Source organism: Trachinotus anak, unplaced genomic scaffold (assembly GCF_046630095.1).
Source record: "Trachinotus anak isolate AG129_WGS33_773 ecotype Australia unplaced genomic scaffold, CSIRO_AGI_Tana_v1 ptg000010l, whole genome shotgun sequence".
NCBI classification, from domain to species: domain Eukaryota; kingdom Metazoa; phylum Chordata; class Actinopteri; order Carangiformes; family Carangidae; genus Trachinotus; species Trachinotus anak.
The window spans coordinates 18386530-18530708 of NW_027273861.1; the positions used below are offsets into that span (position 1 = coordinate 18386530).

At 39.5% G+C, this 144179-nt stretch overlaps 6 protein-coding genes, 1 long non-coding RNA gene and 1 other non-coding gene across 13 annotated transcripts in view; 3 read left to right on the forward strand and 5 right to left on the reverse strand.

The window, feature by feature from the left end:
- Positions 1 to 22715: 22715 nt before the first annotated feature.
- mfsd8l1 (major facilitator superfamily domain containing 8-like 1) lies at positions 22716 to 64340 on the reverse strand. 2 transcript variants are annotated; one of them, XR_011692024.1, is made up of 14 exons: positions 63902 to 64336; positions 62253 to 62438; positions 62015 to 62077; positions 61651 to 61770; positions 61195 to 61274; positions 60750 to 61107; positions 60272 to 60345; positions 59843 to 60056; positions 59319 to 59441; positions 58940 to 59070; positions 57210 to 57316; positions 52415 to 52469; positions 23087 to 23213; positions 22716 to 22861 (listed from the first exon to the last, which is right to left on the reverse strand). XR_011692024.1 is itself a non-coding variant. In XM_071485928.1 (12 exons), the coding sequence occupies exons 1-11, from the start codon at positions 63975 to 63977 to the stop codon at positions 57236 to 57238; spliced, it is 1506 nt and encodes a 501-aa protein (XP_071342029.1). In that variant the 5' UTR covers positions 63978 to 64340; the 3' UTR covers positions 55608 to 56989; positions 57210 to 57235. The 2 variants fall into 2 exon arrangements, 1 of the variants encoding a protein (XP_071342029.1); XM_071485928.1 differs by lacking the exons at positions 22716 to 22861; positions 23087 to 23213; positions 52415 to 52469 and adding an exon at positions 55608 to 56989 and having other exon boundaries at positions 63902 to 64340.
- A 3050-nt stretch (positions 64341 to 67390) lies between these two features.
- On the reverse strand, positions 67391 to 70271 carry polr2h (RNA polymerase II, I and III subunit H). Its single transcript, XM_071485931.1, has 6 exons — positions 70090 to 70271; positions 69432 to 69523; positions 69185 to 69268; positions 68613 to 68706; positions 68363 to 68446; positions 67391 to 67783 (listed from the first exon to the last, which is right to left on the reverse strand). Exons 2-6 carry the CDS (start codon positions 69502 to 69504, stop codon positions 67666 to 67668), a joined length of 453 nt encoding a protein of 150 aa, XP_071342032.1. The 5' UTR covers positions 69505 to 69523; positions 70090 to 70271; the 3' UTR covers positions 67391 to 67665.
- Positions 70272 to 70645: 374 nt separating this feature from the next.
- LOC139625873 (lisH domain-containing protein ARMC9) lies at positions 70646 to 96746 on the forward strand. Of its 2 annotated transcripts, XM_071485929.1 has the most exons (26): positions 70646 to 70835; positions 71188 to 71356; positions 71546 to 71671; positions 71986 to 72156; positions 72624 to 72779; positions 72916 to 73008; positions 74483 to 74507; positions 75118 to 75275; positions 75641 to 75739; positions 76576 to 76611; positions 78783 to 78817; positions 78907 to 79018; positions 79558 to 79650; positions 81684 to 81774; positions 82502 to 82625; positions 83085 to 83224; positions 84384 to 84460; positions 85243 to 85317; positions 85877 to 85967; positions 86547 to 86599; positions 87545 to 87643; positions 88216 to 88331; positions 89167 to 89336; positions 89986 to 90091; positions 92244 to 92437; positions 95663 to 96746. In XM_071485929.1, the coding sequence occupies exons 2-26, from the start codon at positions 71282 to 71284 to the stop codon at positions 95683 to 95685; spliced, it is 2538 nt and encodes an 845-aa protein (XP_071342030.1). In that variant the 5' UTR covers positions 70646 to 70835; positions 71188 to 71281; the 3' UTR covers positions 95686 to 96746. The 2 variants fall into 2 exon arrangements, with proteins under 2 accessions (XP_071342030.1, XP_071342031.1); XM_071485930.1 differs by lacking the exon at positions 76576 to 76611 and having other exon boundaries at positions 70699 to 70835; positions 95663 to 95826.
- A 7841-nt stretch (positions 96747 to 104587) lies between these two features.
- On the forward strand, positions 104588 to 109091 carry b3gnt7 (UDP-GlcNAc:betaGal beta-1,3-N-acetylglucosaminyltransferase 7). The gene is made up of 2 exons (XM_071485936.1): positions 104588 to 104815; positions 106593 to 109091. Coding segments are annotated over exons 1-2 (1257 nt in total). The 5' UTR covers positions 104588 to 104813; the 3' UTR covers positions 107848 to 109091.
- Positions 109092 to 114630: 5539 nt separating this feature from the next.
- ncl (nucleolin) lies at positions 114631 to 122968 on the reverse strand. 4 transcript variants are annotated; one of them, XM_071485934.1, is made up of 16 exons: positions 122813 to 122968; positions 121649 to 121750; positions 121418 to 121535; positions 120922 to 121056; positions 120245 to 120490; positions 119892 to 120038; positions 119329 to 119412; positions 119027 to 119150; positions 118613 to 118749; positions 118338 to 118464; positions 117842 to 117978; positions 117347 to 117476; positions 116730 to 116872; positions 116367 to 116493; positions 115687 to 115970; positions 114631 to 115381 (listed from the first exon to the last, which is right to left on the reverse strand). In XM_071485934.1, the coding sequence occupies exons 1-16, from the start codon at positions 122828 to 122830 to the stop codon at positions 115317 to 115319; spliced, it is 2124 nt and encodes a 707-aa protein (XP_071342035.1). In that variant the 5' UTR covers positions 122831 to 122968; the 3' UTR covers positions 114631 to 115316. The 4 variants fall into 4 exon arrangements, with proteins under 4 accessions (XP_071342035.1, XP_071342033.1, XP_071342036.1 ...); XM_071485932.1 differs by having other exon boundaries at positions 120245 to 120493; XM_071485935.1 differs by having other exon boundaries at positions 120922 to 121050; positions 121415 to 121535.
- On the reverse strand, positions 120608 to 120745 carry LOC139627285 (small nucleolar RNA SNORA57). The gene has a single exon (XR_011692553.1). It is a non-coding gene; the product is annotated as a small nucleolar RNA SNORA57 (small nucleolar RNA).
- Positions 122969 to 127083: 4115 nt separating the features above from the next.
- Positions 127084 to 130824, reverse strand: nppc (natriuretic peptide C). Its single transcript, XM_071485937.1, has 3 exons — positions 130543 to 130824; positions 129192 to 129491; positions 127084 to 127624 (listed from the first exon to the last, which is right to left on the reverse strand). The coding sequence occupies exons 1-2, from the start codon at positions 130633 to 130635 to the stop codon at positions 129213 to 129215; spliced, it is 372 nt and encodes a 123-aa protein (XP_071342038.1). The 5' UTR covers positions 130636 to 130824; the 3' UTR covers positions 127084 to 127624; positions 129192 to 129212.
- Positions 130825 to 142539: 11715 nt separating this feature from the next.
- The window catches only part of LOC139625880 (uncharacterized), a 13193-nt gene continuing 11553 nt past the window's right edge, over positions 142540 to 144179 (forward strand). Inside the window, exons 1-3 of the long non-coding RNA XR_011692026.1 lie at positions 142540 to 142692; positions 143244 to 143315; positions 143593 to 143696. This is a non-coding gene — a long non-coding RNA (uncharacterized lncRNA). The remainder of the gene's footprint in view (positions 142693 to 143243; positions 143316 to 143592; positions 143697 to 144179) is intronic.

Below are 144179 nucleotides of genomic sequence, written 5' to 3' on the forward strand. Positions count from 1 at the left end.
CACGTCATACCCTGGAGTTATGTCCATGTCTTGTTTTTTTTTCCTTCTCGTTTCGCTCTATTTTTCTCTGTCACCTTTGCAGCCAATTATCGATATAGGCTGTGTTGTTGTCCGTATCCCTGCCAGGGTCTTGACATGCTGTTTCAGGCGTACAACAACAGAAGTCGTTAATTAATGATGACTGCACACAGGATAAACTCGTGAAGACTGATGAATTTGTGCTGGTCTCTGAAGACAGGCCACTTTTTGCTGACTCATCCTTAGAAAGATTAATATTGAATTTTGCATCTATCAGGAGGGGGAAAATATGACCTCATCTGCGATTGTAAAATGTACATTTTTGCTGTGAAATCAGAGCAGTTACATATTCATGCACCCCACAGCAGTAAAACTGCCAATGTCTCAAAACAATCAGCAATATTACCAATGATCAGGGTGGTCTTCCAGGTGCTGAAGATCAAGATGATGGACTCACAACTACTTGTGACATTTCCTACTTTTTAAAGTAAATGAGATTCGGTATCGCACATAAGTGGAAGAATGGAATTTAACACCAAAAATCACAGAATTGGGAAGACAAGAGATCCAGAGGTCAGAATCTATCCTATGAAAAATAACATCAGCGAAGAGAATGAAGAGACAAATTGCAGTAGAAAGAGGAAAAATGAAAAACATCCAGGGTCAGAGTGAGGTGGTGAGGGGAAAGATGGAAAACAGAAGAGGGAAATTGCAATGCAGAAATGGAAAGTGGAAAGCACCAATGAGGGTGAAGCAAGTTGGAGAAATAGGACAGGACAAAAAGAGAAGAAGAGGCTGGCACACAGTAAGTTGATGTGAAAGTGAAAGGAAAAGTGGTACAGAGCAATAACAACAGAATGGAAAACAAAAGTAAGAGATGGCTCATAGACACCAAGAAGCAGATGAAGGAAGTGCATCTGTGACAGGTGGCGAAGACAAAGACAGAGGATGAGATCAAAGTGAATACAGACTGGTCAAAAAGAAAAAAGAAAGGAGAGAGAGATGAAAGTATCATACACAGGATAAGTAGCAAAGGATGAAAATGACAGAAGATAAGAAGGAACAAGAGCAAGACAAAGGAGGAGAAAGATGGAGGGGGTTTGTTCTGTTTGTCCTGACTCTGAGCCGCCTGCTAAGCAGATGATGATAAATGAGGCGGTGGGGAGGGCGGCTCCCCGCTCTGTTCACCGGATGGAGAGCCGCACACAAGTCTTTTCTCCCTAATTACCTCTCACTTACCATTAGCACTGCCACAGCCACTCAGCTACACCATCAGTTCCCAGCCCCGCCCTGCACGCCATCTCCCATTGGTCCCAAATGACCGAGCATCTTCAGCAGACTCCGCCGATTGGCTGTCTCTGATTGGTCCACACACGTAGAAAGATCCACATTAATTAGGCTGCATGGGTCTTCCAAAGGTCATACAGGGATATATAGGTTAGTGACTAATTAAACATTGTCGGCCTATTTGGACTGCCTCTACATCTCTCATAGAGTCTGGTAAACTCTCATCACATTACTCATATAACACTGTGTCCTTGCTTGCTGGGTAACCCTGTTTTGAATCCAATAAGCTGCAATGGCTACTCTAGCCCTAATTTGTGAATCCTGTGTCAAATGTAATTTAGCTGCTCGGTTTACAGCTGAGATAAACGGAATGGGGGTGTTGCATTAGAAATACTAGTCAAATCAATCAAAATTTCAATCTCAGCTCAAGTAAAATGAGGCATCCCAAACTGGTGGGTACAGCTCACAGTACCACGCAGTTAGCACCAGATTGCCATCCATCCACCTTTTAGTGTATAGTTTTGAATCATTTCCACCACCTCTCAGTCCCAGTTTGCTGTGTCTTACTTTGAATAATCGTCTCACTCACCCGCAGGTCCATGCAAACTCTGATCTGGTTTTGTGATGCAGTTTCACCATGAATTAAAAACGGAAATACGGCATGAATTCAGAAGTTAATGGTGAATTGTCAAGAAAGTGTACATCTAAGAAATGAAAAATCCTGTATATTTATTCAAGATTATCGCACGTGATTGCAGGGATTCTCCTTGATATATCAGAAAGCGAAAAGCTGTTAAAACAAAGCATGTGTTGTGCTTGTGTCCTACTCCTTGTGTCTTAGCAGTGTTTTCACCCAGCAATCCCCTGGTAAATCTTTTCTATCCTGTTCATCATTATTAATGGCGTATGAGGTCCAGCTCCTGTCTCAACCATTAATGCTCACAATCAATTCTCCATTTCTGGATTCTTTGTGACAAACGGAGAATATAAATACACACATAAGATGCAGTAACGTGCTGCACTTAATGTCACCAGCATTAAATTTTCCCAAGTGGATCCTTGATGGTAATGCAGGATGACAGTCACCAAAACTGTCCAGTAACTAAGTTACTTGTCCGTCCATATAACATCATGTCTAATTTACTTTGGACCCACTAACACTAATGAAAACCACTTGAGCTATAAAACAATAATAGGTCCTCATTAACAAAAATTCTAAATAGAAGCTTATCTGCATGTGAAATAAAATAAAAGAATCTCACACTATTTATTTACAGTAATTCCACACTGCCAAAGTTTATTAATGTCACAAAGTGGATCCTTCAAGCACACTGAGCTTTGAAAATGTGTGATGCGGATGATACAGTATGAAAGTGACATTGCACAAATCATCCCCGGTGACCCATTACCTACCTGCTATTTGCTTCTGCTAACTCTCCTTGTGCAATGACATGAAGAATTGTCTTTCCTCTTCCAAATCAAGTACCCCATGGACATTTTTTTCCCCAAAGCTTCTCTCTTGTGGTACGGTTTTTATTGATTGAGCCAGAGGAGTCTGGACAGTCAGTAATTAAACGGAACGACTGGTGGGTGTAAAATTAGCCTTTGTGTCATTAGACTGGAACGACAGAGTGGGTAAAAGAACAAGTGCGAGCAAGATGACTGATGACTGAGGGCCAATTAAAAGGCAGAGCGAAAAAGGGATGAGAAGAACGGCTGAAGACGTGGCAGAGAAGCATATGGATTTGTCTTGGATAATGAACTCTTCAACCGCCATCGATCTGCTGGGAAAGAGACCGTGGATCAAGGATCCACTTTGAAGGAGCTCGGGGGAATCAGAGGATAGTTTGCTTTAGATCTCCAGATTAACTTGTAAACATTAAATTGGTTTCCTTTTAACATTGGGAAATTGTTCTTTTCAGGATATTCCAAGCCACTATTAATCGCAACAGACCTTCCTTGATGTCTCAGATGCTTAAATGAATAATTTGGAGACAAGATCTGTTTACGTTATTGTGGGTTTTCATCTACACTCTTTGACAAATGTGTGACCTTCAAGTCCCTAAAACAGTGCATGTTACTTTTAAGTCACAAATCTATTTTCTTGGCAAGCTGCAGTGAGTAACAGGAGTTTTAGAGGACAAAACATTTGTTGATAGGAGTTTCAGTTTGGTGGCGTTGAACCTTTAATGCCATCATGTGCTATCAAGCACTTAAAGGCAAATTTTAGAATTTTACAAATTCAGACTTACTGCCCAAGTTTTAGGATATATATATATCACCAAACAATGTATTCACCACTCCCATTGCAGATACCATTAAGTCTCCTTTGGAAACAGCTTAAAATGAAGTCCATTGGAGCCAAGGAACCACAAGTCTTAAAGCAGTTCTAACAACAACCAATCAGCTTTATTTTGCTTTGTAAGGATTTGTAAATTCTAATTTTATTTGACCTCTAGGTTGTGCCTGCCAGGTCACACTCCACTGTAAACAAACAGCACAGTGCATCAATGTAGGGTGAACCCAGAAGTCGTTCTGCCATGTCAGAAGCAGCAGTAATGTTTTCCATGTAATGCAAACCTTAGTTTTGACCTCCAGATAACTGCTTTTCAAGACTGAATTGGACCACCCCTATATGGGATCCATCTGCCCTTCAACTCAGTTGTAAAGCTTTTTTTTTTTTCAACTATCACCCAAAGCCTTTCTCTAGGGTAGGAAAATCATACTTTTATATGGTAAGCACACTATTTGGGCTTTTTTTGTGGGGTTTTTTAATGTCTGTATTAGATAGGACAGTGAGAGAGAATGACAGGAAAGTTGGGAAGAGAGAGGGAATGACATAGCAAAGGGCCACGGTTCAGATTCAAACCCTGGGCTGCTGCAAATAAGCCTTAAAGGTACCCACACTATTTGGGTTTCACTTTGATTCCATAGTGTTTCTGAAAGTGTCCTAGACATGATACATCTATAGAACAATTGTGAAGACCTTCAATATGCCAGAGAAAAGATATGGTAAAATCAATTTAGAGAAACTATTATCAAATAATAATATATTACTCTTTTCAAAGAGTTTAAATATCATTGTATATCTGCCCCAATGCCAATGGGTCATAAATACAAAATCTAGCATATAATAGAGGGATAAATTCCTGCCCTGCATTTCTCTTCCTTTGTAAACCAGTAACACATGAGGTTTAATCCCATGGTTAAGTGTTTGTAACATTACGTTAAAGTCCTGTGTAAGCCTCTGCCCAACAAAAGGAGGTCTCTGAATGAAAAGGCCATGACATCAGCTCTGTTCACTGGCTAATCTCTGGAACCAATACTTCTCCCTGGCATGGCTGCTAACCTTGGCAAATTTGAATTAAATCAAGATTTGAGGTAAGTGGAAAGAAGAAAAAACAGCTCTGAATGAAAATGAATTGCAACTCTGTTCAATACATGCTCTCTTAGATTTCCCCAAATAATGGATCTGGTAGTCGACTTTCAGTTATTGGACTTGACACATCATCTTAAGATGTACCAGCTGTGTTCGTTCGTGTGAAATGGGAAAAAATTATCTGCTGTTTTTATGCATGTTAGATAGCAGATTTTGAATCCTGATAACAGAGTCTGACAAGTCTGGTACATCTTATGAGGACATGACCTTGGGATTAATAACACTGACCACTCAGCTAAATCACAACTGGCCAAATGCATCTGTGCCAATATAAATCTGAATGTCCATCCTTGCTGAACTGCCTGTTTGGATTTGTGCAACATCTGAAGTTCTGCTTCTTCAAAGTGAGTCAAAAAATCTTGCTCTGGAATTTTTTTTTTTTTTTTTTTTTTTTGAAGTGCAGTCTCTGCCTTCCGTCTTGGATTCAAAGAGACTGCATTATTGAATTCAAGTGTAGGGGTTACTATCAAAGGCAGCAAGTCCTATGTTCGGATGATACATAAACAGAATAAGGCAAAGTCTTAAGGAAAGTGTTGCCTGATCAAGAAGAACCACAGACTGGACGAAGTTGTTATCAGTCTTTGTGTGCTGCCAAGTGTTGTCGCTTTGATGTTGCCGTTCATACTCATTTATACCCATTTGCTAATACACTTTTAAGAAGCCTCCTATCTACTAATTAAATGTGCTTTTTCTAAACTATTCTTATTTACACGTTCTCAAGAGCTCTCTCACGATAAGTTGCACTTTAATTCAAATAAGATGGGGTCATAGGGGCTGCCTCACTTCCACACATCAGTTGCATCAACTTCAATTTAATGCACTTTTCCACACTCCAAACTCTTGGTGCTCTCAGAGCCCCTTATCTAATACGATTTATCAGCAATGCACCACATGTGGCTGGGAAATTACAAGCTGGGAAGGCAGAAAATGTTTCTGATCAGTCCTTTCAAGTCAAAAGTTGACTGACATTCTTAAGAACAACCAATGGTCTTCTGTGTTGCTCTAACTTTGCCATCACTCAGTCACAAAAGCCGCTCAGACAGAAACGCAGAGTAGCATTTGGGGGGAAGATGTGTAAATTGTGTCCCTGCATCTTGTGAAATGCCCTTTGTTCAGTCTAGAAGTACTGATGGAAAGCACTTTAAATGTTACCATGGAAACAAGAAAAGTAGAGTCCTTAGTGCCATAGGAAGTTTTCAATGGTTGTTTCCGCTTTCTTTCAAAGGAATTTCTTATCAAACATTTTTTTATCCCTCTAGTTCTAAGGTCCTAAAGGTTTCTCCAGGTCTTAAACATTTTTGTCAGGTTTGTGAATTAGGGCTGAGTGAATGAACTGGCAGTTGTTTGGTACCCTATCTTGCCCAAGGCCAGTCGGTAGAACCATAGCAGCCAGGATATCAAACCTGTCACACTTTGCTTGCATTATAAAAAATAAATGTGAACGAAAACACAACTTCATCCATACGCACACTCACAGATCCCGTCACCTCCATTGTCCTCTTAATCTGAATCCTTAAATAAACCCAGTGCCCAAGGCTCTGAGGCTTATTAATATTGCAGCTCTGTCGGTATTCATTATGAATGAGAACAAGTGTGAAGACTCAGAATGGGCTGCAAAACAGTAAAAGGCTGTGGCTGTAACAATGCAGGTCACACAGATAATCAGCATGCTCCACCAACCTCAGCTTAACTGACAGACTCACACTTGATACTGCTTAGAAAAACCTCGACAGGTTTCTCCATCCTCTATAATGTGTGAGGAAAATACCTGTTAGCATAGCAGATAGAATCAGTGAGAATGCTGTTATCATATTTTTTATGTCACCCTCCGCAATACTGTGAATTGTGAAAAATGTTAATGAAATCCTGTGGCACTTGCATGAGATATGTAGGTATGGACGTTACAAAGAATGATAGATTTTTCTGCCTCATCGTCAATGAGAAACATTAGTCACTCAATTAGGAGCGTGCTAAATGGGATTAAAATGTCAAGGTGTCTCTATCTATTCTCTCTTTAGCTCTGCCACAGTTTTGTAAGGTCGCAATGACCATTCACATTTTCAGAGCAAAGAGGGGGACCTCTCAGAGATCCTGGAATGCCTCTCTATAAATGATTAACCTTTTTCCATTAAAATGTCCTTTGACATCTGTGACGCCTGAGCTGGCGCTGGAGCTGGTGGCAGTGGAGTGCCACAAGGTGCTGAACCGGGTCCTCTTGCACTTGCCCAACGCTGATGTCAACTGTGAGTTCAACAACTATGGTTAAGTGCTTCCTGATTTAGATCTGCCCATAGAAGGTGGGGGAGGAAGAGAAAGAAGAACGTATTAGCCCTACAGCCCTTGCCAAGCATCATATCATAATTGTTTTCAGATACAAAAATTGATGTAGCTCATGACTGTAAAAGAAAGAATACCATTTTAAAGGAATAGTTAGAGGTTGTGGGAAATATACATATTTTCTTTCTTGTTGAGAATTACATGAGAGGATCAATACCACTCCAATTTTTATACACTAAGTGCAAAGCAATGTTATTTGCTTGCTTCCCCTTCATATCTGGTGCACAAACATGAGTGGTATCAATCTTCTCATCTAACTTGCTGAAGCCACTTGTATTTCAAAAAATGTCAGCACCCATAAAAGGGTTATTGTAGTCTTTCAATTTGTTGTATCCAAATGTTCAACTAACAGAGCAAAATCCCTTCAAAACTCACACATCAGCTGTGTTACAGTTTAGTAAAGACACATGATTCCACTGTTTCTCCTTTATTGTCACCCCCACCTTTACTTTTTTTTCTGTATTTTTTATTTTCTGTGCCTCAGCTTGTCTTACATTTGAATATTCAACAAAACACATTCACACACACACCTCGATTCACTGGTGGAGAAATGACTGTATCTGTGCTGCCAGGTGTGCTCTCAGTGGTGGCTGTGACCCCAGACAGAGATCTGCTCTCTCCTGCGCCACAGGGGATACAAAGACAAAACTGCTCCAAACATTTATTTTCTCATCTGCCCTCTCCACTGCAACTGCTATCACCTTTGTCAAATTTCATGGACAGGAACACTGTGCACTGTTGAAAGGCATTTTGGTGTTTTAGCACTCAGTAATATCAGAAATCAGTTAAAGCAGCTATAATAAATATGGTGTCACTTATAGAGATGAAGTTACAGAGGATTATCAACTAAATCTGCCGCTCCACTTGGCTTTATGGAGTTTTATGGCAAGTTTCAGCTCCTTGCTTGGTTACCCACCTGACAATTAACCTGCTTTTATTCACTCATTTTTGTTCACTCTGCACCTGCAGGCAGTTATTGCTGTTTTTAGCCCCCCCCCCCCCCCCCCCCCCCCAAAAAAAAAACATTGTACACTACCTGGGCAGCATCAAACAGCAGACACACATGGTTATGGGCAAGGTGGTCAACATAGTGGAGCATTTAGCAAAAAAGAACCACAAAATTTCCCTCAGGAGTTAGAGAACGAAGACACAGCTAAAAGGAGAGTGAATACTTGACTTGAATTCATCAGGTGGCCAAAAACATGATTTCAAATTAATCATAATGTTGCTCCATAACTGCTGGATGTGTAATTAAGCAACTGTGCTAACAAGTTTACAATACGACAAGTTAAAGTTAAAAAGTGATGATAGCTATGTATTCACAACTGGTTTCTGCTGCCTCATCGTGGCCAAAAATTATTATTGGTGTTATTAGTTATATAAGTTTAAGTAGTGTCATAATAATAGCAATTTCAATAATGTGTAAAGAAGGAAGGAATGCTCAGTAAATATTTGATGTTTTCATAAAACATATTCTACGTGTTGAAATTGTTGGGTATACCTTTATTTAAGGCTTGCACATTAGATATCTGTGGTTGGAAAAAGAGGCAGTGACTAAAGCTAAAGACTAAAGTCTTCAAAATCCCCAGTTGATTTTATTTCTTGAAGCAAAATGGCAAAAAACCACTGGGGAAAAATGTATTGCTTGGACTCACATTTACTGTTCTTGATTGCAACACTGATAGAAATTTGCACGTCTTGATGACAGTACCCTCATAGGTTTGAAAGGCAGTCTGTACAGTCAGCTAGTACATCATAAATATAGACAGAGAGTCATTGAAGAGAGTTAGACAGCAATATAATTTCACTCCTGAAAGTGTGAACAACAGCTGAACAAGTACAAAATTCAATCAGCTGCAGCGATGACAGCAGCATCAAACTGAATTACAGTTTTTCACCAAAACTGGGTACAGGAGCAAAAATATGGAAGTATTTATCTTACAGGAATGACAAAGATGTGAAAAATACTATAATAAGTTGTTTTAAGTCAAGGGAAGACAATAATTTAATAATTTATCTTGTTTTACTTCACACATTATTAATGGATTTTTAATATCATAACTGTGTCTGTCAAATTTATGCTGCTGGGAATCCCGAACAAATCACTTCATAATCTTCTAAAATTATATTCATAAAATATGAATACTACTGTATATACTGTAAATTTCTCCATGAGAATAAGTTTGAATTGGTTAGAGGAGATAATGCAATGCTTTCATCAAAGATAGTGATGTGTTTCACAGCATAAACTATTTTGCTGTTGTTATGTATATTTTCACTCACTCTTGAAACATAGAGTTTTATTTTCACTAAGTAGAAACAGTTAAAGGAAAATCCACATTGTAGTGTCCATTCAGAGAGCTGGTACGTCAATAAGCAGCGGTGCTGGTCTAGGAGAGCTCTCTCTATGCAACAGGTGTCTTTTACTACAGATTTGCCTTCTGAATTATTCACAGGGCTCTTCCACCTTTAAAAGACGCCCTATCTTATTCATTATTTAGGTGCCTTTTCACTGTGGTGGGAGGCACCTTCAATTATTCAACAACAATATCGAGCCTAGCAAGGGGTTAATAGGGCTTTTGCTGACAGTGAGCGGTAGGGGAGGTAAAATGGGCAATGGAGGTGGAGATGTGGAGGGGTGGGAGAGATTTATGATACAGGTCTAGTGGCGAGGTGAGAGATTGTGGCACCAGGGGAATAGAGCTGTGAGACTGAGAGAGAGATCAGGGCGGAAAATGGTTTGTGGTGATGAGGAAGCATCAGGAGAACCCCTGCTGCCGCAACCAACACTAGACGTAGGTGGGAACATGTGTGTGTTAGGTACTGAAAAAAATGTCAATCTCAGAAAGTCATTATATTTGGTTGTGTGACTTGAGGTTTAATGTTGCGAGACATATTGCAGAGGGGATCTATAAATAGGCCCAACCTGAGGTTTCTTTCATTTGTAGTTTGTCCAAATAAGATTTTCTTGTGAGTTTTTTCTTGCTTAGCCTCGATGTTTAAAGGAGTTATAGATAAGAATTTGCTATGCTACATAACCAATATTACCTTCAACAGCTGTTTACTTACCAGTCTAGCAAAAATGTTTCAAGTTCAGCATCAACTCGCCAAGAGCTGTCTCTAGCAGTGGAAAGCGGCTCCAGTGTTAACTCTTGTTCTTGTCTATATCTATTACCTCTTTCCTATGTCACTAAACGTGGTAGACACTAAAGTAACTCACTCTCGCCTTTTGAGGTGCTAAGTGGTATTATGAAATGAGGCTAGCTGGTTAGGATGTTAACTTCAGAATATACATCTGCAACACAATACACAGACATGAAGAATTTAAATTAGAATTTTAGTAAATTAAAATACCTACATATAGCTCCTTTAAGCCCAACTAGTGTCAATAAATGAAGTGTTATATTCGAGCTATACAAGGTAAGGATTTTTTTAAAACATCAGCAGATGTTTTTTTTTAAAAACACCTGCTATTTAATAGGTCACATTACTGCCCATATGGTTTGAATGAATCTGTAGGTGCACAGTTACTACTCCAAAACCACTCAGTCAACTCAACTGAATCTTTTCAGTTCTCACGAAATTCTTAAAACTGAATAGATAGCGTTGTCAAGAGTATAGCTGGTTCAAGTAGCAAACTGTATCATATAAAACTTCAAATGAGGAAATTACCTCTCAAGACATAACCGTAAAAAAGCTGAAGAATTAGTGTAATTTAACACATTTGCATGCTAATGTAAGAACCCAAAAAGGGAGAGATTCAAAGAAACTTATGTGATTAATCTGAGATGTAAAACATCCAAAACAAAGCAGAGAGGCTGTTCGACTTTTTGTTGAATAATGCTAAAATAATCTCCCCTGTCACAGCACTCAGGGTCTTCTGCAACACGTAATGCAATATTCAAAAGATAAAGTTATTCCCAAAATGACTCCTGTGAAAAAAAAAGGAAGGGAAAAAAAAGAAGAACTGATCTTACAGTTCATTTCAATTTGCATGTTCAACACATTGCAAAGTATCCCAACAAATTAGATCATTTAGTGAAAAGCTGATTTCAAAGGCAACATATTGTGAGCTTGTCTGGTTGGTCATAAAAGAAAACTAAAGACTTTCCTTACCACAAAAGCCATCCTTGTAGTTGAAGAACTTTTCTCAAGATACCCCCTTTAAGTCTAAAATAACTTGGCTTCCAATAACAAAATATTCTGGTTCAAACAAATCCCTGTCATGTGCCCTTCAGCTCTGGTGTTCTCTGTTGTCTCTGTTATCTCCTCCTTCGTGGCACTTCTCACCTCCTTCTTATACACAGCCAGGAAGAAGGAAAGGCGCTTTTGCCCAGGGCACAGGCAGTACATTTACCTGACAATATCGACAGATGTAGGTTATCCAGTTCGTGTGGGTTACACACATAATGTGATTTCCTGCACTATAATTTAATCCAGTGTCTAGTTAAACTTTTGAAATTTCAAATAAATTTTATAGTTGAAACAAAGTGCTTAATTCATTATTGTTTTCAGTTTTAAAATAAAAGGATATATTTATAAGCAGTATATAAACATTTAATAAATGGTTTATGACTCCTTATTAACTCCTTAATATAACTCCACCATAACTGATGAACAGAAAATTAGTGACAATATAGTGAAAAATAGCTGTAATAATCTAACATATATCCCCATTCAGTCAGAATTGTTGATAAATACTATACGTTAACAAACAATTAAAAACAAAAGGAATATATATGCAGAGATTAGATTTTGTAAGGAGACTGAAATGTAAATAGAAATTAATTGATAAAACTGTACTAATAAAAAACACTGAAATAGATAAAAGACGAACAAATAATAAAATTGATAAAAGGCAATAATTGAGGTTACTTTGATTTTGCTCAGCCCAAACTCAAGCTACCCCACTGAAGAAGAAAAAAAAAACTTTTGAGGAAAGACCACACAATTGGACAACTATGTTAATCCGCTGAATGAGTTAACACCCTGGCGAACGCTGAGCCTACAAACTGTTACCATTTAGACAATAATCTTATATAAGTCACTTAACAGTGAGTAAACAGGGGTTTTCCGTGTCCTGTTCAAAGGCATTTTAACACATCACATGGCTGATGACAGGCACATGTTCACTATTTGTTGTACTAAACTTGTGACCTCTCGGTAACGGGACAGTCTGTCTGTCCACACAGCTCAGTTCTGTCCCTCTCCGTTACCTTTCTGCAAGATTTGACTACTGGAAGCGGCCCTCATATCCAGCTCCTCTGACCATTAATTCATTACATTCATCTGCACAGTGCACCCTGTAATTGATCAAAAGCTATCATTTTGCAATGTTATCGTTATCATCACTAATTGATTTGATGATCCATGCATTCCATTAATAATGTAATAGATGGGAGATTAAGAATTTAACTGTCCATAGCCATTAATGTGATCAAGATGTAATAAATGAATGAGCTACATTTCATTAAATTTAATCATACTCAATTTTATGCAGTCCAGTTTCAGCCCATATATCCTGCCAGCACACAGATATTAAATGCTTGAAGTTGAATTATGTGGAAAGTTTTTAAATATCTTTTTGATAGACTTAAGTTTTGGACCACTATATGATCCCTCCGTATAAAATATTAATTAATCTGAGTGGTTTTAAAATAAATTAATACATTGTGAAACACAGAGATTGAGCAGCAGTCAGGCAAATGTACTTATTCTAATATGATGCTAAAAGTGCATTTAGAAAAAGACCCAAGGCAGCGATCACATATTGCCATTTTACTTTACAAATAATTTACAATAAAAGCTCTGTTGCAAGTACACAGAAACTTGCTGAGGGGGGTCAATCCTGTCTTATTTTCTCCATCTCTCGCTCTCCGTTACTTATGCAATTAGAAATACTGCAGCTCCCCCTATTGACGTGGATCAGGTGGGAGCTTTTCAGGGATCAAAGTTCCCAGCTTTACCAAACACAGCTATGCAATGTAATGGATACCACAGCCAGGAAATCAATCCTGACCAACATTTCACACATATGAAGTGGTAATCTTTATCCGTGATCTATGCACTGTGGTTTCTCTAAATGGTACAGTCAACAGAGCGGTGCTGGACGTGTCATTAAGGCATTCATGAGTGTAATTAAGCATGCCTAATCTCAAATGTCATCAATAACTGCCTCATTCTACAGTACATCTGAGCTCATTCACTTTTTTTTCTGTACAGGAAAATTATATCAATTTACCAAGATCAAACAGCAGCGGAAATCCTTCAGCCTCGAGTGTAATTACTGGTTTGTTGAGACAAAAGCACCCCTTTCTGCCTTAACAGTTGAATCTTAAGTGCTCCGCTCTTGAGCTCCCTTTGTCCAGTGATGCCTGTGACGCACATTCAAGATGCTCAGCGTGTTTCTTCCCCGTGAAAACTGAGAGGTTGATGCCTCTCACTTGACAGCTGGAGAGCAATAGACAGTGTGTGAGTGGCTCTCTGTCTTTGGGGCCTTCCTCCTGGTTTTGAAAAGCCCAGATGAGTACCACTCTTCATCTCACGCTGCATTCACAGAGGAGCTCCAAACTGTCCCCATTTCTCACTCACATGTGACCGAGGTCTGATGTTTCCTAATCAGCATGAACAGGATAAAAGTGCAAAGTCACATTTCTTCAATTCACCTCTTAACTGCATGGATGAGTGATATAAAATGGGATACAGAGTCTTGTGACATGCAACTGAGCTTGAAGTGTTCTTCTGTGTTGCCATAAACACAAATACAGTAAATCTCATTTCCTAAAAAATGAGATGACTATCGGAATCTTCGCAAAATGGCAGCATGGCTGAGCAGCGTGAGCATAAAGGACAATGAGGTGGAAAAAAATTTCTTTCTGGGCAGACCCCTCAGTTCAGTCAAAATTTAAAGAGACATGCCATAACCAAACCTGGCTGGAAACAAGTGTAGGTACAAAACCAGATGTGATGCTTTTTGTTATTGCTTGTTTTGTTATTGCTTGATTGTTTTGCAGCCTATAACAATCAAAAGTCAGAATTGATTCCCTCCTTTTCTCCCTCCCTTGGTTTCTCCTTGATGCTGAAAAAGCAGATTGAAGCCTTCGATACCACCGTACATACCATCTGTCTGAACGCATATCTGTCAGCGAGGAGAAAGAGGGAGAAATGGAAATATGTCTGTGTATAGTGGAGGAGCAGGGATGTGACGGTAAGTAAAGTTTGCCCCAGGTGACAGTTTGAACAAACTCCTGTGAAGCTCTCTGCCGAGAGAGTTGCATGCTGGGCCGCACAGAAACAATGGACTAATTAAGGCGAGGCTCTCGACACAGGGTTCACTGCAAGTCCTTGGATCTTGGCTGGACGGTGGAATGAGCAGGGAGGGAGGGTGTTTTTTCTCCTGATTAAATTCAGATCAAGGGAGCTGACACAATCTGGCTTTGGTTCTGGCTTAATGAATGGCTCCAATTATTTTAGCTGCAGGTTCTGCAATATACACACACGCATGTCTTTGGTACCTGTTTAACAAGGGATACAGCATGGCACTATCAATGCCTAATTTCATATACATATATATATATTTATATATGTATATAAATTATTGTCTTTTTCCACACTACATTAGCTTTGCCATACTATACTGAAAGTGCCTGCATGCACTTCTAAAATGTCACATGCAGATTGCTAAATTGAGCAAATAAAGCTCTAGATTCAGTCTGTGCCAGCCATATCAAGAGGAAAGAGGGATTTGGAGAGTAAACAGGGGCATATGGTAAGACTTTAGGGAGATTAAGCTTTTGTATGTGGTGTAGGTGTGTGGAAGAAGAGAGACAGAGTGTAGGAAAATCAATTTAACCAGGCTCTGAACTCACAAAGGGGGGAAACGTTAATATACACTTTTACCAATGAAGTCTTTCACTGTAATTTGTGAGCCTACTTTAATATTGAATTCATACTGACAGTCACAAAAATTAATGTACCGTAACTCTGCATGATATTCTACAAATTGAGTGAAACAAGAAGCAGAGCTTACGTAATTCAAACAGGCAGTTTGGCACTGGACAATAAAGTGGTCTGGTAGGAAGAAACAGGCATTCTTTCACTCCCCAACCACACACACACACATATACACACATATATTGTATACTTATTTATGTTTCTATGGCTGCATGTTTGTAAGCTACATTCATCTGCAAAACAAAATTAATAACTAAAGTGACATGTTTTTTTGTTTGTTTCTTTTACCCCAACAAGCAATAATCTGAGCTGATGGCAGTTTGATCTCACCAACACTTTTACAGAAGCACTCTTTACCAATACCGGTGTATATCAATATCACTTCTGACATATACAATATCACTATTGATATGCAAGTTTTGTACCATCAAAATCAACCGTTGAGATTTCTTGTGGGCCATTCAGCTGATTACACTGACGTAAAACAACAAAAGGAAGTTTGCTTTCAAAGGACTACACAAGGGTTTGTCTTTCCTTTTGGATTTATTTCAATATCATGGCCTTTATAGATGAGAGCAGTGTGAATCACGCTTCCACAGTTCCAAGCTAGAAACAAGTTTGGTCTGCATTTAGTGAAGTGGAAGCATGTGTAACCATCATTTGAGGTCAGCTGACTTTTAATGAAAGAAAATGTGTTCCAATGCTCAATATTTTCTCTAAGGAGAAAAGAAAAGAAATACTGACCATGGTCCGTCACTCAGTGTCTACAAAAGTCAAACTGTAAGGGTGTGAAGATTTTAATGGTCTACTGTTATATTTTATAATATCAAAGTTTATACACACACACACACACATACAAATTGTGTTTTTCCCAGCAAAGACACCACTAGTCAAATGTTAGCAGTTATCTAGGTTGTCAGACTGACACTCAGACAGGAGTGAAATGACAATATGATTTAGGCCACAGTATACAAGATATACTTACTGGTGCATATACATAGCAAAATGTAAATGTATGCAACTGAAAAAAGTTATACGTTACATGCTAATAAATAAGCTCAGGATTTTTCTGCTGGCCCTGTGCACAGTAGCACATCACTCTGCTAGTGTGCCGGTTCCTTGGCGCGTCTCCTAACTGGCAGCGCACTGATATGAATCTACTGCAGATAATACTGACTATGCATGACTATCTCACATAACCCAAACTATCACTTTAACTGTATAGTGAATCAGCAAAGGTAAAACAGCTGCAGTTTAAATAAACAGAAAGTTTATTGTTGATTGCAGCTTTAACCTTTGGTTGTTGGAAGCAACTGTCAGGTAAAGGTCTAGTTAAGACAGTGTGGCTCAATGTGAATCACTTTTTTGACTTTGCTGGAATAAAAGCTAAAACAAAAGCTTCCACAATTCAGTGAGGTTGATTGGGTCTGTCAAGATTTCTTTGTAAAACTATGCTTGTCTTTTCAGCTTAAATCACAAAGTAGGGCTCAAGAGAGACGAGCTTTCCCTGCCCTCTAATTGACACTAGTTTGATTAGCTCCCCTTTGCTCAAATGAAAATCTGGTGTTAAGTGAGATCACAGATGTGAAATCTCAACAAAATCCAAATGATCCTCTGGAAAGTAAGCTCTTCACATTACAGAGCAGCTGGACTCACCCCATCACATGTTGTGTCATTGTGGTATCCTTTCATATAGACTGGCTGGCTTGCTAAGCAAAATATCAGGTTGAAAGTTGCCTGGCTTTACATTCACCCTTGGTTAAATTGATATTCCCCACTTCCATAAATAATAAGGAGCACTACTAGTAGTCAAAATCCAGGCTCTGCATGTGAGTATGTGTCCAATTGATGTGTGAGGAAACTTCATTCTAAATTACAGAGAGTGTCATGTGGTTACTGAACAGTAATGTAACTGCTAAATGTGAAGTTATTATGATATTTGTTTGTCTTTCACTTTTTAACAATGGCTATTATTTCATGTAGTGTTCCCAACTCTAAACAGACACACATTCATTCTATCCTCTAAAACTCCATCCATCACTTTTGTTTACTGACAGTTCAATTCTGGGTTTTAAAATCATTTGTTCCAGCTTGGCAGTGACAGCTATACGGCTTGTCGAAGACTGGGAAACAAACACATGCTGTCATCTGTCTGGCTGTCTGTCTCTCTGTCTGTCTGTCTGCCTCGAGCTGCGAGGTTCCTCACAAGTGACAGGTTTCCGTTCAGCAATCTGCCTCGTCTGCTGATTTGAATCAGGCTTTTGTTTTGTGTGTGTGTGTGTCTGTGTGAGAGAGAGACCAAATGTGCAAGCACTGCCAGTTTGTATGCGCATGTACACTATGTGCGTGGCAATTTGTGTGTATGTTATGTGTAATGTGTGTGCATATGTCCAGCAGATTGAGTTTTCGTTAAGCATTTTCAGATGCAGGGCTCCAGCTGGCGACAGAAATGAGAATGTAGCCTCTATAGCCAGAAATAACATGACAAAGTTGGCTAACTAAAAAAACCTGAGTGGCAGAGAAGAAACATAATTTTATGCACAGAAAGAGAGACGTCATCCCCAATAATTTCATGTACTGTAAATCATATGTCCTCCTCAATTAAGTCCATGACAAACTCAACCCTCCCCAAATGTATGAAAGAGAAAGAGATCTGAGAGAGAGACCCTGCATTCGGCGGTTCACACGCCACATTCATTCACACTTTTGACAAACACAAAACATGACTGCACAGCAAACTATTCAGTTAATTATGGAGAACTTTTCACTCAGCTTGTCAGCCATCCCGGTTGCTGAGGTCAGCTATAAGCCATGACGCAAACCTGCTATGATTAGCTGTTAGTTACACAGCAAACATACATTTCAAAATATGAGCAAAAATATTGTGTTTGTTGTTGATGTGTAACTGATAGGTGACTCTCTTAATGAATTTTATTATAATGGGCAGGATTAATTGCAAAACCTGCCCCTTTTTTTTCAACTGTCAGCCTGTGTTTCAAGGGTGTTATCTTAAGATAAGAGGGTTATGTATTCTAAGCCTTGCACACAGTGCATTGCTCAAATAGTAGCCTCTCCCCATAAGAACACAAGCAGGTGAAGACATGGTGAGGACAACTGTGGCTTGAGGAGTTACCAGTCATTGTCCCCCACAAAGGTGAAATGGAAATCACACTGAGAGATCACATTATTCATTTTAACATAATCAATTAAATAAATACAATACCAGGCAAAATCCATTTATAATGTGCCATGATGTCTTACAATGTGTATTAATATAAACAGTTGTACAGCACCGCTTGCACTCTTGTGACAGGTATATTTGCTTCCCCCTTCAGTGAATTTACACATGCAATCTATCTGTTTGCCCTGGTTATTTCACAGTTACTTTCACAGTTATACTGGGTATGTGTGCATGATGTAGTGTAGTCATCATAAAGCAGAGAACTGTTAAGGAAAATAACAAAAAAGGGCAACAAAGCTCAAGGCTTTTTTTCAGGCAAAACTACTTAAAATAGAGCAAGTGGTCTTCTCTAGAGAAATAAGTCTTCAGTTGTAGTAGGTACTCCTAAATTGTAATTTACAGTTCTGCAAGTGGTCCAACTATCTATGAGGGCACTAGTTAAAACAACAGACCAAATTATACTGAGGGTTAATTTATATATATTTCACTCATCTATAAAGGTTTAGTAAATGATTGATTAGCTATCGATAGAGCAATTAGTTACAACTTGACTTTATTTTAACTGAACATGTCCAGTGTGTTTCTAGTGAGAAACTTCATAAGTCCGCTGTGCTGCACAGTGGAACCATGGTCATTCACATGCTGTTGATGCAACAGTTAAAAGAGCTTTAATATAGACATCTGCTAAAGTAGTCGGCTAGCCAGAAAATCCATGGTTCTGTGGTTCTGTCCACTGAGGTTTGACTCAACCCATGAGATTTTTTTTTTTTTTTTTTGCCTTCAGCGCAAAATGTATTTTGTGAGGGTGTGTATGTGTCCACGGGTGTGAGGAGTCATCTGCAGGAAGCGAAGATGCTGAATAATGATCACAGCTCAGAGACGACAGCCACTGCAGAGAAGAATCTGTGACCTTTCCGACATTTCTGTATCAAAAATTGTTTAGGAGGAGAACAGCTGTCTCCTCCGATCTGAAGCTCCAGCATGAATAACAAACATTATCGTTCCCTGGTGTCACCAGATAGCTTTGTTGGGAGTGGTGTGTAGCTGGGTGGAGGCAGCTTGGCGGTGTATGCATGTGTGTGTATTCCTGTATGCTTTCGAGTTTTCTTGTTTTCTTTCTACCCCAGACAAAACAATTGGAAGATTGTTTTCATCGCCACATATTTGCTGCATTAAGGGTAAGACGATACACTCTGCAAACCGCTCAAACCAGGAGGTGCTGCATGGGCGCTGTCATCTGAAACTAAATGAAACATTTAGCCAAGGGACATGGACTCCTATAAGGCAGCAAAAGCAGACAGCGTATGAAATGTTGCTGAGCAAATGGAGGGAAGGAGAAAAAAAGCACTCCAACATTTTATATTGTAAGTGTGCCATCTTCTATGGCTAAACACCTCAATCAACAATCTGTCGGGACATTTAGAAAATGGGATTCTCCTTCAGTGATGACTGCAGGTATTCACTTCTTTGGTGATGGAACGATATCAACCAATCCTCTGCTTTTATTTACCTTCAGTTCTCCATCTCAAATTTAATATTATACCATGTATTTCCACAGCTGGTCTTGCTAGTTTTTTATCAAAGGTCAAAATGTTTTCAGAAGTGCAGAATGATGACTTTAGAAGTCTATCATGGAAGAAACATTACATAAAAACATCCTGGCTCTGCTGTGTTGGTGTTACAGCCTTTGCTATCGAGGAGCCTATTGACTGTAAATGGGTTGCAGTGCACTGTGGGAGCTGCTGCCATACAGATAGATTACACATGTCACTGCTGATCTACGTGGAATGGCTGGCCATTACTGAAATGATCTCAGGCCGCATACAAATGCACATTATATAAGCAGAGCACAGGTGGACAATCGGCATGAGATAGATATTTGATGGAGACAAGTAGTGTGTATTGTAAGCTACATGGTGAAAGATGGATGGTAACATGGACTGCGGCAAAGTGCTTGCAAACACACATGCACACACACTCACCGACTGAGAGACATACGAGACACACCCATGTGCATCCACTCATACACACGATACACACATGGAGTCCCAAAGCAGATAAAGCCGTCAGTAGAATTAATATCTGTGTGCTGCAGTGCCTTGAGCCAAAGCCCTCACCGTAAACACATCACTCACAGCGTAGCCAATCGGCCAAGGGATCAACCCAAGGGTTGGGAAGGAGGGGAAACAATTTAACCGTACGGGTATGTTGCAGCTGAGTAGCAGTAAAACAGTAAGGCTGTAAGCTGAGAGTTACAAGGTGTGGAGGATGTTTTCTTCCTTGGTTGTGACAAATTTCTTTTAAGACTACTGCATTTATCAAACATGATTTCCATTTCATCTGCAATACAGAAATGGACAAGAACAGTTTACCCTCAAAATGTAAGTCTGATAATATTCAGATTTTTCTTTTTGTTTTTACCAAAACCAACAATGATTTGATACTACTATGCAGCCAAGGCCTGAAATAACAAAATTTGTGCCACAGACATCAAAACTATGAAAAATATATTATAAGAGCCACACCATTGCACTGTGCAACATGTTATATTGCAAGAACATGGACACAGTATTTTGTTTTGAGTCAATCCCACATACACCATCCTGCTACCTTAAATACTCACCAGCATACTAAATGTGTATTAATCTGCAGCTGAAAACTGTAACCATAAAAAATGTACAATTTATTCTTGTAAATGTCATGTCATTTTAAAACCATTTCTGAAAGATAAAGTATATCTGTAACTGTAAAATTAGCCACAAAAAGACTGGAGAAGGCACTAAAGGTCGCTAAAAGGCTGGAGAGGTGATAAAAAGCCTGCCCTAACATGCTTATTATTAAAGGCTGCAGCAGAAAGGCTTTGGGAAGTTGGGCAAGATAGCATAAAAAGTGATAAAGTCCACATAGAGAGGAGGTTGTGGTGGATGAATGGGTCAAGCTCACAATTTTCAAAATTTTCACAATTTTCATTAAACTAGTTGTTTAGGTTTAGGAAAAGATCAAGGTTTGGGTTTAAATAGACCCTTTTGCAACAATAACCACGTGTTAGAAAACCTTTCTACCAGAACCTAACCCATGTCACCATGTGACTCAGTGAAGTGGTCAAGGAGAGCCTAAACCCTGGGAGTAAATAGTCACATTCACTATCCACCCTAGGAGCAAATGTCATTGTGGGCTACAGATACCTGGTTGCAAGTAGCATCTGCCTAAAATAAATATAGAATATTACCAGCCTTATTCTTTAACAATACAATGAAAACAGTAGAATCCTTGCACTGGGCACACAGCACAGATGTTTGGCTTGAGATCCCTTTTTACTCTGCTGCACACGATCAAGCTTCTTTTAAATCTTGGTGCGAGATTACACTGCCTTTGTTCAATGGAAGATTGTTTTCTTGTGTACAACAAATCTGAAAGATCTATATCCAAAAAGAGAAGAGGTTATCATCCTGAGTTGATAAGAAAGCAGAAATGCCTGATGACACAGCTTCAAAGAAAGACAGAACCAGTACAGATTTATTTTTTTTTCCTTGTATTGCCTGACGGTCAAAAGGCCTGTCCCAGAACTGCAACTGCAACTTTAAAGACTTTTGTGCAATTACAATAAGTGGTATGTTATTATTGAGATATTATTAACTAATCTTATGAAACTCTGCAGATGGTGCACAACTTTTAATGGTTGGAAAGAGGCCATAGGCTGGGAAAGACAGCGACAGTGGATGTGGGTGGGACCAGACGGGAGGGGTTGGGGATCATTTGGGAAGTTAGAGCGGTCGTGTCAATCACATAGTCCTGGGCCATGCCTGAGTGAGAGGTGGTGATGGACCAGAGCAGGCTCCCGTTATCATGAGAAAGGGCAGAGAGGGGACAAGCTTAGACGGGCAGGCGATGAGTGAACCTCGGCTAGACTGAAATAAATAAATAAAGTGGGTGAATTTTTATGGGAGAATAAAGAAAGCGACAAAAAAGGGAGAGAGGGCTCGGCTGTTCAGCGTCCAACATCAAACGGTACCCAGACTGAGGAGACCTATTGTGTGTAACAGAGAGACAAAGACCAAGAATGAAAGAGAGGCTGTGAACGTGAGAGAGATTGTGGGTTTAGGGCACAGAGTAAGGGAGATGTAGGGTATCACAGCCATTTTAGCGGACACACTGAGACAAGTAGAGGGTGAAAGATAATTGAATAGAACAGGGACCACCTTTGTTGTCACATTCTTCACGGGTGCTTTGTAAGCCTGATTACTCAATCTTTGCACTCAAAAGGAATGAGTTTGCAAGGCCCTCTGTAGAGCTAAGTACACATAGGACTGCCATACGTCTTAAAGTAATATAGAAAGCCAGGACCAAGTCACACTATAACTGAGATAGAAGACAAATTTTACAGCTAATACATGGATCGAATCTAAGTCTCGCAGAAAAAAAGATCAATGAAGTGATTTGGGGCTGAACTGTAGCTCAATCTCATCCAACTTTTATTAGAAAGAAGGAGGAAAGAAAATCAGGAGCGACATTTCATCCTGTAGAGTATTCTGGGCTTGAAGACTTGACTTTGAGTCTGTAGTGAGGTGTCCTACCTGCCGGCTCTGCTGGCCGCCATTTTGAAACTACAGGAGGACGAAGTCTGTGGAGATGAGGGGATACCATCCCTAAAACAAAATAGATAATAATCCAACAATCACATTCGCAGAGTAGATGAAAGATGCTGTGTTTAAGTTCAGGGGCTGCATCCTTCAGACTGCGAAGGCTGAACTGAAATGAGACCATATGGCTTACGAATTTTCAGTGTATGTTTGTTAAGTGTGTTCTTTTTTAAACAACATCAAAACATGCAATTTTTAATGAATATGAGCAGCTAGCAGGTGTTTACTTACCAGTCAAGAAGAAATGTTGCAGGTTCAGCGTCAAACTCTCCAGTGGTGGAAGTTGTTTTGCCTCCGTTCCTGCCATTTCTTTTCTTCTGCTTTCCAATCCCGAGTCCCTGTAGTTTCCTGAAGTGCCCTGAAGAAGAAGCACAGATCAGAGGGCGTTTTATAACCTCTAGTACTGACTAAAACATCTTGCCAAGACTGGGAAGTAAACAGCTGTTAATGCTAACACTGGCTATATAGCAACAGCAAATCTAATAGCTCCTTAATCTGCATGTTATGTTCACAGGCTACCATAGACTTTTTATCAGAGTGTATTTTCTATTGGTGTTCTTAATCTTTTGTACTGATTATTTAAGAAGAAAGGTTCCATGCAGATCAAAGCTGTATTAGTGCTCCAACAGTGAGTCAACAGTGACTTTTGATCTGTTGATTTCATTTTTCCGCAATCAGTTTATAATTAAAAAACCAGCCAGTAAGGAGCCCTACTTATGAATTTGTAAATAATGACACATAAATAACACATTTCAACTTGCCATCTGATACCCCACCCCCTGCTGTTATTGTGAAAATGGTGTGGTTGAAACACGCAGACAGTCAGATGTTGCTCTCTCTCTTTCTCTCACACGATTGATTGTTGTTGATTGATTGGATTGTTGTTGGCTTTTCTCTTCAGAGAAGATGCCTGGCATAGCTGATAGTCAATATCGATCTCTCCTGCAAGTGGATAAAATTAATTCTTGAACTCTGTTGCTGAATGTCTGCTCCCTCAGTCCAGATTAATATTGAAAAAATATTTTCAGACTCAAAAGGGCTAGTCCTCAGGAGGCACAAGGAGAGTCTGCAGAGGTTTTAGCAATACAGAGTACTTAGAAACTGAAGAAAACACGTGTGAAAGCAGAACGTCTGACTAGTGTGATAAGCTATCGAACTAATTTGTTTTGAATATTTCCAGGCTTTCCAGTACTGCTTTGGCAGCTGAATCAGCACGAGAGGGTCAGGAAGAGATCGCAGCTAATGAAGAGAGATGTATGAGAGGAGGAGGAGGAGGACAGCAGCCAACATGCTGCTGTGGGAGAGGTAGCTAGGGCAGAAGCAACAGGTGAGACAGACAGCAAACTCAGAGATAGAGCTGGATGGTGGTGGTGCTGAGTGGGTGTGGATCAGGGGCCCAATTGGGAAAATTGTGTCCCATGTCCATAATTCCCAGTGGCTGGCCTGATAGCAGGCTATTGTCGGTGGAAGCTAGCTTGACTACCAGCTGTTGCATCTATAGTTTCTGTCATTTTCCTAGGCATGGCCACGCCCAGAGGGGGGAGCAACAGTTTTTGGGCATTTGTCCATGAGCATTGCGGATAATCCTGGGATTCATGATAGATGACTAGCTATAGCCAAAGTGTGCTTGTCAAGCTGTCCTTAACTCCACCGTTCCGAGGTCAGTCATGATATTACACATATTATGTACACATACACATATTTACACACTGGCAGATGCGTGGGAATTGCACTTGGACATTAGAAAATTACTTCAACAGTCTTTACTTTCTAAGCATTAAGAGGGAACAGTAGCAAGTAAACAAGTAAATTAACTGTGAGTATTCTTACTAATCACCAAGGTCAAGTTAACTATGCACAAGATGTGGAGTAATTTTGACATGTTTAAGACAACATATTGAGGCAGGAAATTTCCGTGTGTCTGTGTGTCATTGACAGTTAATGGTACATTTTTTTATTTTAAAGATTACCATAGAAGTGATTTTTTAAAACATATTTTCCCTATACTGGGGGTGGTGCAGTTGGTTCTTCAGTTTTACTTGCCTATCTGTAAACATCACCGCTGCTATCTACTAACCAACACGCATGGAAGGATAGATTTTCTAGTCGAACAATAAAAGAACTTCAGTGTGCTGAAGCATGACAAGTTTCTGGCGCTGGCCACTCTCTTATTCGCCTCCTGAAAAATGTGTGAACTCCACTAAATCACAGAGAAAAACTGTGTGAAGTCTAAATCACAATCCATGCATGCACAAGACCTGCTGACGCAGCCAAAATCTAGTCAAAACAGTGTTGTGCAGCACACACACTTGTCCAGGAACATTAAAAGTGACACATTTTATTGTCTTTCATATCTAATCTGGGAAATGTTCTCCAGAGACAGGCTATCACTTAAACTTTCCTGGCAGCCTGTGGGTGAAAACTGATGATAGCAGGTCTGCTTTGTGTTCCAACTGCTGCCTCCCAAGATCCATCTGTAAACACAAAGATTGCCTCACACATACACACACACCTCATACTTAAAAATCCTCCCCATACATTTGCACAGTCCAGCAACAAAAACCTCATTAAAATGCATACACATTTGAAGAACCCTGCACTCAACCCACACTCTCTCCCTGTCTCTCCCTCTGCTTGTCTCTCTCCTCCTGTCTCTCTCTCTTTCTCATGCTTCACCCAGGACGTCCGGATGAGCCTCTCTAACTACTCAATGTAGAAATGTCCCCTCTCCCTTTCCTTCTTTTCAACTCTCTGCTTGCCTGCTGTAGTGGGGTGGTAGCTGACAGCCAATAAAAGAGCAGCCCGTTTCTGGTTCCCAAAAAATAAAAAGGGGACTGATCCATTCTGTGTTTTGAGTGGTTTGTTTTTCCTCCTTTCTATGTACTTTGCTCCAGTTTTTGGCCTCTTTTAATGTGGTCTTAATAAGAGAGAGGGAACGGTTTAATAGAATTCATTACCCCAAGCCGCAGGTCACAGCTTGGTACGGCCAAAATATTTTCTGCACACACAGCAGCAGGATGTTTAAGTCTATAAATGTCTATAAAAGCCTAAACAGAGATATAGTGTTTGGAGGTTTTTAATGACTGCACTCAAGTCAACATGTTCATTCAGTTAGAAAGATTAATTTTCCCCAGCACGCAGCTGACAGCCTTGATTTGCAGCATTGATTTAAACAAATACCAACCAGAGATAGCAATGGTCAGAGATGGGAGATATACACTGCTGGAACATACAGATACTCCATTAACATTTTTATTGGGAAAAAATATCTTAAATTATCTCTTTTTAAAAAAAAAAGAGAGAGAGAGTACATTAAAGAAAAAAATACACTGAAATATGTTTTGGAACATATAAATACAAAATACAAAACACTAAAGTATTTTAATTCATATTTAAACTGTATGCATAGCAAACAGGTCAACTATGCATCAGTTCTTGGAATCACAATAGTATAATATGTGTATCTCCAGATCTGCATGTTGTTGTACTCAAGGCCCTCTCCACCAAACACCACAGTCCTAAAAGTTTTGTGAATATTTGATAGGCACAAGAGGCTTTTTCTGAACCACCAGCAAGTCATTTCATTGTTAAATCTTTCAATATAAGTATTTATTTTCACTGTATTGAGGTCATGAATTATTCAAGTAGGATAGAAGAAGGTTGGTTGTTGTTATTGTTGCTCTTTTGTTTGCCGTCATGCCACTCTTCCAGGCCCCGAGCTATACTCTCGCTTCTTACAGTGGTCCACTTCTTAACAGGCTTGTTTCGTTCAGAGGAGATCACTGTAGGCCTTTCTGTTCTCTCGTGATGAGTTTGTGCTCATTGTGTGTGTGTGTGTGTGCAGAAAATAATGGAGAAATGAGAGCAGCAGCCACTAGTGCTGTTTTTTGCAGTATTTGTTAGGGACACCAGACCTGCAGTCAATCCCTTAAAGGTGTTGTCAACTTCATCCTGTGATACATTGTTTTGGTTTTTTTTCAGAGATTTACATATGCTGATTAGCAGTTTTTCTGCTTTGAAACCATATTAATCTGTAATGATCCTTCTTAGCTGTGTCTGGTAAAATTAACATACTGCCACAGAAGGCTACTAATGTTTCACCTTAAATCAAAAGGATAAATGTGTAAAAAATAGTTGCACTGCATATCCCAAATAAGCCATTTTAAATTCATTACCCTCAGCTAATCACAGGTTTCTATTTGCATTTCAGAGAGGGCTTATGAGTTTGACCAGTCAGCCTTCCATTATACCACCAGAGCTCAAACAACTAGCCAGATAAGCAATGCAACAAACACAGAATAGCAGTAAAAAGGAAAACCTCCGTTAGATTAAGGTGTGAACATCAGATTTTCCCCTGCCTGTCGTCCTTGGCCTCTCACAGTTCAAATGCAGGTGGTGGAGAGACAGCAGGGCTGCTGGGTCAGCAAGCACTGGTAAACAAACGCAGGAGGAGGACAGCAGAAGAGACAGAGTGCTGATGGTGAGAGAAGGGAGGCAAGCAAAGGTAAATTTTGAGAATTCAAGAGTGAGTGGTAAGGGAGGGGCGGCAAGAGAGGTTGGAAACACAGTGGGAGAGTAGAGAGAAAGAAGTTGAATTCAAGGGGAGAGGAGAGGAGGAAGGAGAAAGCAAGGGAGAAAATCTGCAGGAGCAAAAAATGAGTAGAGCCACTAATGAGTCAGCATTTGAGAGCTTTACAGAATACAGTAAAGTGTGAGTGTGAAACAGTGAGGTATGTCAGCGGAGGCATGCCAGTGCAGATTTGTGCTCAGACTGAATATAAAGTAAATCTATTTATGTTTTTGAGTTCAATATGAGTTGAGTTTACACTGCTTTCAGGAAATAGCCCTATACCCTTAGTCCATCAGTGACAAAAGCTTTAACCCCTCCTGTGTACTCACCTATTATTTGTTAGCAAACTGTCAGCCATATCAGGGAAAGCAGTGTTACACACCCACTTGAGTGCTGTGTGACAAAGTTTACCTTGATCTGAGCAGTGCAGGTGGTGATTGATTGAATAAAGTTTTCCACTTACCACAGCTGTACAGACCCCTGAGTACTACAAAACCTCTATGTACCCGTACCTGTAACTAAATTCAAGCCAGCTGCTGCTGATACCAGCTCTTGCTGCCCTCAATACTTCCTGTACATGCAAAATGCAGCCAGTCATTGAAGAATGCCAAACAGACTGAATGGGGGATTCACCGCTCACCGGATTCGTCCATGTACCCGACTCAGAGAGTAGATTCCATGCCTGTTAGCCTGTGGATACTATTCGTGATTCCTGCCACATCCAGACTTCGGAGAGACTCACTTCCTGCTGCAGTTTAAGTTACTCAACTTTTGGCATTTTTTTTTTTCATTTTGATATAAATATTTCCATAGTCTTAAAGTTTGTTTTTTATTTTTGCTACTGGCATAATGCAGCATAGACAAGTTGGTTGAGTTTAATTTGTTTACTATGAAAAAGATTTTTTTTTTTTTAATTTAAAAAAAACTTGTAGCATCAAAACAATTATCACAGTAAGTCTCATCAGTTATCAACTATATGCCACAGGATATTGAAGCATATTGTTTTGATTCCCCTCTATACTGGTATATCATGTTTGTGTGTCCTGCACTCTTGTGGCCTGAAAGATGTGCAACACCCTATGCTGGAAAACCATACGCAGGATAGACCAAGGGGAAACAAAATGACTGAAATATCCTGGCACTACTGCTAACAATTTGGAAAGACATTAGTATGTGCAAGTCTTAGCTAGGTGGAGTAAATTATGTTGTAAAAAATGTGGAAAAATTGTCAGTTTGGTAGATTAGGGTGTGTGTAGGAAGAGATTAGAAGACCAGAGCAGATGTTAAACATGGGAGAACAACTCTTATTTGTAATTAACAACTGATTCAATACAATTCCTAAAAGAAGAGTGTGTTGATCTAAGGCAAAAGAGGCATACCAGCCTGACTGGCTCCTGTCACGACCAGCCTCATAGGAGGACGTCATGTCATGTGGGTGATGAGTCCAGTCCTGCAGCTATAGATAAGTCAAACCTGTTGTCACCTCAGTTCGGGAAACAGAATACACAATCCTGGTGACGAACCTGATTTGCACACATTAGGACACTAGGCCATTTTTAAAGGTTCATGCAAGTATCTTAAGGTTTCACAGTATAAATCTAACAGTACACTTTGTCAGCCTAGACAAAACATGAGTGCATTTCACTTCAACAAGATTTAATTTTTTTCCATTGAGGGTTTGATTAAATCCAGTGAAAAGTATACAAACAGGAGCTAATATTACAAAGGAAAGCAGTCTTGCTGTTACCTGGAGAACCAGTGTAAAAGTAATCAACCGTAACTTAGCTTGTTAGCTTATAGTAACTGATGCTTTAGGTTAAATATGGAAGCCTTTAGCTATTCTCTAACTGTCTGCCTTCAACTCCGACGGTAAACATATATTTCTAACCCACTTTAAATGCCTATCCCTATCACTATATTAGCCGTGGAAACATTTGCCTGTTTTCATTGGCTTACCCTCTCTTGGCCCCTCTGTACACAACATATAGACCAGAGCCTCAGGGGTAGAAAGGTGTGGTGTTCACCTGTCAGTCAGCATCAAAAGTATAGAGCTTCACATCTTAAATTTTCCCAGAGGCACCATAAATGGCAAACATATTCGGTCAGTCATTGCTCAAATGCCTGCAGTGTCAGTGAATCCATACAACTTAGTTTCATCCTTCATTGCTTACTGGTTGTATTCTTTTACTTCACCACCAACTAAAGATGAAGAATCTACCCTCAGTCCACAATGGATTCATCAAGACCAGTAGTGGCTATCTCACCTTGAAAAACTGCTTGGCAAGATCCCAGGAGAAAACCTTCAAGTCTGGTGGCTACATTTAAGCATCAGTCATGCTGTGGTGGAATTTGCCATTAATACTGAAAAAAAATTTAAGCTGACCAGTTTTGATTGTAAACATTTTGCAGTTTATCTGAAAGATGAACCTTAGCAGACTCTGTCAATTGATTTTGTACTGTCAGAGACCTACACTGGTGTGGAATCATCAATAATATAAACAAAGCTCTTGCTGTGAGGGAAGAAGAGTCGGTATTCCTCAGTGTCTGTGAGGTCTGTGAAGCCAGACCACCTAGAACTGACCCACACTGCATGCAGGCAACTTTAATCTTTTACTACTGCCGACACATAAAGATAAATAATCTATCTGCAGTCTAAAGTGAAGTGTTCAGGATGGAAGATTTAAGGTGTTTTACCCTCCCTACTGAGCCTTAGAGTCAAATGTCTGCTTCCTTGATCTCCCTCAACTGCTTTATAGGCCCTTTTTTATTGCTTTCACGAATTGTTTCCCATAGGTTATCCGGTCATGGATGTTCATGCATAAAACGGTCTTCTCTTCATCTTTATTCATTGGTTGTTTCACTATTTGGTTGCCTTGTGAAGGCAGTAAAATGCCTCTTGAAAGAAGTCATATTTTCTTTAAAGAAGATGCTGCTAGTTGATGAATTGGGAATCAGTGGCAATTTAGGGCTCAAAGAAACCATCCTTTCACTAAAAAAGATGTCAGATCATATCTCAAGGAAAATTTGGGTGAAGCATGTGACAGAAAACACTCTTCTTTGACCTGAAAAGGAACATCATCAAGCAAGATACTGCAACTTCTTTTAGCAAGACACTTAAATGCTGCAAACAGGCTGTTGTCAGACGACCTCTACAAATGTGCCATAACTGTTTTAAGTCAAGTTTCCCTGGGTAAATGAAAGTCAAAGAAAATAAGGCCATTCATAACCCTTTTACTCAGTCTTGTTGCTTTGCCTGCAAGACCCCTCCGCTCCAGTGGCAAAGACCAAAGAGAAAAAAAATGACATTTATTCATCAGACTATCCTTCAAACACAAAGATAATTTGGAGTTTAAAATATAAATATATATATATATGTGTGTGTGTGTGTGTGTGTGTGTGTGTGTGTGTGTGTGATTTAAGCACAGATTCTCCCTCCTTCTGCCTCTTTGACATTTACAGTCAGCCACACATACACACAGACACACACACACACATACACACATACTCACTTAGACTTGCACTCCATCCATCCAAGTCTTGAATCTCAGCCTGCACTGGAGGTCACCACCCAATCAAGAAACCATGTTGTGGGATTAAAGGTCAGAGGCCTGATCCACTTTGAAGTTGGCCTGTAAAAGTTGTGGTCACTTCCTGGGAGGAATACTTCGAGACCTACGCTGTTTTTTTATATCTCTCCAAAGACACACAGGAATACACTCCACATAGATCTCATTCAACCGTCAAACTGCTGTCTCCTGGCCGTATTTATGCTGGTGTAATTACTAAAGCTGGATGACAGGTCGCTGACAGATGGCAGATAGATGGGCTGTGCCCTTGAGTTTGGACTGCGCCCGCATGGCCTGTTCATCAAAAATATAATAATACTGTAGGTGAATGGCACAGAGGAGTCACATACACAGATTCCAAAGCCAAGGACACAGGAGTGCTAGAGGTCTCTTCAGAAACTAGATGACTATTATACACTCAGCACTGAAGACAAATGCAAGTTTGAATGCTCAAACTATTTTTTCCCCAGGAGAAATATACTGCCATAAGTGCCATAAATATATTGGCACATAAGTATCTTTGACAGCAAGTTCCCTCTTCTGGGAGCAGTTCAGTTAATGCTTGTTGGGTGAGAAAATGGAGGATTTTTCAGATGTTGCTTCCATCAATCCACAGCATAGTTTTCATCTGAGAGAGGAGATGGGGGGCAGCCATAACGTTATGTCATCTGTCAATAAAATACTTTTCTTGCTCCCACAGCAGCCATGCAGCACCATCCGGTTTTGAGCAGATTGAAATGTGTATCGTCTTACCCATAATGTAAAGAGTATGTGGTGATGAATATGCCCTTTCAGCTGTTTTGAGTGAAACAAAGGATAACAACCAATTTCACATGCACACAAAGCAGTTTTTGCCATTGCTTGAGAAAATTGTTAATTTTTAGACACACATTGCAATCATTTCAGTCAGGTTTGACTCACACGGCCTGCAGTAACAAGCCCCATTTCACTGCAGGAACTAGGTCATAAACCCTTCATAATTCTGTCACTGCAATATTATTACAGCTGTTACAGCCACTTGCAGCACAGCCAGGAAGACAGTTGACGTCGGCGTTCGCGAACAACAAAAGAGCGCATCAAAAATTTTGAAGCACCGTGCCAAAAAACTTCACCATCTCATCACCATCTGTTTGCCTCTGCATAGCTTTCATTCTCAAAGCTGGGGACTCTGGCTTTCACTCGTGGTTGCCTAGCTGCTGCCACTTTGTGATGCGACAAGCAAAAACAAAGTATCCTCTAAAATATGCCTGTAACTCATCTGCAGCTGCCAACACTTTGTCAACAGCCAGTGGAGGAACACTGTACAAATCATAACACACCAACTGGACGAGTTCAAGTATTCCGCTACCCAAATCACCCGACAGTACCACATGTAGGTATAATGCAATTTAAGAGGTTGGAAGAATATATAGATGTTGATTTAGCTAATGCCAATATATTATTAACTGGGGAATAGAAGGGGCCTGTCAAGCATGGAGCACACAATACTGAGCCACTAATTTGTGATTTGTTATATTACAAAGATAAAGTCTAAATCAGCCATGTGGTTATATTAGCCCTGGAGACTAGTGCAATGAAATGTTTATGAGCACACATTATTTTGTCTCTCATTATTCGCAGGCAATCACAACAAAATATTTACTGGTGGGCTTTTAATTTCCGGTCTGGTTTCAGTAACAGTCGACTAGAAGTTTAAACATTCAAGTTTGTTTGATTCTTGTTACAGTTCAAGGAACTAATCAGGCTTTGAAGCCGTTAAAATATTTCTGTTTGCCGAGACTCACTGTTCTATATTATGAGTGGAAATATAGGAATGGTTAATCATTCATTTTATGACAAAAACATGTCTTCTTGCAAATCTATCATACGATCTCAACAAAGACCTCTGAGTTTCATCAAATAGATAGTTAGCATAGGACATGCCGTCATTCACTCTGTGTGTGTGTGTTCGGCACAGGCCTCTCTACCCCGTCATCCTGTCTCCAGAAGGATTTAATCTAGTCCCTCAGGCCTTATGCTCAAAGGCAGTGACTGACAACTGGCAGGGGGTGTGAGAAATATGCTCTACTCGGTGTACTGTAAGTGTATGTGTATAAGTGTGTGTGTGTGCACAAGTGTTGCTCCTTACATATACCTACTCCACCACTGTGTGTGTGTGATTCTGCAAGGATACTACCTAATACTAATAATACTTTGTCTGTCTATTGTGCCAGTGTTTGTTTTTTTGTTTTTTGTTTTTTGTTTTTTTTTTATTTATTTGTATTTATTTGTACTGTATGAAAGAACTTTAACCCATATATGAAATGTGTGTATGATGTGTGTGTGTTTGATATCCAGTAGCTCTTGACTTATTTTCAGTGCACTCGTACAGCCACACTATTATTCTTGAGTACACATTCCATCTTGTGCACGCCAACCTTGTTTTACAGCTGTGAAGAGATGGATGGCAATTCAGCAAAAATATACAAGCACATAAAGTGAAATGCTCATTTTTTTCTTTTACAATAGTTTGAAAAAAGTAGTTATCTCAAGTTTACAATTCAATCCTCCAATGTAACAACAATTAACAGTTGTAAAATGCTGCTATTCTGTTGGATGAGGTTACCTACAGTCCTTGGGGGAATGTTTGGATTGCCACAATTTAGTGTATGTTATACATTAAATTTAAGCCATTAGAAATCTATCAAAATGTGTTGTAATTGTTATGACAACTGGTTCCATCTCCTCGGCAACTAAGCAAACTCCATCCTCTGATGAAGACCATGACTTGTGTTTGAAAGTTCTAGAAAAAGAAAGTAAGTGAACTTTGAGTTAATATTAGTTTGAGAAATTTATGTATTTTAAGTGCTCTTCATCTTATGTTGCTTTAATTTGCAGAAACAAATGTAATTGGCTGTTTGTTTTAGATTGCCTATGTGTTTATTCATAGAAATACATCTGCAAATACATAAGTGTAGAATTTATCTTTAACCCTTTAAGCACCATAATAATAGCTATATTTATTAAAACGCCTGGTCTTTTTTTGTCTATTTTTGTCAATAATTGTGTCAAAAATGCCCTATGTGTAAATAATTTACACCCTTTTTCCAGGAGAAGTAGAACTTTCAAAATCTGTCAAGTATTTATCATTCTTATGTAATTAAATACCTAAAGCTGTGTGTTATGAGAAGAAAAGGACAAAAACGGAATTTAATTTTCTTCAACTTTCTTTTTATAAATTCTTGAAAAGTGCAGATTGAACATTTCTGAGATTGCAAAAATCAAATTCAGGAGAAGTTACGGTAATTTGAAATACACATGCGGCGCAGTGTCACCGGTGATCCCCGTGGTTGTAAAAGGGTTAAGCATTCCTGCTAAATTCTGGAACCAGACTGGTTCTTTCAACCAAATTATACACAGCGTCCATTGCCCTACATTACAGTTTACATTACCTGGATATGCTTGTCACTAAATGCCTGAATAAAGATTGACATTTCATGTAAAGGCCTCGCTGTTAATTATGAAAGTGCACAGCTGCAGGTTAGTGTTGGCTAAAACAGAGTTATCAAGCTCTGCGGCTGTGAATGGTTGCACTGTATGAACAGCGGTCTCGTATGTCAATCTACAGGGGGGCTACTATTGCACCGCTAAGCCTTGTCATTGTTACAGTTGCTACTGTTGATAGGGGACACACTTACACTGCTGGGATCTGGTGCGTGTGTGTGTGTGTGTGTGCATGAGAGAATGTGCATATGCAACGTGCGTTGTCTCCTAATGTGTGACAGAATTAACTGTGTACTTGTGTGTGCCTGTGCTCACACAAGCGCATCGTTCAGTGTGCACAGTCTGCATGTGTCAGGACAAGCACATGGGCACAAGCATGTCTGTCTTTACCCTGTGCATGTGTTCGTATTGGTGTGTCCTCTGTCATCTGTGTGCTTTCTAATGTAAGAGTGTGCCAGTTTGTTTTGGCAGATGATCAGATCCTGCACCGACAACAACAGGACCCCCAGTTTTAGTGCCAAGTCATACAGTGCCCCCTAATTCCCCGTAATCCACCCTGTCTCCAGGCAGGTGATCCTTGTGTGTCTTTGTGCCAAACCCTACACTGATGACATCAGCAAACTGTGGCTACTCTCACAATGCTTTTGGAAACTTATTTTCCCATCAGCCTGTCACTCCTCACAGTAACCAGTAGGCTAAGCCTGTCATAGCCCCGGTTAAGCCTTATCATGTGCTTTGTCTCTCACTGGGGGGTACTAGGGCTATTAAATATCAAAACAAGGGCACTTTGGTGCAGCTATCAGCCAGTGTGCTAGTAGTATTGATATATAGAGGGTTTTACAGTGTAATTCTATTATGAAGTTCTTATTAACTGCCTAGTTCCAGCATTTAAACTTAGTGTTCGTTTTTTTGTTATTTCAGATATATGTGAACTGATCGGCAAACATCTGGCATTAAAAAAAAACAGCCTCCTTTTTCCCTTAAATTCATATGAAGAGAAAGGGCTTAGATTTTGCTGCAGCACCATGCAAAAACATTTGCATTCGGGTGGTGTTGGCTAGTCAAATGTGTGGATGCATTCCTGGTAGATTACTTTGTAATAGGCCCAAAAACTAAGTTTAAAGTAAGTTTAAACGCTGTGGTGTTTCAGATATATTTAACTGTATATTACTCAAGCATAAACTCTCAGTCACCTTTTACAATCACACCCGCACTAACACAGCTCTTTATGATTTTTTTAATACAATGCCAATTTTGGCCTTAATGCCTGTTTAGGTTTATAATTTGCTACTCAGACCAGCTTTCTAACAAGCCAACATCTGAACTCACATCAGATGTTAGCTTTTTATAAAGAAAAAAAATGGAATACGTTCATTTGTAATGAGGGATGTAGCCTACCCATGTTAAGAGTGGTGTTTATCTTCCTATCTAATGCTCAGCAAGGCAGCAAATAAGTCTGTTTCCCAAAATGTCATTAGCTATTCACCTTATAAAGCCACAGAAAGTCATGCTCCATTGTATGCATGATGGAAATCAAACAGTCGGTATCACTGTTATGTCAAGCGGAACTCAAGTAAGGCTGCCAGAAGATATGTTGCATTACGTTACATTAAGTTCTTCTTGCTAAAAAAAAAAAAAAAAAAAAAAAAATCCAGATGTGTATGGGAGAAGCTGAACCTTCATGAATGTACCCAGACAAATACATGGGCTCAGACATATGTTCATACCCCAGAAAGCTTACACAGACATCTGTTAAGATACACATTCTTGCACTCACACAAATGTGCAGGACATCATCACCACCACCATCGTTCCACCCACGGACGTTAACATGCCCACTGCTTTTGTCAATCACCCAGTCAGTTATACCAGATGTCAATCATCTTCTTCACTGACCAGCTATCACTGCATGCAGCCACAGTGAACACCGGGCCCCCTGCTGCACACCAGCATGAACTCCTCACCCCAACCATTATGCATTTGGCTTCCATCCAGCCTTCCTTCAGCCCCCCAGCTTTTACCTTTCCCTGTCTATTCACAACACCAGCATTTATGGACTCAAACAGATCCATCACTCAGTGTACTCTATGTACCCTCAACCCCCTTTTCTGCCCCCCTATCCTTGTTTAGGCTCTTATCCAACTATTCCTGGTATTTAGCCTGAGTGACAGTGTTTAATAATGTGTTCAAGAATAAAAGAGCATTATTAAAAGGGTGAAGGCCAGCTTTTTGGGCAACCAGGTGAGGAAGCCTGTTCATATGATGGGCACTCATTTGCAGGCCCACATGGGTAGTGCTGGTGGTAACATACTGTATGCTGGCACAGATGTGTGGATGTATAATTAAAAGGAAAGCACACAGGAAGGTGTAATAGGTTGTCCAATCATTAGACAACAATTATCTCAACAAATCCCCCCCCAGTGTGCTCTGTCTGATGACACTTATAACGCAGAGCGTAATGCGCACGCTCTCACGGTAATTTGGTGTGTAATTCTTCGTGAAGTTAGCATTAAGTGAACATCACAAAAGGCATTACCGGCATGTCTAGGAATGTGTGCTGCACCGCCGATCCTGGCCAATGATAAGGCACCATCTGTTACCCATGAATGGAACTGGTGGGCTGTCCACGTACACAGATGCATACACACACCAGTCTTGTCACTTGCTCCAAAGGCCTCCCTCCGTGGCCTAGATTATGGAAGGGTTTCGGTGTTTCAGGCTGGTTGGTTTTCTTTTTGTTATTGTAACGTCTCTGGGCGGCAAACGCTGCCCTTTCTTCCTCTCTTCGGTTTCTACCCAGGATTACAAGAAGTAAAGGGGGTGAAGTGGTGGCTATAAACTCCCGTCTCCGGTCTCTCTCTTCAATGAATTCAGAGACACAGGGCCCCATAACGGCAATTCCCTTCCTTTCCACCCAGTTTTAATTTGATTGGATGTGCCAGCAGGGGAGAGGGGAGAGACTTACAATGGGAGTGAAGGAGTGACAAGGAAAAAAGAGAGATCACATTATATCAGTTTTTCCTCGTGCTGTGTACAGTCCCTGGTTGTTGTGTTTGGAAGAAGTTCAGAGTATGAGAGGGCTGCCATGGAGCACAGAGCAAGTATAAGGTGACTCCAGCTTAGTAAAATGGTCACAGGATTGTATTTCCACAAAAAGCTTTTTAAAAAGTGGCAGAACAATCTTTCTGACCTCACTTTGGTTTAATTAAAGAGCAAGCAAGATGAATGTCAGTCAAGGCAAGTGGAAACGATACGATTTGAAAGTCATTTTTTCCCCCTGCCGCCTCATAATGTCACGCGAAAGTGCAGCAGGGAAATTGTCCCTTCCAATCAAAGTTCCCGATTTGTATTGTTCTGTTATCTGATAGAGGTTTGGAATAAAAGGCTGTCTACAAATAGCTGGCCAATACCAATGTCTGGGGTGAGTCGCTGTTGGAAGTAACCATATGCCTCATATCTGTACTCACTGGTGATATTTTAGGCTGTTGGCTTGCCAAATATGAGGATGTAAATGAAATATGAAAAGCAATTAGGTTGCTTTTCTAGTGTTTCTGTATGCGGTCTCTAATACATAGTCAGAATATGTGGTGCTGCAATGCACAGGCATTATGCTGTCTTGACTGGAAAGGCTCAGTTGAACATGAAAAGGAACTTTGCACAAAAGTTTCGACTTTTGTGCGGCATGACAAAAAATGTATTTCTAAAGGTGGAACAAAAGTCAGGCAAAAGATACAAAAAAGGTACTGTTCAAAATCACTGTACTGATAACTCTCAATAAATTAATAGAGAAACATTTTGATCGAACATATACCTTTGTCTGGCTTTGGCTTGAGATCTTTTATATGATTTATGCCTTTTGTTTGATTTTTGATCTAAAAGTTTTTGGATGTGTACGCTCCCCACTGTTGTCCACAAAGTTTTCTGCTCAGAAAATTTTAAATCCCTACTTCAGCTTACGTTAGTCCACTGCATCCCTTCAGTGCCTCCAACTCACCTAAAAAAGTTACCTCCAATTCTTCTCCTATCACATGGAATTTCCCAACACCAGCGGGGGGTGTAACAAGAAGCCTGAGATAAGTTAGAGATGGTGTGTTCCTAACGAGAAAGTCGTCAGTTTTACTCATCCAACCGACTCAAAAGATCTTCAGGGTGAATAAGTAATTCAGTCCGCTCTCATGAATGAATATTAAGTTATTTATGACCGTTATCAGCCAGTATGAATTGCAACAGTGGTAAAACTTTTCATGACCTGCATTAGTCACTGACACAACTTAGCCTCTCTTTTTCCCCCTGAAATAATAGCTTTAGACAGTTCTTGATGATAGTTTAAGAGTATTTTTTTCATGGTTACAACCCAATAGACTGATATTTTAGTACAGAAGCATGGGCAGATAATACATCTATGGTAATAATTCATAAATTTACTGAAATGACTTTACGATTTGTTTTTGGTTTTTTTTTTATCATGAGAGCAAGGCTTTTCACCATTTTCCCTGAACTGTCTTGTTATGGCAGTCATAAAATCATGTAGCATCATCTTCACAAATCTGAATTTTTGAACTACATATCATCAAGTATAGATTATTATGTATCAGCCCTATCTCCTGCATGGCAAATGTATCATAGATGTAGAAAAACCTTGCATAAGAGCACTGGATCTCCTGCCATGCTCTTGCTCAGTGGTTAAATCAAAATTTTTGCTTGATGGCACAGCCACAAAGCCTCACAGGTATGAGTGGGCAGTTGTCTATCCCATGCTCCCCCTGCAATCACTCCTCAAGGCTCTCGTTGTAAACAAACGTGTTCATGCTGAACTTGTCAGGTTAAGTAAGGGGTTAACCAAAAGAGAGGTGGTGCAGAAGCTGCCAAGTGTTTGACGCTGGAGCGCTGTTGGACTATTGGCAGGAAACCCCTTGTGGCTGCTGTCTCATATCCAATGGCAGCCTCCCAAGTGTCTGCTGCTGGCAAGGTCCATGTACTGTGGTGGGCATGCTATCGCTCCACTAGCTTAATGGCCCCAAACCATCCTTTAGCCACTGACAACCTGCTAGGTACTTGTTTTCTGGGTCAGGGATGTCCCCTGGGGAAGGAGGACATGTTATTTGAGCAAGCAGGTGTCCCCACACTCTTCTTGTTCCTTTTTTGTGTTTCTGTTTTTTTCCATTCTGTTTTCCTTGTTACCCCCCATCATCTCTTGTGGGCATTGCAATCCACCCAGCCCCCACCCCGCCCCCACCCCCCAGTCTGCCAACTCATGTCACTGCGATAAAGTCGAAATAAACTGGGCTGTCTTGCCAAAACATATTCGGTGGCAAGGCCAATCATAAAATCCCTCCTTCGTTAACCAGAAAACCCACAGAAAATGCACTGTTCACTGACAGAGTATATTAGTAGTGACAAGTGCAAGTGTGTGTCTGCATTTTATGTTTATATTTTTCATGTGAGCCTGTGCATGTGAATTTCTGAGGCTGCGATTGCAGAAAATATGGGAGGCAGACCCCACTCCTCAATCCCCATGTCCACCCCACCTTCCTTAACCTCAGCTTTCTCCTCTTGCCAGTCAATTCTTTCCGTCACACTGCAGACGTCTCAGCTGTCCTGCCTCTTCACTGTCAAGGTGCTAACAAACCATGAAAGGTGTCAATATGGAGGTCCTCTGATCAGAGTTTGGCTTGCACATGAAAGCTGTCATACATGCGTGTGCTTGGAGCTCGCCTGGCCCCTAAGCACTGTGCGTGATGGCAGGCCTATGATTCTGTGAGGGGAAACTGATGGTGGGCCAAACGGCTCGACACACTCGGGTTCTCAGCGACCCGCTCTTTGTGCAGATGTGAGCAATACTTTGGCTCCAGCCAGCACAGTGCTGATCCAAACCTGTGAATCTGATACCAATTAGTGGCGGCCTAATCATGTGCCTCCCAGTCCTGGCTTTTGTTAGGAAACGAAATAAAGTGATGGAGAAAAGAAAGGGAGAGAGCCAAAAAGGGGGGTTAAAAAAAGCACAGAAAGTGGAGCAAGAAAAGAGGGGCCACGGGATTGTTTAGAGAAGTGATCTGGCAGCAAAAGGCTTAAATAGTCTTAATTTAATCTGTGAGGAAAATGTTCACTGGGTTTCATCTGTAGGAATGAGAAAGGATACAACAGACCTGAAATGTGGGACGTTCAAGACTTCACTTGTGTTTGCTGCACAGCTGGCCACATGTTAGCTTGATTCACCACACCCAAAAACTCACCAAATGCTCATGTAAGCAATAACAGACAAATGCAAATGCAAACACATGTACCAAGGCTCACAGTCACTCTCACGCATACAGATGCATCATTGTCACTGTTCTCCTCTTGCAGGTGGAGTGTTGGCATTTAACCAGTCAGCAATGCCCCGCTGAGCTCCCAGCAGATTTGCAGTTCATCAGAGGGTCATATCTCTCTCGCTCTCCCTCTCTATTCATTCATTACTTTGCCCTTAACAGCAGCGTCCCCCAAAACAAGGTGATACACTGCCCCCCAGTGGAGCCTATCTGGCACATAACAAACAGCCTCAGTGGGCCCTGCAGATCTTTCAGCTAATTTGAACCAATAACCTCTCTGTGAACCCTGTGTCATTCAGAGTTCACAGTGTCTGAGTTAACAGCTAAGCTTCTTTTTATTCTGTAATAATAAGGCTTAAACACAGAGTTCAAAGCTTGTGTTTGTTAGTTTGGTGCATCCTATCCATTGGTGATGATGTCAGTGTTTTCAAGCTCCAAGTCTCAGCCACTACTGAGGCTCCATTCACTTATGGCAAACATGCAAAGCCCTGACAGATGAAAGAGAACATTGCATATATTCTGAGTATTTGTTTTTCTAAAGGAATAGTTTTACAGATCCATCTTCCAACCCCTCATTCATTACATGTATTTATAATTCAAAATAAGAGCGCACCTGAATTTCCTGATTATATAAATAAGATATGAGTAAGAAATGTTTTTGATGTGGTCTAGTCTAGTTTTGCTTTCAGTTACCAACAGTTTTTGCTTACAAAATAATGAATAAATTAATATCTGTCATTTACACTTTACAGTGGAGGTAGGAGGCTGACGTGGTCATGCTTTTACAAATAATATTTACCACTGAATAGTCAAGGTAACAAAAATTGTCCATGTGAGTTTTTTATTTTTTAAATATATTTAATTTTATCTGTGGTTTAACTGGACCGTTTTAGGTTCAGATAATTTTTGAAGTTGCTTCAGAGATGCTATTTGTGACAAAAAAGGAGAAACACCATCATACCAGTGAATTTAAACAAGCCTTAATATTAATATTACAGGCCATAATATAAGGTAGATTTGTTAAATCTAGCTGTCATCTTATAACATACCAGAAGAACACACATTACAAAGAAATGTATCTTAACACATTTGTTCTGTTTCACATGACATCTATTTCTACTGAAAGTCATGCATACATTTTTTAAAGAGCATCTTCTCCCTCAGAATCCCTTTAGGCAGCTTTAAGTACCAGGTATAGACATCAGATCTTGAGTTAAGTTTTAAAATCCACCAGGGCCAATAGTAGAATGTATACACTCAAAGCAGCCTTTCTAACAACTGTTTTCAGGGATTCAACTAATCACTAAGCAATTTCAACTAATCATTGCAATCACGTATATTATATTATATTGTATTGTATTGTATTGTATTGTATTGTATTGTATTGTATTGTATTGTATTGTATTGTATTGTATTGTATTGTATTGTATTGTATTGTATTATATTATATTATGAAAATATAATATAAAAGATAAACATGAGGAAAAAAATCTCCAAAAGTCATATAATTTTTTTACATTCTTGAAATATACATAGCCCAGAACTCTTTTAAACCATAAGGAATACATTTTGTTTTGAAAGGGCGCTTGTTATACATTATTCTTATTAATAATGGAAACCTTGGGGAACTTTTTTTTTTAATTATTCTTGTTGCTCTATAAATATATGCAATATTTAATGATTTTTTGTTTAGTTGTTTTATGTATTTTATTATTATTGTCTAATATGACTTTTTGTTTTATGCATGTGAATATAAAGCACATCGACTTTCACTCTAATGAAAAGTGCTATATCAGCAAAATTAGCTGGCCTTAAATATATCCTGATAATGCTGTAGAAAAATTGTTCTTCATACAATATTAACTTATTTTAGGAGATAATAACGCACCTAAAGTAAAAGTCAAATGGTAGGATAAAACTTTAACAACTTTCTTTTTATTTTTTTTGGTTAAGTATATGTGTGTCAGCTTCATTTATAGGATGCAAACTGTCTTGTAACCTATAGACCTGATAAAAACTGATTATGTTTTTGTTTTATAATTGTTAATAAATATCTCCTATGCATGTCAATCCACTGGAGACAAAGGAGAAGATTATTATTTACTCTGAAAATAACTATAGTGATAACAGAAAAAAAAAAGGTAAAATAACAAGCAAACAAATGTATATTGTTGTTTACAGACTAACCAAATTGACTGTTGTCATGAGTGAGCTGAAAACAAAAATTAAGTTTCATTTTGGAATTTGCAAGAACAATTTTTTTTTTTTGGAGTAGTTTGCTCTACCCAGCCTCCCAGTATTACTTCTGCTCTGTGGCACATCAGGAAAACAGCCGGGCCTGTTTGTCAGTGTTTATTATTGTTTTCCCTCTCCCGACATATACACATGACTGGCAGCAACATGGACGTGATGAAGGGGGACGGAGGGGATACGCTGATGAGCATGCTGGCTACTAGCAAAGACATATGATGCACTGGAACAGCACACAGTTATTCATGGAGGGAGAGAGAGAGAAAAATAAATGGGCCATTGCCCCACGGTGGCCTCCCTGGCAGCATGTTCACATAGCAACTGGTCTGCTTTCGTGGACACTCTTATCTTAATGAGGCCCAATCCTTTGTTTAGCCCACAGTGGATCCACAGATAGGATTGTTTTTAAATAGGTCTGCCCCCCTATGTTCCTCGTGCACCTCTGTTGGCTCGCTGCCTGTGCTGCATCAAGCCTAGGCAGGCCGCCTTCCACATCTGAACTACTGAGACATGATACATCAGTGTCAAAGTTGTCATCTATTCTGGGACTAAGAGCCTGTTAGGAAAGATCTCTCTACTGTTCCAGAGAGATTGACAAAGAGATTTGGCATAACTGTCCCCCTCAGCATTCTGATACATATTCAGGAAAAGAAGGCAAGACAATACGCTGAATATGCTGTGAAGCCCCATCGAGCCAGCTCTGTGGGTTGTTTGCGATGTTACACATAAAGAGAAGTTTGTCAATTGTTATGTCTGTCTGTTTTCTGGGCTGGAAAAAGTCAAGAGACGGGAGAGCTGAAGATCAAGAGCCCAGTGAACACAGTACAGAATGGCAGAGGTCAAGAAAAGGTTGTGGCAGCTCTGCTGGCTTTTATTGTGACTCCCAAGGCCTGGAGGACTTCTTTGGTGGTCACACAAAGACACATCTCCCAACCTATCTAGGGCATCCAGTAAGATTATAGTGGAGACTGTTCTGCTCGGGCTATTAGTCTAAGGGTGGGAACACTTGACTTTCAGGCTGCAAGACTTAGTTTTCAAAACTTTACAGTTAAATGGTCAGGTGCTAATGTCTCAGACAAAACGTCGTATTACAGTCTGAATTCTTCTGATGACATATAAGTAACTATCTGAGAATTGCATACTGTTAGAATAATGATACAACATTTATAAATTATAGTTTATTTAAAGCACAGTAGGTAGAACTGTGGTAATAGTTAGTTCTAATATATTCACTGCCACTATAGGTATGTTGAATTATACAAGGCTGGGTTTGTATGACACCAACATTGGTATGTGTACCATGTACATGCACACTTTAAACTAATATTATATTTCAATAATAATAATTAAAAAAAACAATCAAAATGGGTTTTTTTTAAAGTACAAAATATGTAATTTGACTATTAAAATAAAATGTATTATGGCACAAATAACAAATATTGAGAGAATTTATTAAGCTAATTCATTTATTCTTTTACTTATGAGATATGACTGAAGATAATCATTTAGTTATTGATAATGTTATAGTAATAAATTACAGTACAGTACAATCAATTATACAACACATTGGATTTACTGTAGTTACAACTGTGAAGTAAAAATCTAAACTGCATTAACTACATTCACAAATGTAACCAGTTAAACTAAAAAATAAACTAAATGTTTAAATAGTTTTATGGATACACTTTTTTTGCAAATACAATAAACTGTTGAAATATAAATATGTTGTTTTATTGCTATTTATTTCACTTTAAATTGACGAGAAAATTATAGATCCCAATGAGAGCAACATGATGACAAGCAGAAAAGGCATGGCTCAAATGTGCGTAACAAATTTTTGAAGTACACTCAAACTTTTTGAATTTTTAAAATATGTACATTTACAATAGACAAACACTGCAAAGATAAAGGATATCAAATACAAATATAACTGAACATATCAAAGTTGGAACAAATTAAATTATACAATATAGGCACCTCCGTCACTAAATCAGCAGGCTTATAGGTCAAAGGTAGTTTAATCATTAAATTCTTAAAAATCATTAAAAAATACTAGGTTTGCCAGTAGATCTTCACTTTTAGTTTAAGTCCATCACCAAACAGCAGAACTTTGAGTTTTAAATCTTGCTGCTGGCTCCTATAAAAGGAAAGAGAAACTAAAAGCATTTCTACCAGGAGTAACTCATTCTGACCTAAGGGACAGATAACCAAAGCAGCTCCTGAGGACATAAAAAGTCATTTCAACCAAGGATTTTAAAGATATAAGAGCCCCTATAATCTGCATATAGCCCCAGAAGGAACTGGTAAATGTCTGCATACAAAGTAAGGACAGGAAAATAAATGAGAACAAAACCAAAACCAAGAGTGAATGTTTTACAGTTTGAATGTTTTAAATGTACAAATAATGTACATTTAAAGCTATTTGTAAGTTTTGACAATGCTGGATAGCCAGTGTTAGCATTAACACCTGGTTATTTACCAGATTTACCAAGAGCTTCAGCCATCATTGCATTTACAATACAAGAGGTTATAATACAGCACGCCATCTGAGCAGAGCCACTTCTTCAGGGCAGCCTGGACGCTACGGTGACTCTGTATCGAAGCGTAACGAGATGGGTCAACCAGGCCAGGGCTAGCTCGTAAGTATGCAAACTTCAGTAGACGAAGTGATAGAAATAGAAGCAAATCAAAAAGGAAATATCTAGAGACTGACACTTAATATTTTTACAAAATCTAATTTACTTGCTTTGCTTCTGAACTCAGAAACTCATTGACAGTTTCTTTGCTGCCACACCTCACCTCAGCTCAGAATCAGTTTGTGTTTTAGCCTAGTACCACGCCAATAAAACGATATACAATGATACAGAAATGGATTTTCTCCGGGAGCCTCGGTGTATCGGGAATATTATACACGGGTCCTCAGCTAACACAGTGAGACACAGTTAAGAGGTGTTTCTCAAGGCTCCACTCCTGGCCCTTTGCACTTGTGAAATGTATTTTGAAAAGTTCAAGTTTCTGGAATGAAATACTTTGATTAATTGGCACCATTAAAGAGATTTACCGACAAATATAATTTGTAAACCTCAATGAATTCAATCAGGTATCCAAGACAATTTAACCCCTCCTCAAATGTCTGGCAGAAAAACTAAGACAGCCAGGGAGAGATTGTGCAGTCCACGGCTGAGGAATGATTTTTACTGACAGCCACAGGACATGCTCATAAGCTTTTAGCCATGATGTACCATAACTTATAGATGGCCAAGTTAGCTAATGTTAATGTTGCAGTCATACAATTCATTGCCAGAATGCTAGCTACCTATTTTTTTTCCTAATGAAATACTACACAAAAGTGAAAACTTCACCATATTTATTCAGTACTTTTTATTAACAATGAGTCAAATAACTAAATTAAATGCAGCAGATTGATTAATTAGTTATTTTAACATTCTAAAATATCGATACTAAGACAGTTACACCCTTCCAATGATATAGTAATAAATTGTAATAGCTTTGAATCAGGAAATGGGTAGAAAACACAAATTCAGCAGCACATGAGAGACATTAGGTCTCCAACTATAACTTTCTCTGAGTGTTGCACTACTGTTTTATGAAAGGGAATTTAATTAGGCCATTCCACAATTGTAAATTGTAGCTACAAGTAAAGACACAGAGGTTTGTTTGTTTTTGTTTTTTTGTTAATGGGGACCTCAAGTACAGTTTACAATTTATAATAAAGTTCCATATAGCAAGTTTTGGTGGCAGATACAAATATTCTTTTTGGGCACATATAGCGTGAAATGTGACAGTTTTTAGAGCAAGAAATATTAACAAATAAATTTAAGACATACAGACATATAACTGTTTATAAAAAGTCTATACTAGGGCTGAACGATATGCAAAAAAAATCAAGAATCATATTGCGAATATTTTGTCAGATATTGTGATTGCATTTTCAGTTGTTAGGAAAGACATTTGATTTCCTCTGAAAAAAAAAATGCATAAACATGATGATGAAGTGATTTTTACTGAGGCTTGTACCAAACAAGCATGTTCCTTTTCATCTGGAGAATATCATTTGTTATTGCGTAGGATCAACTCACATGACAGGTCTCACTTTGATGTCTCAGGCTTTTTACTTACCAGTGTACAGCTGTAACATCATGTCATTATATAAACAAAATTATTAGCTGTTAATATTGTATCCACTGTTACTTCAAGTATGCAAGCTTTAGGCCCACTCAAGAAGGAAGTATTTTTCTAAGTTCAGGTCTTAGAGAAAGCATAAAATACCTTTGAAAAAAGGGACGAAGACTTGGATGAGAGGAGACAGGCAACGCAGAGACATGACGCATGAATCACAGATAAGGGACAAACAGAGGAGCAAAAGTTGGACAAACAATGCACACTTCAGCAGCAGTGTTGTGGCAGCCTGGGAAATAAACAAGCGTGTACCCATAGATCACCAAACCAAAGGAGACTTCATGAGGAGAATGACGAAGTTGTCAAAGTCTCTTATAATCTGTCCTTGTTTGTTTGTGCCTTAAACCACTGCGCTCAATTTCGGAGACAAAAATATTACAAACTATGAAAACTGGAGAAAAAGATTAAGAAGGGAAGAAAGAGAAATGAAGAGAGGGGGCAACTGGATGGAATATTAAATCCAGAAGGGTTAGGGGCATTTGTCCACAGTAATTTTTTTTTTTTTTTGTGAAAGTTTAGAGAGGTTATGGTGAGGCCACAGCAGGGTGGTGTTATGCTGTGTAATTGTGTGGCATTTGTCTTGGCACTGCTCTGACTGTGATTGTGATAGCACCACATGAGAGCAACACTCAGGCAGTAGTTTTCTTTAATTTCATGAGACATTAATTGGCCTGACAGTCTATTTTGTATGTAAGGCCGGTCGGTGATTGCTCTTTGACATCTCAGCTGTGTCGCAGGATGTCCAGCACCCTCACACCTCACTGTAACAGTACAAAGACAGAGAGGTCGCAGTTGAAATCTGCGAGTGAGCAACTAAGAGAGAACAAGGGGAGGAGAGGGGTGAGAAGGAGTGAAGAAGTGGGGAGTCCCACATCTAGGTCAGGAGTTCAGAGTTGGAGTTTGTCACCTGCTCAGCTTGGCACGCAATTTTCCTCAGGAGCAGTAAGACTCTACTGCCCCTACACACCCTCTGTTCTGTCTCCCTCTACCGCCCCCTAATTGGATTTAATGAGCGATTTAACAACACAGCACTGCCCGATCAAATCAAACTGCTACTGTCCGCCGAGCTTAATCCTGGGTCACTGCTTTGTAATGCTAGCATGTCCCAGGACACCCCTTCTGCAAAGCTCCTCCAGCCTCCTCGCTGGCTCCTGCCTCACAGAGTCTCTCCCTCCTCTCTCACCCTGCTGTCTGTTTCTCTTACTGTTCGCTCTGTCTAACCGAGAACAGGCTGAGAAACCCCCTGTCCAAAATCAGTGCTAACAACGATAGCAATGTTTTCACACGACCAGTGTTATTTGGAGAAGGATGTCCCTGACTGTTTGTTGTTGAGCCCATGGTGTGATCACACCTACAGGTCAAAAGGAATCTGATCTTTAGCCCTGCAACTTCAGCTCAAGAAGTTAGAGTTGCTTGTGAGTTTACAAATGATTTTCAGCAGAAACTGAAGAATAGTTTAGTACGAGCAATAATCAAGACTGTGGGTTTTCCTTTGTGAGAGCAGCCACTGCCTAAAGTATGTAAACTGCCTTCACATACCCTGGATGTGACTGTTTCCCTAAGATTCTCTAGATTACATTTTCACCCGTAATAAACAACATTTTTTCTTAAGTTTTGAAGATGTCTCCTCAGGGTTTTCAGTGATTTCACTTGGTTCTGTAAAGACATCAGGTCTCACCTGATCAAACATGCTGAACTGAGGTTAACACTCATTTGGATAAATCTGTCCAACCGTACTGTACTTGAGACAAATGCACAAAATATTTTTTTATTCACACAGACCAATTCGGAAACTGTTGCAGACTTTCAGTTTTTGTCAGATTTGCATTATACACACGCCAGGCTTCTCCTATCAGTGACTGATGGAGAAGTTTGTTTATTGGAACCAGTGCAGACTTGATGTTGACTGTGATGGATAAGTGATTTTTATGCCATGGGTAAATGAATGGAAATCAATGGCTGCCTAAAAGGCAAAATATGTACCTAAAAAATCTGTAATAGTACAGCATAGTTTGCAGACATGTTAGTTATAATGAAAAGCATATTTTCCAGTTAAGTAAAGGGGATAAAAACGTTAATTGTCCTTCAAGCATACATGGCTATTCATACATTGGATGATGTGAATTTTAAACTTGTGTAGACTCTGCTACACCATGTAGCATCTAACCACAAGGTCCCCCACATTTTATCTTCTCTACTTTTCTGTCATTTTACTCCAATTTTAATGACTTTTAGTAGATACAGGCTCCCAGTATAGCACAACCATCACTCATACATATAGTCAAAGCTGCTATTTTTTTCCTCATTAAAATTTCTCACATTTATGACTTTAAATCAAAACGGTCATCTTATGAAACATGCACAGCACTTGGCTGTTTATGATATTTTTGTACCCATTCTCACAGATTCCAAATGTAGGATTACTTCCTCAGTGCGATGATAAAAGATTTTGGAGTTGAAACAATGGAGCTAGAAAGCATCCATGCATTGCAAGGAAGACAGCGGCAGCCTCCACAAAGCAGTGGTTCAGTTGAGAGATTTGTCACTGCAGATTGGCAAAGCTGTTTCTCAACTTATAATGCCAAAAGCAGCTTAATTATTAGGTCAAAGGAGAAAGGGCCAGGAGCCCAGAGAGGGAGGGGCCTGTTGGGGTTGTTACAGGGTTCAACATGTTATTATCTCTGCATTTGTTTGGGGGTGTCATTGCAATTGCGCAAAGGTATTATTTTCTTAAAGCGTCCTAATCCACAACAACATCACCAACCCCACCACACAGACAGCTATGTTAAGTGGAATTCTTTACACCTGTCATTTTACACAGTAAAACTAAATTAGTAGTTTATTTGAGGCATATTTTTTGTTAATCCTTTTGGCACATACATTATTTAAAGATTTTATCTAAATATTCTAACATATGTGGATGAAAACAGGTCTGCAAATTTTAAACAGTTTTAAAATCAATGCAACATGATTACATCTAACACAGCTTCAAATTCTTTTGGGTTTCACTGAAAAACTTAAGCTGCATTGTCTCAAAATTGTGCCTGTAAAATTAAATAGGAATGGACTGACAAAGTAACGCATAGTTCATTAGCCAATCGAGTGCTAAAATTCACCTAGGTGTGGTAGACATGTCACCCCTAATAACGTTCCATAAATAACTTGTCCTAGTCAATTAACTCTATCAAGTGTCAGTAGTAATCTCACCCTGCCTAAAATATATAAGATATAACAACAGACAGAAAAAGAGAAAGAAAGAACGAAAAAGAAAGAGAAAGAGAAGAGGCCCTGCGTTCTGTAGTCACAATCTTAAACAGGTCACAGCCATCCAGGCACACTCAGCCGCGCAGAGGACCAGAGGATTAGTCAGAGAGAAAATGTCACTTGGTCAGTCATCACTGGATGTGGTGTATTCAACCCCACAGCTATGTTCAGAACAATAATAACAATAATATTCATTTAATAAATGTATTTGTTACACGTACATTTTATTTTAGGAATATAAATAACTGTATTGCCTTTCAACTCTGTGTGTAAAAAAATGTATTTCTTCATTCAGGTGCAACAGAGTTTGTAGATTTTTTGTCATTATGTAACGCCACACTGGCCAATATTCTATTTTGGGTATTTCTGCATTTGAATCTCACATTTGAACACACAAGCTGAAATCCTGCCAGACAACATGCCTGATGATGGTTTCCTGCCGACGTAGTCCAGCGATGTGTCATAAGCAAAATATCAATGCTGTTGACGTACAATTTAACTTGACCTTTCAAACTGAACCGCTGGCAGTGATGCATTTCTATGTAAAAAAAAAAAAAAAAAACTACATGCTCAAATGGATTTTAGAAAACAAGAATAATTTCAGGTTCATCTGTGAGGAATCCTCCAAAGCTCATCAAACTGAAACACATATAATAGAGCATTATCCATGGTACAGCACTGATTTAATAAGAAGTGTAACATTGAGTCAAAGCCAATATAAAGAGTTCAAATGTTATCTGACAGGGAATTTTATTGTATTTAATTATTTATTCCTACATATGCAAATATGCCAGAGTAAATGAGGTATGGCTGCACTAATATTTAAGAGGACAGGCATCATCTGAATTTCTTATCATGTTTCCATTCCAAGCAAAAGCAGAAGCAGTATAGCCCCATTGTGCCTTGGAAAAAAAAAACATTACTGAGATATGAATTAATGAAGCAAAATGAATGAACAGTGTATGTTCTATATGTTCCCATCTTTGAACTACGCTCTAGTTCATACTGTGCAGCAAACATCTACACTCTTCTCTGTGTAATGATAATCTCACTGTAGTAGATATAACTGAATGTTTAATGTCCTCTGTTATACCCGGCAGCCCTGAAGAAGCCCATCACAGGGGCACTAAAAGTCATACCAATTTATACTGTACTGCAGGAGCCTGTATTCTAACTGACACCCTGTTTTCAGTGCACTAAAACAGAGATATTGCAGATTAAGATATTGCATATATCAGTTCCTCCAGTGCAAGATTCGGTAGAAGTCCACCTTAATCTCCCTGCCATCATTCTGTCTCTAATTTTATTCTCTTCTCATTCCTCTCTCATCCACCCTCCCCAAGTTTGCCCAATTCCCCCTCGGTTCAGCGACAGGGCACTGGGTCACGGCACTGGCTTGATTTTCACACTGTTCCCTCCACCGAACGCCACATCAAGTTAATCAGGGTTAACAATTGCGGCGGTGCCTTGCTGAGCAGGGCTCCCACCGGCTTAGCGTGGCCTGGCTCTGGTGATACAGATGGGCTAGTAATCTCTGTTCTGGGAGCAGAGGGGACAGAGGAGGGTGGAGGTACATTGTGGTCAGCTTAGTGGGTGTGGGTTTGGGCAAGTAGCGGTCAGAACAATTAAAACAGCGACACTGAACTCAGGAAAGTTTGTGATGAAAATTTTGGAGATGGAAGTTTATCAAGAAATTCTGCAAGCTAGCTTTGTAAACTTTGCCAAGACCACAAGGCATAATATTTAGCAATGGTATATTCCTCACTGTTTGGTAGCTGCTCTTTCATCTTGTTTCTTCATTTGTGGGGCTCAGTGTTTGGCCAGAAAAAAATATTTTTTGGCTCTATTCACCAATGTTTACCTCAGCAAATAAAGCTTATTTATATGCCTACAGAGCAGACCTGTCTGCAAAACATACCTGACTGAAATCTTCATGGGAGGAATTGAGGACTCACAGAGACGCATCAGAGAAACTGAAGAAGGTGGGAAAAAAAAAAGGTTCTGTAATGACAAGCAGAAATTTGTATTCTAATCATAGATTTTGAAAACTAATTAAACAGTTTGAAAAGGTGTAAAAAGTGACATAAGTATCCTTAATCCCTCATGTGCTGCTCTGATTTCATCGACCACACAGGTCAGGACTTGAAACAGAACTAGTGCGAAGTCAAAGGTCAAAAAGACCATCAGAATTACAAATCCAGAGTAAGTGTATAATGTTTGAAGATCAAAGAGAGGGGGAAGAATGTAGTTAGAAGAAAACTTTCAGCACTGAAGAAGGCTGAAGCGTGACCCATTTGGCAAAACAGAACTCTCTTCAATAGCAGCTGGCTAGCATGCACAACACAGCCCATGGTGCCCTGGCTATAGGCTATGCAGACTTAATTATTCATTCAGTCAGAAGAAGCAGTACACAACTCTGCTTTCCTGATAGGACCAATGAAGATGAAAAAAAAAATCCTCTGCATGTCACAGAGCCCTGGGTGACAGAAATGGAGCTCAATTTTCGGTTCCATTTCTTGCAGAAACCAAATAAAACCAGACTCTTCAGATGACCTTTTAAACTAAAGAAAGTAGGCTAAAGTCTAACTTTGGCATGAGAATGTCATGTATTTTACCCTTTGTTGTGGGAGACTTTCTGTCGCAGTGCATCCTTTTTTCTTCCCATTATAACACTACTCAGGCACTCTGCTTCTCCCATTTTTTCCCCCATAACCGCCTTGCTTCCGAGACGTCGCGCTGCTTTGGAGTGACACATGTATTATTAACACGGGATTCAAGTGCGATCCATGCAGGGACACTCACAGACTTTCACAGGTTTCTGTCGGTGCCACCATTTTGATTTGACTGTGGCTAGAGCAGTTTTTGCACAAACATTAAGAATCCGTGACACCAGTGTGCAACTAAATATTTCATACACTTGGCAGCTCAAAAGCTCAGAAGTTCAAGCCTGAGAGCATTTCTATCCATTTATTACCCATCTCAAGTCACTTCATGAAAGTCTTATAATGACCAAGTTCAAGGTATTTTTTCCTGAACTGCTAAGTTGTCCTATGAACAGCGAAAAGGTCTTGTAAAGTGCACGTGAAAGGGCAAGAAAAAGGAGATATGTATGAAATGTGGTGGCTGATGCTGTGGTGTGGCTCTGTCCACAGTCCCAAGTGTAAAATATGTATGTTAGGCTAAGACCAAGCCCCAGTATTGCAGTGCATCATCCAAATTCATCCCTACTGTCTATCCCAGCCCAGTTTATAAAGGTCAATCAGTGATCAAGCCTTGGGAATGAGATTGAAGAAAAAAAAAATACAAAACATCAATGTCCCACTGAACTCCACCTGCCCTCATCGCCCCCTTAGTCGAGGAAAAACACAGTTCAACAAAAGTTCATGTCCATTATCATCGCCGAATTTGGCTGGATATGCCTTGTAAACTATCTCTGTGATTGACAGCAAAGGAGGAGGAGCGAGCTTACCAAACTTACCCCGACAACTACTGTTAATATGACACACGACGTGTTCTACACTTCTGACCCTGATATGCAGGGTCACTGTTCGGTCAGACTGCCGCTGCAGGCCAACTGTGTTTGGTGATTGTGTGTGTATGTGATGGGTGAGTGTGGGGGTTGGGGGTGGTTGGGTTGGTGTGAGGAGGAGGGGGGGGACCAGTCAGAAAAAAAAATAAATAAAAAACTCAAAGCCCCAAAATATCTCTGTTACTGGCCCTGTGTCGTAACATTTCTGAGCCTGCCCCGCCCAACATCAAAACGGGTTCAGCTAGAGTTCATCGTTGAGGCCCCGCCCATCGCTACCACGTCACCTGGGAGACAACATGTCGTCATGAGCGAGAAACAGGTTAGGTCAGTTAGGTTACAGCGACCCCCAGCGGGTTCATGTCCGCTTGTTGTCACCAGTAGCTGCCTTCTGTGTTGCTTGTAAAAATAAATGTTTTAGTCCTTAATGTATCAGCAAAAAAAGCCTGTTGTCTATTTGACTGAATTTCTTGTTGGCTAACAGTTTTTTCCTATTTATGAACAAATACAAATTCAGTTGCTTTCCCAACAACTAAAATGGTTTATGAAAAAAAAAAAAAAAAAATTATATATTATATATATATATTTATACAGAAAATACTAATATAATTGTCATCAGAATTTCTACAATGCTCATTGAATTTTTGGATTATTTGACTTTTTTTTTTACCTTTTTTCATCTTATTTATGATATTTTTATGTATTTTCATTAGAAACAATATACATATTGAATTACTAAAAAATATCAGCACTGACGAAATCTATTCTACTCAACTGTAAAACACATTTTACGGTATAGATAAGATCATGGTGAGGGAAATACATTTTCAGAAACATACTTTTTTAAATCAGAGTTTCAAAGACATGACCATTGTAAGACCCTGTTATTCCATACTAATTTAAAATGTTTTTTAAAATATTTGAATACAAAAGCAATTATTCCTAATATTTTCCACTTTTTAGAGAATTAAAATAAATATAATGGTAAATTATATGTGTAGATATATATACATATTTAGTTACGTTTAATATTTTGTTCACGGTTCCTTAAAAATGAAATAATCAAGTACTTAAATTACCAAAATAATAAATTATTTAAAAATATGGAAATAAATTGGATGCTTTACTGGTATATAATAGATCAATAAATATTTTATATTTCTTATATAACTATTTAACTTTTTAACTTTAACTTTTTAACTATTTATAACTATGACAATATACCTAACATTCTAAATTTGAGTAAATAATACATGTTTTAATTACTATTAAGTAATTACCACAATTAAATGGTCATGTAATATTTTTTGATCATTTTATAAAATTTCACAAAAAGTATTGGCTAGGTTTTACAACATTTCTGATAAACCTCCAGACAAAGGTTAGATTGTTCTTCTTGTTTAAGTTTGTATGTTCCACTGGTGAGAATCTTCCAAAAAACATGCAAGTAAAATATATGAAAATTTAACTAATTGTAATTATTATTATTATTATTATTATTATTATTATTATATTTTTCCTCTGCTCTCATAATTACTCTGTGCACACACCCAGTTTTCCTGGAGAATAACAAAACACAAGCCAGTCAAGTTTGGTTAAAGTTTATCTTTTTGTATAGAGACAGGGAATACAAAAAAATTAATGTACATGTTAGGTGCCCACAAAAGATCTAATAAATAAGTACATAATAAATAAAGAAATAAATATTCTCAGTTCATAACATATTTTTGGTGTCTGTGAATATAAAACCTAAACAAATTATCAAGATGTACAAAAAAAAAAAAACGTCTAAAGCATGTGTAAAAATTGATAGATGTGTGTTTTGAAACATGAAACAACTGCTAGATTTTTTTCCCTAAATGTGTTTTTTGCAGTAGTGTGCTTACGGAATTTTCTGGCTGATGTGGATCACATGTCAACACGTCAGACTTATCAGTTATAATTTGGAATAAAGACTAAGAGCACCCACCTGTGTTGAAAATATGTACTACATCAAAGTATCATTTCAAAGCAGGAAATTTGTTTCATAATTTAACCGTCTTTTAACAGCCTTTACCAGGCAGATTTGAAATTTTAATAGCTACTTTCAATTAAGTTTGGAGGGATATCTGCAGATCTTTTCAGGAAGATTGCAATATTTGTAGAATTAATTTACAGATCATATGATGTTGAGCCAAAGTGTAATATTTCCTAATGTGACCATTTTCAAAACAAAGACTGCAAGTATTTGATGTTTCCCTGTTTTATTAAAACCCACATTAATTCAATTATTTTGTGTTAGTGTTAGTAGTTCTTTTACTTGACCCAACACATTGATAGAGGCCACTGAAAACTTTAAATTAATAAATACAATTTTCAAAGAAATCAAATCAAGAATCACAGAAATGAAACATAGTGCCTTTGTAAATATTTAGGTGCGTTCAAGGAGAACTCTTCTTTATATGAGACAATGGCATGCTATTTGGTCAAGGTTAAAATCCTTCTTATATATCTGCAGTAAACTCTGGCCAAAATGTTTGAGTATTTCATCTTAGGGGAGAATAAAGCCTGGTTTTCTATGTGCCAATGAACCTCTTTGCAGATAAAAACATCAGTTTTTGTAATTTTACAAAGCTGGTTCTTTAAATAGTCTGAATAGTCTTTGTGCAAAAGATGAGGTCATAAGTATAAAGGCTAAACAAGTAATTGTTTCTCCTGCAGCACAAGGTAAGAGGTCAGCTAAATCATTTTTCTTGTTAATTAACTTAATTAACTTAACAGGTAAGCAGAATGTGTGATGCACCTACTTGGTGCTGCAGAACACAAAAGGATGGGAACAAATAGAAGCTTGCACATGTGGTGCCATCAGGATTCTATATTTCCATGGGAAATATACATATACACCAAAACAGTAATTTCATCTGCCTGCACACAAAAGCTGAGAAGTCCAAGCTTTAGGGAAACGCTCTGGAGGTGGTGAGGTATGTGCTGTTGGGTGAGTGCAGAGAAAAACGAAAATGAAAGATTAGATGGAGGAAGACATATTAAAATACCAGTATCTGCTTTCTGTCCCACATTCTAAAAGTAGCTAACTCATATTTTACATTTATAAAAAAAAAACAAAAAAAAAAAAACAAAAAACAATTGCCTTGTATAAATGTGGTACAAGTCTGTGAGTACTGCATGCATTATATCTGCAAATAGCTACCTTCCATATCCACTTTTCATGTTGGATTAACCACAGCTGTCTGGGCTGTCAGCTTGCTCCTCAGCAGCAGGCTCAACCAGACGGTCATATGAGAAAGCCAGCATCATCTGCATTCAAAATATTAGATCAGAATGCATACAAAACGTGATAAGCTGTTCATTGTTCTGAAAGCTCTGAGAAGCAAGGGCAATGAATGTTTAAATATCTTATATAATTTCTTCTCTTGTCTGCATTCTGTTCATTGTTTTGCTGCTTTTTTTTCCCTCAACGTTTCTGCTGATTAAATCAAAGGTTTGACTCCTAAAAGGTCTTTTCAAGATTTCACCAAGGACAACAAAAAGAAGAGCTACCATGAAACCAAGGGAAAAAAAACTTGACACACACAAAAAAAAAACCCATTGTTTTTAAATTCAATACACTGTAGCACAAAGATGCAATGTATGTAATAGAAAAGGGAGAACCTTTCTATTCTCAGCCGCTAAGTGAATCCTGAAAACTTCAAAGTTGAAGTATTTTTTAAGTTGAAATATTTGCTGCAGTGAGCACTGAAATCCTGTTTCAGTGCTGTCAGGGATGTACAACAACATCTCTACAAGGAAAATAATGAAAGAAAGAAAAGACAGGGCTGTGAAGGGAGGTTAATAGTCGACCAAATTTAAAAGAAAGAACTGTAAGGTGGGCTTCCTTTTACCTGGGTTTAAGTGCACACACTGAGTGCTTCTCTCACAGTCACAGAGCCAGGTTTTGTTTTTCTTATTTCTCGATGATAGTGGAAACATTTGGTAGTTGGACTGTGGTTTGCCCACGCTTCATTACAAGCTTTATAAGCATTTTGTTATGCTTGTTTGTTCCCTAATCCGAGAAGAGCTGCTAGCTATAAGATGTCAACTCAAATTTCCTATTCCTGATTTTAAACCCTTTTCTGTGGTTTGTTTGTTTCTCATTTGTTCTGAATGGATTCCCACTGTAATTTTTGCTTGAAAAAGGGAATGAGACACACATTTACAGAAATTACGGGGTCCAATTTTAAACATTGCCAGACAGACAATGAGGACAAATCAAAGAGCGTTTTTATTCATATTAAGGTGTGGGGATTCATCTTAATTAACCACATCACACACCATCACACACACCTAATAAATGAAAATTGGGAATCTACTAGAGAGAGGAATTCAGGGAAGGTAATGTTCCTTGAACGGTGAATTGACATTTGTGGAGATCATTCTCAGAGTTGTCAGAGATCCAGTGAGCCACATAATTTACTATATGAGTAACTCTGGAGTACAAAAAAAAAAGTAAAATAAAAGCAATGACAAAAATATAATCTTTCAGATTTAGTTTTCAGTTAGTTTTATTTAGGGTAGAGGGTTAAGTATCGCTTGGAAATTTACATAATTGGTGCCATTACAATACCTGAGTGTCTATGTTTTGTCCAAACATTTTAGCCCTTTTTTCAGTTAACAAATTAACTGCTACAGATACATGTTGGTCAGTGTGGTTCGATATCCAGCCTTAGTGAATAATAAGGTTCCATTCATTTAGACTTGGTTGAATATGACAACCACAACAATAATGTCATTTTAGCCTTCACATGGTTACATAAACTGTGAAATCCCCAAAACAGTAACAGCCACAATTCCATCACAAACCTGAGTCCATCTCGTTAAAGTAACCACAGACATGCTGACTTTCTAGTTTATTCTCTCTCAGTCTCGTTTTCTTTCACTTACCGTTAGCAGTGCCAGCAGTGCCATCATCACCCCCAACATGATATACATGTTCTCAGTAAGGCCACCGGCCCACAGGGGGCCCAGGATGGTAGCTAGACCTCCCACAGAGCGACGCACTCCCTGACTGAAACCTGCAATACCAAGGCAAGACACTAATTCACAAAAGCTCAATCAAAGAGTATGCAGTAAAGAGGCACACACAAAAAACACAAGGTACAGAATTTTTTACACTTGCATGTTGAAAAAGTGCAGTGTTTTTCAGTGATACATGCTAATTTCTCATCAAACACCTAGAATGAGCTATAAAAAAGCCAAAAATATAAAATCCTGTTCAAAAAGCAATGTGTTCTTATGTCCACTAGATGGCGCTGTTTCTCACCTTGTGTTCTCTCAGCAGTGACTTTGGAGAAGAGGGAAACCTGGGCCACAGCTACAAATGGCAAACCCAAAACCTGCAGAAACACCCCAATGATGAACTCAGTCAGCTGCCATGGAAAACCACCTACAGAAAACACAGATAGCAACCAAAACAGTTATTAAGTATATATATTAATGTTTACGTTTTTGATTCCTTTATCCATTAGCTTGCTAGTCAACTGCTTTGGATCTAGTGTTTATTAAGGTAGGTGTACCCAGATTTGATGGTGTCGAATACTTAACAGACTCTGTATATATGCTTTAAGGAAAAGTCTCAGAAGTCACTTAAGTAAACATCAGTAAATAACGCACCCTTTGCAATGTAACTAAGACTTAGGAGATCAAAGAAGAGGGGCTTTGTAAAAGTCTGAGTGTGCAATAACGAGGAGGAGAAGGAGAAGGAGAAGGAGAAGGAGAAGAAGAAGAAGAAGAAGGAGAAGGAGAAGAAGAAGAAGAAGAAGAAGAAGAAATGCAGTGCTGTCTGACCTAGTGGGTTAGCCAGGAAGATGAGGCACCAGACTCCAGAGATGTTGCAGATGGTCAAACCAATTGCCAGGACCACCCGCTCAGCAAAACGCCTGCTCAGCCAGCGCACGAAGAGGAAGCCAGCGATCACCTCCATGCCACAGAGACAGTACATCACGCTGTTCTCCAGCTCCCCGTAGCCAAAGTACTTCTGAGTCATTGGAGTCACCATGGTCTGAGGAGGGAATGGTGAACAGTTGACACAAGTCATTTCTGTCTCTCATTTTCACATTTACAAATATTTTTTTCTTTCTTACAAATGTAATTTCATGGGTTGGTTTATTTAAAAATGGAGATCAGTGCACTTGATTGAACAAGTGAAGACTGACTAAGGAATATAAAGGTAACATAAATGATATCTATGTGTGTCTGTCCGTGCCTTTACTGCACCTCCAATGCTGTCTGATTGAAGAGGGTGATGAACTGAGCAGCCAGCAGCACAACCACCTCTTCTCTCAGGAACTCTACAGAGACAAAGAGAAAATCAGAGATGCACGAAGGAGAAAACAGACAAAAGAGTGGGAGACTGATGGCAAGGTCAGAGCAGAGAGAAATGGAGAGATTTTTTTTTTTTTTTTTTACACTTATGTTCACCTGTTTACTCAATTATTCAATTAAAACAAGTTTTAAAAGCCTAATAAAATACTTTGATACTGTACAGAAATGAATAAGAACCAACGTCTCCTTAGCACTCTAGAGAGAGAGACCCAGAAACCTAAAACCGTACAGCATGTATTGAGAATGGTTACACTGCTTGCAAAAGGTAAATTACATATGGTTTGTAGGTAAGGAGGTTAAGCTTCTAAACAGACTGCTTTCATCTTTTAAGAGGAAAAGTTACTTACTTACGTAATTAACTGCCACTTACCCCGGGATATGCTGAAATTCTTAAAGGGGCTGGAGGACTCATTGGTTTCTGGTGGAGGTGGAGAGGCAGGTGGGGAGATATGATTTAATGTGGCATTGGGGGCTGCAGAGATGTTGTTACTCGAGGGGTTGGGTGTCACCACAGAGCCATAGGACCCCACCAGCTCTTGGGACCTCATCAGTGGCTCTTCCTCATCATCGTCCTCTTCCTTGTCCTCTATAAGCCCCTGCTCATTCTCCTCTTCCCCACTCTTGCTTGTTGAACTCTCGTGTGCCTTCCTTCTCTCCAGAGGTGGTAGGTCCCAGTACATGAAGACCACCACCAGCTGAAGGAGAATCCACAGCAGGCACATGAACAACTGCAGGGGGTGGAGGAAGAGTGTTACAGGTTTTCTTTGGTGGCGAAAAGAAAGGCAAAGGACAAATTTCCATATTTTGGTCCTTACCCCAGGTGCAGTATATTTATTCACCACAAAAGGACCCATGTGGAAATCACACAGCCTCAGGAAGATGTTGAATGCTGGACCTGTGTCAACCACAAAGTTAAAACATGCATTTTAACCATAGGTAAAACCTTAAAATGAATCATTCTTCATAGTCTTGGTGAGGAGAAAATAAATCCCAAGAGGAAACACAGTCAAACAGGCTATTTGTTTGATTCATCATTTGTAATTGCCTGTGACCTTTCATTTAACAAATATGCCATGAACATTTATTATGTGAAATGTATCAGGAGGCTGCCCAGTAATCCCTGCCCACTCAGAACTGGAAAGCTGCGGGAACCTTGTGATATTTTCTGTGTAAAGAATACAAATACAAATCATTACAGTTCATAACATTCAAATCAAATGATCTGCAAGCAGCCTCTGATTTTCACCATCAGAGAACAGAGGAGCACTGACCAATCAGAAGGCCAGCTTGTCGACACGCCATAACAGCAGCGAATACTGTAGCACGGTCATCTGGAGCAGTGCTTCTGGTCAGGATGCCAAAGATAGATGAGCCAGCACCCGTGCCAATGCCTGAAGAAAATGTATATTTCATTAGAAAATATCAGCACTGAAACATTGAGATTGGAACCTGGAGCTCTGTGTCCTGGTCAGAAGGGATATACATCATCATTACATGATGAATGCTTGTGTCTTTTCAGATGAGAGTGCTTGATGGTCTCGCCAAGCTATTCTGTTTGGTATGACAGATGTATTCTACAGGTTTCCAATCTGCTACATGGATTACCAGTCCCGGGATTAGTTTGTAGATACTCACCTGCTACCAATCTGCTTGACAGTAAGAGCCACTTTGAGTAACCCATGAAATACATGAAATTACCTGGAGAGGGAAAAGGAATACAAAAATAAGGTTAATGGTCATATGCATGAAATTCAAACAGACCTTGTGTACATGGTTTGCTTGGAATCTGCTTTGCTGAAGGCAACATCTCCAGGCTAAACCGAGTGGTGGTGTACATAAAGAAAATATGAGTGGTGGAAAAGAAGTGACTCACCAACTATCTCAAAAAGGTTGGCAAACAAGATGATCTTCTTGGTAGTTCGCGTTCTGTCAGACCAGTGGCCAAACAGCGGTCCTGACAGGAGGCCACTGAAGCTGAATGCTGATAGGGCCAAACCCAGGAAGTAAGGAGCTGCATCTAAAGTCTGCAAGTACTTCCATATTGTGGGCAATATCACAGCTGGGGAGACAGAGGTAAGAGGAATTAGTTTCTATTTCACTCCTTAAGTTCACTTTCCTCTAAAATATTGTTATTCTATTATATACTCTTTCATCAAATACATCTAACATTATGGTCTGTAAGCATCCACGTCAGTTCGAGTAATACCAAAAGAGCAACCGAAAGAACACACTGCAAGTTTAACTTTGGCTGCAGTGGTAACCCTCCCTCCCTGTCGCTGCTTCCAGCCTTATTATCACATAGACAAAGGATAGTGCTGACCAAATACAATCCAAATTCAATTTCTGGGTCAGAAGACACACAATAGAGCATGTTCTCAGCAAATTCCGGAGAGGAAATAATTGCTTAAATTTTCTTGTCATCTGGAGGAATGCCATGGTTGCATCACCCTGACTGAGACACTTGTATGTGGGAGTGTTAAAACCACTTGTCATGTGCATGGACTCCTGCTTCTTTGTCACATGCTTTAGGGCATTTCATCTACACTGAGAAAACAGAAAAATACAGAAACCCTGCACACACACCTGTTCTGTGAGATAGCTTCAACTTGTTCGGTGTTTCCAGAACATTCAGTGGGGTCCAAAAGTCTAAGACCACTTTCCAATGCAAGTGAATAGGAAAGTGGTCTCAGAGTTTTGGACCCCGTGGTATGTGCAAAGGATTGATAAACACCTTTCAAAATAAAGCACCAAAATGTTCAGTGGAATAAAGTCTCACACCCAACAAATAAAGCTGTGGTCACAACAAAAACTGGAATTCTGATCTATAGGTAGCATTTTTTTTTTTTTTGGCAGAATTATTTTCTTCTTTTTGAAAGGTATTGCAAACCAAATGGTTCTGATGGCTCAGGTGGCTTTTGAGTCAACTGTGCCTAAATAATGTGCTAACTAAAAACTTCAGTTTTAGCCAAATGTTAACCATTCTGGAGCATGAATCAGGTGAGAAGACCAGGGTCCAAGTTAAGGGTTTTAAGAACCTGAAAATGAAGTTGGAAGAGTATTGCCAGTAACAGGAAACCTTCCAAAAGGTAGACCATGATGCAGGCAGATGAAAGTAACTAAAAATACAATGAAACAGATAAAGCAAATTATGTAAGGGTTAGGTTGCAAGGGGGGGGGGGGGGGGGTAGACTCACTTCGGCCCTTCCTATATTCGAGTATTCTTTCGAAGATGTGTGTTCAAAAGACATTTACAGAGGTAAAAAAAAAAAAAAATCAGAAGACCAGATCGAGTTGAGGTAGAACTTTCTGCTCCATATTCCAAAAGTGTGACAGTGAATAGCACAGTTCACTCTACATAGAGTTGAACACCCTCCTGCGTTACTGATCTAAATATATGAATGCCTTTAGCTGCAACAATAGCTTGACGTATGTATTGAATATGACTGCGTTATCATACGCATTAAAGCATTTAGATGTTTCATTAAAAGGCCACAACAACAACAACCCAAAAACAGATCTTACCATATTCCACACCGCTGAGAAGAAAAAGGAGCCCAATAGTGAAGAATGTCAGCTTCTTTTTCCGTCGATTATCCATCGTATTTGTCCGCTACAGCCTCTCTACACCTCGACCGTCCACATCCCCTCTTCTACAAGATACATTTTCATTCTCGTCTCGTCTACAAGACACCGCATCTGACATAATCCTGAGTGCGGTGCTTCCAATTAGAGACCACAGCAAGGACATACTACCAAGCCTGTCAGCAGCCAGATGGAGAGATGCTTAAAGGGACGCATGTTGTTCTCCATATCCGAACAGTGACTAACGCACGGAGCAAGTTTTAGTTCGTGGGGCGCAGCTGATCCATTCAGCAGGTTAATGTTTGAGGAACCAGCCCTGCAAACATTGCACCAGCAAACGGACCCGGGGCTGCGCAGTTTAAGCCAACCTACATCAATGACATCACTTCCGGTGGCGTCAACACTTCAGGTGAGCCCCAAGAGCTGAACCCTCAGTGCTCCATCAGAATAATTACTGTGCTGTCATTCAGTGACTATGAAACGTGGGCAAAACGAGAGCGACTGTGATTTATCATTTTTGAACCAGTTTAATTTGATTTTCACGATAAAATGAATACAATAAAAACTGAAAGAGGGACAATGCACGTTCTAATCTGGAATAAGATCATAAACTTTGGAGAAAAAAATTGAAGTAAACAAACAAAGAGAAAACCGTATTTATTTAATCTTGTGTTAAGTCAAGGACATGTAATCATTTACAATAAATAATAAAATTAATTAAAAAAATAAATACATAAAAAGTCTTACACAATTATTCCAAACTCCACAAGGTGTTACACGGACAAAACTCAATATATGTAAGGTCCAAAAAGGATGCCTGAAAATCCTGTGGTAACATAATATGCCATAGGAGATTAGACAAACTCCAGCGTGGCACAACACTGCAGGCTGTCATTCTTTGTCCTCAGTTTGAATTCAATTTCCATACAGGGTGTTATTAGAGAAGCTGCCACCACTATAAATTTGCATCGAATTATATGCTTGCACATTCACCAGGTGGACATGTGAGCAAAAAGCCCACAGTATCTACTGCTCATGAAGTGTCAGAGGCACAAACACTAATTAGTCTGGGTTCCATAATGGTGAAATTGGTGTTTCTGAGGCTTTTCCACCCCGACATAACTAGTCTGTTCAAAACACTAAATGCTCTTAACTGTTTGGACATACATTTTTGTTACATTTTAGGTTACTGATCATTAGCACAGACTGCTACTGAATCTGTAGCTGCAAATGCATGTTGTGCTGAGCACTTCATTAGGAACACCACTCTAATATTGAGGAGGGCCTCCCTTTGCTCTCAAAACAGCCTCAGTTCTTCCACGGGATATTGGAAGCATTACTTTGAGATTCAGATCCACGCTGACATGATTGTCAGCTGTACATCATACCACAGTCTGGTGGTATCTGGTGACCGGGGAGCTCGCTGAAGTACACTGAATTCATTGTCATTTTCATGAAACTAGTTCGAGACAACTTTTGCTTTGTCACATGGTGCGTAATCATGCTGGAAGTGGCCATTAGAAGATGGTAAATTGTGGCCATAAAAGGATACACATGATCAACAATAATACTCATATGGGCTATGGGCTTCAAAGGATGATTGATTGGTATTAAGGGGCCTAAAGAAAGAGAACACTCCTCAAACAACTACTACCTGCCAGGACTATTGACACAAGGCAAGTTGGGTCCATGGATTTGTGATCCCAAATTCTGACCTTACCTTGCTTTTCCATCAGCTCCAACCATTGTGGCCACTGTCCTCTGACCTCTCCTGTACAAAGCATTTCCACTGCTGTTTTTTGTATTTCACACCATTCTGAGTAAACGAGAGTTAACTCTTGTGTGGTGATCAGCAGTTTCAGAAATACTCAAACCAGCCCATCTGGACCCAACGATCATGCCACAGTCAAAGCTAGATCATATTTGTTTTTCCTCATTCAGATGTTTGATGTGAACATTATAAATAAGCAGGTCTACATGTGTTAATAATACAGTGCTCGGTGAGCATATTCTATAATAACTTGGTAGAGTTTTCAGAAAATGTCTGTCTTACACATTTTCCAACATTACTGTAGTTTTTTTTTCTAAGGCTATACAATAACTTTACACCATCGCTACATTCAAATGTTTCTTCAGATCTTTCCAAACACATATCAGGAATCTGTGTGAGTCATTGGCAATGTTACTCCCCATCCTGTGACATCCATTACCACTGACATTGAGGAGCCTGTGTTTCTCACAAATGCTGCCTCTTCGACCTTAATTCAATTTTCTGTCTCCCAGCAGTCCACATTTTAGCTTGCTACAACCCAAGCAAATATAGAACTGTTGCCTATGGCATCCTGGATAATAACGTCCCATCTATGAGCTGGGAGCAAAATAATTCAATTTCCTAAAATTCTTGCCATAACATCATGTCAACATCTCAAGTTCAAATGTTTTTAGTGTTTTGGTTTGGGTATTTTTTGTGAATGCAAAGCATTAAAAAACAGATTTAGATGAATAAAAGACTAGAGATTAAAACCATGAGGTACCAACTACACGCTGAGTCTTAGAATAATGACTTCAAAGCTGCTTTTGACTGGAAACAGCACCTTGCACGTAACATTCCTGTTACTCTGGACAGATCGTCCTCGTCCTGTGAACACTTTTCATTGGAACTGTAGTTAAGGGGCAGCTGGTACAGCAGGTCATCAAATAATCACAGGGACGGTGGGATCCTTGAGTAAGATTTTGATCCCCAATCTACCCCTGAAGTCTAATGCTTTGAGTCGTCTCTGACTAAAAGCATAATTTACATGCAGTCCATTTACCGTTTAAATCGTCCCTATGGTGCCTTACCTCAGAACCTGTTTCTGGAAAGAGCTGTTGTTGACTGTGCCAGTGTTTTATATATAAAACAAAGCTGCGTGGAGCCAATCTGAATCCTTCTGGACTTGAGTTGAGGCTGAACACTAAGAATGAACTTAGAGACAACATCTAAAAAACATGTGAGGTTTTTCTTTTTTTTTTTTTTTTTTTTTATGTGTAACAGTATAAAAGAGAACCATCCTCTATCATCATCAAGTATTTCTGGCCTTCAGAGTTGCATCAATACTTCATTGATTTTAGGGATTAATGTATAAGCAATGCATTAATTTATGTTAAGAATCTGATGTATAATGTATATTCATTATACTTTTTTCAAAAGGCAACTGCCCTGTAAACTACATGGCCCTGTTTGCACAGCTTCTTTATTAAACCTTCTCCCGCAATGCAGACCAAATATTGAGAAACTGTTACAGATTAACTTGTAAAATAAAACCAAATTGAACAGTTTGAAAGAGCACTGAAGCAGCTGCTGAGGTACAGGAAGAAATCCTAAAAGAATAAATATGCAGAGACAAAAAATAATGAATATGACAGTGACTAACAACTGAGATCAAAGAATCCTTTTGTATAAAAGAAATCTTTATTTACAGTTTGCCAGCAGATGGAGGTTGCAGTGTCACAGTCTTTAGTCCATCTCCACGTGGAGGAAAGATTTCATAACTATGAGAATAAAAAACAAAATATATTTTCTCCAGCCTCCATGTGTTCTGTTTGTGAGCTGCTCTTGGAGATGGCCGTGTGCTCCAGACTTGGGAACATAAATGTTTTCAGTTCGCAGCTCAGTATAACTTTAAGGTCGACTGCCAGGAAAAGTGAGTGAGCAGAGTTGCGTTTTAGAAGGCCAGTTTCTTCATGAGGAGGTAAACCCTGGAGTCCACCTCAAAGCCGTGAAGGTTGTTAGCATCTCCCTGCAGCCTCATGAGGAGACCACCATAAGACACATAGGCAGATCTGAAAGAAGGCACATGTTTGTGGATTAGACCTAATAAATGATGATTTTAACATCTTTCAAACATAATCCCAAACAGATAGAAATGTCATATGCAGAGTTTTTTATGTACATGCCTTCCCTCTTAAATGTAATGACTTTTCATTAATAGTAAATAATAGGGTAATAATTATGATTAACTTTGATTAACAAACCACATATAGTGCTTTCTTCAGGAAACAAAAAATATGACCTCAGTGTGTTTCATTATTATATTTGAAAATGGAGGCTGCAAAAGCAGTTTGGCTTTTTAAATTTATTTGAGTGTAGAATTGTAGTTAGTGTAATAATAATATGTTACAGTGGTGTTAGTGGTAAGGTATTGTTATACACACATTGCAATGTCGGGGGTGAAAAGCTAATAGAAATCGACTATTGACTTTCATAATTTGCGAATGTTAGTTTTTCATAAAATAAAAACGGCAGGTAACTAGTCGTATAAATGCTAAACTCATTACCATTCCCTGCTAATTGTTAGTGTAATTATACTAATGGTATTCTTGGCTAAGACACTGTAGTAACACATATATAACACCACTCACAGGCGTGTGGCTGCTTCTGTTGAAGTCTCATCGCCTTCAATCTTGTAAACCTTCCCGTACATCACGTAATCAAACTGGTCTGCTCTGGAAATTTAAACAAAGTGAAATGAGAACTCAAATCTAAACCAGCAAATCAATACTTCACACCTCAAGGATAAGTGACACTAAGAATGTAAAGACAAATGTAATTAGATCATTTAAGAAACATGTTCACCAAACAGTATCACTATTTGAAGAGCAAATGTTGTACCTAGATGGCCGTTCATCCTGAGGATTATACTCTCCATCATCTGGTGTTCCATCTTCATATAACGTACTGGCAATAACCAGTCTGAACTTGTCACCTTAATGAAAAGGACACATAAGACCACACTGAGTTTATCATATCATTGCGCTGTTGGACACCTTGGGTTAGTGATGAGTTTTTGATGCATGGTTCTATGTGCCTTTATTTCAGCGTTCACTCATATCTACAGTGCACTTGGTTTCCCTTGGTTAGAAGTAGAGAGAAATATCACACAGCTCAACCAAATGTGTGCCAGAGTTTGCAAATACAAAAAGGGAGCCAGTGAGTATGCCCATCGTGTCCAAGTCTGTTTCCTCATCAAGATCTGTTCCCCTCTAACCCCGCCCTCGTACAAATGGTAAGCATAGCATGCATTTATGTAAAGCTCAATTATCTGTAGAATGTTGTCTGTTTGCTTATACACACACACACACACACACACACACACACACACACACACACACACACACACACACACACCCTGACAGCTGGGAATGTTGCAGTCAGGATGCAGGACAAAAAGGTTACTTTCTTACCAAGATCAACAGGATAGATCTGTATGTTAACATCCAAGATGAGGTCCATCTTAAAAGATTCACTTTCACAATGTAGACGAGACACTGCAACAAATAATCACATCCCCTTTAAGTCCATTCTTCAGAAATTTCCAATACACTAGTAGAAACCAGAGACTACTACAATATACAAGCATATGGCCATCGACGGGTATGCACATAATCGATCCACTTCTTCATCCTTGTTAAATAAAGCCATTTCACACACCTCTGTCAAACTTCTTGCCATCTGGATCGATGTCTTTTACATCAAAGATGTCCTCAAACAGAATTCCAGCCATCTCTGTTCTGGTCTATCAACTTGGAAAGGAAAAACAAAAAGGATTTGAGTCAGTACATTTTTGTGGGGAAAAAAAGTTTAAATGACAACATGATATATATGTAATGGGGAGAGTAAGATTACGGTGACGGGATACTCACTAAAATATGTCATCTACCATAAATGATAGGCTTTATAATGAATATCTAGACCACGTACTGGCAGCTGCTTTACTGACACTAGTAAAATTAATCTCACCCTTTATCCTGAAACTAGTTAAAATTCGTTATAACAGTGCAATTGAACTAAAGGCTACTTCAAAACACTGGCTCTAACTCGCACCGACAAAGATGAGTCAAATTCAATGAAGCCCATGTGGTACATGAACTCCATCTCTAAATATGTAACTAAAAAAGTTTTAGGCTACTACAGAACTCTTATTCGACATTAAACAAGGTTGCTGCCCGGCATAATTGGAGTTTTAGCCAGGTGTTGCTCTCTTTCATACACCTGTGACTGTATCGTTTACTACAACTTCAGCAGCGCCTACTGTTCGAGGCTAGCTGTTAGCTTTAGCATAATGTGCACACAATTCCCCCAAGCTTACCTCAAATAAGACGAAGCTCTTATATTGCACTACGCACACGCTAGCGTTGCAGTCACCCGGTTACTCTCTGTGGTTGTGTGTTAGAAATCTAATGTGGGTAAAACTTCATTCATTCATTTCTGTGCGGAACAGATTGTACCGCGCAGGAACAATGTGGGCGACCTTTGACACGCAGACTGCTTCCGGTTGGAAGCACAACCTCCGAAGTTGATGCTGAAATATGAGAATTGTTATTATCAATGTCCGAAAAACAAACGCAATATAGTGAAAGAAGTAAACGTCAACTTACGTTACAGCTACGGTTGTCGTTACGAAATGAAGCAGGTTACTGTAGTTTACATTTTGACACGAGAGTCGACACAAAACTAATGATATTTTTGATAAACATCACAACAGTTTCTTGTTAATGTCTTCTAAGCAATAAAAATAAATCCTATGGGGTAGAACTATACACTATGTATAAAAGATGCTAAACCAAACGGTATGCTTTCCCAAAACGTGTACTGTGTTGTCATTATTTACGACACTTACCTCAACTTTCCAGCATGCATTCTCCAACCATTTGGTTGCTAGGTGTTTTAGCGTCCTGTCTGTGTACGGTTGCTAGCTAATGGCTAGCTGACTAACATTAAATGCAAGTAAAGCCTACAAGCTATGCCGAAAATGGATTATATAGCTTACAGTTACGGATGAATATGGTGAAAGCGACATAAGCCTTTATCAAGAGTAAATGATGTGCGATTAAGGTGAGGATGATGTTGTTGTCCACCCTTGACGTCAGATAATGTAGCTTTTCAGCAAGTAGCTACTAGCTTGCCAAACACTGATTTTGTCACTAAAGTTTGTGGTTGAAGATAATGTAAAAAAAAATGTAAAAGCAGAACAAATCTGATTTCTGAGTTCATCTGTGGAATGCGTGTGTTATTTGCTGAGGATTACTACTACATGAAAAGCTTCGTATTGCAGCTTTACTTGAGTTTAAGACTCTGAAACACAAAGACTCTAAAAATCAGTTGCACCTTATTAAAACAGAGGCGCTTTATAATGAACCTCTTTGTGTGCTGTCATATGACTATTAATTCTGCCATGTCCTTGCAGGTTCTGCAGAATGCTCACTGGACGTAGAAATGTCATTTAGTGAGTGCAGAGGTTCTTGCTAGTAGTAAGTGTTTTCAAAGTTTTGGGCACTCACATGAATTCCAGGGAGGCAGCCAAGATGGGTGACATCTTGGCAACTGAAGCCGATCTTCTTGGAATGATTAAGGAGGTAACAAATCAAAATTTTTAAACAAGATGCACAACTTTTCTTCAACAAACCATACTTGATATAGCATGACATAATAGAGAGACAAGAGTTGTGCAGCTTGTTTAATTTGGATGACTTGTAACACAGCTCTATTCTGCTGTGGTTAAGGAAGAGTGAATGCCACTTGTGCTTGTTTTGTATCTTTTGTAGTACCTTAAGTTTGAGGAATTTGAAGAGACTGTGCACAGTTTCGACAAAGAGTGCAAAAACAAAGGCAAGCTGGTCTCAAAGCCTCAAGGAAGCACTTTCAGAGACACAAAGACTCGCATCATTCAGGTAAAAGATACAATTCTTATAACCTGTTGCTTTTGTAGGTTGATTGATTATTTATGGTGGTGGCAACTAGGGATGTGGGCAGGAAGAATGGTGAAAAGCAGAGAGGACATTTGCCTACACACTCCTAGTTATTGACATGAGTTGTTGCAACCTGAGAAATATTATCCTATGTTTTTATAAGTTTTCAATTATAATTGTGTCATATATAATAAAATGATCGTTAAAAACTAGCAAATTGTTCTTGCCAGTGGGTGACATCTTTCCAGAGTTGTTGCATTTCCGAGCCCATTCTTCTTTATCCGTGTCTTTTCTAGAAAGACCTCCTTTGCTCTTTTGATGATGGAGATCACAAGGTATTCTTTGAACTGTGGGTAGAGAATATTCCATCTGAGGTAAAAGATACAGATACAGAGGCCCAGAGCCTGGAGTTTTACCTTTACATCCATTTCACCATCTACCCACTGAGGAGGCACCCTGGCAGACATGTATGTAGTTCCAACTTTTTATTTTATTTATTTTTTGTTTTCTGTTTACAAGAGCATTACTTTTTTATGAGATTATCTGCAAACAAAATCTAACTGCAGCATAATCTAACGCCATTATGTGCTATTCTGCAAAATGTCCACTAAGCTGCACTGTAGGCTTTTTCTCAGTGGGCTCTTTATGATGTTGTTGCACTTTGCAAGTAGTCATCTGTGCCACTGCTTTTCATTGTGTAGTTATTGCAGTCTGAGCTTGTATATTTATATGGATTTAACTTAATTATTTTAAAAGCAGATGCTTCAGTAGTTTCTGTTGGTTGAATAGAAAGAGAAAGAACTGAGTATAATTGGAGAGGATGTGTTTATTCAGAAGAGGTGAAGTGTTTTAAATAATGTAATGAGCCTTATTGACATACTGTTAAGCAACCTGAAATAAATCAATTCATTGGAGTACCTGAATCTGTCTCCAGGACAGAGCTGAGTTTGAAGAGAGGATTTCCCACTTCAAGAAGTACCTGGAGACTCGAGGAGCAGCACTGAGCCAGACCACAGAGTTTCTGCCTTACTATGCATTGCCTTTTGTTCCCAACCCCACTGTCCATCCCTCCTTCAAAGATCTTTTCCAGGTACTCGGCTGATTATGGAACATCATCTAGTTGGTCATTGCCAACTAGTCGTTACATATGCAACATTATTACTCAGTGTCGCATTCAGAACTAACATAACCACATTTTCTTCCAAACTACATTATGGTATATTAAGGATTCCTGGATACCACATTTGAAGGCTAAGCTGGATCAGTTTCTGTCCATGACACTGAAGCCATCCAACAGCCCAAGACTGCTGAACTTATATGTATCCTTTATCATGACTGACTCTCATTCTTTCTTAGTACAGATATACTGTTACTATGACATACTATTAATGTTATGACATACTATTTTTGTTGTGGTTTCTTTGCTGCTTTCAGTGGTGTCATATGAATATGCAAATTATGCTAATCTAGCAGTGTCACAACTTCACTGTATTACAAGTGACACAAGCTGCCACAATAGTAGTTGTGAAAAAAAAAAACTGCATGAAATGCTCAATTCAACTTCTGACACTGCCATTGAATTCTGTCTTTGGCAACCATATCCACTGCAAGAGTTCTTAGCTCAAGAGAACTGTAGTCATGCAGCACCTGACAGTTTTCACAGAGATGGCTCCCAAAACTGCACAGCATTAAGTAAAAGTTGTGTTGGCTCAACAAAGGACACAAAGGTCTTTAGAAAGTGACTTTAAATAATAAATCAGCTGGTGGGGTCAAACACAACAAAATCTAGAGGGAATAACTTGGGGATTTAACACAGGCCAAGCACAGAGTGGTTTCCATTTCTTCTCCTGGCGGAGCAGCACATTTAAATCTCAAATAAAAAGCCTTTATGTAGGTGACTAAAAAAGTAATTAAAAGTCACACTGTTGCCTAGAGCTCATTTCATATCCTGAAACCAAATCCTGTCTTATTTGCATTCCTAAATGCATGCAATGTTTGAGCATGGCAGGACCCAATTTGACACTAACTCACGCTAACCCCTTCAGAGTAGAAGTGCAAGTGAAGGACAACAAGATTTGTTGTTTTTACTGGAAACCCAGTGGATCAACTTTCCTCCTTGTACATTCATGAAACCAAACCCTGTTCCTACTGGCCAATGATCAAAGCATACAGATTAAGATAGCAACTAATATCTCAAGGGCTGGCAAAAGAAAATCTTAATTGATTTTACTTATATAAAATCTAAAGAATGGAGGTTATTAAACATGCATAATCTCTCAATTTGCGGACACCTCAAAAGGCAGCACTTAGCAGCAGGCCTAACATACTTGCACATGAAAATTAACTATTCGTTGAGTGGGTACACACGAATGATGACATTTAAGAAATCAGCTTGCTGGAAAAAGTAGACTGCAACTCTGCTGCTTAAGCGCATGTAAATGCACTGAATAACCACCGTGTTTTTCCAGGTGTTGGTCCATGGGAAGTTTGTGAAATAGAAATATCCCTCCTCTAAAACAAATAGGTATTGATCACTTATATCTCTTCATACAATAAAACAAATTAGCTTAATTCTAAACAAATGGTTTCTGTGACGGCTTTGCCTACTTCAGTCAGGATATATCATACTGTGTGTTTGTCTTATATCAAACTTAAGCAGGACATTTACGTAATCTTTCACTGTATGTCCATAACTTATGATGAGATGGATAAGGAAACAAATACAGTAGAAATGTTAAGTTGTTCAGTGTCCAGTTGCATTTGAATGTGTATTCCTTAACAGACATAATGCAGAAAGAGGGTGGAAGGAGTACTAAAGGTAAATTTATCCCTCTTGAATCGTCTAAATAATAATAATAATAATAATAAATCTTTTACAGTGTATTGCAATCATTATATCTGACCCACCATCATATTATATCTGTCGTGAAAATACAGAAAGCACCTGCAGACTGCCTGTACAACAACTTATGTTTGTCAGTGCTAGTTACTCAGTGATCTCTTGAGTAGGTGATATAACTTCACTCTCAAATTAATATTCTGAAAAGGAACACAAGCTCTGCACTCTTTGCAATCTTAAGACCTCCTTTAACAGTGGTGGACCAATATTCCAGATAATGGTTTAAAAAAACTAGCTTATTGGTATCATTCATATTTCTAATTTATTTGCTCATTTTACTGTAATAAAACTGAAAATGTCTTGTGAGTTAATGACAACTGAAGTTCTGCCAGTGTTGCAGTTGGTTGCAGACAAAGGTTGATAAAGGTTAACAATTACTTAGTGCTCCTTTAAAGACAATTGACTAATATTGACGGAAACATCAACCAACAGAAACATCCACTTTAACCTTATGGTACACAGAGGATGTCCACTCCTTTCTTCGTCATTGTTTTCTGCAACCTTTGTCTATGTGTGTGTGACTGTGCAGAGGCCATGCAGCAGTTGCAGCTCCAACTGGTTGAATCGGACCGCCGCATCACCAACTACGTGCGGAAGTTCAACAAGATGCAGGCCGACTACCACAACCTGATTGGAATCACTGCTGAGCTGGTCGACTCTTTGGAGGCCACCGTCAGCGGAAAAATGGTAGGCCAGCTTGACTGTGGGGCAAACAAACACACACATTCTAACACACAAGCTACAGGCACAAACTACATAGAGATGGGCACAAGGTAGACACACACACAGAAAGACACACTCACTAACACTAATGAGCTAATGAATAGTACACACACAAACACTAGACAAACATATAAAGGCTTTAATTAGGCTCTTTCTCACATATGCAGTATGCACACATACATGGTTGTAAAATACTGTATATGAAAACACTTTTTATACACATTATGTATTTACATGACACAGTGGTGTTAAACAGGGACACAAAAATGGAGAGCTTGCTCTTCTTCCCTCTACCCACAAAGCTCAAGGGGCATGCTGTGTGTTTGCAGATCTCCCCTGAGTACCTGCAGAGCGTGTGTGTTCGCCTGTTCAGCAGCCAGATGAGGCAGAGCATGGTACAGAGCACTGACTTCACCAGACCTGGCACTGTGAGTGAGAGCACACAGCCACCTCTCCTCTCCTTCCTTCTCCCCTCACACCTTACTGGTAGAAGAATAACAAAACACAGGGCCTCAAGGCATGATGCTCGTAGTGAAAGCATGGAAACTGTCAAAGGGGGGAGTGCTGATAGGAGCCACGGTCTTCCACGTAAATGCGAGCAGGGACAACTGCTCTCAGGACCATACGTCACAGATACTGGTCACTGTGTTTGAATGGGAATTTCAAGAGATGTTTTAAAAGGGTGTGTTTATCTGCCATAAAGTACCCCTTTGTCCTCTGCACATAGTGCTGTCAACTTAAAGCTATGTAATAATCCCTCAGTTTGTATCCTGGAAAAAGATACCTGGATCCTGGTCGAATACACAGTCGTTTGGAAGGCTTGTTGGAAAGTTAAATATGCCTGACGCAACTCCGAATACTTGAAAGGAACCCTTCCAAACACAAGTCACAGTGGCTCACAAAATCTTAAGTTCATCCACCACTTTTGAAATTTTCCTTTGATTATAATGGTTAGAATAACTAGCTGGTTGAGTAGAAATTATAATTATACAGCAAATGGCGGGTGAAATCATATCCTTGATGCCATTTTTTGATAGCTTTTACAGTTGACTCTATGACACACATACATAAAAAAACTGGAGAATTACTCCAAACTGAAACACAACTATCCACTCTGATCCCTCCACAATCTCGCTTACTGTCAGTGGCATTCATTGTGGTGCTGAACTCTGGCTTGTGAAATGTGGTTTCTTTCTGTTTTGAACTGAACAACTTCTTTCTGTGTGTTTGTGTTTTTGCGTGTGTGATGCTTTTGTCCACAAAGGGATATTACTCTATGAGTCCCTATGATGATGGCTATGTAAGTTTCATATGTTTTAATGTTTACTTCCTATCACCGCTGAGGTCCCAACCTCTTATCTTGCTTGCGCCTCACCGTGTCTTCTTCATCTCCTCCTCTCCTTGCCTCCCCTTTCTTCACTGGTTATATATGTTTCTCGGCTTGCCTTTGTATTCACTCTATATCCTCTGCCATTGTCCCCCTGTTACTACTAGATTGCCCTAGTTTAAAGTTTGGCCTTGTTTGTAGTAAGAATGACCCCTTTTGTCAAGTCACTTGTTCAGCCAAACAAGAGCGTCTCTTTCAGGATGTGCCTCGTCGTTAAATTCACTTGTTCCCAAAGGCTTCAGTCATTGTTCCTCCTCTGAATTGTCCTCGTTGGCTGTCAGTCTTCTTTTTTAACATCAACGCTGTCAGTTTAAGTTTTCTCCTCTTACCATTTCTTTGACGGTCGAGTTTTTGAAAGAATTCAGACATATGCCGTGACAGGACAAGAATGGCCAACACAAGGTGCTTTTGATGTAAAAGCCCTTCTCTCATACTCAGGTTGTCAAACAGGGTGGATTAAATTACAGTCATTTGAAATACAGCCAGAACACTTTATATAACTGTGATGGTCCATAACTCCATTAATCACAGGCACTCAGGTTAAACATATAATATATTCATTTTAACTTAGATAACATCCATGGAGTGTCAGGTCAGGACTTTAACTGTTGTATAAGTAAAAGACACGAGCAAAAAGTGAGAGCAAAAATGAACAGCCACAGCACTTTCTTACCAGGATTTAATAGTTAATATTAATTTCGCACTCTGATTACCAAGAGCTTGTGGACAGAGGTCAACAACTTTTTACAACAATTTTCTTTTTTTTTTTTCTTCTTCTTTTTTCTTGCTAGTCTGCTATGGTTTAGCTTGCTGAAGGGGTAAAACCTGGATGAGACCATGGAGCAGTGCCGTCTACTTAGACAATAACATCAACAATAGATGGCCTTCAGTTGTCCCCAGGGTCATGAAGGAGTAAATAGTGAGAAGATACACTAAAAAGGTGAAGAGAGTAAAGGCACCTCTTATGTAAACTATGCATTGTCAGAGAACTCAGGTCAAGCCTTTGCTTTGTGTTGGTGGCCAGCTGAAATCTGAGAATAAATGTGACCTTAAAATCAAAGTTTTACTGAAAATGGAAGAGTTTGTTGTGTAGTTTTTTACATCCTTCGGACGTTGTTGCAAAGAAATTATTTAGTTTGAGCGCACTCTTTGTACATTCATCACCTCTTCTGTTAAAAAGTAGCAAGAATACTGTCTGTAATATACAGTATACATATGTGTGATAAACCTAAGTTGGATGTCATTCTTAATCAGGCCTTTTTCAGTGTCAGATGTCTCAGGGAAACATTTCCCCTTGTCCTTCAGCATTTCTCAGGGCACCTGAAATGTTTAGAGAGAAAGGAATTTGGGGGAGAATCTAGGTTTCAAAGTTCTCCTCCACTTCCATATTACCTACTGCACACCAAAACAAAAATGTGGCCATACCACCTGATACTGCAGACGACACGGATCGCTCCCCTGACCTCCCGCTGCTCCCGCTATAGACCAAACCACGCAGGCTTCAGGTTCGATTTCAAGCCTTAAAATCCCCTTTCAATACTGGAAAACAGTAGTAATTACTTTTCCTTCACATACACACCCACCACTGTTCTATTCTTCATTGCTCAGAGGTCTCTGTTTCCTTTTTTCCCAAATAACTACATTCAGGCCTACAGTACAAGTGAACTGAGGTGTGAAAATTAGGGATTTGGCTGTTTCACACTAACCCGCCCTCTGTGGTAGTTTTTCGTTTTTGAAATATCTCCTACTTGTCACTGACTGCATGGGCAATGCTGCCAAACAGCACTATATGGTATGTCCGGGGATTCAGCATGTACAAGAAGCATGATGTATGCATGTCCAAAAAAAAAATACTAATGACTTCTTCAGACAGTAGCTACCTTGATTGTTTTAGATGGAGAACATTTCTGGGTAAGTAGAGCGATTAGACAGACACATTGATAAAAGGTTACAGGATTAGTTTGAACACTTGCATGGATTATGTTTTCCATACACTTAGTAAAAATGTAGTGCAAAATAATCAAATTGTAATACATATTCTGCTCCTCTCTGTCTTCCTTTCTCGATTTCACTCTCTCTTGTAGGCCTCCTCGATGCTACGAGCATCCATTGCACCACAGTAAGTGTTCAATTTAATGGAGATTACTGCTCAGGGTTTGAAGAGTGCCCTGACAAAACATGGCCGACGTGTTTTTTATTAACCTCCAGGAGACCCAAGGAGGTGCCAATGCTGCCCTCACTGGACTATGAAAAGCTGAAGAAAGACCTGGTTGAAGGCTCAGACAGACTCAGGTCCCTGCTGCTTCAGGCACTGCGCTGGGTGAGTTTATTCCTCATATGTCAAGGGTCACATTTTGCACACATTCACAGTCTCTTGTCTCTCATGTCTAAATCCACTGGTTGTTGCCTTTTCCCACTCTCTTTAGGCTGTAGTCCATCATTTTTTCATACTTTTATCACTAAAATTACCCGACATTATTAAAAGTTTGGTCATATGTTTATAGTGAAAATGTTAGGGTATTAGTCTTCTGAAGTTATCTTGAAAGGGAAACGTCATCACAATCATTGAAATCCAATCAATTCCCAATCCTTAGTGAAACCTTTGTGACTCATTCCTGGTCTTTATTATTTTTTATTATGACTGTACCCCTGGTAGTAATGGGAGCCATCATGTTACAGAAAGGCCAGTGTGATATACAGTAGGTGTTACATTTATGTAAAATTTTTAAGGCAGGCTAAAGTAATGCATTACACATTACATATATCAATGTTTTGCTTTAGGGTGCCTCATAAGTAAAGCATTTTATAGAGAGTGCCAGTCATACAGTAGTCAGTTTGTCTGTTTCTCACGGTTTTTAGAGACTGACTCGCTCACTCCCTGGTGAACAGAGAGACACCGTGCTTCAGGCCTATATCAGCAACGATCTGCTGGAACGCTACAGCATGGGACAGGTGGGACCTAAACCTTTTATTGTAATCACATTCTGTGGTGTTTCTAGTAATGTTAATTGTAGTGCGTGTTTTTCCTTCTTTTACATAAATTTAAAATAACGGTGACTGCCACACAACCCATGTGATGAGGGTCAACTAACTGAACTTGTTTTTACATACAACAATATTTACATCATTGAAAGATTTTCTTATCATTTTGTTTTATTCCCCCACATTTCCCAAGTCCAAACTATATTCCATGCAACCATCAGAGAGACCAAAATAAAAAATAACTTCTTGCACGCTGGCCACACCGTATAATTAGTCCCTAGGCTCTGATTTCATGCACATCTGAGCTGGTGAATTGGCATCTTTGCTGGGTACACACAGGTTTGTTTCTCACTATCAGCTTAATGTTGCAATATGAGTGAAGGTCATAGACTGCAGACAAACCAGACATGGCATCTCGGATATCGCCCATATTCCTCTGGGATGCTGTATAAATGATATGTTATCCCTTTAAACTTTGATATATATCTTTTTACAGTGGAAGAATGTAAATACACCCACATGTCACTGTTGTGTGATCATTATCACTGACCTTTCAGTATGTATGACAAAGTTCAAAATGAGAGGTTTGGAGCCCGATATAAAGGACATGCTCTTTCTATTACTTTATAAAAACCTGTATAGAAATGTTTGCCGGAAATTGTTTTATCAACCATATTTATTTCAATAAAACACTGAAAATGATTGTGAACAGAGTTATCTGGAGCAAGCAAGAAAATGCTTTGACAGAGGTTCTCCACCATTTAAAAATATTTTTGGTGCCAACTATGCCCTTCCCATTAGCACATTGCAAAATCACGATGAGTTCAAGATGGGCAGGACACATTGATAGGAGATGTATGCTATAGTTAAATCATATATAGTTAGAGTCGCTCTTAACTAGTTTGACATCCAAATCATTGTCTTGGCAATTGACACAGCCAAACTGACACAGATTTCCCCAAATATTACATATGTAAGTGAGTTATTTCATTTTATTTTAATCTGACTGGAGACTTCCTATGAATGTTCCAGATTGAGTAGCATTGTCGAGGAATTTCTCCTTTTTACTTAACAAAGGCAAGAGTAGGAAGCATTATATTTCAGATTTCACCCTCTCAAAAGGCTTTCAGAAGCCTTAGAATCCCTTTCTTACATGCTATATTGTTTTTTTTCCTTCTTTTATTTTCTTTTCACATTCCCTTCACCTAGCCTTTTGCCATGGGGCACCATGTTAAAGATAATCCCTTTACAGAAGAGTAAATGATCCTCACCTCACAGATGAGTTCTTTGTCCATGTACTTGCCACGGTGCTCCAAGCCACCCCTGAACAACACTAGAGTCATTTACAGTAGAGAGCCACAATAACTGTAGTAGGGTTTCAGTTTCATGTAATCAAATCACAACCATAAATGTTCTGTGTTTGACAATAGCCAAAAACATGAATGACTTTTGACAAGTGTGTTCTCCCAGTGTGCTGGGCCTTACATCGCCGCGCTATCATGCCCCTTTTCAGTTGTGTGCTGTGTGGGCAGAATCGTAGGCAATACCACTTGAACTAGAAGTAAAATATTAACTTGGAATGCTTCATTTTAAGTTTCATTTTAATTTCTATATAAAGTGACTGCCCAGCAAAGGCGCAATGAGGGTAGTGCTGGATGTTCATAAAATACTATTGCAGTGCAATGGTGTGGTAAGACATTCTCTATATTTACCATATAAAAAGTATTAGCTATGTTGGCAACATTAGCTACAGTATAATCCTTTATATATATTTTTTTCTTTGCATTAGTTTAATAATTATTTTTCATATTCCAAATTTCCCCTTTTTAAAAAAAAAAAATTAAAATATCAGCAGCTGTTAAGATAATAGAGGAGTGTTTGAAATTTATCAGCAGCACTTGTAGGGCCTGCTCATAAGTTATGCTCATTTTGTTTTAAGTACCAATAAACTATCGATATAATGAATATAATTTTAAACTACCCTACATTTTGTGTTTTCATAGAAAACTGTGCTTCATTTAATGAGGTCGAAGAATGAGATTGTCCGCCAATACATGGCACGTCTCCTCAATGCATTCGCTTCCCTTGCAGAGGGTAAGTGCGCAACTGCAATTACATTTGGTTAAGCATCATTACTTCTTTTGTAAGGCGAGTCATTTCCTAACTGGATGCATTTGAAGACATAGATTCATGGAAAACCTTTTATCAGATCTTGAAAACCACTAATGATCCTCTGAAGCAGCATGCCAGTAACTATGGAGGACATCTTGTAAAGACACATTGTTGTAAAGACAAATACTATTTGTGCTGAGACAGATGACTTACTGTTATGTAGAAAGTGGTTATGGTTAAGTATTTTGTATAAATATTTAATTACTTAAAATTCATTTTCAACAACAGGGAAAAGTTGAAGTGGTAGCATCACTGTAATTTCTTGTCAGAATGAGCCTCAAAGTTGTTGAATTTCAAAGGTTTTATCAAACTTAAATACTGAGAAAACATATAATGTGACACTGGTAATCTGTGGACTCCATGGAACTAGATTTCTGAACTGGTGGGGGTTGAAATGGTGGAAATATTCTTTCATAAGTTTTATCCATCATTGGTAAGTCCAGTCAGCTTGGGTTTTGTTGAGATAATTCTGTTGTATTGTTATGTCCTCACTAGAGTTCACAGTTGTACCTAAAATGAACCGGTGAACCTATTTGTAACGTAAAATAAAACTGATGTATTTTTTTTTCTAGAGTATGATGTTGTCCAGTGAGAGTTTAAAATGTCCTTGCCTTTAGATTATAATTCCATTTTGCGGTGATGCTTTCAGGTCGGGTTTACCTCTCCCAAATCCCCATTCTTCTGAAACTTCTGACAGAAGCACTCAAGAAGGAGGAAAAAGACTCCCTGACCAGAGAGAATGTACTAGTGGCCCTGCAGAAACTCAGCCTCAGGTAAATTTTAAAATAAGTGTATTTATAAATCCTTATCTCTTCACTTTCCTAAGAGGGTGACCAGTCATTGCTCTTAGCCTCAGGTAAAGCGTGTTTAGAAACCAGATTACATACCAGTTTTTCCAGTTTTTCCATTGAACAACCAATCAGGAGGCAACGTTAATGATAAGTTGACATTAATAGGATTTATTTTTTTAATGTCTCGGGGTAGACTTAAATAATATTTAACTGAGTTTGAATGTTCGGAGACTACATAGAGCAATCACTCGGAGTTCACATTTCTTCCTCAAAATGAGGATTTCTGACTACTTTGACTTTGATCATAATAAATATACATTAACATGTATGACAGCTAAACAGCTAAATTCACAATTTTTAAATTTTCATTACATTGCATTACATTACACAATTATTTGTGTAATTTGCTTTTAATCCATCATTTATCATCATGTCTTGTAGGAGGAGCCAGCAGACGGCTATGATAGCGGATGATCTGATTGGCTGGCTGGTGGATGAGCTGCAAGACTCAGACTGCCTGACTGACTACACCCTGGAGTATTCTGCAGCTCTGCTTATGAATCTGTGTCTACGCACAAAAGGTAAAGGCGAGGCACAGGTAGATGCAAAGCTTGAATAATAGCATACACCAAACCCCTCTGAGACCACTTCAACCTGGTGGATGTATTTATGTTTATGTAAAGGTAAAATTAATGTGGCTTGCTTAAAATTGACAAACAGAAAAAGTTAAAAATTGATTTCAATTGGGGAATGCGAGGTGCAGTGAGGTGCAGGCCAATGTGGGTGTAGGGATCGTTTGACATTATTGGACTGTTTCTTGCCTCTGAATAGTTGTCAGCCAACCATCAGAGACTACAGGAGACTCCTTGTATTAGCCAAGAATAAGTCCGGCACATAAATGAGATACAACATGTTAATAAGTGAGTTTTAGAGATACTATTAGGTAGATGTTTTATCATCTTTAGGCTAACCTAAACTAACCAGTTACTGATTATAGCTTAACATTTACAGTCTCATCTAGATCTCTGTCAAAAAAAGAATGAGTGTATGTCCCAAAATGTCAACCTACTCCTTTAAAAGACAACTTTTATCCAACATACTATGCTTTATACAGTATCTGAACGGCCCTGTAATACTATATATAAAGTCTCATGACATGCATGGAAGAAAAATATCAGAGTAAAATCTGAGCATATTAATAGTCCATGATGTCACTATAAATCAATTTGATTTTAAAATTGAATTTAAAACAGCATGGACTCTCTGTCTAACTGTGTTACTTTTGGATGATTTGATTATTGTCAGAGTAAAGGCCATTATTGTTTAAGTTTGAATTCAATACAAAATTTTAGCTTTTAAAGCTTGTTATATATTTCCTTTTATATCATATCTACAGTGTATCTTTGTTCACATCAGCCCCTTCTTCTGCACATAAGCACTGAACAAAGATTCTATCTTTCTCAGTGCTCCCTTTGTTTTTTTCTCAGTTGCCCGGGGCCTGCTTTTTATAAAATTGCCACAGTAGGATGCTGCACTGCATTTGATTTATCATCAGTTTTACTATTTGTAACAGAAAGATGAAATTCAAAGAAAATTAAAAAATATTAGGCTGGACAAAATCATGAATTATTAATCTAAGTGAAAGTTTATCCACTCATTGTAGGATAAGCAGATTGGGTTGTTAAACTGAAGCATGTATTTACTTGTGTGTCTGTGCATGTGTGTTGGATGGCTGTACAGGAAAAAGGAAGTGTGCAGAAAACGCCAAGCATGTACTAAAGGTTCTAACTGACCTCCTTGGGCATGAGAACCATGAGGTGATACACACATCCGTCAACACTTGCACACAGATGTCACATCTAAATGTACATAAGAGGCACGCACTCAGAGGGTTTAAAAAATGGATAGAACATATATCAACACATGCAGTGTAGGACACACAAAACAACAGTAGTGCAGCTGACTAGCACACTACACTTTTCAGTACACAGTACATGGATATTCTATTCTGTTACATCTGCACACTGTTCAGATTTTTGCTTATAATTGTAATGTTTATTTGGAATATATTTTTTATACATATTTATTATTACCTTAGTCTTAGCCTTTTCAAATTTCCTTTTAATTTAATTTAATTTAATTTATTATTTATTTAACTTTATCGCACAGAAACTAAAATGAAATGAAAGCCCACAAAGGGTGAGCAACTTACTACTGACTTTTCTAACTGTATTACCTGCCTTATGCCTTCAAGTGTTTGGCAGTCTTGATTGAAATGAGCTCTGATTAAGAAAGTCAGAAAAAAATGACCGGCACTGACTTCATTCATTTTCATCAGAATTTATCAACTTCTGTTGTCAAGCTGTTGCAGCGTCACAATCGCTTTAAATCTTTTTATCTACTATGATTACTGTAGGTCTGTGTTAGCAGTGAGGTCATAGAAATATATACTGATATTCACATCTATTGTATAAACATTTTTCCCCTTTGTATCCATGTTTTCTAGTTGCTGCATGTTCATACAAGCTGTTACCATATGACCTCAGACCATAAAAATAGAGATTATGTGTTTGTGTCTGTGTCTCTTTGCCTTCCTCAGGTCCGACCATATGTGAATGGAGCCCTGTACAGTATCCTGTGTATTCCATCTGTGAGGCAGGAAGCCAGAGAGATGGTGAGATAGCAGAAATGTCTTCAACTCCTTTGAGGAAACAGACGCAGTTTGTGTTTTGCTCTGCATTTGTCTTCCTTCATGTCATCACACACACAGTGTTTGATGGTGAAACAACAGGTGTCCACAGTCATAAGACACAGTATCTGTACCCAGATACTGCTGAGCCTGTGGGTTGTATTCATGTCAGTGCTTCAGACTGACTTGAAAGATTATGTAATTGTTCTTCATGCAATTAGATTAGGAGCTGCAGGAGAGTGTGGATGGGGATGGATTCATTCTATCCAGCAAATATCATATTTAGGCAGAGGCCTCAGATATCAGTGATCATTATGTAATTGAGGACCATATATTACAATTACAATGCATTATAATCAGATTACTTGCATGGCTTGAATCGAGCACTTCTGCCTGCAGCTAAATGTTATTACAGTGTATATTGCCTTTGAATGCTGAGTCACAGATTTTCATTTTGAATCGAACAACAGCCCTTGGATTTGTCTGTCTGCTGTAAAGGTATGTGCATACACCAGAGTGACATGTGTTTCCCCCATGTGTGTAGAGTGTAGAGGAGATTCTTCGATGCTACAGCAAAGAGGAGAACCCAGACCTCAACAGACAGATTGAATTCATCATTAAACAGCTGAACTCAAGTGAGTGAAGTCAAACTTACAGTTACTGTTAAATACTTAAATGAATGTGTATGCTAGGCTTGGGCCAATATTCGAAAATTTCAAATATTCCAATGTTTCCTGCCTTATGTGATATATAAACTTTTTTTTTCCTTTTGTAGTTTAATACAGTCATTAGCTTTTTAGTGGCAGTGTCACTTATACCTTAAACATAAAATACAGCACACAATCATGGATAAGCGATATTTGGGTTGGACTGTATAATGATATGAAATTTTGGATATCAGCCAAGCCTAATGTATGCACACAGTAGGTACTGACTGTATACATATGCACATTTTAAATACTGTAACAGCATAGTGAAATTGTACCAAGTAAGGGTTTTGGGCAGCTGGTGTAACTGACAGTAGTGACTTAGTGGTAGTCAAACTAATGTTAGAGTGAGCTTTACATAGCAGGAAACTGAATAGCTATAGGCAAATTTGAAGCTTGGTGGCTTGGTCTTTTTCTAATGTTGAGATAAAAATCTTTGAGATTTTAGGAAAATGTTATTATGTTTTACTTAGTTTAATCCTTGGCTTGTGGCTATGTTCTACCTAGCTGAGGAAGAGGGGCCAGAATCAGACGATGAAGAGGAAGAGGACGACAATGACGTAAGAGATTAGTTGATGTCTTTCACCATTGTAATATGTGCCAATTTCCTCATTATTCCTCATCATTTCCTCATTTCTATGTAGAAGCATAGAATATATGAAAGAATATATAAAGAAGCATCTATGCAGAAGCATAGAGATATATAAACAAAAACAAATCAAAAGAACAAAATTGAGAAACAGAGAAAATGAGGGTGAGAGGATGCACAACAAGAAAAGAACACCTCATATTTGACACCCTTCCCAAACTTGTAGATGGCAATCTCAGTATGACATAGATATTGGGTGTCACCCACTTGTGTGTTTGTTCATGTGTGTGTAGGGGGTGATGAGCCTGGCAGATTGGATTTAGTGGGACAGTGGGTTATCAAGATAAGGTATATGTTAGTAAGTTAAGAGTAGCTACAGTCCCTCAGGTGTGTGTGTGTGTGTGTGTGAGTGTGAGAGAGTGAGTGTGATTGTAAGTGCCTTTATTACTTCGCCTGTGATCTCAGCACTGGTGTTTTTTTTGTACCTCTTATCCAATTACTGTGGCTACAGCAGGGAACAGATATAATGTTGCCCACTTGACAACAAAGTGAGTGCCAAAAGTGTAGACTACACTGCTCCCTTGTTGGTACCTCTTGGATTGGTGCCAAGCATTGTATATGTGTTTAAACTGGTTCGTTGACTCACATCTGTGTTATTGCAAACAAGTTCATTTTAAATATAAAAGTAAATTAGGCACCGTCAAAGTAACCATAGTCAATCAACACACCTCAGGAGCTTTAACATATTGGTGTTCAATAGTGGGTGGCTTCTCAGACACCATGATGTTGGCTGTACTGATTTCATTCGTATTTGATTGCACATTATGACCAAATCTGTATTAGTGACACACTTTCACGCACTGCTCATTACAACAACTATGTTTTTAACTGATTCATTGTCATTATCTTGTCACAGGAAGATTTAATGGAGACAGAACTTGACAAAGAGGAAGTTCTCCAACCGCAGCCCAGAGAACTGTCTGGGGAGAGTCTGCTCACCACTGAGTACCTGGGAGTAAGAGAGTATAAGCTCATCATGCACAACTTCATTAAGCAAGTTGTTGGTAGCTAAACAGGCACAGAGTTCAAGCCTCTACCAAATTAAAGGAACAACATCAGTTACTCACAATAAGACTGCTAATTTCCTTCTAGAGGCTGGCATTCTGCAGGCAAGCCCGCTGCGCAGGACTCTGTTAAGTTCTGGTTATTGCTTCTGCTATACAATTCCCTCTGCATCAAGATGCAGCAGCTAAAGGACACGATGCCTGAAACAAGGGGAACTGAAAATGTTTGTGAAAATGTTTGTACTGTAGTGTGTGCACGCTACAGGACATTAGATACAATATTTGAGCCTTTGGGAAATTGCAAGATTTCATGTCATTGTGCTACTATGGTAGTATGGAGGATATCATCAATATTTCTGTCCCATTTGAGCGTGAAGGGGACATGCAAGCATGAGCATTTTAATTATTTAATTGAAGGACTAAAAGAAAAATCCAGCATATTAAAGCTTTAATGATTCTTGATATCCCTGTGTCAAACCTGTGTTGCTACTATGCTACTAATCTTGTGTTTGTGGTTGTATAGATTATGACCAACATGGCAAAAGTGAAGAGAAAGTCTACCCCTCTGCCTCAACCGAGTGTTGATGAGCCCCTACAACGACCAGTCACACCGAGTTCTCATCGTAATGTCAACACAGTGTAAGTTACAGACACACAAATAGGGTGACAGGAAGTGGGCAGGATATGGTTTAAATTCTTGTTCATAGGAATTTCACATTCTATAGCTGACAGAACTATAGCTGACAGAACCGCAGAACCACAGAATACTAAATAGGTGAAGACACCAGACAGCTAGCCTCTTTCCTCTCAAGGGTGAACCATTAACAACAGCACAGATAGCTCATAGCCCAACCTAAGGTCTTTTTTTACAATGATTTTGCTGCCCCTTTGTTAAAAGGGGACAGTAAAAATGAAGTTCATATAGCCATTAAAACTAGTGCAGTAGGTCAAAGCAAGAATGGGTTTAAATATATTTTGCCATTAATCATCACAAAGTCTGACATTATTGTTTAGGTAAAGGAATGAGTCAGAAGGAGGAGACTGGAACTGGGGTTGCTTTGTAACAAAAGGCAGATCACTGTCAATACAAACTGTAAGCTAGACAGCAGGGACACAACACACAGTATTATTTCAGAGTAATGGATATGACAGCAATGAGGGATCAGTGCCCTACAGATGATGTGGCCCTGGAGATAAGATGGTATCAACTCACAGCAAGTCGTTCATACAGTGGTTCTATAACTTACTAATAATAACAACACTTGTCTTATTCTTTATTATATAGAATTTTTTGATATTAACTTAGTGTTGTACAACCGTTAAAAAGTAGCACTGATGGAGGCAGTAAGATAGTGGTTTTAAGATGTTAATTTAAAAAATGATTAAAAAAATTATACTAACTGATAATGTGAACATCCTCATGCAAGTTCCCACAAACATGAGCCTATATTCTTTGTGTTTTTGTGTTGTGTAGGGATTATCGAGCTGGCAGTCAGGGAGGTGAGGTTAGCAGGGACAGGGAATATCCTTTGAGCAGACAGAAGAGCGAGGAAGGAAGCCTGCCTCCTTCCCGATTCAACTCCAGACCTCCTACACGCTCCGGCAGTCGCCAAAGCACTGCTGACTCCCTACGTCACAGCATAGGTGGGTAGATCCGTGTGTTTATGTGTACTGTGTACATTTCCCAAATTCCATGCATCAATAGTTTTTTTTTAAGATATGTTTTTTTTTTTTGCAATAGTTTTATTATTTTGAACTATTTTTTGAACATCGGCTAGAAGTAGAATTTCAAAAGAGTAAAATAATGCAGCAATGATCATCTCTAAATGCTGTGGCTGTTCATCAGATGTTTGCAGTCAGATTTCCTGCTTAATACACTTTGTGTGCCCTGAAAATCAGCTGCATATTTGTGGAACAATTTAATTTCCCTTCCACCTGCTGCTCTTTATTTGATTTGTATTGGATTTATTTGATGTGATGCCCAGTATCCACAAGGAACATAAAGCACTTCCAGCCAAGGAAGCTCCAGCAACTTCCTCAGAGAGTAGAAGGGATAAAGACTCAGCAAAACAGGCACCAAATGGCTGATAACGCATTTTGGCTCAACATTACACAAATGTCAGCGTGGTATCGAGTTGTCGCTCATGTGTTCATTAATGATAGTGTGCAACAGTACGGCTGTACTATTTTATTAAAGTTTTGAGTTCAGTTTAAATTATGTTATGAATCCAAAATTAGTGTGATGAAACTCTAATATTTTCTTCCTCTCTGTTACACACAAAAACGCACTCAGACTCAGAGTGTGGCCGGCTGTCCCAGGAGTCAGAGTTGGATGGGCCGTATGAAGAGCGAACCACAAAAGGATGTTTCCGGGAAGAACACAATGGACACTCTGCCAGGTAAACTGAGACACAAACATCATCTACATACACATATGTAATGAGGCTCTGTGTGTGTTAATGGTTGAAACAGCGAAAGTGTCTTGATGAGCTAAGCAAAGTAGCAGAAGTTAGAAAACAGAAGTTGTCCACATTTCATGTTTCTTGTTATGTGCAGTAGAGGAAGTGCACCTCAGTTCAGTGAAAAGTTTCTCATGGGATATAAAATAAAATATGCAATACAGTATATTTATAGAAGTACCCAAGATGCCTGCCTTAGCAGGCATTGCAAATAGAATGAGGACCTGCTGCAATAGTACTCAAGAGGGGCATCATCACTTCAGAGGAGGAGAGAAGGCCTATCTTGATCGAAGGCTGGTTCAGTTGCTGAAAGAAGGTAGATAATAAGTTACCGTACAGTGACCATGAATACAACCCATCCTGAACACAGCCTATTGTAATTCCAAATTTTCAGTTTACTTCCAAGCAGCCTCTGCTATGGGCTTGCTGGCTCTAAGAACAGTGAGGGTGAGCAGTGGGATCAGAAAATAACAGAAGAGGTGGATAAAAGATAAAGAGTGCAACATATACAACAATAACACAACAAAACTGCAGTAATGCAATGATAAGTCTTGTAGGAGCATTTAGTTGCATTTCATTAGCAGCTACCTCTCATGAAAGGGCTGAATCAGGTAATCAGGGAAATTCAGCCAAGGTTCCTGTAAAACTCTGAGATGTGTGTCAGTGTATTTGTGTGTCTGTGGAGGGACTTGGCAAGAGTGTTGTTTGACCGATCGGTGACTCAGCACTGCCAAGCTGGTCTCTGAGACTGTGACATGCGTTTAAACGAGCAGTGCCCACAAAGAGACCCATTCAATGAATCCTCCCCTGCTTCTCCTCTTCTTTAAAATCCCAGAGGAACTTGACTCCTGAGTCCCAGGGAACCACTTCAGTTATCCTTCCACCCATCCCCCAGGAACGTAAAACACCTCTACAATACAGCCTGGCTGAGTCTGACTTCAGTAGCCCCATTTCACCCCAGTCTGGAGACAAGATTTTTATAGTGAGAAGGGATTTCAGGACATTCATTGATATTTAGATGAATAGAATCTTAGCAACACCACAGTTTGGCAAAAATCAATGAGCGTCTTATTGCCTTTATTGATTTTTTAGCAAAGCTCTGCTTGAAACTCATTCAGTTACACAAGGTAACACCTGTGGCGAGGCTGTTTTTCATTCCAACATCAAAGTTGCTCTTGTCACCCTGTTGCTCCTTAGGTTGCTGACTTTATGGGCAGAATTTAAGGGGCTAAAGGCAAATTTATGCAATATTTATGCCAGTTCCAGTTTGCTGCTCCCCAGGACTGAGTTTTTAGAACATGTTGGAGCCTTCACTTATGTTAATAGAGTTGCAGTTTGTAACATCGAGTCACACCAGATGATATCAAGGTGTGTTGGAGCCAATATGACCACTGTAAGCAGACACAAGAATGAGTTAACTGAAACTCATCCATTTATTATGGAATAGGATTTCTCCACAGGATGTTGATCATTTGGTACCTGGCTGATTGAGTTTCGGCCTCTACTGTGTGGTGGGAATCATCAATCATGATTGTTGCTCTTATACTGTTTTTGACACAGTGGTGCTAATTGTGAACTACTGTGGAAGAAACACTGGGCTCCTGAAACATGCCTGTAAGATCTGCTTTGATCATTTAGAAATATGTCACTTAAAACCTTAAGACTGCATTGGCTCTAAACTAAAATGTACAAAAGAACCCAAAAAAACAAAACAAAACAAACAAACAAACAAACAAACAAACAAACAAACAATAAATATATATATATATATATATATATATATATATATATATATATATATATATATATATTTTTTAGAGTTAAAAGGGCAAGAAGTTTGTAAAAGGCTGGTATTGTAGCCAGGACAGCTATAATTTCTGTGCTATAAAACTTTATTTGACACGAGATCTGTTCATGACTATAGTGTTTTAGAGCTACTAAGGAACTCATCAGATACTAAAGATGACCTGAATGATCATTCAAACTGTTGTTGTGAAATCACAGCTGTAATTAAAAAGTAAATAAAAAACATATACAGCATAACTCATCATTTATTTCTTCTCCTGCTTCTCCGTCTTTTCCCTTGCAACAGTGGTGATTTTATCCCTGCATTTGCAAGCCAGCCCAAAATTCCCCGTACACCTGACACAGCAGCCAGCCAGAGTAAGGCTCACCAGGGTCGAGGCCTAACTCTGGCCCCCCAGTTTTCCCAGTCGGAGCCACAGCAGAGCAGCCGGCCAGGCTCCTCTGCCAGCTCTGCAGGAGGAGGGGGACGCCGAAGTGGAAGTAAGCATATGTTATGGGTGGGAAATGAACACCGACTGCCAGCCAGTGTTGGTGAATTTGGCTCCAGCTGGTTACTTTGTCTACTCTGCCAATCACACTGGAAAATAACCAGGAGCAATTTGGAAGTTTATCGTTTTTTAGAAAATCAAGTTGGCTTAGAAACACTCATTTGTAATTCAGGATGAACTGAGCCTGTCTGAGTAGATCATCAGTCCCTGTTCCATTTTTCCGGCAAGCCAACTGAACTTGTCCACCATCTGTAGGTGTGGGTAATAAATCGGTGTGTGGGAAAAAAAAATCGAATACGTTATTTATCCCACAGTGGGAAATTTGCAGTGAAAGAGCATCTGTAAAACAAAAAACAAGTGAACAGCAGTAATTAACAAAATAAGCATTGGTTGAAGTCACATTATTGTACATGTGAAATATTGATATTGCAGTGTCATGATATTATATCATTTTCATCCTTCTCTTTCCCTGTCTGTCTCTCACCTGATTTACAATAGTAGTAGTTTTCCTGCTTCCTTACAAACCTGTTTTACCAGAATTGTCCACAAAAGCAGTTAAGTTTATAGTGATAATGACAAGTCATGCTTTCATTTCCCTGAAGCTCAGGGTTAGAGTTACACATGAGGATTAAATACAGTCATTTGGCAACAGCAGAATAACATTTTAACGAGCATTGTTAGCTTTTGTATTTCCTGACAGCATACGTTTTCCGCTTCAATCAGCATAGCAGCACATTTCCTACCTAATATAACAGGGGCATATATCGAAAAAGTTTTGTACACAGATTGTGACCAAAAGACTAAAAATGACTAAAATCCACATTTATGTCAAGGAAATGGCATAACCATACGTCCTGCTGTAATGTCTTTGTGTTGTCCACTCTCATATGAGAGTAGGACATGCTCACATGCAGTGGGTGCGCTTTTAGATGTTCGGCCAATGAGAAGAAAGTGGACTTTTAAGGGGGCTTCTTAAGGAGGCCCAAGCTAATATTGCCTGTTTTAGTCAGAGGCTCAACTGAGGGGCTGCATAACAAACCATTTGAGATGAATAAGGAGTTCCAGAATAAAAATCCAGAGGTGTAAATGAGCATAAAAGGTCTCCTTTAAAGCACTTAAAGCTGATTTTTCAGATGTACTTGAACACTGTGTTTTTAATCTGTACATTCTTCCTCATCTTTTTGACTTTCTCCCTTACAACCCCACAAAAATACTATGTAGGCATTACTACGAGTTCCATAGGTGGACCTGGAACATACTGTAGCTTTCACAAGCACAAGGCTGGTTAGATGACCTTCAGATGGGGAAGTGGACATTCTTATTCAGCGGTTATTTAGCAGGTGTCTGAGTTGACCATGTCAGACAGTCCAGCGGATACTGTCACAGCAAAGAAAAGTAGGGCATTAATTTCGTAGTGCACCAAAGTCCGTTCAAGACAAGTGGCAATTTCTGCAAACAAACACATCACTCATCACTGTTACACAGCATTAAAAAAAAAAAAAAAAATCTTTTGCGACATGTGAAAAGCTAATTATTACTTTTTTTTTGAACAATGGCACCAGTCAGCCCAACCTGACCTTGGTCCAATATTTATTTGCTGTCAATTTCACATCTTAAACATAGAAGTTGAGTCACTGCAGGGAAGATGGCCTGATCAGTTGCTCTGGTGCTCTTAGTTGTGTGATAACATCTCCCGGTGCTCTCATGCATCTTAATTGCATTTGATAAGCGATTATGTCTAGCTCTTACACTGGATGACTTTACCATAAAGCCTGTAATAGCACATAATGGTCACTCAAAGCCTCCATATCCTGTGGGTGTTGTACTTTTGAGGTCTGGCAAGTGTCAGAGATCTATTGATTCATAAGGAAGTCACTTAATTGTAGCTCTGCTTAAAGGGCAGTAAGCAGATGCACATGGCATGGCAAACAAAACAAGGCCAGTTTTACTGTGAGTTTCCATGGCTTTTATTAATAGGCTTCCTGGTAGCTCTTACTTTTATTTATTTTGCATGAAATTCAAGCTTTTTACAAAATATATGTATTTGTAAAGGAAAAAAAGAACCCATTGGGTTTAATTATATTTGGCGATGCTGTAGAAAACATTAAACATTAAATATGGTGTGTGTGTATGTAAACCCACTTCAGTAGCAGAGGAGCCCACACAGTCATCCTGAAAATCTACTACACTTTTCAGGACCAGCAGTGCAGATGAAGATAACAGAACCACCTGCCCTCTTATTGGATTCTGCTTTGTGATTCAACTGTCATTGTCCAATCAGATTCAGGTGTAAAGGCAGGGTCAAAACATGTACTTTGCAGTTTTTTGCTTTGTATCTGTGCACAAATATTCACAAAAGCACTTCTCTTTTTGCAGTGTCGTTGAGTAACCTCACCACTGATATCATTTGTTCATAGATTTTCTTCATAAGTGAACCCCACTTTGCAAGCTCAAAATCTCATTGACCATAGTTTGAGCCCGTAACCATTTTTTCCAATTTATTTTTACTTGAATGCAGCTTCTGCTGACTGTCAGCTGTTATTATGCCTAATATTTGTTGCTTGGTGCAGCCTGGCTGCAGGGAAGGAACACCATCTACACGCTGGGGCAAGACCCCCTTTAGGCCCACATTTGGTAAACACATCTGCTGTGACTGACAGAGGCACTCCTTTTTGCAGAGGAGAGATAGAGAGTGCATTTGTGTAGCTGACTGGGCCACCCACTCAGCCAGCACAAACAAGGAGGGGGAGCCGCTGCTGCCATGCCATGTTGGGAGGACGGAAAAAACTGCATTATTCTACCCAAGTCATGTTGACAACCCTGACTTCACGTGATGACAGATCCCTGTTATGTGGAGGTTAGGAAGATGGAGGAAGTGCAGCAGTATCTCTTAGGACTGTCACTCTGGTCCTGAATAATAAATGTGATGAGGAAATCAGATTTTTTTGGTAGGGAAGAATGTAACTAAACTAAAATCTAGCTTCCAGTTCCCATACACTGAGTAGGAGAGTGTCCAGCAGGTAAACATTTGAAATCCAAAAGTTTTGCAGATTCTGGAAAAGATATTTTTAAGAGTGTTTTGGAAGATAATTCTTATTCCAAGCAGAGTATTTCTGGATGTCTTAAAAGCTATCATGAGAATATGAGCTTTTTATTGATAAGTTGTAATCTGATTGTCCTCTCCCTCCTTTCCTCCCTCCTCTCTCTCCTCCTCCAGGCAGTCAGTCAGAGAGGAGGTGAGGAGGGAGCTGTCACCGTGGAGTAGCGCTATCTCCCCTGGAGCATCAGGCTTCCTGTAACATCATCCCCCCCAGGTTGTGATCAGGGTCAGGGCAACAGAGATGGTCGAGGATCAGCAGCGAGAGGAGGAGGAGGAAGAGGAGAAGGAGGGGCCGGAACAATGTGAAGGATTGTGGCTCTGCATTTTCTCTCCCCCGTCGGCTTCAGCACAGACTTCCTTCTGTAATGTAATATGAGGTCAGACAATAATCACAACCCCCAGCCGTGCAAGCCTGTGCACCTTGTAGCCTTAGTTAGCCCTCAGTTTCTCCACTCTCTCATCAAGAGGATAGATGGCACACCTAAATGTGTCATCCCAGAGATGCCTCTTCTTGTGGATAACTTCTGTGTTCAAACTTAAGCACAGTATGGTTTTAGCTCTTTTTAGGAACATGTAAACAGGGTATTTAGAGTTTAGGAAACCTGACATGATCAGCCATGGAGATAAAATGTTTGAGAATCTTTGATTATCACAAAGTCGAATTAATTTCATACGAGGCAGAGCACAGGACTTTTTTTTCTCAGTAACAGTAACACAAAACCTCATTTGTAAAGTTCTCATCCTGATTCTACAAATCTATAATCTTCTGAATTTCTCTACGTACTGTATATATTGATTTTTGGCTGAGGTGGATGAATATCCGTCCACATGAATAAATAATTCAACCAGCTTTAGTACAAGCGTAAAACATTAGTTCATATCAGAGTAGCTGCTTGAGTTCATCCTATGCTCCAAAAATGTTTACAAGAATGACACAGGTCCTGACATAACTTGTCAGGCTAGTGTATGTTTTTAAATGATGTTAAAACAGCTTATTATTATTATTAATATACAGTAGACCATCATCCATACAACATCTGACAAAAAACTTGAAATTGTGTGAATGACTTAAATCCAGCAATTTTGCATTGTACCTTTGAACCTGTGTTCCAGGTGTCGTGATGTATATTTATGTTCATGGTAGTGGTAATTGATTTTAAGGTGTTATGTGATTTTAAATAAATGTGTGACATGTCACCAGTTTTCTGATGTGTAATATAAATTCCCTATTACCTTCTATACAATTATTGAATTTCCCAGTTTGATTACTTTTGATTTGGGGACATGCTTAAGTCTTTATCAACGTGCTCATGAATAATTATTCTCAGCGCTCAAGATAAACTCTTAAGACCAGTTGTCACTCATTACTGCCAAACACTGACAGTCGGTTTACTGCTGCACTGTGTTATTTAATTTATGGCACTAGCTTACAGCAGGGATAGATTGGTAGATTTTCTTTGGGCTGCCAGGGCACAAGGCACAAAGACCTCCTCTGTTTTTAAAGTCCCGTATCTGTGGCCAGACTGAAGTAATGTTAAGTGTGGATTGAGAGGGTGGTCTGTGTCTTTTGCTATGTTGAGTGCTTTCTGTGTGTGGATGGGTCTGCTGTTGACGTCCAAGAGGTCAGGTTTAGCGAGGCTAATGATTTTGGTGGTATGTATGAAGTGGTATGTCTGATATTGTTAAGTTTGTTTTTGTTGGAAACAGTCAGCGTGGTGACGAAGCTGGTGGGACAGCACAACAGGATGGAGTACAATAATGTTATTCATACAGTTGTAGTGGAGTGAATAATTAAGCACTACGGTGATGTGACATTGCTGGCAGCAACTTTGCCTCTCTACTTTCTAGGTATATTGGACTGATCATTGATGAAAGCCTTTAAACGGATTCAAAAAGGTGCTTAATCTACTAAATCCGCTAAATGGAATCTAGAACAAACACTGCAGAGTGTCACCATCCAGGATGTACTGCAATTAAACAGCCAACCTCTTGACGAAATGCAAAATGCATTCCTGACTGCCTGTCTAAACCAGACCTCATTTAAATAAAATCTTGTTTATCGGGAAAACAAACTTCTGAACCTGAATTATTTTAAACACAGTAGCCACAAGCCTCCATTTTCTAGAATATCTGAGAAGGGTCAGTTGTGTTTTCCAAGACAAAACATTATTTGAAAGTTATGGGTTTACAACGAGTTTCCTCAGATTGGAAGTTGTTATCAATCTACAGTAAATACATTTCTAATCCAAAAAGTTTTAAACGGCAAGTGAATGTGATTTGATAAGGGGTAATATAACTTCCACCTCTTTTTGGGTTATGTTACCAGTTTCAGTTGATTTTTTAAAACTGTTACCCACTCTTTTTTACACACACACACACACACACACACACACACATATTATATTATATTATATTATATTATATTATAGTCCTTTTGTTTTTCTTTTTCTTTTAAACCAGTTAAAGTGTGGATCTTGTCTTGTGTATATTTGTGCATATTAACAGCCCCCAGGACAACTAATAACCACATCCATTCAAGATTAAACAGTAAACACTCTTTAAAATTCTTGCCACAGGCGCAATCTTGGATGTAGAATTCTTGTGGTAACGCTCCTCTTTTCATTTTGGCTGTGGCTGGAAAGCAAACTTCTTACAGAGCTCCATGCTCATAGAGTGACTCTCAATCCAAACTTAGAGAAGCTGCCACCTGAAGCAAGTTTGAAAACCTGAAATCAGGAGACTGAGAGGAAGTGAATGAAATCTTCCTGCAAAAGTTCTCAAATTGTTTAACAGTCCAAAACAAACAAACCTTTTGGTATCGTCTCCGTTTATTTACAACTCGACATCTTGACTGTTGCTCTCTTGGTGTTCCCCCAGGAGTCAAGTCCGCAGTCCCCTATTTGTGACATCAGTGCTGACTGTCCAGTGAGCCTTTTTCATGGCAGGTCTTTTGGTATGACACACAGTGGGGTACGCACAATTGTAAATGATTAATAAATAAAATGGATGATAGCTGAATTCCATTTAGCCTATTCGATCTCAGGGTCCTGTTATAGTTCATGCTGGCTCACTGTCTCACTGTCATGACTTACTGGGACACTTGAATAGAACAATGCCATCATTAATGCCAAGGCCTATGTCTTTGCACACAGGAGCTATTCTACCACACTGAAAGACTCACTCTACACTATATCACAAGGATCTACAAATGAAATTTCTGTGATCGAGACATGAGCACCTAAAATAACTTGTTAACATCTAGACAGGGCATTTCTTAATAACACACAGATATTCAGTACATGTCCTCCTGATATATAAAGGCTACAGGACTGACACAGCTAGTTTTGGCTGAGCAGGTCTCAATAACTTTTGCGTGGTCTCTTGAGAGGTGACATATTCAGAAATGAATATTGTGCATGCTGCCAATGAGCAGCAGCACAATTCGAGGAAATAGGCTGCACATGAAATACTGACGCACTTGCAGCCAGGTGGCCGTGTAACCCCGAGCTCAAACCACACTGGTACTGACCAGCTGTAATGGTGACAGAGAGGAAGCTGCTGTTTTCTATCAAAACAAAAGGGTTGATAAAGACTCGGGGATGGGGCTTACATTATAAAGAAATATCAAACCGTTAATGTGGCTTTTATCACACTGAAGGGATTCAGACTGTTTTCCCCTTTAAGGATCATGAGACTTCTTATTTCAGGTTTTTTTCTTTTTGTCTAATTTTGTTGAAAGTTGACATGATAGGGGCCTTTAAATATGTCTGCCTTATTACCTCATCTTGAAGCCCTGTCTTGAAGAGTGTCCTTGAAAAATCCCAGGCCAGCTAGTATTCTGTCATTAAAAAATTGTACAAATTAAAAACTGAATAGGAGAAACTGGGGTTCAACACAACAAAGACATTTTCATATCATTTCAGTTCTTTAAAGATAATTTTGCTTTTTAAACCCTGGGTCATCACATCTGGTCATTTTGGCCATGGGTGATCATGACTGTTTTACTCACATGTTTCATAGCTGAGATCTGAGGGGGCAACTCTGCACAACACAGCTTTACAACTGAGTTCATTAGAATAAAAAGAAAAAAAAAAAAACAAATATAACCATGTTACATTTCAAAATGTGAATGAGAGTAGTTTTTGCACCACATCCCCATATCTCTGCAAGTAATCTGGTGAGACAGGGGCATCGTCTGAAGAGTCCTGAGTGTCATCAGGATCACTGGCACCCTTTTCAGATGCATTTATCAGTGACAGTCATGTGGACTACTGATAAAAGGTGACGCCAACCAAGAGGAGACAGTGTCTCTGTCTCCTGTGCCTCCTGTTTCCTCCTGACAAGTTCTTTTGAAGAGATAGATCAAAATGACCCCCACAGTTGCCCTTTTGTTGTAAACATTTGAAGCTGTGTGTCTTTTCTTTCAGGCCATGTTTGGTAGTTTTGGTGAGTAGTTTTGGACACGCTAAAAAACACTGTTACATATTGACAGAAGACATTCTTGCCAAAGCTTTGGGTATGTTCAAAAACATTGCAATGTTTAAGGTCAAAGCGACTGCTCATTAAACAGACCGAAGTCTAAAGCTTATTTGGAATTCACATTTTTACATATTTGACCTTCTCAGGAATGTCCTCACAAACTACCTATTAACCTTTACCATGAATGCAGCTACATTTTTTCCGCTATGTACACTAGTGCAGATCCAAACTGTGGGTTAGAATGTGTTGTGGGCCATGGTAAATGCCACTCTAAGGCTGTTGATCCTTCAGCAGGAGGGGCATAAAGGACTAATGACAGTTTAACAGCAAGCCAGGCTAGTGGCCCTCCTCTAGGCTTATCTGCACCTAGTGAGGGTGACTTACTCGGGAGTCAACTGTCACATCTCTGGAATGTGACAGTTGACTTTTGGCATCAAACATCAAATGACAAAACAATTTTGACTTATTTCTCACTTGGATCTTCTGGAGTCTTTGACCTGAACAGGTGGTGTTTGCTCAAATGTCACAAAACTGATGATTTTTTTCACTCTTATGAGCACTATCAATGTTGGCCTAAAAGTTGTGCTTGATATAGCCCAGGTCTCACAGAAAAGGTCAGGGAAGCAACTGTGTACTGCTCTTTAACAGAGGTGAGGAAGTTAACCAGAAGTACATTTAAAAAACTCCTTTTGGCACCTGGGGAAAAACAATTTACTACAACTGCGGTTCTCACCAACCCTGTCAAGTACCGCTGAGAAATACCGTTATGACTTAGCACGTCACAACAAGGCGAAAAAGACAGTGGTGGTAAGGCTAGGCTTGATAGTTCATGCTTGAACTTGGAAACAGCAGTTGACAAAAGAACCTCTGCTGATGAAGACCACAAGATATGGTCAAAAGCACTGGAAAATTGAGGAAGTGGACTTTGAGATAGTTATATCTATATCCAATTGTTCTGATGCTGCAGTATGCTAATCACTGAAGGAACACACCAGGTTTCCCAAAATAACATCATGTAATCGTTAACATCATTCTTGTGACCTTGCCAGTGGGACTCTGTGGTCGGCCTAAATAAGTAATGTATTTGAAACGAAACGGAAGGTGTGTCAGCAATACCAAAGTCTTACTGGAAACTTGAGCCGGCAATATCAGCAAAGCATGAAGGAAACTGATTTTTTTTTAGCAAAAAAGAGTATTTCAGATTGTGCTGTGAAGCTGGGTGCTGGGGATTTTACTAGAGTTTGTGACTAAATCAATTGGGGTCTCTTTTTTTTTAAATTAAGCAGGTGTTTAACCACAGCTGACAGGGACATTCATAACACAGCTTGATCAGATCTCCTTTGTTCGTTCTATCAGTCTTTTCAGGGAGGAACATCCCCAAGTGGTGGCTGGGTTGAAAAGGAGGGGGAAGAAAAAGATCCTGTAAAAGCTGTCCTGGCAGTAAATGCTTTCATGGTGACGGAGGAGCCAGCAGCCAGGGCCCTTCATTTATCAAAGGGAAGAGGGACAGATGAAGGCTCGTTCATTCCAGTCAGACACCTGACGAGAGTCGGACAGGCCAGCAGTAATCCTTTCCCAAGTCTCTCAGGTATATTAAACCCAACAAGGGATTAGCACATACTTCCTCTGAGTCAGTAGTGGCAGCAAGTTTTTTCCATTTCTTATTAACAGTGTGTTTTTCTTACCACCCTCCACCCCCCAGCCCACCTTGACTCCCTCATTGTTGCATAAGCAATACGGTGAAAAGGAGCCATTAAGTGTAAAATTATCATTGGTGGAGTAACAGAGGGAGGGCCAAGTACGACAAAGGTGGGTGGTATCCTGTCATTTCATGTGTTGAGGACTAAGATTTCCTAACTCTGCTACCATGTCCCAGCATAGAGGTGGTCATTTATTAAAAGATAAGGGATTGATTCTGACCTCCGTTATCATTGACACTTTAATATCTTGGCCCTAACCTGTGGATTAGGGTTCGCCTTTTCATTTTGTCATTGTATTTTAGCCCTGCTGTAGATAGATCACATGCTACTGCACTGGGGTGCTCGAAAAAACAGACAGAACCATGGCTGCTGGTAACGATAGCAAGACTGATGGACGAGGAATAGTTTAATCCAAGGAAATAACTACTGTGTACAGATGTACATGCAATGACCTCTCCACCCCCACCCCGCTTTCTCTCTCTCTCACACACAAATACACGCACACACTTTCTCTTGCAAAGTTGCATTTCTTAATGACATCACAGACATTCATAATAATGCAGAGGGAGGCCAATTAGTTAAATATAATAGTGTCACAGTTACTGTGATACTATACACACACACACACACAATACACTATATTGGATTAATAATGAGTGATACAGTATTACTAATTTAACCAAATACCACAGTTCAAGAGGAATTATAGTGTGAACAGAAAGAGGATTCAAAAAGAACCATGTCTCTTTTCAATCGGTCTACTTTTTTTGTCCACTTTAAGAGGACTGAGTTTGGTTCATTTAAAAAGGACTAGGCTTATATATGAAAACACCCTTAGTTGGGTACATCACTTTAAGTGACCCCATTAAAATCGACAAAATTGCAGTAACATAGGTCATATCCTGACGCAAATAACACTACAGTGAGTCACAGAGCTCAGTTTTCCTTGCTGGCCATTGCCTCCGTTAGACATCAGTGACAAATGTTGCCTTTCCAGCCAAGGTAAAGCTGAGGGACAGTGGTGTCCGTCACCACTTTGCTTCTCTACAGCACTTGTGGAGCATGAATCTACAGAGAGGGAAAAAAAAAAATCAAAACGGGAAAAAACACCGCCAGCAGGCAACAGGATGCACATGGCCATGAGAAGGATGGCTGGTTGGATGCAGGAAATGGAGAGAGAAGAATAGGAAGGAGAGACTTTGGATCACAGCTGTATTCTGACTGAAAAATTCCTGTTTTTAAGCACAGAGAGACTTTTTGTTGTTCTTTCCCCAGACCATAAAGAGGCGGAAGAACACAGTTTGCCACAGCAAGGGTTAAATGCGGTTGTGTTGGTGACAGCTGTGCAATCAGCATTTCAGCCATCACCGGTCCTTGTTTTGTTTTCAAGTTGAGAGACCTTAAGAGTGAAAATCAAATCGAGTTCTTTTCATAACTCATCTGTTGGTGACATGGCCCAGCAGTATCTCTGTGACTGTGTCACGTGAGAGAAAACATAATTCTGACTTTCTGTTGATGTCTAGTAACTGAGTCGTCTTGTAGGAATGCATTTATCCTACTTGAACATTGCTTTCAAAAGTGACAGAGCTCACTCTTGTAAGCCATTAAATATATGAAGTCCTTAGTTACACAGTGGCTGTGAAAGGCTCTGCAACAGCTCATTAATACCAGGACCTCTTGCTGATGTCAGTCGCCTACCGGAAAGTCCACTGTACTGTGGACTGAATAATATTACAAAGTCCTCCAACCTGAACATCCTTATACAGTTATAGTTATGGAACTATGGCTTGTAATATAATGTTTGCACGGGAAAGCCTTGTGTTAACATAACTTATTATAATACATATTGAAATAATTAACATCAATAATGTAATATAGCATAATTAATCAGGGATGAAGAATTAAACAGTGACATGCTGTGTGGCATGAAGCAATACAGTTACACTGGCAACAGTGTATTGCTATTTAGTAAACAAAGGAGGCTGTTATTAACTGCTTTTGGTGTAGTTCTCTGCTACATGTACGTCAAGCCCTGTGGCTGTTGTCGTCTTTGTGTTGTGAAAGTGGAGACTGAATGAAAAAAAGAGTTTTTATGGTTTCAAAAGTTATTTCTTCAGAACTGACACACTGTATGAAAATAAGGTAAGTTTCCTCTTACATAATCAGGTTTGTGTGTGATCCTTAAAATTAACTCGAAAATTAACAAGACCTATACTTGTTAATGAAGTATTTTCACCTGTTTTACTCAACAATAGGAAACAGCTGACTGAGGCAGGATAAATCAGCACAGCAATTTGAATATTAACTGCCAAGCTAATGCCACCAGAGGTCATGTACAGAGTTGTTTTAGGGAATTGGGGTCTTGACTGGCCTAAGGGAAGGAGTTTGCATTCAACAAATAGCCTACAAAAAATTACAAATGGTGAGTTTTTATTTTTTTTTCTGTTTTGTGTTAGAATTCTTCTGTTCACAGAAATTACAAATTAAATAATATTTATCCACCATAATTACTGTGTTTTCCTGGCTTTGTGGGATTGAAGGCTTTGAAACAGCATTCAGACCACAGTGTAGCTCAAGCTGCAGAAGGTAGGCCTATTTTAAAAGCAAATTTATATTTCAAAATGTGACAATTGGGTTTGGACTCATGAGTGTTTTCATACGCCATGTTGGACATCAAACACATCACCTTCAATAAGAGCTCACAGTAACAAACATATAGAAAAAACAAGAAATGTCGTATGCTTGTGTAAACGACGGGTTCCTAGTTCATTCATCGCGTCCTGTGGGTGTGTGCGTGTGCGTGTGTGTGTGTGCGTGTGTGCGGTCTGAGCTTTTAAAAGCGGATGGATCTCAGCGAGGCAGTGAGTCAGTCCTCAGCCGCGGTCCGCGCATCTGCATCGCCAGGCAGAGACACTGTCACCGCTCGTTTCCTGCAATAATTATTATTTTTTTTTTCTCCATTTTGTCCAAAAGCCGAGGAGACAGTAGGAAGCCGTTCTCCCTCACTGGTCTCCACAATCAGCACTTTATTCGGGCTCTTTATTGACCCGGAGCAGCCATCGCAGCTCGTCGGCAGCACAAGGGACCAAATGTAAGTGGCGTTTTCTGTGGAGTTTTCATCCTCCTGGGCTCCGTTCTTGTTTCTACCCCGTCCTTCTCTGACAGCTTTCATTTGGGATGATGATGATGATGATGAACCCTTTTTTTTTTTTTACTCAACTAATTTGTGGAAGAACAGCGAACGTCGGACTGACTGTGACTTTCAACCAAACTCTGAAGGTGGAGGTGTAGCAGGTGGCCTGTTGAAGTACCAAGAGGGGGTTCAAATGCGCCAGTCTTTGTTTCTAGATACGAGGTGGAACTGTCTCTAATCTAAAGGCAACATTTCATTCAAGTGACTCAGTTTTTAACAGCGTGTTGGATTAGCCTGGTTGCAGGATTGACTTGGATTTACCTTGTTTGTGGATACTGGGGGGGGGGGGGGGGGGCTCTCCTTCAAAGGTAGAGGGGCCCACTCCCCCTGGGAGTGTCTCCGGGGCCGTGAATGCAACGAGCCCTGGCATGACATGATGGAAATGTGAGAATCTGAAGTGCAGGGGTTACTTCACTTTCCAAGTACATTCCACATCTTCCAGAAGTGACACTGGTTAATTAAGAGGTGACAAGTGCTGCTCTATCTGATTGTGATTATACTAGAACCTCAGGAAACAACATATCTCTGCTGCCTGTAATTTGTAAAACCAAATGTGTGTAAAGCCACTACCCCTCACAGGGAGGAAATATTTCCATTTTCAATTTAGTCAGTGTTTTTGTATGACCTGTTGTACACTGTGTATGCAATGTGTATACAGTCATACTGTAATAAAACTTCCCCTTAGGTAGGGCTGCGTGATATGGCCAAAAAGTTTAACCTCAGTTTTTTTTTTCTGTGGTATGGACAACTCCAATTTTAGTCAATATTTTTTCTGTCTGTATCAACTCAAGAAAAAAAACTTCATGGGGCCCGACGTCTGCCTCTGTGCCACCAACGCTTTTGACTGCGGTTAATACTTGGTCATTCCTACTGTAAATCTAACACAACCATAATCGACTTTATTAGTTTTAGCTGCGTTGCTCTGACAGAGGCAGCAAGAACTGTTTAAACCAGTAGCATTAGCTAGCCAGCTCATTAACATAATAATGCAATTTTGTATGATTACATTTTACAAAATATATGACAAAAAGTTATCTTATGGGACATTTTAAGCGCTCTTGTGGGCCCTTTGGTGGCCACGCAGCTTGCTTTTGTTTCAGGTGCTGGAACAGGGAAGTCATTTTTAAAAGTCTTCAATGAGCCTGACTTGACTTTTCATGTGTGGGGAGTGGTGGGTCTGTTGGCCAGCTGCCACTGTCTGCCAGCTTCTTATATAGAGCAGTGTTTCCTTGTGTGACACTGGTTAAATAAGAAGTGACAAATTCTACTTTATTTGACTGTGATTATGTTAAAAACTATATATCTCTGCTGCATGTAATTTGTTTGAAAGCAAAACGTACTTGCAACTTCTAAGGCATCATTTATGAAGTTTTTGTAGTTTTGCCTTTGTAGAACACATGCCCATTGGATCATTGAACAGTTATAACTTTTGGGTTTTATTTGGTGTATTATTTTACTCCTTGACCTCCTGCAAGTGAAACCGGTGAGAGTTAAAACAGAGGAAGAGAAATTATGCTCATTGTTTGATACTCTTAGTAGCTTGGAGGAACATACTTTATGTTGATGTGAAGCTTCCAAAAAACAATGCATAATACAATTCAATATATAGCTTTTGTTTGAGTGAGATATTTTTGCTCTGTCTTGACTGGCATCTGTGATGTTTGTCTTCACTCAGGATGAACAGCAGAGATCGCTGGAGGGTGTACAAGAAGGTGAGTGTCATGTTTTTCCTGGCTGTGGTGGCGCTGACTGTTGTCCAGAGAGGGAGCATCAATATGGGGGCTCCCTTTGAACTCCAGTGGCAGGCTCGCATGGATACCTCTGAGGGAGTCGAGCCTGGAGCCGCACTGGAAGAGAAAACCGGCAAAAACCTGGGGATAAAAAGCTTCTGGAAAGCTAGTAAACGCCACCCACAGCCTAAAGCTCGAGCCACCACACAGGAACCCAGAATGACTGACAACAGTGGTACCAAAACCTGGGATATAACCAGCTCCAACTGTAGCGCCAACCACAACCTCACTAGCCAGGCCTGGTTCCGGAGCCTGGAGGACACTTTCAAGCAGTTCATGCTTTATCGACACTGCCGCTACTTCCCCATGCTTCTCAACCACCCAGAGAGGTGCACAGGGGAGATACATTTGCTCATGGTAATTAAATCAGTGGCTACCCAGCATGACCGCAGGGAGGTCATTCGAAAAACCTGGGGCAAAGAGCAGGTGGTGGATGGCAAGAGGATAAAGACCCTCTTCCTTCTTGGTAAACCTTCCAATGAGGCAGAGAGAGCGAACCATCAGAAGCTTGTGGAGTACGAGGACTACATCTATAGGGATATCCTTCAGTGGGATTTTCTGGATAGCTTCTTCAACCTCACACTCAAAGAGACTCACTTTCTCAAATGGTTCCACACTTACTGTCCCAGTGTGCACTACGTCTTTAAGGGGGATGATGATGTATTTGTCAGCGTGGAGAACATCTTTGAGTTCCTGGACAGCAGCAACCATGAAAAGAACCTGTTTGTAGGGGATGTGATTTTCAAGGCTAAGCCCATTCGCAAAAAAGAAAACAAATATTACATACCCCAAGCTCTGTATAATAAGACACTGTATCCACCATATGCAGGTGGAGGAGGTTTTCTGATGGATGGGACCCTGGCGAGGAGGCTCCACTGGGTCGCAGACACCCTGGAGCTCTACCCCATCGATGACGTCTTCTTAGGCATGTGTCTGGAGGTGCTTCAGGTCACACCTGTAAAACACAATGCCTTTAAGACGTTTGGTTTGGTGAAAAATAAGAACAGTAAGTTGAACCGAGAGCCTTGTTTCTTTAAGAGTATGATTGTGGTGCACAAGCTGCTCCCGTCGGACCTTATGCACATGTGGAATCTGGTTAACAGTGACCTGGTCTGCGCACAGAAAGTGGAGATCCTATAGCTTCACGAAAACACCAGGTAAGGACGGCACCAACAAGCTGAGCTAAATCTTGGTGGGTACCAGTGGGAAGTACAGTACAATGTATGAGGGTCGAAGTCACACTTCCCAGGAAAGTCTCCTTTATGTGGAGAGGCTGCTGTACCAGTGGGCACAATACAGAGGACATTTACTTGCTCTACAGTTCCAGGTTTTGCATTCTGTTTAATTAATCATCTGTTCTGGGCCCTTATGCAAAATATTTAATGGGAAACACCAAGCTCTTCTCCTCCACTGTGGCCAACACCTGTTTCTCCTCTTTCTTCTGCTTTGAAATGGTGAAGGGTTTTCATTGGCCAGGAGCCTTGTGGCAGCAAGCTGTCACGAATTCGCACATGATAGTGAAACCTTTTTTTTTTTTATTGTGGGGACAAGTGGTGAACAAAACCATGAATAAGTTTTTATCGCTGTAGCATATTGTGCTTTCGGATTGATCAGAGGGAAATAATGTTTGGCTTAGTTTGTTCGCAGTTAGTGTTAGTGTTCAAAAGCCATTGCACATGCTGCTGTTATGCTAGCGTTCGGGGTTTGAATTAAGTGTTTCCTATTGCCTTCAATTGGATCAATATGGCATGCTTCATTGGCTTCAAATGTTTTCAAGTAAGAGAAAGAAACAACTCTCCCTACCTCAATGGTTTGTTCAGAAAACTCAACTTCATCATTAGTCACAATTTGTATTTAAATACAACCTTGATACCATTATCTGCATACACAGTACACACTCTTAAAGAAAGGTTTTAATCACTTTTTGTATCATAGAGGTCCTTGCACTCATTTGTTTGTAATGTGACTGTCTTGATCTGGACTTCTACTGCTCCTATACTACTGGAAACCTTTAAAAAAAATATATATATGTGTAAACTTTATACATGTATGCTGTCCATGGATTTGAATGTGCTGATATACTTGAAATTAATTTGGTAGAGGTTTTACAATGACACTGTGAACTAAAACTATTGCTGGTACGAGCATATGCCATGTTAATTTAATTGTCTCCCCAACAAAAGGGGGCAAATGTGGGGTTCTTGTGTTTTATTTAAAGCAACAGAGAAGCGTATTCATGGAATGTTAAATGATTATAAAGCTGAACGTTGCTTGTGTAGCGTGTGATGATTATATCTTGGTGATGTAAATATGTGTAAAAATCAACATGTACATAGAATATCATTTGTAAATAAAAATTTTGACAATGCAGTCGTCTTTGAAAATCTGTCCTAGATTGGCTGTTTTTGTGTTTGGCCTTATCAGCATCAAACATCTATGTGAAAATCCATATCAGGTCACACAACAATAGTGTCCAGTGTTGACATATGGGTATCAGTTACGCAACTTCACAGTGAAGAAAACATGCAGGTTCAAACGACCATGTTCATTTGATCAGTGTTCAGCAGCTCAACCCAAGAGTGTGTTCTGATGGTAGATTATCCAATAATTGCCACTTTGTGCAAATCTCCCAAGAAACTGTGAAAGATGACACAAAAAAATGACACAACTTCCTCCTGTTATGCCTTGTTATTTGGTTAAGGAAATGTTTTTTTCAGCTCAGTCTATTTTGCATTTGTTTTCAGAAAGCAAATGTACATGCTTCGCACTTGGTTGGAAATTTCATGCTGTTTATGTGAAGAGTTCCTGTCAAATATTGTGTGACTGCTCACTGAGCAGAACTGTTGAGACTGATACTTCCAGATAATGTAAGATATTGTTTAGAGATTTAAGTTGGCCCAAAAAGACAAATAAGACATCGCAAACCAACACAAATACCTTCCTGTTGTTCTTTCTGGACAAAGGCAAGAAAGCCATAAAGAAACAGGATCTTCTCTGTATTATGTTCCGTGAGAGGCACACTCACCAATACAGAAGCATAGCTTAAGCAGGTTTATCTCTTTCAGCCGTTTTCTTTGTTAAACTCAATGTATAGTGATACAGAGTCAAACCTATTGTGAAAATGAGATGAATTATCGCTATTATTGTACACTGATTAGTGTGGTTTATGAAATATGACCCGACAGAGAATGTACCACCATTTCAGACTGTTTAACTAAACCGAACAAGTGAACACAGCAATAGTAAGAACGTGTGTAAGATCTTTTATTAGCAGCTTTAAACTCATAGGCTCTAATTTCCTCTGTCGCCTGGGTTTCAAGGTGTGGGGGGGTGCAGATACTGGCAACATAAGGGTGTGAATGGGGGACAACAAGTAAGTTATTGGTGGAAGTGAATTCTCCTCCTACGGCTCCATTGTTTAAAGAAACACAAGCCACACATGGATGTTATTGCGTGAAAATGAATTTTTACTTTAATTTTGAAACTGGGTTGCACCTTGTGGCTGTTGGAGAAAAGTCTTTGAATTTTGGACATCCTTACCAGAAATTGTATAATACCAGTGACAGTAAATAGTGAGTGTAGTGGCACTGCACTCAAGCTGATAGGAGAGGAAGTGGTAAGTAAGTACAACCATTGCAAAAACAGTGTTTAGTCACAGCTCAAATAAGATTTGAATTTCACTTTGAAGTATAAATTCTTTCCAACAAATGTCCATGAATTGTGGTTCAGACTGATAAACCGACAGCAGTAGCAGTAGTTTTGTTGTTCAGTGAGACACAATTATGTGTGTGTGTGTGTGTGAGTGTGAAATTCTTCTGAACAAACAAAGCATATATATATATATATATATATATATATAGATATATATTAAAAAAAAATCAATTTATGGAATAAGTCTTATGGTTGTCAGTCATAGTTTTAATAATGGTCATTGTGCAAATGTGTACTGTATGTGTCTGAGGGCAACTCATGGTTACCCAACGAATGTCTCGTCCACATCCTCAAAGCTCTGGCGACCAATTCTGTAAGTAGAGAGGAAACCCACAGACAAAAGATGCCATTGAAGACCGTTAAAGTCTACACCAAATGTTAGGAGACGGACATAATTTATGCTGTACCTTTGTGTAACACATGATCTTTGATCGCTCATTTCCCAAAGTGACCGAAAAAAAACTGCCTTTGTGGCTTGACTTATCAACCACCAGCCAAAATTTACTGTCATCTAGTGTAAATGTCCCACCTCAGTGATGATATTTGACTGTATGTGAGTACACACACCCAGCTCTCCAACCTGCCTGTGGACCGCGAGCTGCATATTTGTTGACACTAATTGGAGGAAGCTTTTGATGTCAGCGTGGTCAGTTGGTCAGCTGGAAGGGGCTGCAAGCTTTCACACTAACCCTCGACTTTCTTCAAAGGACTCTGGAGCACCATCACTGGCATGGCTACAGACGGGAATATTGTTGCTTGGGCTAAAATTAAAAAGAACATTCCTTAACCCACAGGCTGCTGACTCCAGGTTACAGCGATCAGCTCAGGCTCATACAGCATGCAGTGCCAATTATTACAAATCATGCAGACTTTAGAGTACGATGCTGCTGACCACTTCACAAAACATGGTTTTGTTTTACATTCAATAAAAATCGCAGAGTTTATTGGACTGATTATGAAAAATTCAAGCAAGTATGAAGTCGGCCTTTGTCTTGCCTGCATAGCACAAAATATTCTCAAAAAAGCGCATAACCATTCAATCTCACCTTTGAAGTAATTTCGAAGAACCTGGAACTAAAAAAATCACCATCAACAACCGAAAAGAAAATGGGAACTGAGATCTTGCACTATAAATGCACTATAAATGAATGTACTTAAAGGAAGAGTTTGGGAAATGCACTTTCTTGCCAAGAGTTGGATCAATCAAGTCTTGGCTACGCGAGTTGTGTGACTATTTCTTGGCAGGGCACAGTTTAAAAAACAACACAGAACAAGATTTTAATCAGTGACCTTTAGAGATGCTTGTAGGCAGGTTTGTTCTACCTTTGGATAGAACCAAGCAAACTGTGCAGTCTCTTTGCTAAGCTAAACCAACCAGCTGCTGGCCCCAGCTACATATTTCCTTCACAGACATGATAGCGTTGTCTGTGTTTTTAATGAAATAAGTCTGTTTGCCAAAAGATGACTAATATTGGGAAGTGCCTTTCCTCACCCCGAAGCTTATCTGCATCAAAGATACCACAGGAGGGAAGTGTAACGTGTCATGGTTTTTTATATTGGTTTATGATTTGATTTAACTGAACTGACTGTTCCAGAGAAATATCAAGCAAAGGCTAACCCTCTTGAAGGGAGTCAGTTCAGTTAATAATTACAATTGATCAAACCAAGCCCAGGATGCTCTCTATCACACATATCCAGGAAATGTAAAAAAATGTATATATATTGGTATACCCACTCAATAGATAAAGACAGTACGGTCCCCAACTCCCCATATCACAACATCACACTGGAAACAGGCCAAGGCAATGTGACTTCATAGTACAGCCGTGCTATAGGACACCATGCACTTGACAAAGATCCATTGTGAAGAGTATTCTGAGCGGTATACTCATTTAAAGAGGGCCCTTTTTAGACCAGCCACTAAACAAATGAGATAACGTATCAATCTCTCTCCTCTCCTCTTCACAATACCCTACTGACTCTAGAGAATTAGAGAGAAAACTAGAGGGTAAAATGTTAGCACTCACTATCTTTAATCATATTGTCTGCCATAGCTCCCTATACCGTGCCAAAAATATATTTTCATAGAGATTCCTCCTCATATAATCATTCTGAATTACAAGGCATCTGCCCGCAAGTCCTGTTATTTATTACTGGTTGCATGTGGATTGGCTTATCTAGTTCAAAGCTCTACTGCATGCACCTGTGGATGACTGTGCTTAATAAGAAACAAACAAAAACAGCAGGAAAGCATCAGAAATGATACAGCAATATGAAATTAAGCTGAACAGAAGACAGCACTCAAAGATGAATTCAGAGATAGAAAAGAAAGCACAAGGTCATATAAGACGGCTGACATAACGCCGCGGTGAAAAGCTAGCACGACCTCTGTCACTGTTCAAGGCGTGGGGCAACAAATCTCTAAATGGAGGTATTCAGCGGCGCCATCATCGGTACCTCGCGCTCAGGCACCTTCAGGAACAAAGGTCCCTGTTCAGCTAGGAGGGCCATGGGATGACAGCATCCCGCTGTCCCCTGTCTGGTGGTGTCACTGACAAGAGACACCTACCCAGCAGCTCAGGGTCAGTCCTCATACCAGTGAGACATCAGAAAGCCTGAGCATACTTCTACAATTACAATGATTCTGAATAAGATCTTTGAGGTGCTGATAGGCTTGTTGGCCAGTAGCAAAGCCCTAATCAGTTTTTACATGAGGTGTGATTTCCATGAATGTCTGCCTGTTGCAGTTTCATAGTCCTTTCTCAGCAAGTCTGGGGGGCATCACTGGTGCACTGTGAGCAATGTATCAAATAGCAAATATTATATAGCTGAGTTTCTACAGGCTTTATTTATATTTACATTTATATTTAATAATATCTAAAATGTCATCCTCTTCACTAAGGCTGTTAGCACATACAGGCTACTGACCACAAAGATTTACAAGATGTGAGTAAAGGGTTCAAAAGGTATCTGACAGAGCCCTTACATGTTTACAGATTTTTAAGTGGCACAACTTTATAAGAACATTTTTTGAGACTGTTGCCTGTGCACACAGCCTCTCTGCTAGCTGCAAAATCTGAATAGGTTTCACTAAAAAATCTGCATGTCTCATGTCAAACCTTCAAAATGTTAGTTATGTGGATAGCCTGAGTCAGCCTTTGGAAATAAGCCTTGGAGGTAGTTCTGCTTTGTAATGGCAGAATGATATACATGACTGAAGGCTCAGGGCACCCTATAATTATCTAATGACCGCTGGTGCCTAATTTAGCATAATTTGCATGAAAGTATTGCAGTTCCCTATTCACGCCATGGGTGTCATCAAGTGTCATACAAAAAGGCTACCTGATGGAGACTGCCACCTGGTGGAAAAGTTTGCCACCCATTAGCTATTTTCAGTTTATTTATCAAGCTATTTACTGAAGTGGACAAATTCAAGGGAACACCCGGATAAATAAGTGAAAAAACAAACATTGGGCACAGTGGGTCACTGAATGGCTTGATCAGTAGGAAAATGAAGTGAATCATGCTATGGCCTTCACAATCACCAGATCTCAACCTAAGTGAACACTGGACCGACATGTTCATCCACCATCATCAAAACATGAAATGAGGGAATATCTTTTGGAAAAATGGTGTTACATCCCTTCAGCAGAGTTCAGACTGGTACAATCAGTGCTAGGTCACATTGAAGCTGTTCTGACAGCAGATGGGGGACAAGCACCTTACCAAGACACTTATGTTGGTTTCCCCTTTGCCACCCGTCTGTAAGTGATGCAGCAATTTTAAAACACCAAAACTCGATCGGGCATATTGCAGTCATCACGGATACTTGTAAACCAACAATTATTTGATTAGGCTTACAGACATGTCCATCTCCAATCCATTCCAGAGCAGACAATGAAACGGGTTTTTATGACATGTCCGTTCCATTTATGTCACCTGGGCTAGACACAGCTATCAACATAATGCAGTTCAACACTAGCATCATTACCGGAGCTGACTCAACTGACAGTCTTGACACATTCTGAAAAGCTTCACAAAGGCAGAATTTATTGCAAGGATGTTGTATTGCATTATATGCAATAAGATGGATTAAAGTAGCTCCCATACTTGGAAACATGCACTGAAACTTTCATATTCAATATTTCACACCTGTAAGACCTTGATACTTACTCCAATGCTTCTGATTGAGAAGTGCAATAAGGACAGACATTTAAAAATCACCACCTACAAGGTTTTATTCAATCACATGAAAATCTTCAGATACTCAGATGGGAAAAATTAGTCAATGCACTACAAATATTTTATGTTACATAGATAAGGTCATTCATCCTCTGTGACTCAGACACTGACTATGTCCCACCAAAAATAACATGACAACTTCTTTGCCATTCTCTCAACACCCAACTCTCAAAACCTATCAAAATATGCTTTGCACATTACAGTAAAACTTGGCACCTAAAGCAAACTAACTGACAAACAAAATAAGAACAAAAACATATGGATACAAGTGTATTTTTTTTACAAAAGGTAAAATGAAATCATACAAACTGTTTAAATTTACACAATGTATCTGACAAAGACGCGCATATTTTTCACAGCAAACTTGTTTGTCAGACCCATTCCATTTTACTCCTTCGGAAAAGCAAGTAAGCTAATGAGGGCGAGAGGTGCAGGTTTGCATTCGGGACATTCAGTACTTGCATGTAGTACTTGAGCTGAGAAGGTCAAAAGTACCATTCTGGCACACAAGGGAGGAGAAGGTCAAGGGATCTAAATAGAGGGCTAAAATGCCCATTAACAGTTAAATATATATCAATGACGCTTTCTGGAATGTCCAAAAGCTCTGAAAATTGATGAAACCAGAGTCCATTCAAAAGGTAAAATAGACTAAGGAATTAGTCATCAAACTTGATTTTCTTCCCCTGGGGTTTGGCTCCAAATCCACCGCCGCCTCTTCCACCTAAAATAAAAACAAAAGCAACTGTTTATCAAATAGCAGCACCAAGCATGCTAAAAATATCAAGAATATTCTGCTTTAACCCCGAAGGGCAAGATTTGCATTTTACACAAAATTATATCCAAGTCTAATACCATGCTATCCTTAACTTTGGTCTGGGCATTCTGACGAACCCTTTAAAAATTATTTAAAACATTTTATTGCTTACAGATATAACCGAGTATCAGAGCACTTTTTATCCACTGCTTTGTGGTCAAAAATACCCAACTTCTCTGGCTCCCCCCTTCAAATCCAACAATTTCCTTTACCTCCAAAGCCACCTCGTCCGCCACCTCGTCCACCTCCACGAGGGCCTCCCCTTCCTCCTCTGCCACCACCGCCACGACCGCCAAAACCGCCGCGACCTCCTCTGCCCCCACCGCGGCCGCCAAAACCGCCAAATCCGCCGCCACCTCGGCCTCCGCGGAAACCACCTTCACCCTTGGGTTTGGCATAGTCCAGGGTCACCCTGCTCCCATCGATCTCACCATCCTCCATTGCCTCCTTGGCTGCCTTGCAGTCCTCTTCATTGTCGAAGTCCACAAAGCCAAAGCTGCAGGGCAAGACAGGGGGGCTTACTTATCTTTCATCAAAAGTAACATGTAAACTTAAGAGTGGTTTGTAGTCACGAAAGACAGGAATTTCTACTAAGATACTGTTGTGTCTTGCAGCTAACATTAAAAAGTAATTAGTTTAAACAACGAGATCAAATTGAAAGGCTGATTTAACACTTATCCTTAGTATGATTGCCTTTCACAATACTTTAAGTTTCAGTCAGTCATTATCGCTTTGTTTCACATCAGACATGGGCAACTCCCACTAAAGGTAGCTGCCTGTTTAACTGAGTTCGCTCTACTTCTTATGTGAATCTGCACACTGTCACTAGTTGACAGAGCGGTGCCCACGAGAAGTGTGAGCAAACAGTACATTTACAACTCTCCAGACTTACCCTTTTGATGAGCCAGTGTCTCTGTCTGTGACTATCCTGGCTGCTACGGCGCCCTCAAACGCATCTTTAAGGGTATGATCTGTCGTGTCCTCAGAGAGACCCTTGACGAAGAGGGTTTTTGTTGGACCTGGGCAAAGAAAAGCTATGATTCAATCTACAACTTTTAGGGTTCAATTTCATTTTATCAAATACATTGTTTGGGAAAATACAAATGCTACAATCTGAAGTTTCATACAAAGACCAGATCAGGACTTGACTATCTTGAATCATCACAGAATTTCAGGAGGTCAAGTTTTCATCACATCTGGCCAAGTCAATTTGGGATAATATCCAATTTCACATTGGTCCACTTTTAAGATGTACCTGAGTTTCCTCTTCCCCCATCTCTGCCACCGCTGTTCTGGCTGAACTCCAGTCGGATCGACCGACCTTCGATTTCTGTGTTGTTGAGGTTTTCCAAGGCTTCCTTAGCATCATCTGTGCTCTCAAACTCTACAAAAGCAAAACTATGGAAAGTAGCATAACATTAGGAAAAGGTAAACATACTTATTGATCTAAAAAAGATGCCAAGTGCTGAAAAAAAGTTTAACCATGCTAGAATTAGGTCTTAACTCTTGTTCACCAAAGCAGGTAACCCCCCCCCCCCCCCCCCCCCAAAAAAAAACACATGCTTGTGTAATATCCCTTACGGATTTAATTTACGGTGAAATGATTCAATTACACATTTCTAGCTGTTGCACAGCAGACATGGGCAACACCCATATGTCACTAGGGCAAATGCCTGTTCTAACTGTGCATTGGCTCTGCTTCTCGTGCGAATCCAGGCAGAATCATGGGTAAGATTAAGAGGAGCTCATGAGAAGGTGTAACAATTTGAGATTTAATGCCAAGGATGAAAAATCAAATACAATTTAAAATCCATAGGACAGGAAGTCCTCCTTGGACTTCAGGCTGTTTTACCAGTCACTGCAGATACTTACCCTTTGACCCTGCCATCTTTCTGGGGAATCCTTATAGACACAGCCTTCTCAAATGTGGATTGCAAGACTTCTTCTGTGGCGCTGAAAGCGAGGTTATTCACTACCAGTGTTTTACTGGCTGCTCCTGCCACTACAGGGAGAGAAGAGGGAAGGAGACTAGTGAGACAACTATAAGGATGACAGGGCATTTTTTCTTTTATGTATGATCCCGGACTCTGACAAGCTTTACCCAAAACAAAAGTAATATCCCAAGTCTGGCCACATTCAAATGCAGGTTCTTAAAAGATTCATTCTGAGGCTCAATGCACTGTGTATATATGTCCTAATTGTGAATTAAATAGCATCTTATTGCTTAAAAGCATTATGACTAAACTGCTACAAAACATTCTACTCCTATTATGGAGCAATGAATTACACCACAAACTTTTAATACTGAAGTCTCATTTCAACATCAATGTCGCTTTCATAGTTCTACAAGATGTCTCAAGCGTTTACCTGCCACTTTGGCCCCTTTCTGACTCTTTTCTCCAACATAATCAATGATGATGGACCTCCCCTGCACATCAGCTCCCTGGGCCTCCTCAAGCATCTTCTCCGCTTCAGCCTCAGTTTTAAACTCGATGTAGGCAATGCTGTCAATGGAGAAGGGAAAATTATTAGTCTCGAACAAGACTAGCATATTGTTGGCCAAAAATGCAAACGTGTTGCTGGCATCAAATTGAAATTGAGCATATATTTTTCAAAAAAACAACATTTCTCAGTTTCAACATCTGATTTGTTATCTTTGTTCAATTTTCAATTAACTATAGGTTTACTTGATTTGCAAGTTGGAACAATGAGTACAATGGTATTCTATAAAATGATTGCAATGAAAACTGATGGACAACTAATTTCCTACAAATATAGCCTAAAGGCAGATCAGTATCCTACACTGTCTAGGATTCTCATCTAACATGTAGATTTCTTGTGTTACATGCTGGGTTGCTCTTACCCTCTATTTGAACCGTTCTGGCCTGGAGGTAACCTCACATCAACCGCATCTTCGAAGACTTCCCTCAGGTCATCAGCCGTCGCAGAGAAGGGAAGGTTTTTTACAAACAGTGTCCTTGCGTCCCTCTCTGTGTGACAAATGTCAAGGTCAGCATAGGTAATGGTACTAACAACCCTAACTGCCACAGACCAACTGTGTGGAAATGCACCAGGTATTTTTTTTTTTATTTTTTTTTTTAACTTCACCAGATGTGCACTGGTAGTTGAGTCATTTACCTTTCTTGCCCTCCTGTGAACTGTCTTTGCTGCGGGCCTTGTCCAACTTCAACTCCTGACCCATGAACTTTTTGCCATTGAGCTCCAGTGCCTTCTGCATGTCCTCCTCAGATGAAAAGTCCACATAGCCAAATTTCCTGTTGAGGCAAGCCATGGAGGAACAGTTAGACATTTTTGCTTTAAAAAAAAATGGATAAAAGCAGAATTTGCAGTTTCAAAAACCAATGACTTGGGCTGCATCTTTCTCTTTTTGGTGGAATACATTTCAACTTCAATATGAATTGACAGAAAATGTCAAAGTACCAGCCAAGTGTTTATTCTGAATAACAGAATTTAATGGTTTTCAATTGCCATTTTTGTCCATGTACAACCTTTACTGATCAATGGTATGTATACAATAAAGCTCAAACTTACTTGGATCCTCCTAACCGGACATCAGCAACCTCAAGACTGTTCTTGGAGAAGAATTTCCTCAGGGATGATTTGATTTCTTCAAAGTCTTTGTTGGAGTTCAAGTTTCCAACAAACAGACAGAACCCTGGCAAATGGGAGATCAAAGAGCAGTGTTTTATTCTCTGTATAAAAATCTATTGCTTCTTGCATCAATTGTATCATTCAGAATAATAAGGTGACATCACACATCAGTATTAAGTCCCTTGTTGATCATCATAATAAAATGTTGAAATTTTGATCGATTGTGTCAGTGCATTTCTTACCTTCACCTTCTGCTTTTGCCTTTTTGGCAGGAGGTGTGTCCTTCTTGCTCTCTGCCTTCCTCTTTCCAGGGGTCACTGGGGCTTCTGTTGAGACACAAGTGTTGCATTATTTAATTAACAGCCATTGAGCAAATACAGGTAAAGACTGGAACAGACAAATGGCATTAAAACTGTGGGAGTGAAGGCTTTACCATAACTATAGTTCAGGTATCATTGTTGATATTATGTATTTAAAATATGTGCACTGGTTAGATTGAGGTGGAATAAGCAGAAACATGTGAATAAATGTCTATCCTAAAAACCTGTTTCCATTTCCCTGCTCTTTTTCAATCTCTCTTAATATGGCAGCTTCTCCACCTCACCATGATTTAATAGAACTTCAGATTTTCATAATCTCACATTTTTTTAAATTAAAAAAGTAAATGTGTACAAATTTTAAATGTGCCTTTAAAAATAATTGGAACTCTACTACATACTGGGGGGGTGGGTGAAATGTCTAATTTTTAGCTTGATTACGCAAGTTTTGGCAGGTGACCCACTTTCAATTTTCCATAAAAACTCACCCTCTTCGTCATCATCATCTTCATCGTCTTCATCTTCGTCATCGTCGTCATCGTCATCCTCAGACTCCTCCTTGGCCTTGACCATGCCTGCTTTCTTTGCCTTGGTGGCTGGTGGAGCAGGAGTGGTGTCCATCTCCTCTTCAGAGTCTGAAAAGTAGAAACATTGTCAACAGTTCTATCAGATGGTTGTTTTGACCAAATTCAAACCCATGACAACCTGCATCAGACACTTAAAAAGGTGACATCATACATTATCAGTATTAAGTCCCTTGTTGATCATCATACAATTATAACTGGTTTCCAAGCCAGCAACACTGACTTAGTATCACCAAAAGGATAAGCAAAAGTCTAACCATCATCATCATCGTCGTCGTCATCATCATCAGATTCCTCTTTAGTAGGCTTGGCCTTCGCAGCTTGTTTGGCTGCTGGTTTAGCTGGAGTAGCCTTCTTGGGGGGTGGAGCCTCTTCCTCTGAATCTTCATCATCGTCATCTTCAGAGGACTCCTTTGCAGGCTGGGCCTTTACTGGGGGCTTGGCAGCAGGTTTAGCAGCAGGCTTTGCTGCTTTTTTGGGTGGTGGGGCCTCCTCTTCTGACTCATCTAGACAATATACATACAAAATTAGAAATTTCAATAAGTGCACAACATTTCATCTTTCAGAAAATCTGCAGAGACAAAACCTCTTTAGAGTTCATCAAAAGCCATTAAAGGCAAGAATGTCACAGCGATTGAGGATAGAACCGGCAGACGATAACACACACCGGTACCGAAGACATAGCGCTGCATTCACTTTTCCTCCGTACATTACACACATGAGTACTTCACAACCACATGCATGCCAAGAAATGGAGGGTATGTGGTCTTTGTCACTTAGGTTGCCAAGATTTTAGGTGTACTGAAATTATTAAATTTTTTATTACTAAGCCCAAAGGCTAGGTCAGTAGTAATATCTTGCAAGCTTTTAAAGTAAACAAATAGCCACACACAAAAAGACATTCCTACAGTCAACACTACATTGTAGGTCTTACCATCATCATCATCATCATCATCATCTGACTCCTCAGCCTTTGCAGGGGCTGCCTTAGCTGGTGTGGGTTTAGCCGGTGCTGCTTTTGCAGGGGTCTTCTTTGGTGGGGGGGCCTCCTCTTCAGACTCCTCTGCAAGTTGAGTGACACAGCACAAAACTTAATCACACACTTTTACACTCAATTTGATGACATAGGATGAAACCACATTTGTGGTCAGAATACGCAAAATGTCTTCTCTGCCCTGTCTGTCACTTGGGCTGCTCAATTTGAATATGAAAAAGGCAGGAATATAGCTTTTTGGTAAAGTGACTGGAGCATTAGATCGTGAAGATCTCAAATGTATGAGCATACAGCTGTAGGCCTGTGTCTAACAAGAGATGCACTGCTCCCATTTATGTCCCAGATAAGACTTTAGCATACAGAACTTTATATTGCAATTTTACAAAGCAATAATGCCACAAATAACCTAGGTGTGTCAGATTTCATTATTTACCAGAATCATCATCGTCGTCGTCGTCATCTTCACTTTCTGCTTTTTTGGCAGTAGTGCCATTTTTAACGGCTGGCGTGGCTTTAGCTGGCGTGGCTTTCTTCACCGCTTTAGGTGGAGGAGTCTGTGATAACAAAAAAAAAATTTTATAAAGTCAAGTTTTTAAGATGCTTTGGATGTGTAGAAACACCCACAAATTCTTAAAATCTTATATCAAAGTTAAATATAATACAGTACCTCTTCCTCCTCATCACTGCTGTCCTCTTCACTGGATTCCTCCTCCACTTCTTTAGGGGGTGGAGGGGCTTTTTTCTTCTGAGCTGCTTGCTTGTTTGCTGCCTGCAAGAAGAGGGGTAAAGTGCAAATTACAAAAAAAATCGTCAAATGATTAATTATGCTCACACTTGGTATGGTACTCCATGCATGCTGCTTTAGCATGTTTGCTGACATTTGGGGGATGGGGGGGTGGGGGAATCACCATGTGGTACTTAAATGATCAAAGAACCCCCGACTACACCAAATTTTAAGATTTAATCATTTAACCAATCGTTTAAACTGGGTTATACGAATTACGTGTAGTGGAGGCTAGCTGGGTGGTGCTCTGCTGTTGGGTTTTTTTTTTTTTTTTTTTTTTAACCTCGTGTCTCTCGGAGCAGGCGCACAACCCACGTGGAGCAGAGGAGGTGGGGAAGCTAGCATGCTGGACAATTTTTACCATTTCCACCAAAGCTTATAAACGCACGATGATTGCAAGAAAATGGCCATAAACTCAGATTCACACTTTGAATAGGAGTTAAGAAAAAATAAAAGTAAACACCGTGAACTATAATTAGCATGCTAAAAGCTCAGCGAGAATAAGCTTTAGCGTCCGCAATTCACCATTATGCTAATGCTAACCGTTAACCAACTACATGTTAGCTAGTATAACACGAATCGTCCGGGTGTTCCAGTAATAATCTACCAATAGTCGATATTAGCTCATTTAATTAATAATCGTCGTCCTCTCTGTGCGTCATTAACATTACGCGCCTGTAAGTCGAGAGTGCGCATGAATGCCATCTTGAGTAGCGGGTTAACGTTAGCAGGCCAGAGGACCAGCAGCAAGGCAACATGGCTGATTTCGACGGAGAAGAAACGTTCAGGACGACTGCAATTTCAACCTCACGGTTTCGACGAAGCAGACTCTTAAAGAAAGGGTGTATTTTTTTTTTTTTTTTAACAGAAAGCACAGGCTGCAGGAGACAAGGAGACATTTTCTACCGGTGTCAGTTTCCTGTTTTTCCCCCCCTCTCTCTCCACAAACGCAGTATCTTCTCCGTAGAGGCCTCCCTCGAAAAAAAAAAAAAAACACACACAAAGCTTCATTTCTATCACAAACAGACGCGTTTTTTTCCCACTTACCTTTGCTAACTTCACCATGGTGTTGTCGTGTGTTTCCGCGAAACACAATAAACTGGACGTTTGAAGGAAAGTAACGAAATGGCTATCGCATGCACGTGGCTCGGCCGACTCGGTGGGACATTGGACAGAAAAGACAGAGAAGCCGAAGACGCGCTCCTTACTCTCCTGCTCTGCGCGTCCCCGCCGACCTGCCCACATGACTGTGTCCGCCAATCACAAGTGAGAGTATTTGCATCGTGCCCGCGCATCGCCTACTCAGACAAGCGACGTGGGTTTTTTTTTTTTTTATTATTACTGTACAAAACATACGACGCATTGTTAATAAACCATAGACTGTATATAGGTATAAACGCATTCATGAAATAAATGAGGTGATGGGTTATTGTGGAAGAACTTATGAAATATTTTCTTACTACCGGAAATAATCACTTTTGAATTCAACAAGAAACACTGGATTTATTTCCATATGGTCGGAATTAAATGTTTAAAAAAAAAAAAATTCACAGATGCAACTCTTAAATAAAGTCGGGTCCCAAACTCTGAGACCGCTTTTCGACCCCACTGTGAATTGTATGTTCACTATAGCGTCTTAATGTCCCACGCGGCTGTTTATATGAACCACGTGGTCTGGGCCAGTTGCTATCAACCATCAACCACATGTGTAGCCGACCATGCGGGGCACTGCTGCCAGCTGTCTGACACCCCGGGGGTGAGCCATTCAGCCTGTGGGATGAACACGAAGCAGCAGTGGTGTAACATAGGTAAATTTGATCAAGTGTTTTAGAAATTTGAGCTGCTGCATAGCGTTTCTTTACTCGTACTTTGTTGTAGTAACACTTTCACTTCAGCAAAATATAATAAGATGTTACTCCATCGTTGATTTAAAAAAAATAAAAGATTTTAAGGATGTGTCATCAAGGGTAGGTTATCTTAAAAGTTGAGATTGAAAGTTCATTCTTCTCTTTGGAAATAGTAGGTGACAAAACATCTCACCACAAGATCCATTTGCTACTTATGTGGTCTGGAGCTTTTGATCCTGTTACACAATCTTCCTTTGAAGCAACTTCATAAAGATACATTGTGTCCTAATTCTGAGCCAAATAAATTATGAAATAGTTTGGAAAAGTAATCATGATTCAACTGATATCTATCTATCTATCTATCTATCTATCTATCTATCTATCTATCTATCTATCTATCTATCTATCTATCTATCTATCTATCTATCTGTGTGAGTGTGTTTGTGTGTATGAGTGTTCCAGTCAGCCAGTTGATTCCCAAGGGACATTGAACAGCACATTTGAGTAATTAACCCTCAACACCACACAGAGGCAGCATTGCATTTTACATCCCTCACTTATTTCACAAAGCTCGGGGTGGAGAAGACCATTCCACCTCAACCACCCCTGTCTCTTTCATTATATATGGTACTGGAGTCACACAGTGAGATTAGCCCACCAACAATGTATAATGTAGGATGTTGATGATAATAAAGTCTTGTATATATGAAGTATTTTCTCCAATGCAAACAAATTGAAATTACTGGTCATGAACTGATGAGACGGGAGTTACTCTAAAACCTTTCAGGTCTATAGTAATTAATTATTAAACCATGTGGAAATTATGTAAGGTACGTACATTATGTGGAAATGAGTGTAACATCTTTTTCTCTTTGTAATGATTTTTTGATCTGTAATAGGATAATGATAATGATAATGAAGGTGCAATTAATACCAAAAAGCATGTAGACTTGCAACACCCTTGTGCGTTCTTGCTCACTGATGTAGTGTGCTGGGACATATAGATGGATCCAAGTCATCATTAATATCATGAGCTACATCTGTTTTCATTGACAAGTCAAGTCTGTGAAAAAGGTCTGTCCAACCTGCTGCTGAAGGCGTGATACAACATCAGTCCTTTTTTTTTTAGTTCTGTCACCTTTATACGTTTAATTGCTATCTTCTTGCTGTCTTTCAAATGAACTATGTTGAATTTGCAAGACGAACAAAGCAGTTCTCCTCCTTAAACCCCCTTCTACCAGTCCTGTTTGTACCTGTTAGTCCCTGCTGTATTCAGGAATGGATTAAATTGAGTGAAGCCAATGAATAGAAAGTGCATAGAGGGAAATTAATGCAATGAGGGATTTTAGGTCAGAGGGGATTTCCTTTATCATCACAGGAAAATGCACATTTATTTCTAGGCAACCATCCAAAATGGTCCACAGTAATATTTAAACAAGCAGGGATAAATCTGTGGTAACGTTTCTTTTAATTTCAACATTTTTTGCCAGCGTCAGCAACCTTGCTAATGCAGATAATTAATAAAAACACTTGTCTGCTGTTATGTGTTTATTGACTGAAGTAGTTAAGGATATTCCAGGAAGAACAGCAGCATTACATAAACATTGTATCTGCATTTCCCAAATGCGTCAAAAACATGGTTCAGAATAATCTACAGGGTTTAGAAATGCATGAATAGAAAGATAATCATATAGGAAAATGAAGAGGTTTGTTTTGAAGTTGATTTTTGAAATTGAAATAAAAATATATGGCTAGAGATACTCAAGCATTGCAAGTAGGGCCATAAAAACCTCAGCAGGGAGGTTTTATTGTGGTGTCAGTGGCTGCAGGTGGGAGTGCAGCACTGTGTGTGAGCCATAGGGAGAAACCAGTCCCATAAAATATTACCCATATTACCCCTCTGTTATGCAACCATTCAAGGCAACTGTCAGACTTTATAGTTCCTCTGAGAGTCCAAAATTTGTGCTCTCTCACAAGGTAATTTATCTATCTTTGATGCAAACTTTTAATGAATATAACAGATATCATCTTAGCAAAGCTCCCAGCACGGAGCAGTGGTTCTGCTTAGGTTCTGTGGGGTACATTTTTAGCAACTATCCTGCTCAGTGTATGCCCTTCTCTGTTGGTGGGCCTCAGTTTATCCATGTTTGACAGGTGTTATCGTGTTTGTCCACATTACTTCCTTTCTATTCTCAGGTTTTTGACCAATGTTCAGTTGGGCCACCAACTATATGAGGTGTCTGTTGGCTTTTTGTTTTTCAGTGTAAGTGTAGCACTTAGCCTCTATTTGCCAGAGTCAGATAACCAGTCTGTACTGAGCAAGGGCAGTGTTATATTTGTTCTTTTCCATTAATACCACATCATGTGCTTGTATGTGTTTAAGTTGAGGTTTGTATGACCATGAATCTGAGGCTCCCACATTAACTAAAATGGGTTTTCTTGTCTTGCCTTGTTTATCAGTGACCCCTTAACAAGAAAGAGTCATGTTAATCATGATGAATTGCACTTTCACAAATAAAACCTTCTGGATAAAATCTCATTGCTATAATATTATGAAGATTTTCCTTTGTGTTCTTCAAACACAAGGGACAAACCTAATTAGTCTTGGAAATAATCTAAATTATGTAGACATCTAGATGTCTATTTTATTTTATACCTTTCATTTTGGAAACTCTGCTTTTAGATAAGTGCTATGTAAGTAAAGACATATACCATCTATCATTCTCATAAAACTTCATAAAGCTGTTGAAGTAGCATAAAAGCTTGACTTTGATCCAGGTCCCAAGAGTCGCTGCATAAAGGTGCTGCTGAAAATCTAGTTCCAAGAGAATCTCTTCATCTCTTCTGATTCTTCTTCTGGGTCAAAAGACCATCATGAATATGTCTGCTTTTGAAACCCACCGACTTCCTTAATATTTGATGATTGGTGATTTGGAAATTAAGCTTTTATTAGACTGTTGCTCTCAGTCTAAGTCAGTCCAGGTCACAGTGCGTCTACAAAATCTTTTCTTTGTTCAAAGTGGCTTGATACTTTGTTTTTATGGTACCTCGTGTTGATTAAAGAAGCTTAAAAAGTTGCTCTGTACCAACTGTAAAAGTGCCACCTAATAAGGGTATGATGCCATTCATACAGCTCCGACTGCCTGAGGTCCAGGTCAGAAAAAATAAATGAACTATCCACCTTGAGGTTATCTATCATAATTAACTCTGAGTGTAGTATATGAATACTCCTATTATGAACAGTAGATGCCATTCCTCAGTTTGGAGATTTTACTGTGCCCATAGTGATGTAAAAACTTTTGATACACTCTCACTCAAAATCTGCACTGTAAAGAAATGAATAGCGATCAAGCTGAAAACAAGGCACTTTTTTTCTTAGCACCCAAGCTGCCATTTTTTCCCACCTGGAGGCCATGCAGAAAATGAAATTTACCAGTTTCGTTGGAACATAAAACCCTGAGAACATATATGTAAGTGCACATGGAATGTTCTTTTTATCATTTTTGAAAACATTTACAACTATTTGAGACAAAAGGAAAAAAAAAAAAGTTACAAACAGAATTGACCTGCAGTTTGCGTCCATTTTCAAAATGTTACATAAATAAAACTCATATTTATAAATATCTCTTTTTTTTATAAACATATAAATAGTTTTTTAAACATAAATACATTTATGCAGGGGAAGATGAAGTACATGAATGTACAGCAGCAGCAACAATATACAGCCTTGCAATTTGTAGTTTTTACACCTTTGCCTGCTGTCTTGTCGTATGCATCTGTGTTTGTATCTGTTGACCATCTTGTATGGTATACATATATGTATATATACCTGCATATTTATTATATATATATTTATATGAGGGTTTTGTAGCATTGTCATCTCAGTCTTTGTTAATGCTGGTCGTGGTGCCTTTCGTACCGAAAATCTGTCACTTGGTGAGTTTTTCATCTTTTTCCCCCTCTGTTGTGAACAAGCTGAACCTTCTGGTGTCCAAACCTATCGTCCAGAGATCTAGAGAGAGAGAGAAGAAAAAGCAACATAATAAGTACATGTTCATTTATTCTCTCATTTAGCAGTTTTAATATGATGCACACTCATTACATCATTCTGGAAATCTCCAGATTTACGTCTCAGTTCAAATGCTTTCCCTGACTCTTCACCTAACCATTGCACCTCTGACAAACACATGTCCGAACACAGACTTTCACATTTCTGACACGCTGCAGCCCAATGGGAGGAAAGATGTGTGTCAAGAGATGAAAAACACACATACTCATTAAAGTTTAGTCACAAGATCACACTCCCCCATCGGGAACTCAAAGCTTGCCACAATCACAAAAAGGCCTCAAGCCTCAGGACTAATTGTGCACCACCTAGCTTCCTCATTACTTTACTCACAGCCACAGCCCCTTTGTTGTTTTCATCAAAATCACTTGAGTAAAGAGAATGGGTTTCCCAGAAAGGTCCCGGCCACCACAGGGTGCTGTGTTTTCAAGTATGCGTATAAATGAGTGTGGGCCTGCATCCCCACTTCCTTCCTCCATCTCTCCCTGTCCTCTTTTTTCTTGAACTTGATATATCCCTCTTTTTTTCTAGATGAAGCAGATGGGACCATTCATACTGATGTTCAAAAATACAAGTGTTGACTTCCTAAATACCCACTGGACTGTTTCCCATACATCAGTTTACATCAGTCTAAGTGGGCTCTCCCGCTGTCTTAAGGGAGTTCCTGTCAAAAGAGAACACTGCTAGACCCCCCCACCCCCCAAATGCATCTTAACATAATCTCAAGTATCAAGTATTCTGAAATGAGGAGTCGGTCAGACAGCTGTGGCTAATGACACATAATTGAATGCGTTGTGCTTAATGTGACTCCTTCCATCAAGCTGACCTTTGACACAGACTGAATTAATCACCTGACAGTCATCAGTGTCCACTTGCTGTGTCTTAGCCTATACTGATGCCACTAAGAGCTGATTAGTCTAAACTGGCCTAAGTGCGAATGCAAAGTTCACAGTGTCCTGAGAGGACATCACAAAAAACTAAAATCTGACTTGAACAACTTTTCGTTGTTGGTTTTTTCTTTGGTTTTTTTTTTCTCTTTCTCTTTCCCTTCCTTCCTTCCTTCCTTCCTTTCTTGCCTTGGTCCCTTTTCTGCGTCTTTACACCCATTGCAGACCTCTGGTAACACAGGAAACAGCTTCAGCGTTATCTCCCTTCCTTTTTCTCTCTTCCACCCTCATCTTTGTTCTTTTGCTCGGGCCACAGGGAATCCTTAGATGACCACTGACAAACTGAAAATGTACATTTGATGTCTTCTTCCTTATTTCTCCTTTTTTACGTATCTCATCCATTCATTCTTTCTTCTGCCCTGTTATTCTTTCGCACCCTCTTTCACTGCTCTCTTAATTGCCTCTTTACGCCTCTTTTCCATCTCCCCCCCCCCCATCATCCTTCACTGATCCATTTCTTAGCATTCTTTCTCTTCCTTTTTGCCACCCTGGCTCTGTTTATTTATCGGTGTGTCAGGTTATCTATCTAAGGCTGAAGTAGGGCTGCGGTGTGAAAGACCACTCACCATCACAGCGCCGCTCCAACCCTAGCAGCCCATGCCGCTGATGGTTCCTATCCTGTCCATCTTGTGTCCGAAACAGCCACTTGTGGTGCGCGTTGTGGAGCCCGCTTTCTTGTTTCCCGATTTGTGTCTCCGCGCCGCGGGTTGGTCGTTAAGGAGACGAGCCCACATCCCTCTGGCGCGGGTGTCCATGTGTAAATCTCGCAGTAACCGTATCCGAGAGCGCACAGCATCTAGCCGCCTCTCCCTCTCCTCCGACTCCAGAAACTCCGCCAGCTCCTCGCCCAGCAAACTTCTAAGAGACTGCAACAAAGATAAAAAAAAAAAACAAAAAACGGTGTCACCCTCAGGCAAATACGTTGTGCAAAGAGATATGCTTTTGATAAGATGGAAATACACGCTTGGTGCTTGTTTGAGCAGAACAATGACGTTTGATTTTGAGAAAGCCTCAACTTATTGCGTAGGCTAATTAAACACCTCCAAACACTTGTGCATTGGCCAAGAGGAAAAAGAATATTTTTGCCATTTTTTTTTTTTTACGCACGGCTCTGACTATGACTAACTGAGATGGATAGTGGTTTGGTGTGGCCAAAAACGAACTTTCGAGGGAGAAAATCCCTGGAAAAACTTTAAACTGTATCTACAGATCATCTCTGACACTTCAGACATCGCTGTTGCACTCTATAAATAGTCATATAAGGCAGGTGCCTGTGGCCGCCTCCTCCGGTCTGAACTCGGTGCCATCAACTTGCAGTCGTCCTTAATTCTAGCGATTTGAGCTAATCCTGATAAAAAATCTTATTTCAAATACTTATTTCTGGAGTCTTTTTTGTTATTCAGTTGATTCTACAGGCCAATTACGCACAAAACGTCCACCTTGTTGTAGTTTGATATTGTCAAAGTTGAACCTGAATAGCCTTATCCTGGAAAGTCGTTTTAATTTTACAGCTTTCCACCTAAAGGCTGCATTTCTTACCTTCTTTTTTTTTTTTTTTTTTTGAGTTCTTGTGAGTTCTACGTGCGCTCTAAACACTAAAACTAAGAAACGGCGCTGGAGAGCAAAAATACGGTGGCGATGATGTCTAAAAAAATGCTGTCTCTTTAGAAGTAAAGTGCCAGAAAAAAAAAAAAAAAAAAATAGCTTAGACGTTTTAGTTTCAGAGAGTGGAAAAAATTGCCTTCGTTGAATTGCTCGGCATGACTGAAATTATGAAATATGATGCGTAAAACAAACAGTCTTGGGCGCCTGAACCACAGAACAGCTGTTCACTCCTGAGACAGCATTCAGCTCTCATCAGCTAATAGTGCGAAATCTCAGTTCTCAGTATTAAGGATACAAGTAACTTCTGCTTACCTTCTGCTGTGCCTGAGATAAAGGTTTTGCCCCCATCCTTACAGAAAGCAGGGTGACCATAAGTCCACAAGCTACCAGGTACGACAAGTTCATTTTGACAAGTCTTGTGTTCTTTAAGAGATTCCTCTGCGCTCAAGCTCAGAAAGAGGGACGGTAACAGCAGCCAGTCAGCTGTTCAATATACGAGGCTTCAGTCCGTCCTTTACTCCAAAGCTTCTCAAGTGCTCCTCTAACTCTGTGTATTAGTCCTCACCGCTTTATAGCCAGCCCATGATGATGTCATGACAACCTGCGTAATGGTCCTCCTTCCTCGCCAACTGCCTGTTTTCTCTACCTGCCTCCGAGCGCGTCATACCAGGGATTAATTAAATGATACAAGCTCCGGTCATCGGGGCTTTGGAGGAAACAAGATAGGCTGCGAGCTATCAAAACGCACATATTTTTCACTTTTATGCCTCTGGCTGAGATGCGGCAGCGGAAATCAAAGGTGGTTTCAAAGGCTGAGGGTTCAGAGCTGAAAAAGCGACTTTGGCGGATAAATGACTTCTAGGGTGCCAGCCGCCTGCGAAACATCTTAACAAGTCATATGTTCTACAGTGCGAGTGAGACTGACATATTGACTTGATGGAACGATTGAAAATCTCAATTGTGCCACCGGAATCAAATAATTAAACTCATCATCAAAGAAGTTCCAGGGATTCACACCGATCAAGTGCAGTTTTCTTCATCTCAATACTTTCTTGAATAGATCTTAAGCAAGAGAAATATGCACCAGAAATAATGTCTTTGCCTCGTTAAAAGTGAGATGTTAACTCATCGTGAGACCTAGTGACTGGTCAATGAATATGATTTTCTGCAGTTCGATGCAAAGAAGTAGGGGGAATAAGTTTGTGTGGCAACGTATGCTGTGGCAGATTTACACAGCTGATTACTGGAAAACTGTCTTGGTGAAACGTGTCTCCATGGTGTGTCCATCCTGAGCTGGATCAGGAGGTTCATACTAGAGAAATGAACGCCTCATCGCAAGGGAATCATTAATGTGCCTTGATGCGGGTGGCATTTGGTCATACGTGATATTTCTGGTTTTGTGAGTCGTGGAGATCTACATCTTGTAGTTTGGTTTTTACTGCAGTGAGATCTGTCGCGACGCACCAGGCACTTAGCTGAGGCTACTGATGAGTGTTTGGATGAGGCTGTGTGTGTGCCTCTGTCCACGCAGCCACCTGCCCACACACAAGAAGAAGGCTGATTGAGACTCCTCTGGTGAGTAACCTAGTTATAGTAGTGTTATAGCTTCATACAGAAGCAGTAACAATTACTCCCACAGTTTCACTCCAAAATAAGTAATGTATCCATTTCTACTGTTTTTACAGCACAATAAAGGTCCAGAACAGAAGAGAGCATTTTGATGTCTGGTGGAATAAATTTTTTCTTGAAATATTCTGGATTAGTTCTGCAAAAGGATGAAGATGCCTCACAGTTTTTCATTTCAGGCATAATATAGCTTTTCAGAAAAGGCTTTGTAGCACCAAAGAGACCCAGTACAGAAGAAGATGAACTGAGTACAACCCTAAAGACCCATCTTGTGATACAGTGTTGATCATGACATTGGTGCTTCATTACCCAGTGACAGGAATTTGTTCATCTGAGACATTAATACAATTTCATGTAGTCTCATCTAATATTAGGAAACCTTAAATTATATCATATTATCCATCCATCCATCCATCCATCCATCCTTTTTCTTTACTGCTTATCCATACAGGGTCGCTGGGGGGCCAATCCCAGCTGACACTGGGTGAGGGCGGGGGACACCCTAGTCAGGTCACTGTCTATCACAGGGCCGATATATAGAGACAAACAACCACACACACACACACACACACACACACACACACACACCTACAGGCAATTTAGAGTCACCAATTAACCTAATGTGCATGTCTTTGGACTGTGGGAGGCAGCTGGAGTATATATTATATTATAATATTTATAAATGTAACACTTACAGCTTCACCCATAGCAGGAATGTTCTAGAAATGTATCATAACAAGCTGCAAATGGTACATTATTTAACTGATGTCAGGAGTTCGACACCTTATTGCAGAACCATGAAGTGAAACCATCTCACCCCAGTGACAGACTTATTCTTGTTTTTTTTTTTTTTGTTTGTTTTTTTTAAGAGAGTGATGCACAAATTGCGAGGTGAAACAAAAGGCCTCATTAAAACAGTCTTTTTTGTTGCAGTGTGGAATGATTGTGAAGCAGGCCGGGCCCTGCAGAGCAGAGCTGCAATCTCAGGCAGCACCATCTGTTTTGGAACACAGAGTGGCAGTATTTGCTGTGCCGAAAACTGAATATCTCATCTTACTGTAGTCGCATGTTAACTGGATCAATACTATCCTGTATAAAATGTAAAAATAAGTCTATGTTCTTAGCAAATCGTGAGTATATGAAAATCCCAGTAAGGATGTGAAGAGCAGATTAGGCATTTGCATTGGGATGAGAGAAAATTGATAAATCCCAAATTTTCTGTGTGATGTATCATGTTTATTTTACTAGTAGAGATCAGCCAGCCTTAAAACTTGAATCTAAAAATTGCGCTGCATGAGTGTTGAATTCTTAATGTGCAACAAAGGCGGTTTTTGTATGATAGACAGCAGCAGTGATGTTGCCCTTGACATCCACTTGCTTAGGCCATCGTAGTTATGTCAGCCTTCCCAACATACATTGCTCTTTTACTTTGGTTGCGCACCAGGGCATGAAAGATAGGGGGAATTGTCACTAATTGTGTATGTCAAAGCTTAAAATGAATGTATTTGATCTTATTACCTTTTCATAAATAAAAAACAAAAACAAAAAAACATCAAATATTGTAATGACTACACCTGGTGAAATATGCCAAACGTTGGGTGAGCATGCATATGGATACCCATTTAGTTTATTTTCTCACAACCTTACTTTTGTGAATGTGGAAAAGAATATGAAAGGACTTGGAATTAAAACCCAAACTAGATGTTGTGCAAAAAAGAGCTACCTATTTGGGCGGCCCGATGGCGGAGTGGTTAGGGCGCGTACCACATTAGTAGGCGAGTGTTGGTTCGACTCCTGATCAGCCCGACTCCTTCCTGCGTGTCAATCCCCCTCTCTCTCTGCCCCTTTCCTGTCACTCTCTACTATCCTGTAAATAAAGAAAAAAAAAATTAAAAATGATTCCCCACAATCAATATCATTTACGGTTGTAGGCGGCCAACAGCCCTCCAATATGTCTCCAAGGAAACGTTTCTTCATGACACACACAAACACACACTAGGCTACATCTCATCCTTTAGCCCCCCTGTGCTGTAAGAACTGTTCCCAGGTGCATCGGACAGGAGACAAACAACAGATAATTTGCAGTGTAATGTAAAAAGTTGTGTCCATATATGACAAATGTTTATACAAAAGGAAAAAACTACATCTAGAAAGGCTTTAAAAGTCAGACTTGGATTCAGACTTGTCTCCCAGCTGTGGTTTTTGACAAGTGGCACATTCTTCAGTCTCTTTCACTGGGGGAAAACCAACTATCTGCAAATGCATATTTTCGTGGTGTGAACCAAATCATGTCACTTTGTCTGTCTTGTGCCCTTATGTAATATTTTATTCTTTCTTCTTCCCCAACATAATTTTTTTCCCCCAGCAGTTGGTGCTTCTGCACTGCACTTCTAAGAGATAATTTCTGAACAAAGCAATGTGTTGTTCTGCTTGTTTCGGTTTTAGTGGCTGGTGCTCTTTTCTTCTGCTCCTGCTCAGCCATGGTGATTATCATTACCCAGCTCTATTCATTCCTGTATGCCCAGGAATAAATAGAAGAATTGCTGGGCAGAATTTTCCCAGGAAAGAGCAACCAGACACTACAACAACAGACTCAAAACCTCTCATGAACTGGGAAACACTATTGTGTTATATCAACCAGTGAGAGTATGTAGCAAACCAGGCTGATATGAAAATATTGCAGAGTTTTACTATAAATGATTGTGTAAGGAAAATTAAACTTCCAAAATTGCATATATGTGTTTGTTCACTAACTGGGTCTGTGAGGACAAAGGAGTTCACGTCAAACAGCAGATTAGAGGTGAATCTATTAATTCAGAGAATGTTTACTGAACATGAATACTTTCTTAGCCTTCACTTTGACCTCTTATAACACAACACAGAGGCACAGTTTGACACATTTCCCCGCTCAGTGTGAGCAGTTCTCTGCCTTTGAGCTGCTGCAGTGGGGAATTGTAAAGGTGATGTGTTTGGTCAGGGGAACATTAACAGTCTGTGATGGGCATTTTAATATTTTCCCTGCCCGGATTTTAAATGGAAGTTATTATTCTTATTGATCTAAGTTATTACTTATTTTGACTCAGCAATTTGCCATAAACTTTTACAGCTATTATGTTCAGAAAAACTAGAATTTCCACCTCACTGTTGTTTGCCTCCACCAACCAGTGTAGTTGCAGTTAACTAGCGCTTGAATTGTTGAGTTATGGCCAAAAATGTGCTTTGTGTGGTCACACTGACCTTTGACCTTTGACCACCTCATCTTATCAGTTCATCTTTGAGTCAAGGTGAACGTTTGTACCAAATTTGATGGGATTCCCTCAAGGCATTACTAAGATATTGCATTGGCAAGAGTGGGATGGACGGATGGATATTACCTCCTGTCACGGCTGTGGTGGAGGTATAAAAACAAGCTGAAATCAAATGAATGCTGCTGGGGCAAAGTAAAATGATGGCAGCTTGAGATGTGGTAATAATCTACACTTCTTAAGCTCATAGGGGAGTTCAGTATCTTCTTCAGGAATAGCCAATCACGCAGCTGTTGAAGGAACTGTTACCTGGCCATCTCCTACGTTGCACATGGAAGACTGTTGCTCTTTTGTGCAAGAATATGCGGGGAAAATGGACAGTATATCAGTCACCTCATTGTAGCACTGTACATTTAATGTACTTACTGACACTCATATACAGTATGCTTGTGGTGAGCTGAGAAAGTTAGATGCAAAGGCCGATGAAAAATTCTGATATGTTCAAGTGCAAGTTTCCAGACCTGGGCTTGCCCTGTCATCAAGATTTTGTCCAAAAATGACAGACTCCATGCTCTTTTGCAGCTTTTTGTGGCAGTGGGGTGCCGCAATGCCAGCTATCGTCAGGAGAGATGCTTTTGTTTCCCATACTTAAGACGAAAGGAAGTCTCATTGAGCTCTTTATATAAACTAATTGAGGGTTTGCCCCTTTCAGCAACTGCAAATGGAAATTCCCACTCACACTCTGAGGTACCTGTAGTGAGAGCCACCAGAGGATGCTGGGTCTCATGGGAGAGGCACTTCATATCTTGACAATGACAATGTGAAGCTGGTGAACTCTGCTGACCCTGTGTCCATGATGACTCCCCCAGTTTTTGCAGAACATTTTTCTCTGATTGCTAATTCCTTTATTTTGAATTTTAACAAGTAAGTGACACATTCTTCCTTAATGCCGCAAGTGTTGTGTCACAAGTTTGTCTTTTTTTGTATAGTTTAACAATGTTACACGCTTTTCCCAATGACATCACATGGATTACTGAGAGCACCTATTTTGCTCTGTCCTTTTGTTCCCTCCGTTTCTCACTCTGCCTTTGCCGCAAAGTCTTATCCGCTTAATTTTCAATAGAGTTTTTAGCTTTCATGTGGCTGAAAAAAAATGAAGCAACTTGACTGGTCTGCATCAGGAAGCCATACAAACCAGCGGAGTGGCCATGTGTCGCAGTAGCCTTTGCAGTGAGTGTCTATGGGAGGATTGAGTGTCTTGGTTCCTCCTCTGGGGTTTGTGTAAGACAAACTACAAGGCTGTTATGGTCCTATAAATAACGGTTTTATTGCGGGGGGAATTTTAATGCTTTTTACATAAGTGCGCTGAAGGCTTTCGCATCTGCCAATAACAGGCTTACCTTCAGTGGCAAGGGATGGTTACTAAAGACTCATGTATACCCACTTAGAAGGGTCAAGAATGAACTTTTCTCTGGAAACTGTCAGTTTTGCCCTCTTGATTTCATGCTTTGTGGCCTTTTTTAGGTGGCAGATTTAATGAACTAAGAAATGTAACATTTGTTTTACTGTGGAGTGAAAATAGAGCACATTAGATTTACATACAAGATTTACAAATGTAAAAAAAAAATCTACTATACCTCTCAAGTGTAAAATGGGGGTTGTGAGTACAGTAAAATTTCCACATGTGTTAGTATCATTCAGTGGATTCACACCCACACACAGATACCTTTTCACAATTTTTCCTTGGAAAAATGTGAAAATTTGCATAAGAAATAATTCTCAAATGGACACCAACTAACACAAGACTTGTGCTGTGAGTGACAGATATCGGTCTGAGTATTTGTCAGTGGTTGGATGCAAACACAAACACATACACATACACATACACACACACATCTTTTTTGCACAGTTTTTCCCCTGGAGAGGGTGAATGTGCATCCATCAGTCACATCGCTGTTCCTGTGGCTAATCAGTTGTAAATCATTTATAAATCTTACAGAGAGTGTGAAAAACATCTTCACTTTTTTCATTCTATACCTTACATAGTGATTCAGGTTATGATACGCCACAGACGCCAACTCACTCTTCTTTCCCACTGGGGGACAGGAGGCCTCAGTGTCTATCTTCCCTTCAGCAAACAAGTCTCTATGAGTTGTACCACTTTTTGCTAAGGTGGTGGTTTGTGTGTGGTACATTGACACAATACTCCTGGCTGATCAAACAAGGATGGCTGGAGACCCGATTCAAGGAATTAGTATTCTTTGAATAACAAAGGAATCCCTGTTATAAAACCACAATGCCACATTTGTGTTTTGATGGATTGTAAGACTACCAGTCAGTTATGTGTCACAGACCTAGTAATGCAGGTGCAATGACGTTTCCTCAGAATGGTGGAACCTAGTCAAAATATTGTTCAGCATTGCTCATGCATGAAGCCAAATACAAAGAAAGAAGAAGCCACAAGTGGAATATCGTCATATGAACAACAGAGTTTTATTGCCCATTCCAAAACATGCACTCGTGTTTTTACTTTATTGTAATTCCATACCCAAAATATACTGTTGATTTTTGGGAAGACACTGACTAAAAAGTGGAAAAAGTTCAGTCATCTACAAAAGATTCATTTTGTCTGTGAGATTTAACATCTCATAGTATCATAAAATAGCCAAGACAAAGTGAAGTGAAAACCACGGCCAAGCTCCAGTTCCAAGCATGCCAAGAGACATTGAAAAAGGTGACTTGAACAATGATGCCTATTCCCTGTGAAGATCTTGATTTAGAAAATGCAGCACTTCGTGTAATGGCATGCCATTGCTGACTATTTAGCCTGCTGTTCATATATTTTACTCTTTTGCCAAAAACACTCCACAGATTGTTTCCCGTGTGTAATTTTTTGCTCTCATGGCATAATGTCTCAGTCACAAAAGCATTCCAATCTGGAGGCACGAGGAAAGGACATATTAAAGACGCTCTTAGGTCAGAAGCTATTCTTGTACATATTTTGTTTTCTGGACCACAAGAGATGCTGTCTGGCTCTTATTTTGCTGGGTTTGTGTTTAACAGTTGAAATACTGTAATGGCACATATACAGATTGCTAACATTGCTAAATACTAAGCCAACGATATCGGTGTGGTGGAATGTTTCTCCTAATGGCCTCGTTTTTATAGATAGCAACAATCATAATAGTAATTATTCAGATGTTAAAATCGCCCCCGTTATTATTGATGTCACTGCCAATGTTACCATTACAACTTAAATCATAAAAGTGAATAATATACAGACTCTTTAAAGGGCATTTATTCCAGTGTTCACAGCATTGCCACACATACTTGGTGGCAGAGATGTTTTTCTAAGCCACTCTAACACTGGTGTGTCACTTGTGTTTCTCAAACCATGTGGAAAAATGCGCGTTTGGGGTTTGGGTGGCACAAGCTGTGACAAAACCACATGGAAACAGGACATTTCATCGCAGATATATAATCTTGGATCAAGGTTCCAAATAATTTGCTTGACTGTAAATGAAGTGTCCTTTTTGCTGCAGCACAAACACACTGTAACACACTGTTTCCCTAATTATATTTTTATTTGAGGACAATATTTCCCCAATATCTAATTTATGAGTAATTACTTTTAAAACTTGCAGTGAGTCATGAGGATGTAAAATATATCATTTATGGTTTTGCAAGTATTAAAAGCCATTTTCTGTGCTCAACAGAATCCAACCTGCTTCTGTACTCAACAGCAAACCATTCCACTGAGACACAATCCTTTAATCAGTGTTGTAGAGCGAGGTACATACAAGTACTTTCAAACAGCATCATTTGATTGGCATTTATTTTAACAATTGTTGCGTGCTGAATAATTTGGGAAACAAGTGTGTTTATTTGCTTCTCAGGCACCACTGAAACATAGTCTCACTCAACAGCATCATTACAGGAAAACAAATGAGCCAGTCAAGACACAGAGGTGTGATACAATTACCTACGTCTAAAAAAACAACTTCTCGCTGTGTGACGAATGATTTATAAATCACTTCTGTCGTAACGTCTGATGGCAAACTGCACGTAGGGTGTGATGTAACCCAACATCAGCTGAACAAAGCTGCAGATGCTTCACGTGAGGTCACTACTTTACAACACTTGAAAAACAACAAGGAATGTGTGTCAGGACAACCACAAAGGAAATTCAAAGGCTTGGTAAAGGGTTTTAGGGCATCTAGCTAATAGTCCTAACCAGGAGCCGCTTAAAATGAGTCAACGAGCGAAGAGTCTTGGACAGGGTAATTTAACAGTGTTTTTATTGAATAATGACAAACAGGTATTAAAATTCGCTCTTGTGAACTGATATAAAAACAAAAATATAAAGCTGGGTGTTCAGACTGAAAACAGCGCTGGGTTGAAAAAACAAAATAGGAAAACCAGGGGCTACATTGTTTCAGTAATACAGCTCAGGAAGGCAGATTTGAATCATTCATCAATGAGTTTGAAGGCTCATCATATGGCAAAACATTGCTCAGTAGTAGGGAAGAGTTTTACATCTCTTAAAAGTTATTACTGTGAAAATAACTTTATCCTTTATCGCAAAAAACGAGAAAGAGTAGAATTACCCCATTCATGTTACAAAGCAGTCTACCAAGAATGAGAGCATACATGTTTGTGGGTGCAAATAAATGAATGAACACTGTCTGAACACAGCTTTAAACTGATAAATTATTATAAATATCTCATGCCCTTGTAAAAAATGAATTTACTAAGGACTTCACATTTAATCCCATTTACCATTTATTACACTTACTACTACTATAGATCACTTAATTTTGTGTTTTATCTTTTTTTTAAAAATGTATTTTCTACATACATACATACATACATACATTTTTCTGGGCTCATAATCTTAGAATGTTTAAGTAATTTGTTGCAAGTAGAGCTGTAGCTAATTATCATTTTCTCACTTAAGATTCCTTGCTTTACTCCACCATCAGACCAGAACCCCAAACTATTAAGTTTCTTGTCATATATGAGAAAGAAAAGCTGGAAATGGTCAATCAAAGTGAATCTTTGGCATTCTTGCTTGAAAATGACTGAAATAATGCCTAAATTTGACACGGTCCAACAGCTGTGTCGTAATCAAGAGGCTGCAGTGGCAACGCCATCTAAACTATTCTGAAGTAAGACACTGAGCATTGCACCTGCTCCCGGAGAGCTACAGTTGGAGAGTCCTGTGACCTTACCTCTCAGCTAATATACATTCATGCTGTGTATTTGAATTTGAAAAAAAAAGCTGTAGGCTGGAGAGTAGCAAGTGTCAGCCTGTGAATGTGGATTGCTGCTTTATACCCTGGAAGAACAGAAATAAATCAGTGTCTGGAAAGTGATTGGAAAACACTTTCCTTCCTTAAGGATGGCAGATAAGGTGCTCATGAGCAAAGTTTATCTCAGCTTTATCCCCAAAAGCAGCTGTATATCATGAGTTGCCTTGGCTAGATAAGCAGTTTTAGGCGATGCCGTACGTCCAATGAAGAACACTACTATAAAAAAAATAGTAAAATTCATAGTGCACAAAATGTTCCTTGTATGCTCTTACTTTCTGAGAATATATTCACTGTACAGTCATGTTAAAAGACACCTATCATAATCAGTCAGCGAGAGGAGTGGATTTTCTTTTGTTAATAATACCACGGATTTTTCTTCATGTCACCATAACCTAGATTGCCAGATGCCAGATTCTCTTAGTGAAAAAAAACTCTGTTGGAAAAGTGAGGGAATGTTCTGGCTGACTGGAAATGAGGTGCCATTATGGCTTTGCCTTTCACTGAAACCTGCATTTAGGAGTCTAGCTGCCACTTGGAGCTGTGATAGCCACTTGCACACCAGGGCAATTTCAAACCAGTGGCGTGATGACAATGTGAGGTCTAACCCAAATCAGACAAACCATGCCAGTCGGGTGATCTGGTTTTCAAAATAACCCTCACTCCTAACTTCCATGTGCCTCCTATTTAGTGGGTGATCTCTGACGTCAAGTTAGGTAGACCTGCGCAAAGGCCACACAAGGTCTATAATAAGCAAATTAGCGCAGAACAAAATACAGAGTCTTTATATTTACAGTATGTGTGTGATTTGCATATTCTGTAATTTTTGTATTCTTTTGTGGAGCAAGTGTTTGTGTTGGTGAATACAACACGTTCAAAGTGTTTAGGAGTCTGGATTTGGCTCATAAACTCATTTGCCTCAGGTTTCATTTAATATGCATGGATTTCATCTTGTATGATTTTACAGATGTAATATTGTTTAATCTTGTGAATTTGTGTGATTTACCTAAGTGAATGCCTCATTTACCTTTGTGTGACTGCACACAAAAGCACTGTGAAATGACAAGGCAGAGGTCTGGGATCCTGACCGATCAAGAGAAACCTGTTGGCCTGAGACCTGAGAAAAAAGTCTCCCGCTTGATGGCAGTTAAGTTTACAGTCAGGAGCTAATTCAATAAAGCTCTTTTTTCACCCAGTATGCCTCTGTAGCTGAGCCTAAAATGAGAGAGGATAGGAGACAGTAACCCAAGCGCTGGGAAAGGGCACCTGATTTGCTACATTAAAGGAAAACTTGGGCTGCCGTCAAGCAGCGTTAAGCACCCCTCTCATAAACTCCTGTCACATACTATATACCGGCTGTGAATGAACTGCACCATAACCTATAGGTGACCTCTTCGTCTGTATTATAATTCAGAGGTCAAGGATAGTTCCAGACAGTGGTCGACGTTGGTCAATGTTTATAGACATCATGTTATTTGACATACGAAACTTCTTCCGTGCCCAAATTATTTATAACCATTATATAGACTAATAACCTTAAAAATGTCATCAACTAGCAAGTGAGGTCATCTAGGATTACAGTAAAGGCAAACTGGGGTGGGGTTGTGAATGTGAGTATCTCAATGAACAACCAGGCAGTATGTACAGTATTAATAACTTGACACAAAGTCACACTCACAGCCGTAAAGGTCCAAGTCCACAGTGAAGAGATGGTAAACCAAACAGGTAAACCATGGGAGGCGCCACTGTAAGCAGGAAAAAGGAGCCATAACCAGGAGCAGACTTTCAACCAGCCGTGGTATTACACAGTATATGTGCTGTTTTAATGGTTCAGACTTCTGACAACCAACTGAAATCTCATTAAGCCATCCCTTTTGGCAGTCAAAAATAATGCCGGTGTTTTATTATATTTTATTATTAAAACTAAGAAATATCATTATATTATTATTTTCTTTCTTTGCCACTAGAGGGGCATGTCAGTGTCTGTGTTTGACTGACAGCGGCTACCCCATCAGAGGAACAACAATCACAGGAAACCAGCTTGATCTGTCGGTAATGACTGACTGATTATCAGGTGTTTTTTTTTTTTTCATGGTACATTTGGAAAGCACAGGTGTCAATAATGTCATTAATGATGGTATCATCGGTGTTATAGGTAACACCTGTGCTTTTCTTGCCATGACAAGTCACAAGATGTGTGCTTTTAAAAAGGCCAATTTACGTTTGAAGAGGAGAGCTGTGCGTTTGGTTTCTTCACTCTTCTGTTATTTCAAGTGTTCAAGGTAAGTACTTCAACTTAACAAACTTTAAACAAACGTTTGTTTATAATTGTTTGGTATTCCCATGCTGTTTCGTTTCTGGCTAATCCAGTCAACATTTAAGCCGGGTGTTTATTCTTTGTTCCACTCAAGGTGCACAAAAAAAGTCTAAACATGTAAACAAATGTTTGTTTATAACTTTTCGCTAATTCATGGTCGTTCTATATGAAAAAAATGTGTGCGTTGCATACTTTTATTCTGTTTAATAGTTTTTGGCCAACGCAATCAGCTGTTAAGCTAGCTACCGCAGTCTGGCCAAGACATTAAAGTTGTGTCTGTTTATTGCATCAGTGTAAGAAGTCATGTTTCAGCAACTATAGACATATGTGTCATATGCAAAATGCAAGTTATGTTGCACACGAATACATTTTTTTTTTTTTTTTTTTTTAGAAAATTTGAAAGTTATGAAAACTATCCTGTCCTGGAACTGAGTGTACTCTCATGAAAATATTTGTTTATATTAATTTGCATTAATACTGGTGTGTTGGTTTCTTCATCCCCTTTCCCCTCACTAGTCTCCCTGTTTGAGGGCACAGCACATGAAGCCAACACATCCTGGACATACATCTCTGGTGACTTACCTCCTGGTAAGACAGCAAACAACCTCACAAAATGTTGGATTAACGGACCATTATTGGCATTAGTAATTATAATTTAAGTAGATACATACATACATAACTTATTACTAGAAAATAGAAAAATAAAGTTATAAAATTTGAACTGCTTCCATCTTTTGAGTTGAAGCTAGTTATTCTTGCTAGTTATCCTTTCCAAAACACAAGCACAAAAGGTCCCTGAAAAGGTTGCATCTTTTAGAGTGACAGATAAAAATGATAACAGTACATAACCAATATTTTCTCTAAGGTTGGCTTTGACAACACTATGACTGAATCATGGATTGATGTTCAAACGGCTGAAGTCACAGATGGGGCTAGCAGTCACTCAGATAAACCGGCATTATAATCAAGGTAATGGCAGCAAATGAAAGGTAAGCACCACTGTCTTGCCTCTGTCAGAATAAGTTGTGAACCCAGATTTTGTAAACTGCTAGTACATCCATTTTCTTATTGAGAAACCTAAATGAACAGTATGAAGTACTGTTAAGACTTTAGAATTACTTGAGAATCCCTTAGGGTTCTAGCATGTGCACTAGCATGAAAGCAAAACATTTGCTTCAGCTTTAGCATAAGGTTGGAGGTGCAGTATTTAGCCAGGGAGGGGCAGGGGACTGTCTCTTCCTAGCCAGGCCTGACGCCTTAACCAGGCTTTTACAGTAGGAAGGAGTGAAGCACACCGAGGTTTACCGCCATGCTGGGATCACCAGTTTAATGGAGGCTCGCCCTAGCCCACATTCAAACCCTGCATCTCTTGGCTCCTTTCCGGCAGCTGGGGTATACTGGGGAGCGTTCCCATGGAAAAGCTGTTAAAATGGCTATGGTAGTGAGGATGAG

What these genes read in the sequence shown, in the direction of transcription:
- mfsd8l1 (XM_071485928.1), bottom strand. Translation starts at nt 63,977, where the DNA reads ATGGATAATCGACGGAAAAAGAAGCTGACATTCTTCACTATTGGGCTC. An exon ending in GTCAAGCAGATTGGTAGCAG is followed by an intron (nt 61,771 to 62,014) that starts GTGAGTATCTAC and finishes CATTTTCTTCAG; the next exon opens with GCATTGGCACGGGTGCTGGC. An exon ending in ACAAGCTGGCCTTCTGATTG is followed by an intron (nt 61,275 to 61,650) that starts GTCAGTGCTCCT and finishes TGGTTGACACAG; the next exon opens with GTCCAGCATTCAACATCTTC.
- polr2h (XM_071485931.1), bottom strand. Translation starts at nt 69,504, where the DNA reads ATGGCTGGAATTCTGTTTGAGGACATCTTTGATGTAAAAGACATCGAT. An exon ending in TGGCAAGAAGTTTGACAGAG is followed by an intron (nt 69,269 to 69,431) that starts GTGTGTGAAATG and finishes TATTTGTTGCAG; the next exon opens with TGTCTCGTCTACATTGTGAA. An exon ending in ACAGAAGCAGCCACACGCCT is followed by an intron (nt 67,784 to 68,362) that starts GTGAGTGGTGTT and finishes GCCTTCTTTCAG; the next exon opens with ATCTGCCTATGTGTCTTATG.
- LOC139625873 (XM_071485929.1), top strand. Translation starts at nt 71,282, where the DNA reads ATGAATTCCAGGGAGGCAGCCAAGATGGGTGACATCTTGGCAACTGAA. An exon ending in CAAAGACTCGCATCATTCAG is followed by an intron (nt 71,672 to 71,985) that starts GTAAAAGATACA and finishes TGTCTTTTCTAG; the next exon opens with AAAGACCTCCTTTGCTCTTT. An exon ending in CACAATGGACACTCTGCCAG is followed by an intron (nt 90,092 to 92,243) that starts GTAAACTGAGAC and finishes CCCTTGCAACAG; the next exon opens with TGGTGATTTTATCCCTGCAT.
- ncl (XM_071485932.1), bottom strand. An exon ending in GTCCGGTTAGGAGGATCCAA is followed by an intron (nt 118,750 to 119,026) that starts GTAAGTTTGAGC and finishes TTGCCTCAACAG; the next exon opens with GAAATTTGGCTATGTGGACT. An exon ending in GACACTGGCTCATCAAAAGG is followed by an intron (nt 115,971 to 116,366) that starts GTAAGTCTGGAG and finishes CTTGCCCTGCAG; the next exon opens with CTTTGGCTTTGTGGACTTCG.
- nppc (XM_071485937.1), bottom strand. Translation starts at nt 130,635, where the DNA reads ATGAACTTGTCGTACCTGGTAGCTTGTGGACTTATGGTCACCCTGCTT. An exon ending in TATCTCAGGCACAGCAGAAG is followed by an intron (nt 129,492 to 130,542) that starts GTAAGCAGAAGT and finishes TCTTTGTTGCAG; the next exon opens with TCTCTTAGAAGTTTGCTGGG.